Source organism: Medicago sativa, chromosome 7 (genome assembly GCF_051527215.1).
Source record: "Medicago sativa cultivar Bolivia chromosome 7, Bolivia_mono, whole genome shotgun sequence".
Classification (NCBI taxonomy): domain Eukaryota; kingdom Viridiplantae; phylum Streptophyta; class Magnoliopsida; order Fabales; family Fabaceae; genus Medicago; species Medicago sativa.
The window spans coordinates 8,399,154-8,541,857 of record NC_140755.1 but is presented as its reverse complement, the minus strand read 5'-3'; the positions used below and the strand labels follow the sequence as shown (position 1 = coordinate 8,541,857).

Below are 142,704 nucleotides of genomic sequence, written 5' to 3'. Positions count from 1 at the left end.
GATATGTTATGTTATGATTTAAATGAATAAGTGTAGGTGGCATGTCTCTTGCTATCCACATCAGGGGGATACAAGGGGTTCTCATGATGAGAACGATTCAAGCCGTAAGGGACCCGCATGTCACCGAGTAAACAAGATGTAGGTGCTCGTGTCTCTTGTTATCCACGCCAGGGGGATACGGGAGGTTCTCGACCTAAGGGGAACGGTTTAAGCCGCAAGGGACCCGCACGACACCGAGGGAGTTCGATGTACGTACATCGGTCATGTATGGGATTGATCTCGGGGTTACTCCACCCGGGACTATCCGTAAAATGAATCAAGATAATTAATGTTTGTTCAACGCTAACCAAGTATGACCCTAACTATGTTATGTTTATGTAAGAATGAAATTATGTATGATTATGTTTATGAGCAATAGCACAAGATGCTATCAGACAAGTACAAGTCAGGAAATAGAACAAGTAAAGAATGTTATGCCGATGACGATCTTAGGTTCCCCTAATCGTCCGGTTTAGGATTATGTCATGAATATGTTATGTTAAGTCTTGATGCGTTTATCGTATCATGAGTTAGCGGTCCTAGGATCCCTTGATCGCCATGACACTTATAGGAAGTGAAGCCTATAACAAGTTAAGATAAGATTAAGACGGCTCTAGTATGCACTACCGTCTAAGTATGCAATGTCCCCACACACGTATAATCAACCGTCAGGTTGTAATGTAGACACGTGGTGACCGTAGGTTTCCCCTTGAGGTTGCCTATAGCCTAGGATTTAGGGGAACTCACTAAGACATTATGTCTCATCCCAATCCTTATTTGTTTCAGATAAGCAGGATGTTTATGCATGCTTGTAGCCGGATGGATGTTACTTCAAGGGTTTGTTTGTACCGCTGCAGGACGTTAAGGACATCAAGGATGTATTTTTATGTATGGATGAGATGTATTGTATTATTATTTATACGAACGGGACTTGATGTAAATATTATTCATTCGGAATAGTTGTTGTTGTATATTTTAATGTATCCAGTACTAAGAATAACGTTCATGCTAAACTTTCTAGATACGTTTAGTATGGGTGTTACAGTTGTAACATCCCAGACTGCTTACAGGATTGCCGACTAACCCCACAAACCAACACGAGTCTTTTCAGCATGCTTTGTCCTCACTCACATGCTTACCGGGAAACTTCCCGGTAGGTCACCCATCCTAGTACTACTCCAAGCCAAGCACGCTTAACTGTGGAGTTCCTATGGATTGAGCTCCCGAAAAGAAGATGCATCTTGTTGATATGGATAGTACCTAACAATTCTTATAAGCCTTCCTTCAACTATGTAGTCCCATACCTACACGGCCTCCGGATCCCTCTCATTCCGATGTGATTCGGTTCCTCCTATCAACGTGGGGTCACCCTGTAACAGCCCGGTGGTCCGACTCATCCCGCTTAAGTCCGAGGCCGGCCTGGCTCCGCCACTGTTACTGTGCCACGTTGCAGGTGTTACATGCCCACCAGCTTCCGCCTGGTTCGTCCCCGAACCACACCGTACTGGGAGAGGTCTACTCTGATAGCAAGTTCGTCCCCGAACCACACAGTACTGGGAGAGGTCTGCTCTGATACCAAGTGTAACATCCCAGACTGCTTACAGGATTGCCGACTGACCCCACAAACCAACACGAGTCTTTTCAGCATGCTTTGTCCTCACTCACATGCTTACCGGGAAACTTCCTGGTAGGTCACCCATCCTAGTACTACTCCAAGCCAAGCACGCTTAACTGTGGAGTTCCTATGGATTGAGCTCCCGAAAAGAAGATGCATCTTGTTGATATGGGTAGTACCTAACAATTCTTATAAGCCTTCCTTCAACCATGTAGTCCCATACCTACACGGCCTCCAGATCCCTCTCATTCCGATGTGATTCGGTTCCTCCTATCAACGTGGGGTCATCCTGTAACAGCCCGGTGGTCCGACTCACCCCGCTTAAGTCCGGGGCCGGCATGGCTCCGTCACTGTTACTGTGCCACGTTGCGGGTGTTACAATCTCCATACCCACGTTTATAAAAATCTTTGTGCCTGGATCATACTCGTTTGGGCAGCAAATTTGGTGCATATCCTTGGGCACCTAAGCGCTTGTACCCGCGCCTATTGCCCATATTTTAACAACAACAAAAAACAATAAATAAAAAATCACAACGTAATTAAAGTATGATGTAAAATCTTTTAAATCAACTTATAAAATATTACACAACGTAGTATTTAACCAAATAAAAAAAAGTGTATAAAAAAATATATGCACATTACAATAAATATCAAAGACTTTAGTAAAAATAAAAAATTTAGGCAAATGCTAACTGGTGTCCGGGGGAACTGGTTAAGGATACTAAAAAGGAAATTATATAGTAGTTAATGCATTGAAATTGTGTAATTAATTTATAAAAGGTCAAAAAAGTTTCCTTTTATGGTAATAACTTCCTTTTCTGGTATCCTTAAGCCGTGCTCGGGACACCAATCACCATGACCCAAAAATTAAATATGGACGACCGATAATAACTAACTAATTTTAGTATTATATAAAATTATAATTATAGTATATATAATGTGCGAGTTATGGGGTAGGTTGGGTGCAAGAGTGCTCGTACCCGCACTCGTACCCATTCAAATATGTGGGTGATTACCCCAGCCTAGGTTCAGACCCAATAATGTGGGTAATTATCCGCCCATAGTGTGGGTGTCCATTAGGTTTGATTCCAACTGTCATCCCTTATGCAAAATCCATTTGAAAAGTGATTTTTCTCAGCCTTATAATCGGGGGGTTGGAGATGTGATGTGGACTTTTAGCATCTAGGTTCTGAGTATTTTGTGGACTTGGTTGTTTTATACTTAAGATTTGAGAATTTGAGTCGTTTATGTTTAAGCTTTATCGTTAGTTTGTTTTATGTTTAAGATTTGAGATTTTAGTCGTTTATGTTTAAGATTTAAAACTTGGTTGTTTTATGTTTGCTTTAAGATTTCAAACTTTAAGATTTTATGTTTGCTTTAATATTATTTAATATTGAGAAATGATGTTCGGTACGGAAGGAATGCAAACGAAATTTTACGGACGCCTGATTTTAGCTTGTTTGCACGCGCTGCAGTTTCTGATTTTTTTTTTAATTAAAAAAAATTCACTGTCTCTAAAAACAGAATTGAAACCCACGTTCATCACCACTCACTCCCGCCGTAATTTCCTCCCCTTTCCCGTGAATCAAAACTGTGATTGAAATTCACTCTCGTTTGTTGTGAACTAGCGTCGTCGTCGTCTTCTCGTTTTCGTGCTCTTGCTTTGTGAATAGTCGTCTTCTCTTTCCGTGCTCTCGCCTTTGTGAATCAAGAATGTTAAGAAATTGTGCACATATGTATACCCCCAATCATTCTTAAGCGATGTTTAACCATGTGAACTTTGCGAATCGTCGTCGTCGTCTTCTCTTTCCATTTGCATATCCTTTCTTTGTGCATCAGCTCAAAACCAGTTGGCAGCATAGGCCAACAATGCTTGCACTCATTCCTTACCACACCTGTTTTAGCAGATCCCATAAGTACCAGAAGCTGACCGTTATCAATATCCTGTATTAAAAAACGTATTTAGAGCAAAACAGAAGCGGATTTGATAAAATTCAGAACAACAAGGCACACTAAAAAGCTCACAAAACAAACAAAAGATAACAAAAAGGGCCGTAAAAATACGGTACACAATTTAACAGGAAATAGAACCCGCAACACAACAGTAGCAGCAGGCCTACCAACACCATAACAGAACCAACAAAACGCCGGCCAATTGACACCACCACGCGTTACCTTATCAAACAATCACTCGGGCACCAATATGTGACAGAAGCAATAATAAATCATAAAAAAAAATTCTACACTGAAGTTTGTGTATAGATCATGCAGGGCCTTCTACTTCCGATGATGATGATGATGACGACTTAGAATCTTTCTTTGAATTATACTGGACAGTAGTTCTGATTGGATATGGTGGTGGACTTGTTGCTGGAGTTGCATTGGGAAGCACTTTCTTTCCGGAGGTATATGGATGGCTTAAAAGGATCTTCTGAGTTTGAAAGCAAAAAACATATATTTCCTATGTAGTTATGGTTTTCAGTTGATATAATTTCCTATTGTTGTTGCGATTGTCTTTAGTAAGAGTATGCTTTGTATGTATATAAATTATTGCTAGTATGAAATATTGTGAAATAAAGTATGTCCATCCAACGAATTTGCAGATTCAGAAAAGGTGTAAAAAGGTTATTTGAAATACTTGTAATGAGTTGTTATTCAGCTAGAGTTAGATACAATTTTTTTTTGTCATAGTTTCTTATAAATGAGACTTAAGTATCTCATTTACCATATTTTTTTTTTAAATTAATATACAATTGTACCTCATGAGTATCAATATGGTTTTTATTGAATTGTAACGACTTAAACACCTATGTTCCTAACAAGAGGATACCAAGAATATAGATAAGGGATACCAAGAGTATGCAAATGAAATGAAAGGTCGAAGCAATTGAGACATGGGAATCTATTGCAACTTATTGGTTGGTGTCAAAGGAAAAATTATTTACTTCTTTTATATGAGTTCATTCCAAAGGAAGGATTATTAGACTGACACAGACATTGAGGTATAAAAACATAGCTTTTGAGTTTCCTTTTACCAATTCTTCTGAACTATTGCTTGTTACTTCTGTTTCATAGCTTTCTACTTCTGTTTCATCTACTATTGGGTAAACTGTCACTCCCCATATCATTATCACATTATAACGGTCGTATTTAGAATATTTGTAACAGCTTATTTGAATAAAGTTGTAAATAATCATTAGAATAAAAAATTAATCTTCAGTGCATGAAAATGAGAAGAAGCAAAATAGGTAAAGTGTAAAATGGCTACCTGGTCTGAAACTGATAGCGATGAGAAATCAAACAAGGTAGATTGGTCTATTTAGGTTTACAATCTGAACTAGTTGAATTTGAAAGCAAAAGTGGAATTTGGTGAGCAAATATCCAACAATGTGTTCGACACAACGCATTTCAATGATGATGATTCTCAGTGATACAAAACAACTGTGCTGGAAGACTTGGTGAGGAATTCCGATCAACATGAATCTCAGTGATACTTAATTTAGAAAATTTACCCCTGGGCTGAATAACTATGGGGCGAGTAAAGGAGGGACAAGCATCAATAAAACTCTTATAATACCTTAGAAGAGAAAGAACAAATGGAAAAATATGTGGAAAAGGTTCAAAAACTTTGAACAAGTGACACTAATACCTTATGCAAAGTGTACCAACATTCTTCCCGCAAAGAAGAAAAAGAATAGCACTGTTGATTACATGTTGAAATATCCACCATGACATGAGTGTTGGTTCGTCAAGCTCGAGATGTTAAACACGCGTTTCTTGGGAGACAACCAACGAGTCTAGTATTTTATTTCTAAAACTCAATCAATTTTTAAATTTCTATTGAGTCCTAGGTATACACATTAATTCGCACGTGAAAAAGAATTTTTTTGTCCTCTTCAAGAAAACTGTTGTGCCTATAAATTATAACTAGATATTAACCTTTTGTTCTCTTTAGAATTTAGTTTATTCATGAAGGAGCAAAACTATTTTCCACTGATGGCTGAAAGCGGGAAGTAATTATAGAAACTAATCAAGTAATTTATTTTCTTCTTTTGTTCTTGTAATTGCCTCTAGTATGAATGTGCTTTGTATGAAGTTTTATTGTTGAAAGACTTGAACCAAAGGTTTTGAATTAGTTGTAATTCAGATTTGAGTTAAAAATGAGTGTCATATATACAGCCCGATAAAGAATACAAACAAAGATGAATATACAAAGAATACAAGTTTTTTTTCTTCAATTTCGTTTATGAACTATATGTCTATAACAATATAATAAGTAGTTTATAATGCAATGTTAAAAAAAAAAAAAAAAACCTAATTTGAGTTGCATATACAGAGTACTATTACATAGAAACAAGGAAAAAAAGGTCAAAAAAATGAAAATGTAGAAGGAAAATTTGGAGAGAAGAGCAAGATGTAGTAATGTAGAAGCTTCTTAGCAGTGGGAGAATCTCGTCCCATAATATTGTCAATTTGTCATCGTTGTCCCTGGTTTGCCTGGGAACCGCCGTGAACATTAATATGCACTTTCTTATGCCCTTACTTTAGTTGATTTGTTGCTCAAGAAATGATAGTTTTTATTTTCAAACGATAATTCTTGCTTTTCAATGGAATTAAGGTTATAACTAGAATAAGACCGGTCGGATTCTTTTTTAATCTATCATTTTACTATGTATTTTTTTTATAGATGTTGACGAGATGTTTCGTTGTTATAATATATTTTAAGTGGACATCTTATTTTCCTAGCACATTGCAAATTTCCTCCAAGGATAATAGTAGACTATGTGTCTCACCAGGCCTGGCCCTGAGGGGGGTGCAAACAGCTCAACAGAGCGGGGCCTTCCCCAGCCATGGGCCTCAAATTTTTTTTTAATACCCACTAGTACTACTGCCCTCCAATTTTTTAACACCCCCAGCCATTTTATGTCCTCTTGTTTTAGCCTTTTAGGCCTATTAGAATTAGGTCCTCTTGCTTTTGGTGTTAGGTGGGGGTTCCTCATATATACGGTAGTCATTTTCACCTTTGGGTGTACCGCATATATACGGCACCTTGTATTTATCTTTTAAAAATTATAAATAGAACATTGCTCTTTAAAAAAAAAAATGTTTTGATTTTATCACTGGCCTCTTTTCATTCCCAGAGCCGAATTCTGCTCTTCACCCAAATGTTTTTGCTCACTCCTAAAGTAAAAGTCCATAATGCCCCTACGCATGTTAACTCACGTAGCGTGAGTTAACTTACGCCAGTTATATGGTGAACGACGTGACTTAAGTCACGCTACGTGACTTAAGTCACGCTAGTTATAAGTTGGACGAGACTTAACTATCGCAATTTTTGTTATAATTTCCTTTATTTGAATTTATTAATTCAATACGCAATCGTAAAATAAATGCAACAATGAACAAAAATAAAGAAACAAAAATAATAAATATAAAATATCATTTTATTAATATAATTATTATTACATTTACAATGGGGTAAAACTAAAACTGCGAAAAAATAAAAACCACCAGAAAACCTATCTTCCTGTGGTAAAACTAAAAATAAACCACAAGAAAACCAACCTTCCTGGGGTAAAACTAAATCTGCACATTTAGTTTTACCTAATGTGATTTTTTGCCCAAGAAAACTGCTCACTACTTATATTTTCCCCAGCATACCCACTACTTATCATTCTTTCTCTTTTTACACCAAAATAAAGAAGGAAAAAAAGAAGGAAAGGAAGAAGATTCAGAGGGGGAGAGAGTGAGAATGAGAGATGGTGTGAGGAAATGGGGAAGTTTAGGGGTGTATTTATAGGGGAAGATTGTAACATAGGTTATATCTACCATAAATAGGGTCAAAAAACGTGTAAAAACTTAACAAAAACGTGTAAAATCAATTAAAATGCATTGAACAAAGTCAAAAAAACGTGTTCTTGAGTCCAGGATTTACACTAGCGTGAGTTAACTCACGCCCAGGATTTACACTAGCGTGAGTTAACTCACGCACAGGTTAACACTGGCGTGAGTTAACTCACGCTAGTTACGCCGGTGGTCACAACTCAAGAACACGTTTTTTGGACTTTGATCGGTTATTCAACCATGGTTTTATTGTGTTTTACACGTTTTTTTTTACTGTTTTTGACTGAATTTAGTGCATATAAAACCTATGCACTAAATAATTTTCAATTAGGCCTTCATTTTTTTTGTTACATTTAAGGCCTATATTCTAAATTAATTTATTAACTTTATTCTAAATTATTTTGTTTACATTAATCTAAATTATTTTCTTAACCTTGTTCTAAATTATTTTATTAACATTATTCCGAAATTATTTTGTTAACATTATTCTAAATTATTGATTCGATATTATTCTTTTAATAAATACAAATATAAATAAAAGTAAATGGATGGACTAAATATAAATAAAAGCAAATGGACTAAATATAAATAAAAGTAAATATAACAATATCTCATTTCATTGATAATTCATACATTACAATTATTCATTACAATTATTCATACAATAATTTTGAACTTATTCACTAAATCTACTTATTTTATCCTTCTTGGGGTAAAAAGTGAACAATCTTCGTGGGGTAAAATAGTGAGCAGCCTTCTTTGGGAAATTACATCATCAACCTTTGGGCTAAATTTAAATCTGTTTTTTTTTTTTACCACAAGAAGTCCTTTTTACCCACGGTAAAAAGTTTCTGTGGTTAAAAAAACAGGTTTCAAATTATCCCAAGGGTCGATCACTTCCCCAAGTCGGCTACTCGCTATTTTTCCCCGACGAATTTTGATCACTTTTTACCCCAAAGAGAATATTGAAAAAAAAACAAAGAAAGAAGAGAATTAGAGGGAGAGAGTGGGAGGAGATAATTTGAGGAATATGGGAAGTATGTGAGGGTATTTAAAGGTAGAAATGTGAACCTAGGTTGTATCTAACATTAATATGGTAAAAAAAAAACGTGTGAAAGTGGTAAAAACGTGTTTCTTTAATGTTGAAAAGCTGACCAAAGTTGGAAAAATGTTTGTTCTTCACCGGCCAACTAGCATGAGTTAACTTGCGCTAGTGCTAAGTGATGTGTGACTTAAGTCACGTTCATATTACACTAACGCATGTTGAGTCACGTAGCGTGACTTAACATACATACAAAATACACTAGCGCAAGTTAACTTGCGTAGGGGCATTATGGACTTTTACTTTGGGAATGAGCAGAACCGTTTGGGTAAAGAGTAGAATTTGTCTCTGAATTCTTAGGGACAGCCCTGTGTCTCACAACAAACATAAAATATACTTATTTTTTTTAGGCGATGTACTTAATAAAATAAAAATGATATCTTGACAAAAAAAATAAATAACCACGATATAATTCAAGTAGATATAATTTACACGGATAAAACGCATAGTTTAACTAAGATTGTGTGTGAGAGAGAGCAAAGTTTATCATATTATGGTGTGTCAAAACTCACAAATAATTGATACTGCTTGGATTTTCCAACAATTTGGTTAGGGGTTCAATGTAGTGTGTATTGCTCTTGTGAAGCTTCTTAGATGAGGAGGATAAGAAAATAAAATTGTTGCAGATCAGGGTATCAAAGACATGAAGATGCATCTCATATGAGAGAAATTGTTGATACAAATCATGAAAATTTTTTAAAATTCATATCGAATTATCTGATAAAATTAAGATGCTAAATGAGTACATGAGATGGTCTATGTAACAACCCGATATTTTATGTATGTTCTTCTAAATAATTTTTTTGATTTGTCATTTAGTTGTTTGACAATTTATTTTATGTGTGAAAAATTTAAGAAATCTTGACGTTCCCTACTTTGGTTAAATTAACTAGAATTTTATTCCACCTATTTAATTTTTATTTATCAATTTGGTGTGACAAAAATAAATAATCATTCCTTACATAACTTATCTTTATTCTAATCATTAATCATTGAATACAGAATTACGACCGCTCCTTTGTTCACCATTCGATCAGGCGAATTTTTGGACAGCATGATCACAACACATGGTTCTTCATTTTCAGCAATCCGATCATCAAATTAATGTCTGGAGTAAGAGAAATCGTGTCTGTGTCATAGTTGTTGTAACGCCCGTTTTGATTATTTAATTATTTTAATGAGTTTTAGAATATATTTATATGATTAGTGTGATTTATAAGATTTATGTGATTTAAATGATTTTAGAGAAATTTATGAGACGTTGTGACTTATTTTATTGTTTAATAAAATAAGATTCGAAAATAAAATAAATATTAAGTTGCGGGGTTATTTTGATGTAGAAATATATTTGTTATTTTGTGTAGAAATATATATGTTATTTGGTGCAGAAATATATTTGTTATTTTGTGTGGAAATATATGTTATCTAGTGTAGAAATATATTTGTTATTCAGTGAAAGGTATATTTGTTATTTGGTGTATTAATATTATTAAGTGGGAGAGATATATATTTAATTTAGAAATAAATATGATTATGAGGAAAAGAGTAATTTTGAGGTGTAAGAGAAATTAGATGAGGGGTTATAAATAAGAGAAGTTAGGTACGTACGATCAGTTTTTGGAGAAAACAAGGTTTAGAGAGAAGAGAAGAGAAGAGAAGACAAAGAGAAGAGAGAAGAGGCTGCATCGATTGTTAAGGTAAGGGTGAGACTAGCATACAATTCTATTATGTGTATGATTCTAATGATTAGATTTAACGAGTTGTAGGATGAATTTGTGAGATTATGAGAAATTAGGGTTCGAGTGAAAATTGATTATTAGATGATGCGAAACCGTTAGATTGATGTAGAAATTGTGTACAGACCTTAGATAATCCATGGGTAATCATAATCATATAGTTTGAAGTGAATTTATGTTGTTCTTGAAGGTTTTCATGAAAAATGGGTCAAATGGTGATTTTTGTTAAAAGGATGTTTTAGTTCAAGTTTTATATGGATTTGGGTGTCTTTTCATGTTTAGAAACGTTTAAACAAACTTTGGGACCAAATTTGGGTTTAGGGGATTCAAAATTGGGATTTTGGGATGAAAAAAGGAGTTTTCCCGAGAGTTATCTCTCACAACATTCTCTGTTTCATGTTTTTGCATCTTTTTCACACATTTCAGTTTTGAATTGGCTTTAGGTGTAAACACAAAAGTTGTAGGTATGGATGTTAGCTTTCTAATGATGTTGGTTTGACTTCAAAAGGATTTATAGAACTTGAGTTATGGTCAAATTACTGCACGTAGGTCCCAGTGAATTTTTATGGACTTTCAGCACAACTTTTCCGAATTTAAAATGAAAACTGGTATTTATCGGTACAGAATTGGTCTTAGGCGTAAACATGAAAGTTTTAGATAATTTTGTTAGCTTTCCAGTGGCTTTGGTTTGACGTGAATATGATTTTTAGTTTTTGACTTATGATGAAAATACTCCAAGGAGGTCTTAGCGAAATTGTACGGTGACAGCATTCTTTGTTTCATGTTTTTGCGTTTTGTTCATATGTTTCTATTTTGAATTGATCTTTGTTGTAAACATGAAAGTTGTTGATAATTGTGATATATTTCCAGTAGCCTTAGTTTGACATGAAAATATGGTGTGCATGATTATTTATGTTCTTACAAAGATGCATGATGAATTGTTGATACTTGAATACGATGATATATGATGAATTAATTGTGTGCTGTCATGTTGCTGTTAATATGATCAATGTGATATTGTTATATGTGTATTATTGTGAATTATATATGATGTTTTAAGATGTTAAGATGTTAAGTTGTTAAGACGTTAAGATGATATGAAGTTGTTAAGTCTTCGAGTCGTTATGAAGTCGTCAAGTTGTTAAGATGTTATGTTGTCAAGATGTTAAGATGTCATAGATGTTCATGAAGTTTCTAAGACGTAAATGTTGAGTCCATGCATACTCATTTATAGATGAGGGCTCATGCCCTGGAGCTTTTGCTCAACCCACGACGATGAAAGCTTTTGCTCAACCACGACGATGAGGGCTTATGCCCTAGGAGTATATTTATGCTCAACCCACGACGATGAGGGCTTATGCCCTAGATTGGTACCACATGCATTTACATTTCATGATGATTCGAGATGATTTAAGATGAAGAGTTTCATTGTCGAGTCAAGTCGTTAAGTTATGATGTTTAAGATGATGAATGATTATGATGTTTAAGATGATGAATGATTATGAAGTTGTTTATGATGAATGATTATGAAATTGTTTATGATTATTGATTATGAAGTGGTTTATGATGATGATTTTATGTTGATGCTATAATGATAATTATTATGATAAGTTGATGATATGATGCTATATGATTTATGATATGATGTCTATGTTTATTAAATGATGATATGTGACGATGTTATGATTATTATTGATGATATGTGAGAAGATATATGATGTTACGATTAAGATGATATACGATGCTTGTGATTAATATTTGATGATATGTGAAGACTGTTTATGACTAATATTTGATGATATGTGATGATTGTTTGCGATTAGTATGTGATGATATGTGATGATTGTTTGCGATTATTAATTGATGATATGTGATGATGCTTTTATGAATATATTTATGATGATATATGAAGACGTTTATGTTTGTACTTATGATGCTATAAGATGATGTTTTATGATTATATTTATGAAGATATATGATGATGTTTATGATTGTATTTTTGATGATGTATGATGAAGTTTATGACTAATGTAGGAAGATTAATGATGCTAGTTAATGAAGTTTAAGATGTTAGATATAATTGTTGAATTATATGCCTAATATTATTGTTTTGTGAAATATCACCCTTCTGCTTGAAAATGTTGCTCTTCGTATGGGTAACTTGCAGGTAACCAAGATTAGTTGCGGTCATGAGTGGACTCCTCACAAGTGTGTGTCTTAGGTGCTCTGATACGTAACGGGATGGGATTATGTCTTTACTTTCTGTTCCTTACGTATTACTTTATGAATCTTTCAAGAATTGATGTTGAACTAAGTTTTATGAGATTTTATATTGAGGACCTTGTGCCAAAGATTATTTAAGTTGTCAAAATATTCCGATGTGAAGTTTTAAATATTATGTTGTTGAACGTTTTGAAGGATAAATTATTATTTATTCCATTTAAGATTTTTAAGAAATGTGACATTCCGTTTTATGATGAAAAACTCTGATTTTATTTATGAAAATTTTACGTTGGGAAAACGGGGTGCTACAGTTGTAAATTGAGGCTTAGAGTCGTGGCGGATTAGAATGAAAGCACGTAAGTAAGGGCACTTCCCCATACTTATCATAATTGTAACTAATGGTTAGATATTATGATTTAAAAGGTATGATTCCTATTCTTTGTTGAAGAGAAATGAAATTAAAATACAAACTTATGTGGTAAAAATTTATTCCTTTATGAAACCAATTATTTTTAATTATGTTATATATGATATTTGTGTATGAGAAATAAATGTTAGATATAGATATTTTGATTGCAGTGTGTTATATGTTTTGTGATGTTTGAGAAATAAATGTTAGATTTTTTATTAAAATAAAAGAAGAACAAAAGGATGGAAGTGTCTTTTATGAAAAGATTGATTTTTGGGTCATGTGCATGATGATTATTAATATTTGATTGTATTTGCCTAAGTGGTGGGATTGAGTTTTTGTTTTCATCTGCATGACATGACAAATATATTTACACGGTTGCCTCAGTGGCGGATAAAAAAAAATTATGTGTGCCTTAGAGGCGGGTTAAATAGTGATGTTTACCTTAGTGGCGGTTGAATAATTATGTTTGCCTAAGTGCCGGTTAAATATTTTGTGTGCCATAGTTGCGGGTTATATCCGGATCATTTAAGTTTTAGAAGCATGCATAGCATTGCATAAGAACTAAAATAAAAAGAATAAAAGAATGATGATTTTTGAGTACTTCTTTCTTCTTCGCCGCTTATGTCTTGTACACTTTATTTTATAATATATTGTGTACCATATGTTAGGTTTAGTTTGTATGGTTTGTGGTTTATGGAAGCTGACCCCTTACCAACATTTTAGGTACCAAGAAGAGATGATGTATGGTTTCGTGTCCTGGCTTGAAGCGCGTACGGGAATAAAATTGGGGGTTTTCATTTAATTGCAAATTACAAAATATTTGAAGGAGGTCTATTTTAAGAACTTTAATTATATGAAGAAAAAAAATTGTCCAAATTTGTGTTTGAGAATTGATCATTGATGATAAATAAAATAAATTTATAGTGATTTTCAAATGAGGAGTGTTATTTGAACAACCATTTGGTTGATAACTTATGGGACAACCATAATTTAGAAAGAAAAAATAGGTATTTGCACGAAAACCAAAGCAATAGAGAGATAAAGTAAAAAATAATGTGAGTATGTGAGAGAAAATTGTCACAAAATGAATGTTTTTTTTCTTCGATAAACCAAGAGAAAGGACAGGCATCAAGGGGAAGCAACGACATCCCAACTAGGTTGGCACCCCGATGAACCTCATCCTATGCTGCCAAACTCAGAAATATTATTAAAAGAAAAGGTGAAAAAATATATACAAAAGGGGGACTAGACCAAAATCCTCCAAGAGAGAAAAAAACGGAAACAAAAAGAAAACAAGCGCCTAAGAAAACCTATATTGAGGCATACCACAACGGTCCAAGTAAAAATTCTCACGCAGGTCAGGCGATAAAAGCGACAACAAAACATCAGCCTGGGTCATAGGTTCAGGTAAAAAAATTGTAACACCCATACTAGACGTATCTAGAAAGTCTAGCACATGCGTTATCTTTAGTACAGGATACATTTAAATTTACAACAATAAAACTTCAAATGAATGTTTATACAACAACATGCGTTCGTACAAGAGATTACATCTTAAACTTTCCTAATACATAATGTATACATCCTTGAAGATCCACATCATCCGGCATCGGGTACGAACCAACACTTGTCGCAGCATCCATTCGGCTACTAGCTTGCAAACCATCCTGATATCTGAAACAAATAAGGATTAGGATGAGACATAATGTCTCAGTGAATTCCACCTAACCCTAGGCTATAGGCAACCTCAGGGGAAAACCTATCGTCGCCACGTGTCTACAATACAACCTGACGGTTGATTATACGTGTGTGGAGTCTTGCTTCCCTAGACGGTAGTGCATGCTAGACCCGTCATAGGCTTATCTTACTTGTTATAGGCTTCTCATCTTACACGTTTCATGGCGGTTAAGGGGAAACTAAAACCGCAATGCCAAGATACGAGTTACGCATGAATGCCTTCACTTGCTAAAGTCATGACACAACTCTAAACCGGACGATTAGGGGAAACCTATGATCGTCGTCGGTATAACTCTCTGAACTTGCTTATTTGCTTACTTGAATATGTTGCATCTAACAACATATCATCTCTTGCCACTAAAGTGACTCTTTCTAGCTTGCTAGTTCTTGACTATTTACTTCTATATTCTTTCTAGTTCTTGACAGTCTATACCAAGGCTCTATGACATAACACATAAATGTATGATGAATATGCATTGTCAGCTTCATTGATTATGTTAGCGTGTAACAAACAATTATCTTGAATTCATTTTATGAATTAGTCCCGAGTGGAGTAACCCCGGAAGATAATCCCTTACTACCGGTGAAATGCTTAGCAAGAGCGCACAAGACTCCCTTAGTGAATGTGCGGGTCCCTTACGGCTTACCTCGTTCCCCTTGGAGAACCTTTTGTACCCAACCTTGGATGGAATATGATGACATGCCATCATTACGTAATTTTTAGGACTTATTGTGACATTTTGATAGAGTTCTCATGCAACTTATACTGTTCTGGAGTGCAAAAAGCTGAAATATTGAAGTCTGTTTGAAGCAAATCGCGCCACGCCAATTTCCAGCCTTGCCGCGATTTCAGAAGCAAAATTACAACATCCCTGTTTGAGGGAAATCGCGGCACGCCAATATACAAGGCGCGGCGCGATTTTGATGGGTCAGGCCCATGACTTCTATAAATACTGCACTAAATATGAAGAACGGGGGTTACGATTTTGGAGAGAAAAGTGCGATTTTGAGACATCAGAGACGACTAGAAGGACGATTTCTTCCACCTTTTACCCATTCATGTATGTTTTATTTCAATCATTGATTATGCTATTTGTAAACTCGATTATGAGTAGCTAAATCTCTTAGAGATTAGATTCGAGATGAATCTTTGTAACCCTAATTGAACCATGTTGCTGTGAAACTCTATTTTATTTATGAATTCAATTCTAGTTTATTCAATTCAATTGTTCTTAATGCTTTTTATATCTTGATCACATATAACCTGATTTTGTGTGAACGAATGACCACTGACCATGGCTTTCGACTTAGACCTAATTGAATTGTTCTAATAAACAGGGTTAGTCTAGGAATAGATAATCGTTTGTTAGTGATAATAGGTTAACGTTCGGTAAAACCTTCAAGAATTATTAGACCACCCAAGGGATTGGGGGCTGTAGTTTGAGAAGAGGGTCCTAACTCAAGGGATTGATTAGGGCTATTTTGTTAATCATCGTAAATTAGAAGAAGATTCATAACAAATAGGTGCGGTATACCAATTAGGGGAACTTAGAGGATTCGAAGGATCTGATCTCATCTCTCTCTATATTTTCTTAATCAAATCTATTTTCTTTTATTTGATTTCATAAAATCAAACCAAATCTACTGCCTAGTGGCAAAACAAAATAAACTTTTATACATCCTATTTTTATAACGCGATTGAATTATTGAAGTTAAAAACAGTCCTCGTGGGATCGATATTTTTACTACTTCGATAGTATTTGGTGCACTTGCCAAACGTCTATCAGAATACAAAAGACACGGCACCTTAGCTTAGTGAAATACGGCTCCCTTGCGGCTTAACCATTCCCCCTTGGGGAACCCCTTGAATCCAATTTGGATAACAAGAGACATGACACTCTTTTTTTTTTCTTATAAGTCTTAGTCTTATGCATGAAAAATAAACTTAAACATGCCTTCTCTTTTACCTCGGACCCTTAAACGATCCCACTAGAGGTAAGCTTAATGCTTGCTTGACTTACTTTGTGAATGGATATGAAATCGAATCACGTCTTTCCATACTCGTATGGCACTTGCTTCTATGCGAAGTTAATACTTATATCGCATCACACTTATCAAGCATACTACTAATTTCTAGCCTTCTATTCTATTTCTTGACAAGCTATGTCAAGGCTCTACTTCATTCCCTTCCTGAATGCTTATCTTGCTACCCAATTCTTTTGTACTATCTCTCGTTTACCAAGCTTTACCCTACTTGCCGAATACTTGTTTCATTTATAAGAAAGTATCCTTTTTAAACTTTAACAATTAGGATCTTGGTTTGAGGGGTTTATTTCTCTCAAAAAAAAAGACTGCACAAGAAAAACCGCTCGCGAAACTCCGAAACGACCTGAGGCGAACAAAACAATGGGTTTCCCCACTGTGTTGCTCGCCTAGGCGAGTGAATTAGTGTGGGAGGCAAGCTCCTACTCGCCATGGCGAGTTGGGGGCGAGCAGGACCCCCTGTTCGGCCTCCTAGCTCGCCTAGCGAGCTATTTGCTCGCCGTGGCAAGCTGTGACAGTCCAGCAACCTCAAAATTGATATTTTTGACTTAAAAACCTCAAACCAAGCATCTCCAAGTGCTATATGACCCTTAGGATCATTAGAAACCTGTAAAATATGAACTTAACAAGTATTCACAAGTCCAGCAAGCATGGCATACAAATGGGGTAATAATTTCTATATATAAACACTAAATAAATATATGTTTTCTTGCAAGCTTGAATCACATAATCCCAAGGGTGGGAACTATCTAAGGAACTCACCTAAAAGATTACACTTGATTCCCAAAAGCTTCCAAGCATCAACTTCACTTCATGCCTCAAAACCCTAGCTTTGGTTCTTATTCCTTTCTTTGATCATACCATTCCATTCTTGTTGTTTTCTTGCTATCCTAAGCTTCTACATCCTTGCTAGCTCATCTCAAATCCAACCCAAAGCTTCTCTCAACAACCCTAATTTTTGATTGACCAACATCCAAGGCCTTATCTCACCAATCAATCTTCAAACCATCTTTCTATTTGTTTCTTAACCATGAAGAATCCATAGCTTGCACAAGATCAAGCTTCAACTTCCAACTTGACCAAAACCCTAACTTCTTAATCCATGTCTTGAGAGGAGTAGTAGAGAAACCAATCTTAACCCAAGCTTCCTCAAGTTCAAAAGACCACAACGGAACATAATGTAAAGGCTTGCCATGATAGGATGAGATTTAAGGAAAGTTTGGGAAAGAAGAAGAGAGAATGGCGTGAGAAAGAGGAGAGAAGGAGGAGAGAAAGCCTTTTGCCAAGGACAAGAGAGAGAAAGGATAAGGTGGAATGAGATATTTTGGGCCTTTTCCAAAATAAATATCCTTTGAGTGCGCAATTACCAAAATACCCTTGACTTAAGTGTGTTATATACGCCTCTGATACTTAATCCGTAATAAGCTAACATTACGTAATGAATATTCTCCATTAAACTTTCTTTCAAAATAAGTTCTCTGGGACGATCGACTGATACAGTTCAAACACTGACAGGCGGGATATTACAAAAATAATAACAGGCTTATGAGACTAATAATTTTTTGGCTAAAGTGCAACTTTGGCCCCCTATCTTTCAAAAAGTTGCGATTTTGGCTCCCTAACTTAGAAAACTACAATTTTGGCCCCCCATGTTTAGGGAAATATGCTCTTTTAACCCCCTAACATAAGGGAAATATGTCTTTTGACCCCTTATCTTTTCAAAATGTTGCGATTATAACCCCTTATCTTTTCAAAATGGCCCCTTTTTTTGGACACGTGTCGCCTTCTCAGCAGTTTTCAAAGTTAGGGGACCAAAATTGTAGTTTTCAAAGTTAGGGGGCCAAAATCGCAACTTTTTGAAAGATAAGGGGCCAAAGTTGCACTTTAGCCTAATTTTTTTAAAAGCAATTTTTGTGTCTGAGTTACCAATATAGAGCAATCATTGAGCCATCGGAGAAGGCTCCCCCCGAGAGCGAGTTATGTATGGCGACTTACCAACGTTGATTTTCCTTAGGTGTTGCTTATGTTTCTTGGTTAAAACCGGCGTGAATGGCATTTCAGTGGACTCTTTATCATATTCACGAATACAACGTCACAATTCCATGTCTTGCTGAATTCTCGGATTTGCTGTGAATTTCTTCCTGTGCTACCGAAACCAAACTGCCTGGTGTCACTACATGTGTCTCAGAAACCGTATACACCTCCTTAGACAGCCCCTCCATATTTGTGACCATAACCAGCTAAGCAAGGATAGGCCGAACTGAGAGAGGGCTTGCACGTCAACGTGCTCTACAACATGTTGATCTCCTTGAATCAGAGAGACCTCCCTACTAGAAGCGAAAGAAACAAATTCAACAGACCTCTCTTGCACGTCATCGTGCGCTATAGGGGATGAAAGTGTCACAGTCGCATCAGAAACCTTGGGACTCTCCACCAGCTCCAGCGATTTCAAATGTTCCTGTTCCACAAAATGAATGTTCAAATATCATTTCTCTTTTCTAATATGAAGAAAGCAGATGTAATGTCTTGGATCAAAACTTGGGACGTTATGCTCTATATACTAGCGAAAAGACGGGCACTCACGTGCCCGTCTTTCCGCTCTTTTTACTACGCTCAAATTTGAAAATTATGAACTATGTTTTTTTTATGAAATTTTGATTTTGATTAAAACTAAAATTATAAATGTTTGTTGCTTTCTGGTTATAACAAACTAAATTAAACATGATTATCTATTTCAATAACACCAACAACAATCTTTATTAAATAGTTGTTTAAGGGTATAATTGGGATAATAAAAAATTAAGTATAAATATACTCGTTTAGTTTAGTTTGTTACACATTTTAAACAAAAAAAAGAAAAAAACAGACATATATATTCATGTCGTGTTTGTTACCTTTTTTTAATATTTAAATTTATTCTTATCTATTTGTTACATGTGTTATTTGTATTGAAAATTGAGGGCATTTTTGGAAACAAAAATCCAACCCAAGAATGCTGAAAGGGGTAGTTTTCTTTATATATAGTATAGATAAAGTTTGTGAGGAATCAACAAACAAACTATCTAATAATAAACTCTAACTAACTAAATCTAATTTACCTAACTCTATATTAACTTTTGTATTCTAATAGCCCCACAAACTAGTAAGAGAATTCCTTAATATGAGTATGGAGTAAAAAATTAAACTAAACACAGATAAAGAAACAAATGAGACCATCCACAATGGTGGGTGCTTCACCTATTTAGCACAACATTAAATAGGCACCCACATTGTGGAGTATAACATATGGGTGCTTATGGAGGAGGGTGGCTATGGAAGCACCCTCTCTCTCTCCATTTTTCATGGGGTCACATTTAATAAATCTTAGTAAAATGAATAAATTTTGTTAAAAATGTAATGATATAGAGTTATTTGTAGGGCCTATTCAATAATTTCTTTTGAGGTGTTAGGTTGGAGAAAATTGATGCTTATTAAGTATTACCGTAAAATTGGTGATGTGGACATAGGGGACCCACTTAAGCACCCAATGTTGGGTGCTATGTTTTGGGTGCTATGTTGTGGATGGTCTGATAAGTCCTGAAAACAAGAGAAAACATTAATTTCAAGTATTTAAGAATAATAAGAATTTATGGGAGAAAACAAAACCACCAATGTTTTTTTTAGAGTAAATTACATCCCCCTCCCTTGAGAGATGCTACTTTTACACTCTCCTCCCCTTTTATTTTGAAACACACGTTATCCTCCCTCAAAAAGATGCTTTTTGATACATTTTGATCCATTTTTTTATGTTGCTGTTAACCACTGTTAAATAAATTTAATATTACGAAAATAGCCTTTATCTAGAACTCTTGGTCATCGTTTTTTTCTCTTTCCTTCATTATTACCAGACTAGTTCATTTCCCTTTCTACTCCCTCTGTTTCAAAATGAGTGTCGTTTTAGCCAAAAAAAAATCTTTCAAAACGAATGTCACTTTCAGTTTCCAATGCAATAATAACTTTTTCTTTTCAATTGTACCCTTCAATTAATATTATGTTACACTACTTCCAAAATATTATTTTTTCTTTAATGAAAAACAAACCAATAGTTGATTGGGATAATTTGGTAAAATTGCTACGACGTTTGACTACTTTATTTCATTCCTTAATATGTGTGCAATTGGCTAAAGCGACACTCATTTTGAAACGGAGGGAGTATATTCCTCCTCCTCCTTCCCCAATACCAAGCTCATTCTTCCTTGCTTTCTTCGTCAGTGTGATTTTCCTCCTTGTAAAGTTGAAGACAATCCAAAGCTACCATCTTTCTCATCCTAGGTTGCGATTGATTGGTTAGTATCTTTTTCTTATTTGCTCTCGTTATTAACTCACTCAGTTATCTTCTACTATCAGTTATAGTTTGAGTTTGAGCTATAATCATCGTGTCCCAACTAGTTCTTCTGCTTTTCTCCCCCTCATTTAGTTCTCTACTTACTTTAAACTTCTTTTTTCTTTTTTTAATATTTCCTTAATATGCTTTTGGTCGCTTGTATTCTGAATTTCTAATTGTTGAATTACTAGATTGAGTGTTTTGCTTACAATTTTATATGCTTTTCAATCTAAGAAAGAGCCAGTGATTCAAATTGATACATTTTAAGGAGTGTATATTGCTTAATCACTGTTATTGTATTGTCACTTTCATCAATTCTTACAAGTTATAGCACCTCACTTCCCTCGGTTTGCAACACTTTGTGTCCCTTTCTGCACATACCTTATAATTGTCACACATATGATCAAGTAATCGACGCAAAACCAACATGAAAATTAAATTTGATATTTTCATGGTGTCAAATTGTGAACTATTTTATTCAATGAAAATTATACAAAAATGTACTTGTGCCAAATTTTGAACTATTTAATTCAACGAAAATTATACAAAAATGTGCCATAAAATTGATTGTGTTTAAATTTTTTTTTTTAAAAAAAAAAACTCATAAACAAATGTTTAAGTAAGGTTTCTCTTGTCCGTTGAAGAAGTTCCAACAGTATCAACAACCTCGAGCAAGGTAACATTTGATTGACTATCTAAATTCGGATCCATATTAGAAAATATAATCTCTTGAGTTTCTGGATTTGAATGATTCAAAGGAATTCTTCCTTCCCTAATATCCTTCAAAATGAAACAAAAAGTATATTTTAGCAAATTATTCTAGTAAATTCAAAAGGGAATATCATATGATTAGCTTACCCTTTTCAGTTATTTAGCTTGCAAGACTTTATCCTTTCTTGTGTAGAACCATGTGAAGTTTCTTTTCTTGTTAAAGTTTGTGATGCATAACCTCCCTGTAGTTTGAATCAAATATATATCATTGTCAATACAAATATACATGTGCATGTATGTGCTGATTTGTTTTAAAGAAGTATAAGGATTGAGATAATACTTGTTTTGTTTTTTGTTTTTTTGTTGGAGCCCTTTGGCAACTTCTTTTGTTATGTCCTAAATTTTCACAATTAGAACATTTCATTGTTGAAAGTAGTCTTCTTGCATTTGATGGTGCATCTTCATCTTTTTCCCTTCTTCGATTCTTTTTAGGCCTTCCGGGAAGCCTGCATAATGGAGGCGGTAGCACATTTTCTTCCTCCAATGTATTTGGATCAGGTAAGGGGCTAACCAAACTAGAATAAGTTGTGATGTATTTTTCTTTGTTGTAGTATGGATCACAATAGTCCTCCACCTTAGTTCTTATGTACATAATGGCTGCTGCACTATGTTTACAAGGTAGCCCACTTATTTGCCATGCTTTGCAGTCACATGAATGTGAATTCAAGTTGACAGGAAATCTTGTGAAACCATCATAGACTTCAAATAATTCACTATCATATTGGTTGACTTTACAATATCTTGCATCCTCTAAAGTCTTATTTAAGACTGCCACAATCCTTGGCCCAACACTTTGTTGCCATATTGAACAAATATGAAGCTTCTTAGAAAATCTCATCATGATTTTGGCCCTCAATCCATCTACTAAGTTCAAAACAGTAATACTTCTAAAATCATCTATCCATTGACTAAATGATTCACACACATTATTTGTAATGTGTGGACTTTTATAACTTGCATGAAATGCATGTCTTGACCAAGTGTGCCAAGGGATGTCCATCAAAAATTGGTATGCTTGCAAATCATATGTTTTCATATTTTCCATTGCCTTTTTGAAAATAAATTCATTTGGGGACTTAACAGCAAAAGATCTCGCAAGATTAGCAATGGAAACTTGGCTTTGACATTATTTAAAAAATGCTTACTACAGTATCTGTGCCTTGATTTTGGAAAGTAGTCAGAAACTGCTTGTATCAATCCCTACATTTCATAGTAACAAATCAAAGTAAGTGATTGGTTGTAACAAATCAAAGTAATGCAAATGAGAAAAAAAATACTACCTTTTGTTTGTCACTCATAATCATGTAACACTTATCATCTATTGCATCACGTAGGCACTCTAGGAAAAAGCTCCAAGAGTCATTAGACTCTACCTCAACCACTGCGAATGCTATTGGGAATAGCCCATTATTTGCATCAAGTGAAACAGCGGACAATAAGACACCTCCATAAGGTCCCTTCAAGTGACAACCATCCAGCCCAAAAAAATGGTCTGCAACCAAACACACAAAGATTCTTTTGAAAACACGATGTTCTAAGGATGTTCCATCATATTAAACTATTTTTTTATAACTATCGGCATGAGAACCTTCAAGCTCCTCCCTTCCTTTTTTTCTTGCCCTATACAATTGCATATGATTGGCTTCAATTCCAAATTTACTTCTCAACTCATTAGACATTAGTTTATAGCTCATGTTTGGATCAGTGTTTAGTGATCCTTTGAGTTTTTTTGCTATCCATGTTGAGGTTGCATTAGTCTTCTCAGACCTCCTTATGCAAGTGTGATTTGGTTCATAACTCTTGATCATAAATGCTACACCATCTGGGGCAGGAGAAGCATGGATTCTCCAAGGACATCATTCAGAAGCACAAATAGCCGTGACTCTTGATTTCTCATTTTTTACCCTGAGTATGTCAAAACTCTCTTGGATTATATAATCCCTCAATACATCTCGAAACTCGTTTACGTCAAAAAATAACTGGAACCTTTGTAAATGTATTTTCCCCGTTATCATCATACTCAAACTTTTTTCCTTTCACATTCTTTACAATGTTGGATATTTGTGGCTTCTCTACATCACTACCACTTGCAGAATTATCACCCTCATCCATGTCAATTTCTGCATCACTTCCTTCATCTAAAGAGTAATCATGCTCATCCATTTCCTCACTTTCTTCAATTTCTTCGTTGCTGTGAACAATATATTCTTCATCTGTGTCGGTATGTAACTGTTCTATGTTTGGTTCACTTGTATCAGTGTCATGACCAAGGTTTGCTTCATCAAAACTAGCAGGCATTGGGTTTGGACCCTCCAACACATTGTTAATCATGTTTTCATGCATTTACCGCAGCTATAAATCATATTATGTATCATATATAAGAAACACTACAAATAAATCATTTATGTAATTTCAATGTATGTAAACAAAATTAAATCTGATTACATTTATTTCTCTTGCATCTGTGCAGGAAATAAAAGTGGAGGAGGATGTCTCGTAAGGAAGAAACTTATCATTGTTCCTATTTTGTTCATCACTATTGTGTTGTTGACTATAACAATATATTTAGAACTTTATTCATTTTACTTAACCTAATAATCTGATTCTTTAAATATTAATCAATTTTTTGGCATATTCTTTAAATATTAATCAATTTTTTGGCATATGTATGTGAGTAAATACAAGGACATATAATATCATGAATTAATGAAATGTCTGATGCATCAATTTATTTATTTTTATTTTTTGAGGGATGATGCATCAATCTTTATCATGCTCCCAAAAACAAGATTTATAGATTCATAAAATTCGATCCTAAGAATTAATATATTAGAATAACCTTTAACTCCTATATGTGTATAGGGTTTTTCAGTCGATGAATAAAAAGAGAAAGGATAAAAAAGAAGAGGCAAAGTCAAAGAAGGAAGAAAATAGGCATAAAAAAATAACACCTGTGTGCAGAAGTTTCAATCTTTATGCGACAACCGCCAGTTAGCAGATTAAGAAACCTTAGAGAATAAGGGTTATGGCTTTTGATAGGTAGAAGAAGAAGAAGGTAATGAAATGAAGCGTAGAATATTAAACAAATAGAATGGATATTATTGTCAATTTGAACATAAAATTAAATCTTCTTTAAAGGTGTCAAATTTTTCAAGTTAAATGGACTAAGTTGTATATTTAATCTTAAGAGGGGAGAGGAGTGTAATATCATAATCTCTCAGGGGATGGGAGGGGGGTGTAATTTACTTTTTTTTTTTTTATTGAATATTTAACTGAAATGGAGTCTATTAAATTTAAATAGTTATAGATCTGATTAACGTATGCATATAAAGATTTGGCTGTAGGTTGTAGCAATAACTGACGGAAGAGGGACATTTAAAAGGGTGTCTCACATAACAATGCAACATCACTCCCAAATTATGTTATTCCGATCATGCTAAATATTTCTAATTACTTTCAGTAATTTTGTGTTCCTCAAATTTTATTCCGAATAATACAATACCAATTATATATGACGAGAGAAAATTCAAATTGCTGTGTCGAATACCAAAAAAAAAATTGCATAAAAACTGTCCAAATTGAAAATCGACTGTGTCAAGATATTATATTTTTTTTAAGGTTTAAAAGAATAAATTGTAACCCAAAATACAAGATATTGTATTTTTGAAGGCTGTGTATGGAATTGATTGGAGAGATAATTGTAAGATTGAAATTGTAACCCAAAATACAAGTAGCTATACAGAATTAGAGCAAATTGCCGAATGCTGAGTCAAATAATAGAAAGCAAAAGCAAAAGCAATGAATGGACATAAAGTGAACATTGTCGAAGTTAAAATGTAGTTTCTGAAATTTAAACAGTTAAGAACATAAACCAAAATGCACGGTCAATGATCACTAGAAAACATTTTTATTTGTCACACACTGCTCATTCCTTTAGTATAAGAATCACTTAGTATGTGTCTAGCATTTCATCCTAAATTTTCAGCTCAAAATATTAAGATACAATGGTTTTTGTCTGGTCTCATGTTTTGTTACTAAATTTTTTTTTCCTTTATTCACTTTTCTCTTTCACATTTACTACTTGTTTTCCTCAAATTCAGCCAAAGTGTCATCAATATGAAAGCCATGCCTTGTTGCAATTTAAGGAAAGCTTTGTCATCAATAACTTAGCCTCTGATAATCTTCCAAGTTATCCAAAAACAGCTTCTTGGAATTCCAGCACAGATTGCTGCTCATGGGATGGTATTAAATGTCACGAGCACACAGATCATGTGATTCACATTGATCTCAGAAGCAGCCAACTCTATGGTAAAATGGATGCAAATAGCAGTCTATTTCTGACAATGACTTCAACTACTCTCAAATCCCATCCAAAAGTTTCACAAAAGTTTCACAACTAAAACATCTGAACCTTTCTTTATGCTTTTTTTCTGGAGAAATTCCACCACAAGTTTCACAATTGTCCAAGTTGTTATCTTTTGATCTAGGCTCCACTGCTATACATAGTCCAAAAGGTAATACAAACAATTTTTTGCAACTCAAATTGTCCAGTCTCAAAAGCATAATTCAAAACTCAACAAAACTTGAGATCCTTTTTCTTTGTTTAGTGAGTATTTCATCTACTTTACCAGACACACTCACAAATCTAACTTCATTGAAAAAACTATCTCTTTACAATTCTGAATTGTATGGTGAATTTCCAGTTGGAGTATTTCATCTTCCAAACTTGAAAGTTCTGGATTTGAGATATAATCCAAATCTCCAAGGTAGTTTGCCTGAGTTTGAGTCTAGTTCACTCACCAAGTTACTACTTGACAAGACAGGTTTCTATGGCACACTCCCAATATCCATTGGAAGGCTTAGTTCTTTAATCTCCCTATCAATTCCAGATTGCCATTTTTTTGGATATATTCCTTCTTCACTTGGCAACCTCACACAGGTCACGGAGATAATCCTTAGAAATAACAAATTAAGGGGGGACCATTCTGCATCCTTGGCCAATCTTACCAAGCTACGTGTCTTGGACATTGGTTTGAATGAAGTTACTATCGAAACCTTCTTGTGGGTAGGTAAGCTTTCGTCACTAATTGCGTTGGAGATATCCTCAGTCAGTATTGGCAGTCACCTCCCATTATCTTTTGCAAATCTCACCCAGCTAGAATATTTGAATGCAGCAAATTGCAATATAAAGGGTGAAATTCCATCATGGATAATGAATCTAGCCAATTTAGCTTACTTGGGCCTAGGATATAATTTTTTGCATGGAAAGCTAGAGCTTGACATGTTTCTAATCCTCAAAAAGCTAGTTTTTCTAGATTTATCATCTAACAAACTGTCATTGTTTAGTGGAAAAAATTCATCATTTAGTTGAGGTTCCATCATTTATAAGAGATATGGCTGATCTGGAAATTCTTATGTTGGCATCAAACAATATAACATCGCTGCCCAATTGGTTGTGGAAAAAAGCAAGTCTACAAACCTTAGATGTTTCCGACAATTCATTGACTGAAGAAATTTCCCCATCCATACGCAATCTCAAATCACTCACGCATCTTGATTTATCGTTCAACAACTTAAGCGGCAACGTTCCTTCATGCCTGGGTAACGTTAGCCAATCTTTAGAAAGTCTAGATCTTAGTGGGAACAAGTTGTCTGGCCTCATTCCTCAAACATACATGATAGGAAATTCCCTACAGATGATTGATCTCAGTAACAACAATATGAAGGGTCAGCTGCCAAGGGCATTGGTCAACAACAAAAGGTTAGAGTCCTTTGATGTTAGCTACAACAATATCAATGATTCATTTCCATTCTGGATGGGAGAATTGCCCGAGTTAAAGGTACTATCTTTAAGTAACAACGAATTTCATGGAGACATTAGGTGCCCTGTCTACATGATATGCACGTTTCCCAAGCTTCACATCATTGACCTTTCTCACAATGAGTTCTCTGGCAGTTTTCCAACTGAAATGATCCAAAGTTTGAAAGCAATGAATACTTCCAACGCAAGTCAATTACAGTATGAGTCTAACTCGTTGTCGACGTTGACCAATGGAGGACAATATCATAGGACATCAGGTAAGTTTTATTCGTTCACATTGTCAAACAAAGGGTTGGCCATGGTCTTGAGAAGCTTCAAAATTTTTACAGCTTAATAGCCATTGATATTTCAAGCAACAAAATCAGTGGAGAGATACCACAAGTGATAGGCGAGTTGAAGGGACTTGTTTTGCTCAACTTCTCAAATAACCTCCTTATTGGCAGAATTCCATCTTCCTTAGGGAAGCTTTCAAACCTTGAAGCACTAGATCTTTCTCTCAACAGTCTTTCAGGGAAAATTCCCCAACAGTTGGCACAAATCACCTTTTTGGAATACTTAAATCTGTCCTTTAACAATCTCACAGGTCCTATACCACAAAATAATCAGTTTTCTACATTCAAAGGTGATTCATTTGAGGGTAATCAAGGTCTGTGTGGGGATCAGTTGTTGAAGAAGTGTATAGATCCTGCAGGGACTTCTACTTCTGATGATGATGATGACGACGCAGAATCTTTCTTTGAATTATACTGGACAGTAGTTCTAATTGGATATGGCGGTGGACTTGTTGCTGGAGTGGCATTGGGAAACACTTACTTTCCGCAGGTATTTGCATGGTGTAGAGATTACCTTGGCGTTTCAGTTATAATTTTCCTTAATAAGATTTTTAAGAGACATTAGTGAGTGTTTTTTTGAGTCCAAAGCAATAAACATCTTAGTCTTCCTTTGTATGTAAAAGCAATTGTAATTGTAATTGCATATTGTAAGAGTTTCCTTCTGTTCTTGTAGTTGCATATTGCAAGAGTTTCCTTTGTATGTAAAAGCAATAAAGGTTGTTTGAAAGAGCATGCATTTAATTACATTTTGGTGTATATAGTCTTCTTTTTCTGCTAGTTATTTTTATGACACTTCGGATGAATTAAAGGAAAAAATGTAGTAATTATGAAAGAGAACAATGAGTAAAGGAAAAGAAACTGTACTAAAAAAACATGAGATCACAGAAACACCATTCTATCTTAATCTTTTAAACTGAAACATTGAGATAAAATACTAGTCATATATTATCAGGGATGTTCATCAAACTGATTAGGATTTTTGTAATTTTTTTATGACACTTTGAAATCACTCCTGGAATCCTCTAAGTAATCCAAAAACAGCATCTTGGAATGGCAGTAAATGTGATGAGCATAAAAATCAAGTGATTCACATATAATAGAAGCCAAATCTAAGGTAAAATTGATGCAAATAGCTGTCTCTTTCGACTTGTACACCTTCAAAATCTTGATCTTTCTAATAATCTTGGAATGGCAGTAAATGTGATGAGCATAAAAATCAAGTGATTCACATATAATAGAAGCCAAATCTAAGGTAAAATTGATGCAAATAGCTGTCTCTTTCGACTTGTACACCTTCAAAATCTTGATCTTTCTAATAATATTTTCAATTACTCTCGAGTCCTGCCAAAGATAGGAGAGCTTTCACAACTAAGATATCTCTGAATCTTTTTTCATACCATAATTTTTGGAGAAATTTCATTACAAAATTCACAGTTGTCCAAATTGTTGTCTCAATCTAGGCTTAAATGCTATATCAACTCCTATAGGTAGTTCAGTTAATCTATTGCAACTGAAATTGTCTAGTCTTGTAAGCATAATTTAAAACTCAACAAAACTTGAGATGCTTCAACTTAGTCATGTGACAATCCCATTCAAAAAGTTCTGTGACAATTTCATCTATTTTATGAGACACATTAAAAAATCTAACTTCGCTGCAAGCAATTGATATTTCAAGAAACAAAATCATGGAACCTTTTCTCAGATAGAAAGGCTACATGAGATACCGAAAGTCATAGGTGACTTGAAAGGTTTCGTTTTGCTCAACTTCGTAGAAAACTAACCTTGAAGCACTAGATCTTTCTCTCAACAGTCGTTCAGGGTAGAATGGAAAGCAGTTCCGATTGGGTATGGAGGTGGACTTTTTGCTGGAGTTTCAAAGCAATAAACATCGAAATCTTCTCTGTTTACCCTGCACATTACCAGAAACGTTTTTCAAATCAACAGCAAAACAAAAGGAAATAATTTGCAACTGTGTCACGATTTTATAGGCGGTGAAAAACTCCAACTTTTTATAATTTCTTGCTTTTTACACCTCGGGATTGTCTAATAATGCTATAAACTCAATAAAAACATCAAAGTAACTAATAAAAACATGTAATGACAACATGTCATCACCATACACCATCAAGTATTAGCCTAAAAAGAGTCATTAAAAGATCTCACGTGTGTACATCATTTATTTATAATTTTTTTAATAAAATTACCTATTAAGAACCCGAGAAAGTCTTCCACGGTCAAAACCCCAAATCAAAAAGATTTGGGCACACTCACATCAAATGAAAAAAATTAAAAGAGAATTAAATTCAATGATATGAAAAAAATTAAAAGAGAATTAAATTCAATGATATTAATTGATGTGAGTAAATTAGTTTTGTTTTAATTTTTTAGTTTTTGTGAGTGTGCATAAATATTTTTAATTTTGGGGTTGTGACTATAATAAACTTTCTCTAAGAACTCAACGGTTCAAATGGTAATAAAATAAATATTTAAAAAGTCTTGAATATGTCCACTAATATGTACTTTTTAATATGTGCATTTGAAAAATAAATAAAAAGGAATTGAAAAGAGCAAAAATCCCATGAATTTGAAACGGTAGAACCAACATTTATCTACTTTTTTTTAAATCGTATGAGTTGTTTTTTTTTTGTGTGGTGGTCGGAGTTTGAACGTCGGAACATGCATATATTATGCATTGTCCATACCAACTGAGTTAAACTCACGAGGACTAAGAGTTGTTGTTTGTTGTAGAGAAAGTTGTTGTATATAGTTAACAGTAGTATCTAATAGGTAACCATTTTTTCTTACTTCAATGAAGTTTTTTTTAATGAAAAATGTTATTTGTACATATATTTTTTGACAACTTTTGAAACAATCCTCTCTCTCATACTCATGTGTTTTTATTCTTTCTCTTTTTCTATTTCTCTTCATTGTTTTTGTCCAATAAAAAGAAGAGAAAAATAGTTGTCAAAGAGTTGTACAAATATCATGTTGAAATTTTTATGATTACCATTGAAGATGGTCTTAGGTCTTGCAATTTTACGAGTACCTAACCGAGGTGGCATTGGATGATTGGTGGAAGGAAAAGAGCATGCACAAGATGGTGGGGCCATAGTTAACGTAGCATTAGATGTGTTAGATTGATAGAGTGGTGACATTGTTTTTCAATGCATTGACTCCAATAAGATTATTTCTATTCTTCCGTGATAGTGTTTCTTTTCGTCATGATTAGCATTGAAATTTGTTGTTTCCGCATTAAGAGATAATTTATTATGAACGTGTTGAGAGTGCTGTAAGAGTTGGTATTTTTTTTCCAACAAAGCAAAGAGGGTTAGAGGTTTATAAAAAGGGAAATATTAACGAGTGCCTCCGGAACACTTTTAAGAACTTTAAATAGAAGTTTTTATGGAAATTTGTATAATTAATGTATTGGAAATTAAAATATTTGACTTTTTAAAGGAATAATTTCTTATTTTGAATTGCTTAAAGAGTGTCCCAGAGACACTCTTTAACAAGACCCTTATAAAAACCATGCAAACACAAGCAAATTTTCCTCTTTCAACCTTCAACGTGTTAGAATTAGATTGAAATTGTACAAACATGTAGAGTATTTTAGGGTCACACGTTTATTAGGTGTTGCAATTTTCTTTTTTGTCATGATGATTATTAAGATGATGATGATGACACGACCCCATTAGGGTGTGTTTGAATTGAGGGTTTTGGAAAGAAAAGGATGTGAGGACTTACTTTTATTTTTTACATTACGAACAAGGTAAAATGTGTAACCAAATTTTTTTTTACATTACGAACAATGTAAAATGTTTTTTTAAAATAAATTAAGTGTTTTTGAAGTATTATATGATCATTTATCATGTTGTTATTTCATTTTTTTAAAAATTATTTTATAATATCCATAATTTAGAAAAGAAAAGTAAGTCCTTCCCCTCCATCCAAACACACCCTTAATTGCTATTTTTTGTTTCAACGTCGTTACAAACTAGCATATGTGTGCAAAATACTGCTTGACGCGCATGCGTTATGGTTAGAAGAGTTGTTTGATCGTTCGGGTGAGAGTGCTGTTATGGTTGGAGTCCTTCCCTCCCTTCCCCTCCATTCAAAGGAGAAAAGGAGGAGAAGATTTGTTGGACGAGCAACATTTCATCTTACGAAGTGAGGCGATTTAGTGACTCTTTCCTTCATTTAAAAAATAAAAAACTCGATTCGTTGAACGATCATGAATTCGCCTAGCATATGTGTGACATTTGGAGTTTGGATACAAGATTGTAGATATCTAAGATTTCAATGTATAACTATTGATCTGCCTATTGTATTGAGATAGCTAAGATCTTGAGTTGATAATTGTCAGAAATTCGTGAACTTGTTTTTTCTAGTAAAAGATTAAATTGGACGCCATATTGTTTTTCCAGAAATTAAATGAATCTTCACTCGATTTTTGGCAAAATAAGTTTTGGAATCATTCAAAATCAAAGTTGTTTATTGTATGGGGTTAATTAAACTTTTAATTGTCTCACCATAAAAAAATTAAACTTTTAATTATTCCTTTTTATTTAATTTTAAGTAAATTTTTGTAACCTTAATTTTGTTGCTACCAAGTACCAATATTAATTCTAAACGTCATTTTTTTTTTATTTTTAGGAAAAAACATCAAATTTATTAAATATAAAAAATGGACATTAAGTAACTTAATGTTGGATATCATATACTCCTTACGTAAGAAAAGGAAAAATGTTTTGATAAACACCCAAAATCATTTAACACCTTACAAGAGAAAGGAATAATAGAGATAATGTGATATGTTGTTAATGTGACAAGAAAAGAGATAAAAAGAAAATGAGATATTATATAAGTTTATGCAATTTATTGGTGTTTAAATGTAAGAGTTGTGAAACAAAATTATAAGATACCATAGTGTCCCAATAAATTTGTTGGTAAGCTAAGTCAATAATTCAAACAGTAAAGCACAACGTTTTTTTAGAGATGGTCAATGACACGCAAGTTTCGTAGAAAACCTGTTCATTCCTTTAGTATAAGAATCACTTAGTATGTGTCTAGCATTTCATCCAAAATTTTCAGCTCAAAATATTAAGATACAATGGTTTTTGTCTGGTCTCATGTTTTGTTACTAAAATTTCTTTTCCTTTATTCACTTTTCTCTTTCACATTTACTACATGTTTTCCTCAAATCCAGCCAAAGTGTCATCAATATGAAAGCCATGCCTTGTTGCAATTTAAGGAAGGCTTTGTCATCAATAACTTAGCCTCAGCAAATCTTCAAAGTTATCCAAAAACAGCTTCTTGGAATTCCAGCACAGATTGCTGCTCATGGGATGGAATTAAATGTCATGAGCACACAAATCATGTGATTCACGTTGATCTCAGAAGCAGCCAACTATATGGTAAAATGGATGCAAATAGCAGTCTCTTTCGCCTTGTACACCTTCGAGTTCTTGACCTTTCTGACAACGACTTCAATTACTCTCAAATCCCATCCAAAATAGGTGAGCTTTCACAACTAAAATATTTGAGCCTTTCTCGTAGTTTATTTTCCGGAGAAATTCCACCACAAGTTTCACAGTTGTCCAAGTTGTTGTCTCTTGATCTAGGAGGCATAAGAGCTATAGTACGTCCTAAAGGTAGTACCTCAAATTTTTTGCAACTCAAATTGTCTAGTCTCAGAAGCATAATTCAAAACTCAACAAAACTTGAGACTCTTCTACTTAGTTTTGTGACTATTTCATCTAATTTACCAGACACACTCACAAATATAACTTCGTTGAAAAAACTATCTGTTTACGGTTCTGAATCATACGCTGAATTTCCAGTTGGAGTATTTCATCTTCCGAACTTGGAATATCTGGATTTGGGAGATAATCCAAATCTCAATGGAAGTTTGCCTGAGTTTCAGTCTAGTTCACTCACCACGTTAGCACTTGATCATACAGGTTTCTCTGGAAAGCTTCCAGTATCCATTGGAAAGCTTAGTTCTTTAACTTCCCTATCAATTCCAGATTGTCAATTTTTTGGATATATTCCTTCTTCGCTTGGTAACCTCACACAACTCATGAGTATAAGCCTTAGAAATAACAAATTTAAGGGTGACCCTTCTGCATCCTTGGCCAATCTAACAAATCTAAGTTTTTTGGATATTCGTAGAAATGAATTTACTATTGATACCTTCTCATGGGTAGGTAAGCTATCATCATTAATTGCCTTGGATATATCATATGTTAAAATTGGCACTAAGATCCCATCATCTTTTGCAAATCTCACCCAACTAGAATTTTTACTTGCAAGAAATAGCAATATAAAGGGTGAAATTCCATCTTGGATTATGAACCTAACAAATTTAGTTGTCTTGAACCTACACTTTAAGCTAGAGCTTGACACGTTTCTGAACCTCAAAAAGCTAGTTCTTCTAGATTTATCATTTAACAAATTGTCATTGTATAGTGGAAAAGGTTCATCTCGTAAGACTGATTCTCGAATTCAAGTCTTACAATTGGATTCAAGCAATTTAGTTGAGATTCCAACATTTATAAGAGATACGGCTGATCTGGAATTTCTTAGGCTGTCAAACAACAATATAACATCGCTACCCAATTGGTTGTGGAAGAAAGAAAGTCTAAAAGCCTTATCTGTTTCCAGCAATTCATTGACAGGAGAAATATCCCAATCCATATGCAATCTCAAATCACTCATGATTCTTGATTTCTCGTTCAACAACTTAAGCGGCAACGTTCCTTCCTGTCTAGGGAACTTTACCCAATCTTTAGAAATTCTGGTTCTAAAAGGGAATAAATTGTCTGGCCACATTCCTCAATCATACATGATAGGAAATTCCCTTAAGCAGATTGATCTCAGTAACAACAATATGCAGGGTGAGTTGCCAAGGGAATTGGTAAACAGCAGAAGGCTAGAGTTCTTTGATGTTAGCTACAACAATATCAATGATACATTTCCATTATGGTTGGGAGATTTACCCGAGTTGAAGGTATTGTCTTTAAGTAACAATGAATTCCATGGAGACATTAGGTGCTCTGGCAACATGAGATGCACATTTTCCATGCTTCACATCATTGACCTTTCTCACAATCACTTCTCTGGAAGTTTTCCATCAGAAATGATCCAAAGTTGGAAAACAATGAAAACTTTCAACACAAGTCAATTAGAGTATGGACAATGGTTCTCTACTAAGTTATACAACGAAGGACAATAATTTTTTTTTTTTTAAGCAAAAAAGATAATATAATAAATAAAAAAAAAACGATACAAAGACTGGGGGGACATATGACCTGACCCAACGAAGGACAATATTATTGGACATTTATTAAGTTTTATTCGTTCACATTGTCAAACAAAGGGTTGGCCATGGTTTATGAGAAGCTTCAAAATTTTTACAGCTTAATAGCCATTGATATTTCAAGCAACAAAATGAGTGGAGAGATACCACAAGTGATAGGCGAGTTGAAGGGTCTTGTTTTGCTCAATTTGTCAAATAACCACCTTATTGGCAGCATTCCATCTTCCTTAGGGAATCTTTCAAACCTTGAAGCACTAGATCTTTCTCTCAACAGTCTTTCAGGGAAAATTCCTCAACAGTTGGCAGACATCACTTTTTTGGAGTACTTAAATGTGTCCTTTAACAATCTCACAGGTCCTATTCCGCAAAATAAACAGTTTTCTACATTCAATGGTGATTCATTTGAGGGTAACAAAGGTCTGTGTGGGGATCAGTTGCTGAAGAAGTGTATAGATCATGCAGGGCCTTCTACTTCCGATGATGATGATGATGATGACGACTCAGAATCTTTCTTTGAATTATACTGGACAGTAGTTCTGATTGGATATGGTGGTGGACTTGTTTCTGGAGTTGCATTGGGAAGCACTTTCTTTCCGCAGGTATATGGATGGCTTAAAAGGATCTTCTGAGTTGAAGTATATTATGGTTTTCATTTATTTTAATTACCTATTGTGTTGTGATTGTCTTTAGTAAGAGTATGCTTTGTATGTATTTTAATTGTTGTTGGTATGAAATATTATAATGAAATAAAGTTTTGGTGTTGTGTAAAAAGGCTATTTGAAATACTTGGAACAAAGGTAAGAAATGAATTGTAAACCAGCTAGAGTTAGATACAATTTTTTTGTCAAAGTGTCCTATAAATGAGACTTGTGTATCTCATAAGTATCAGTATGGTCTTTATTTCTCATAAGGAAATGATTTTCCTCTGTTTGATGAATGGATATGATAATTCAAGGCTAAGATAATTCAAGTTAATTATACTTTTGGTCAATTGAACTTTACTCAAAATTTGTTTGTCCATTATCTTTTTAAAAAAATTCATTTTAGTGCAAAACATATTCAGGAGCCAATAAAAAAAAAGTTGAATGATGTTAGGCACGGTACTCTCAAACAAAATTAATTAAAAAATTTAATCCACTTAAAATAAGTAAACATAAAATAATGACGTGACATTAATTGAATGAAAAATGAATATACTCAATAAATGTGTAGTGTATTAGTCCTTAAGTCTTAGTTTTACGGATAAATATGCCGAAATTGTTAGGCCAAACGTTATGACCGAGACTCAAGCCCGACTCATTCACTAACGTGTGAATTTTTCAATGTCTATTGTCATTTCATTTGTCTTCTAAAAAAATAAAACGGCAGGGTATCATCAAATAAAAGTTGACACATCAAATAAAGGAATTGGACCTTACACATATTACAATGCAATTGAAGAAAGAATGAAAAAACAAAACTAATTGGCGTACATTACATAAAACAAATAAAAAAAGGAAAAACAAAATTTTATAGTTTATAAAATAGTTTTTAAAATTAATATGATAGAAAAACCCTTGTATGGCCTCCAAAACTGTGGTTCCACTCCTTCTCATGCCAAAAAATAATAATTAATATGATCAATCTATTTTGGGTTTTTAATTTTACAAAACAGTGTAATAAACTTCTCAATATTATTTTTTTTTTAAAAGAGAATACAAATATGTTCTTAGGCCCGACTCTACTTTCTCTTTGCATTTTGTTGGATCTGCATTTTCTTTTTTCCAGGGTACACACTACTCATTGTATTATAATAATTTTTTGGCTAAAGTGCACTTTTCCCCCTTAACTTTCAAAAACTTGCGATTTTGGCCCCCTATAAAAAAAAAATTACAATTTTGGTCTCCTTCGTCCCAAAATTGCTGAGAAGACGCCACGTGTCCCAAAAAAGGGGCCATAATCGCAACATTTTGAAAAGATAAGGGGTCAAAAGACATATTTCCCTTATGTTAGGGGGTCAAAAGAGCATATTTCCCTAAACATGGGGGCCAAAATTGTAGTTTTCATACTTAGGGGGCCAAAATTGCAAGTTTTTGAAAGTTAAGGGGGAAAAGTGCACTTTAGCCTAATTTTTTTGGGTTAATAGTGTCTTTCCCCCTGTAAAATAGGTCATTTCCGGTTTACCCCCTAAGAAATTTCCGGTTTGGAATTCGTCCTTGTAAATTTTTATTTTCTGGAATACCCCCTTAATAGGTCATTTAAAAACGAAAAATTTTGGGAAAAAAAAAATCTAAAAATGGCCTATTAAGGAGGTATTCTGGATAAAAAATATTTACAAGGACGAATTTCTCAAAACGAAAATTTCTTGGGGGGTAAACCTGAAACTACCTATTTTACAGGAAAAAAACACTATAAACCCTATTTTTTTTTTCACTTCTAAAGAGTGTAGCGTCGAAACTCATACATATTAACGGTTTAAATGCAGAAAATTATCGATTCCAATCAGCGACCAAACTTATCAAATCTTCATGCAGCAGTCTTTTACCTTTCGAGTTGCATTTACGAGACCATTGCATCATAATGCAACTGTGGAGTGATTAGCAAAAATATTTACTATATGATTACATTAAATTATTTTATTACTATGGGTGTCTATTTGTTAGTGTTGTGTTTTGGTGTATGCGCAATATGCTTTGTCATACCCCAAATTTTGACCACTTTGCTCTGTTTTTACCTATTTTTGTCCGTATTTTAAAACGGCTCAATTTCTCTTCTTTTCGCCTTAACCGGTAAAAATTTCTTCAGTCGTTGTTTAATAATTTAAAGTCTTTTCTCTTGCAAGTAAAATTTTGTTCACACTTTATCTAGTTGAAATCGCTTTATTTGTTTTTTTGACATTTTAAATTTTTACGCGTGTTTTTAAAGTCTTTTATTCATTTCTTCGATAAATAAACCTTTTTAGGTAAATTCCTTTTGTTCGTATGACTAAACTGTTTAAAAAGTTTTGTTCGTGTTTTAAAAACACCGCGAGTCTTAGTCGTCTCAGTCGAAGTTTCGACAGCTTTAAATTTTATTACTCTTTTATCACTTTTATTTTACGATTCTATTTTATTTTATTTCATTTTTACCATTTATTCTTTTTGCTTTTAATATTTTGTTTTTATCAACAATTTGTTTTGTCTTAAGTCCACTTGTTACATGGTTATTGGTCCAAAGAGCATCCAAAGCATTTTCTTTCTCTCCAAGTTTCATTAAGGGCAGTCTTGTCTTTTGTCCATTCATTCCATTTAACCTAGTTGGTCCCTATATATAGACCCCCAATCATTGGTGAAAGGGGGGCTGCACTAACTCCCACACTCCACTGACCTTGCAGCCGCACCAAATATCACAAACACCAATCAATTTCTTTTTCTTCACTTTTTAGATCAAACAATTCAAAAATCACCAAAAAAATATGAACCTCATGAACATTTCAAGTTAAAATCCAGAAACCGATCCATACTCCATTTTCATTTCATCTTCAAAATTCATCACATAACTGATCAATACTCATACCTCATAAGCTTCCATAAAACCGCAATTCCATCGCAAATTCACAAAATCAAACCACAAAATCAAATTGGAATCCATCAACACAATCCTTCAATATCACCATTTATTTGTTTTAACCGTATCACTACATACATACAGCCATTTCAAAGATCCCAACAACCTTCAACGAACACCTAGCAATTCTTTCAAATCGGACAAAATCTGAATTAGCAGAAGAAAGTGAAAAAGGATTGAACAACCACTCAACCGACTCAAACCACAACAATTTCGGTCCATACAACCATCATCATCAACCTCAAGCATGGAGCTGAGTTCAAACAGTGAAGAAATGCATAAGCAAGACAAGAGGAGCTGCACTTTAAGCTTGCAAACGCAGCCGCGAAGTAGATCCAGAAAAGAAGAAGGAACGGAAGAAGGAGGAGTGGAACAAGCGGATTCGAACCAGATCGGAAGGAAGTAGCGGAAAAAGCTTGAATCACAGTGAGAAGAGGAGGTAACCATTTTGTTCTTTCTTTGTGTGTTTTTCTTTCTTCTTTCCTTCGAATCTTTGAACTCAGATCCATGCTCATGTGAACTTGTTTTTTTTGAAAAATTAAACGCGGATGTAAAAAGAGGAGGAGGAGAGGAGGCCGTCGTTGAAAAATTTAAAAAAATAAATAAATAAATAAAGGTTACAGCTCCGACGCGGCGGCGCTACGGCGGACCACCGCGTCGGAACGACTCCGACCACCGTTCACCCCTTCTTCTCCGATTGCACACCAGTAGCCAGTAGAGAGAGGAGAGAATGTTTTTGTGTTTATTTTGGAAGAGGTTTTTACGTGCAAGTGATTTTGTTCAACTAATTAAACCATCATATGCTCATATGTTACTAACTTAATCCATACCCATGCCCATTTTCAAGACTGGTTCAGGCTCAACCCATAAGCCCACTCTCTCTACATCTGCTGAGCCCAATCATGTGTTTTCTGTTGCTGTTTACACCTCCCAGTATACTTGCTGCACCCCCTGTTTCATTAAAAAAAAATCATTTGCTTGCATTTATCTTTTTCTCGTTGCATTTTTTACTTCAATAAGTTTTAATATATTGATTTTATTCATGCTTTCATTGCTAATTCAAATCTATTTCTTTCATATCATACATTGTCTTATTGTATAGCTTGTTTAATTTTTCTTGCCTGTTAGTTCAAATCATGTTTTCCATATCATGTATTATTCTATTACCTTGGTTTGTTTATCAACTTAATTTTCATCATATGCATTGTAGCCTATGTAGGCTTTTAAACAAAAATCATTTCATGCATATTATTTCTTTGTTGTTTTAACTTTGTTCTATGCATCTTATCTAGTGTCCTAATTTTATCCCATGCATTTTTATCTAATTCAGTTAAGGACAATACTTTCATCTCATGCATATTCTTACTTTTTTTAGTTCATGTAGGCTTTTGAAAGAATTTACATCATGCATTTTTGGGTGTGTTCAAACCATTTTATCAATTCATGCATTTTAAACCTATTTTGTGACTTTGCTCCAAGCATTTTAAATACTTTAATCTCCATTACTTTTATTTTGCTTTAATGTTTTAAAAGGTTTTATTTCATGCATTTTAAATGTTTTTACTCCACAATATCTTTTGTTAATTTTGCTTTAATATTTCAATTTCTACTTCATGCATCTCTTTAAGATTTTGACATCATGCTTTCTTTCGATAATCCATGCAATGCTTTAAGTTTCTTATCATCTTATTATGATTGCTTTATTTCTAGTATAATCTCATGCATTTTCTCTTCCTCTTGCAATTTATTTATTTTTCAATATCTTAGTGTGTATTTTAGGCGTTGATGTAATTTATTTTTGAGCTTTTTATTTCTTGCTTTAAAATGCCCCTAGGAATGGTATGTAATAGCTTAGTAATTGCACACACCGACACAAGCACCGACACTACACCATTTTATTTATGCTTGCTTTACCTTTCGCATCATTACGCTAATTTACCGTTAGTTTAGTAAAACCTTTTTATCCTAAAACTCAAATGAGCAAAAGTCAAATCATTTTCTTGGATCCAAATCCAAGTGATTTTCCCTTTATTTTCTTAATCAAATCCCTAATTGAACTTTAATTAAACTTAGTCTAAATTTTGCAAATAAAATGAAACAACCTCACTTCTATTTTATTCTTCTATACCTTGAGGTCTCGCAATCCTTCTCAAAATCATTTTCAAATCAAATTAAAATCAACCTAACCAACAAAAATATTTTTTTTAAGAGTGAACTACGACGGTTTTGATCCCTTTTAAGGGTACGTAGGCAGAGGCTTTATTCCTTTCAAATCGATCAAATTAAAATGACAAAAACTCCTACTTCTTCTCCCTCCATTCTTTCACTTCAACTTTTAACAACAAATTTTCAAATAAAAATAAAGTTAGAAAGAGGTTCTCACGGAGTACCGTGAACGACGCGGGTGCCTAACACCTTCCCGAATCGTAACCGACCCCCGGATCCAAAAAGGGTTTTTCAATCTCATTTTTCCCTTCCCAAGAATAAAATCGAGCAAGTCCGGTAGATTGAAGGTTCAATTCCAATCAATGGATTGACACCCGAAAATCTTGGTCTACAAAAATGGCGACTTCACTGGGGATCCTACGCGGGTTAAGCCCACCTTTCTTCCTTTTAACTTGTGCTTTTTACCTTGTAAATACGTGTTTACTTGTTTATTTTTAACGTGAGTGGTGAGACAAGTCCAAGGCCCAGACTTGAGAGAAACATTAGGATAGGACGGTGGTATAATCATAGTGTCTTGCCAAGAGTGAATTTTGGTTGTGGCACATGTGAGAACCCCACTCAACTTAGGGATCTTAGAGATATACTATGTTGACATGAGTATTCGTGTTCGACATGTTTATTTTTAAGTGACCGCTAAAAGTTGAGGACCTTTAGTTACTTTTAACCCCACTTGGCCTTTTTAGGACGTAGTGCGGTGGCTAATCTTGAGTCAATCTTGATTTAGTTGATACGCGATACTACACTCAGACGAGACTTTCTTACGGACGATATTGGAACGAGAGTAATTTCGTAAACCGATAAAATTCGTAAGTGGTTGAAAACTCTGGGAACTTGGTAGAACCCTTGTTACTTGTGCAAATGGAAACCATAGTCCTTACCAAATGGCGTTGTGTCCCTTAAGCTCCAACATTGTATACCTTAAACCTCATCATGTATTCTATGTATTCTGGCATAATCATGCATACATGCATTCATCCATAAACTTTTTTTTTCATCCAAAAAAAATATTGAAGGATTTAGCCAAGCTTTTTTCATCTCAACTAAGCTTTTGCTTTTGTTAAGAACTTCTTCCTTGGGTTCGTTCTTACCTTTTGGAAAAGGAAACCTATTGCAATATCTTTACGAATCTTCAATTGAAACCATGTTCATCTGCAATGTTTACAATTTACCTTGATAAATCCTTCGATAACAAAAATATTGTATATTTTTACATAAACATGTCATGCATCATTTGCATTCATAGTTTCTAGTCTGTGTCTCATACCTTGTTTCTGTCTACAAAGGTTTATCCATCAGTAAAGTGGTCCGATGTCTTCATCCAAGTTCGGCTCGCACATGCAAACACTCATGCAAACACAAAAGATTGATCAGCTTGAGCAAGAGGTCCATGAGCTTCGTGGAGAGGTAACAACACTTCGGTTTGAGGTAGAGAAGTTAACTAGCCTAGTATCTTCGTTGATGGCTGCAAAGGATCCACTGCTTGTTCAGCAAAGGTCTCAACCATTATATCAGCCAAGGAGCATGAAACGACCTCGACAACAGGTTCCTCAACAGCCTCAGCCGCTTACTACTCAGAATCAGGCTCCTCAGCCATTTACTTCCCAGAACTGGGCTCCTCAGCAACTTATTCTTCAAAATCAGGCTTGGAAAACATCACAGTTTGACCCATTTCCTATCAAATATGCGACTGTGCTTCCCATTTTGCTTAAGAAGGAACTGGTTCAAACTAGGCCACTTCATTGGGTGCCGAATCCGCTGCCATCTTGGTATCGCTCTGACCTCAAATGTGATTTTCATCAAGGGGCACCAGGTCATGACGCTGAGCAGTGTTACGCTTTGAAGGAAGAAGTTCAGGAATTGATTGAAAATAACACCGGTTTCTTCGAAGACCCGGATATAAAAGTGCTACTTCAGCAACAACATCTGGATTCTCACTCTGTTAACGTTGTTAGGCCCATCAATGATGTTCAAAATCCAGGTTATCAACCCCAGTTTCAGCAATATCAACAACAGCCTCGACAACGGATTTCAAGGAAACAAATTGACCCTATTCCCATGACGTATGCAGAGTTGTTTCCAAAGTTGCTTGAAAGGAATTTGGTCTCTCCCAAGGCACCTCTGCCAATGCCATCAAAATTGTCAGCCCGGTATAGGCCCGACCTCTTTTGTGCTTTCCATCAAGGGGCACCAGGTCATGATATTGAGCACTGTTGTGCGTTGCAGAAGATAGTTCAGAAGTTGATCCAGAAAAATCTCATACCTTTTGAAGAATTTGATTTGGAATCTGCAAGTTAATCCGCTATCGGATCTTGGAATTTAATGTTTAGCTGCAATTGGGTCTTTGCTGATGTTTCTTTCTACTACTCATTGGTTCAATTAATATGCTTGTTTGTTGCTTTATGTTTTTCAAAGAAAACCTTTCGTCCCACCCGAGACGAAAGTGAACTTGTTTAGGGCTTTTTGCTTTATGTATTTTCATCATTAATTAAAAGGTCGCTTTGATCCCGGCTTTGTTTTTATTTTGTGCTTTTTCTGGAAAAATGGTAATACAAAAAACCAAAATTCTTCTTCTTTAAATCATTTCCACATATCTGCATAATCATAATGTTTATATCAATAATCAAATCATGCATTAATAAACCCATTGAACACTTTACCCCTGTACTCTCTCTCGACTTTGAGTTTCCTTGTATCCGAGGCTAACAAGGAGGATGATGAAGAAGTTTCCAATAAGATTTCTCGCCTACTGGGGCATCTTGGCCATCGAAGCTGCAAACATCAAGAAAAATCGTCCTGAAGAGGACTTTCATACACAAAGACTGGCACGAGATGCTTCCATCCGCCTTGCAAGGATATTGTACTTCAAGTGCACACTTTAACAGGGGCAACCCCCCCACCATCCCTCAGTACACAGTATAAAGGCAGTGCCCCCACATGGAGGTCAAAGTCCCGTCAACGGAGGTTCCAATGAAAGCTAAGCTTGATTGAATTCAAAAGTGTTATTGTCGTATGCCACAGACAGTTATATCAAGTATTCGACAAAGAAGGCTTGTCCCCGTGAATGTCAAGAAAGTGGCTTTGTGCTCAAAAATATGTTACCCGATTCCAAGGGCAAAATGAATGCCTAATCACAAAAGCATGGTGACAAACTTGTATGTCCTGTGAATGCCAATGCAGTCAAGAAATACTTTGTTAAAATGAAAAGCTCGATAAGTCGCAAACTTGAAAAAAGCGGCTTAGGCAAAAAAGAGCGTCTCGATGGACTGAAAACCCGAAAGGGCGGTCCATGCAAAAGTTAGAGACATGCAAAAAAATGAAAAATATGTTTATCCTGATAGGTTGAAACCCGCAAGGGCGACCTATGCAAAAGTTAAGGATTATGACAAAGTAACTGCATCTGGTCGGACATGACTCACTTGGGGCATTTCAGCTGTCAAAAGACCTCCGGTTTATGGCAAGGTAACTACATCAATTCAGATATGATTCATCTGGGGCATTTTCAACTGTCAAAAGACCTTCAACATGAAGCATCTGCAAATCAAAGACTCGGAACAGTGGAATTCAAAGTTGTTAGGGAGCACAGTGGTTATCGTGTTCAATGTACCTTTCCCATATCATTACCATTTTCCAAACTTTTTAAAATCTGTGGAGCCACGCCTTTGGCGGGTCACCACTCTTTTACATCTAATTTGAGCCTGTGCCCATTTATTTGAAATTCTCAATTATTCTGTTTGCATAGTTTTCTTCTATTTTTTGATGTGAATACTCAAAGCAAAAATTTAAAACTTTTTAATTGTCTTTTGAAAAGCATAAACAACAGGTACATCTTCTTTGAACTTATGAGTAGTAGAAACATACATCAACATTCATCTCAAGGACAGTTAAACTCTGCAAGGTAAGCATGACCAAGTGCTGTGAGATGACCTCTGTCAAAAAAAAAAAAAAGAAGACAAAGAAAAAGAAAAGCTCGCTAAGTTGAAAACCCGAAAGGGCGGCTTAGGCAAAAATGAGCGTCCCGGTGGATTGAAAACCCGAAAGGGCAATCCAGGCAAAAATTAGGGGCAAACAAAAAAAATTATATTCCCGGTGGATTGAAAACCCGAAAGGGCGATCCATGCAAAAATTAGGGATTAAAAAAAAAACAAAGACAGAGGCATCACAATTTCAAGTGGATTAAATGGAAGAACGCACTTTGTGCTGGCTTATAAATGGCGACTTCTGCCAGATTTTGATTGATGGGTTTTATCCCGAGAAATGGCAACTTCTGCCTGTGGTTTGAAAATGGCGTCTTCTGCTAGTGCTTTGATTGATAGCGACTGCTGCTTGTGGTTTGATCAATGACGTCTTTTGCCTGTGGTTTGACAAATGGCGATTTCCGCCAATGGCTTGATTAATGGCGTCTTCAGCCTGTGCATTGATTGATGTGGTTTGATTGAATGGCGACTTCTGTTAAGTTTCTGATTGATGAGCTTTACCCCTAAGGAATGATTACTTCACTATCAACTGAGACATTATATTGGGTCATGTCCCCTTCATCAGTATCATTAATGGGTGGTTACCCCTGCAGCGGTATGATTAATGTGTCATTCTCTCTTCAAGTGGTTTGATTATAGGGCATTCTCCCCTTCGGCAGTATGATTAATGGGTTGTTACCCCTGCAGCGGTATGATCAATGTGTCATCCTCTCTTCAAGTGTTTTGATTATGGGGCATTCTCCCCTCAGCAGTATGATCAATGGGTTGTTATCCCTTCAAGTGGTTTGATTATAGGGCATTCTCCCCTCAGCAGTATGGTCAGTGGGTTTTACCCCATCATTGGTTAAGAATGCGGGCTTTACCCCATCAGTGGTTTGAAAGGCTTTACCCCGTCAGTGTTTGGTTCATCCCCAGTGATGTTATCCCCAATGAAGGGTGTCAGATGCTTGCAACATGATGTCGGGCCACTTTCTTCGGACCTGCCCAATCTGGTTTCAACAGTCTCACCATTATACTATCAAATAAGTCTCATATGCATTCATTCATCCATGCATACATAGCACGCATACAAATATCATTCATGCATAGTTGCATTATTTTCTTGCGTCTTACTCCAATACACAAGATGTCAATCTCAAAGTGTCTAGTCCATAAATGTCACCAATCAGTATGTGTTCAAGTGGCAGGTCCCATCAAGTAATCACTTTACCGATACCAATTAGTATATTCGTCTTTACCACGGCAGTTGGTAATAGACAAGCTTTATCTTCCGTTCTTTCGTCTTTACCACGGGCAGTTGGTAATAGACAAGCTTTATCTTCTGTTTAATCGTCGTTACCACGAGCAGTTGGTAATAGACAAGCTTTATCTTCTGTATTTTCGTCGTTACCACGGGCAGTTGGTAATAGACAAGCTTTATCTTCTGTATTTTCGTCGTTACCACGGGCAGTTGGTAATAGACAAGCTTTAAGCAGTATTTTCATCTTTACCACGGGCAGTTGGTAATAGACAAGCTTTAATCTGTATTTTCGTCTTTACCACGGCAGTTGGTAATAGACAAGCTTTAAGCAGTATTTTCGTCTTTACCACGGGCAGTTGGTAATAGACAAGCTTTAATCTGTATTTTCGTCTTTACCACGGCAGTTGGTAGTAGACAAGCTTTATCTTCCGCATTTTCATCATTTACCACGGGCTGTTGGTAATTGATAAGCTTTACTTTCCACCTCAAGCTTTACTTTTGTCTCAAGCTTTATGTTCAGTCTCAAGCTTTATCTTCCGTCTGAGCTTTATCTTCAGTCCAAGCTTTATCTTCCGCATTTTCATCATTTACCACGGGCTGTTGGTAATTGATAAGCTTTACTTTCCACCTCAAGCTTTACTTTTGTCTCAAGCTTTATGTTCAGTCTCAAGCTTTATCTTCCGTCTGAGCTTTATCTTCAGTCCAAGCTTTATCTTCCGCATTTTCATCATTTACCACGGGCTGTTGGTAATTGATAAGCTTTACTTTCCACCTCAAGCTTTACTTTTGTCTCAAGCTTTATGTTCAGTCTCAAGCTTTATGTTCAGTCTCAAGCTTTATCTTCCGTCCGAGCTTTATCTTCAGTCCAAGCTTTATCTTCCGCATTGTCATCGTTTACCACAGGCTGTTGGTAATTGATAAGCTTTACTTTCCATCTCAAGCTTTACTCTCCGTCATAAGCTTTATTTGCTGTCTGAGCTTTATCTTCCAAGCTTTACCGTCTGTTCAAGCTTTATATTCCGACAAGCTTCATCATCTGTATTTTCGTCTTTACCGCGTCAGTTGGTAATAGACAAGCTTTATCTTCTGTATCTCCGTCTTTACCACGGGCTGTTGGTAATAGACAAGCTTTACTTCCTGTCTCAAGCTTTATTTTCCGTCTTAAGCTTTATTGCCCGTTCCAAGCTTTATCTTCTGTATTTTCGTCTTTACCACAGCAGTTGGTAAAATTCAAACTTTATCTTCCGTATGTTCGTCTTTATCACGGCAGTTGGTAATAGGCAGGCTTTATCTCCTCAGTGATACCTATCAGTTTGTTCCCCAGTCAGTTTATTTCCGTCGCCTTTGCATTCATACTCGCATCGCATGCATTCATATTATTGTATTCATCTCATTCTCAGCTTTTCAATTGGTCAAAATTCGGTGTACTTAGTATTTAAGTCTCTTCGACCCATCGATTTAAAAGTTTTCTTTCAAATCTTCGTGACGAAGAAACTTAAATAGGGGCATCTGTCATACCCCAAATTTTGACCACTTTGCTCTGTTTTTACCTATTTTTGTCCGTATTTTAAAACGGCTCAATTTCTCTTCTTTTCGCCTTAACCGGTAAAAATTTCTTCAGTCGTTGTTTAATAATTTAAAGTCTTTTCTCTTGCAAGTAAAATTTTGTTCACACTTTATCTAGTTGAAATCGCTTTATTTGTTTTTTTGACATTTTAAATTTTTACGCGTGTTTTTAAAGTCTTTTATTCATTTCTTCGATAAATAAACCTTTTTAGGTAAATTCCTTTTGTTCGTATGACTAAACTGTTTAAAAAGTTTTGTTCGTGTTTTAAAAACACCGCGAGTCTTAGTCGTCTCAGTCGAAGTTTCGACAGCTTTAAATTTTATTACTCTTTTATCACTTTTATTTTACGATTCTATTTTATTTTATTTCATTTTTACCATTTATTCTTTTTGCTTTTAATATTTTGTTTTTATCAACAATTTGTTTTGTCTTAAGTCCACTTGTTACATGGTTATTGGTCCAAAGAGCATCCAAAGCATTTTCTTTCTCTCCAAGTTTCATTAAGGGCAGTCTTGTCTTTTGTCCATTCATTCCATTTAACCTAGTTGGTCCCTATATATAGACCCCCAATCATTGGTGAAAGGGGGGCTGCACTAACTCCCACACTCCACTGACCTTGCAGCCGCACCAAATATCACAAACACCAATCAATTTCTTTTTCTTCACTTTTTAGATCAAACAATTCAAAAATCACCAAAAAAATATGAACCTCATGAACATTTCAAGTTAAAATCCAGAAACCGATCCATACTCCATTTTCATTTCATCTTCAAAATTCATCACATAACTGATCAATACTCATACCTCATAAGCTTCCATAAAACCGCAATTCCATCGCAAATTCACGAAATCAAACCACAAAATCAAATTGGAATCCATCAACACAATCCTTCAATATCACCATTTATTTGTTTTAACCGTATCACTACATACATACAGCCATTTCAAAGATCCCAACAACCTTCAACGAACATCTAGCAATTCTTTCAAATCGGACAAAATCTGAATTAGCAGAAGAAAGTGAAAAAGGATTGAACAACCACTCAACCGACTCAAACCACAACAATTTCGGTCCATACAACCATCATCATCAACCTCAAGCATGGAGCTGAGTTCAAACAGTGAAGAAACGTAGAAGCAAGACAAGAGGAGCTGCACTTTAAGCTTGCAAACGCAGCCGCGAAGTAGATCCAGAAAAGAAGAAGGAACGGAAGAAGGAGGAGTGGAACAAGCGGATTCGAACCAGATCGGAAGGAAGTAGCGGAAAAAGCTTGAATCACAGTGAGAAGAGGAGGTAACCATTTTGTTCTTTCTTTGTGTGTTTTTCTTTCTTCTTTCCTTCGAATCTTTGAACTCAGATCCATGCTCATGTGAACTTGTTTTTTTTGAAAAATTAAACGCGGATGTAAAAAGAGGAGGAGGAGAGGAGGCCGTCGTTGAAAAATTTAAAAAATAAATAAATAAATAAAGGTTACAGCTCCGACGCGGCGGCGCTACGGCGGACCACCGCGTCGGAACGACTCCGACCACCGTTCACCCCTTCTTCTCCGATTGCACACCAGTAGCCAGTAGAGAGAGGAGAGAATGTTTTTGTGTTTATTTTGGAAGAGGTTTTTACGTGCAAGTGATTTTGTTCAACTAATTAAACCATCATATGCTCATATGTTACTAACTTAATCCATACCCATGCCCATTTTCAAGACTGGTTCAGGCTCAACCCATAAGCCCACTCTCTCTACATCTGCTGAGCCCAATCATGTGTTTTCTGTTGCTGTTTACACCTCCCAGTATACTTGCTGCACCCCCTGTTTCATTAAAAAAAAATCATTTGCTTGCATTTATCTTTTTCTCGTTGCATTTTTTACTTCAATAAGTTTTAATATATTGATTTTATTCATGCTTTCATTGCTAATTCAAATCTATTTCTTTCATATCATACATTGTCTTATTGTATAGCTTGTTTAATTTTTCTTGCCTGTTAGTTCAAATCATGTTTTCCATATCATGTATTATTCTATTACCTTTGGTTTGTTTATCAACTTAATTTTCATCATATGCATTGTAGCCTATGTAGGCTTTTAAACAAAAATCATTTCATGCATATTATTTCTTTTTTGTTTTAACTTTGTTCTATGCATCTTATCTAGTGTCCTAATTTTATCCCATGCATTTTTATCTAATTCAGTTAAGGACAATACTTTCATCTCATGCATATTCTTACTTTTTTTAGTTCATGTAGGCTTTTGAAAGAATTTACATCATGCATTTTTGGGTGTGTTCAAACCATTTTATCAATTCATGCATTTTAAACCTATTTTGTGACTTTGCTCCAAGCATTTTAAATACTTTAATCTCCATTACTTTTATTTTGCTTTAATGTTTTAAAAGGTTTTATTTCATGCATTTTAAATGTTTTTACTCCACAATATCTTTTGTTAATTTTGCTTTAATATTTCAATTTCTACTTCATGCATCTCTTTAAGATTTTGACATCATGCTTTCTTTCGATAATCCATGCAATGCTTTAAGTTTCTTATCATCTTATTATGATTGCTTTATTTCTAGTATAATCTCATGCATTTTCTCTTCCTCTTGCAATTTATTTATTTTTCAATATCTTAGTGTGTATTTTAGGCGTTGATGTAATTTATTTTTGAGCTTTTTATTTCTTGCTTTAAAATGCTCCTAGGAATGGTATGTAATAGCTTAGTAATTGCACACACCGACACAAGCACCGACACTACACCATTTTATTTATGCTTGCTTTACCTTTCGCATCGTTACGCTAATTTACCGTTAGTTTAGTAAAACCTTTTTATCCTAAAACTCAAATGAGCAAAAGTCAAATCATTTTCTTGGATCCAAATCCAAGTGATTTTCCCTTTATTTTCTTAATCAAATCCCTAATTGAACTTTAATTAAACTTAGTCTAAATTTTGCAAATAAAATGAAACAACCTCACTTCTATTTTATTCTTCTATACCTTGAGGTCTCGCAATCCTTCTCAAAATCATTTTCAAATCAAATTAAAATCAACCTAACCAACAAAAATATTTTTTTTAAGAGTGAACTACGACGGTTTTGATCCCTTTTAAGGGTACGTAGGCAGAGGCTTTATTCCTTTCAAATCGATCAAATTAAAATGACAAAAACTCCTACTTCTTCTCCCTCCATTCTTTCACTTCAACTTTTAACAACAAATTTTCAAATAAAAATAAAGTTAGAAAGAGGTTCTCACGGAGTACCGTGAACGACGCGGGTGCCTAACACCTTCCCGAATCGTAACCGACCCCCGGATCCAAAAAGGGTTTTTCAATCTCATTTTTCCCTTCCCAAGAATAAAATCGAGCAAGTCCGGTAGATTGAAGGTTCAATTCCAATCAATGGATTGACACCCGAAAATCTTGGTCTACATGCTTCATAGTACGTGAGCAATGAGTTGCAATTGAAATATGTATACCTATATATCGGGTAAAGATCCTCATATCTATCATTATGGGATTTAAATAACACATGCTTTCAACATATAATGATTTCTACTTACACATTCTAGCATCTATTATATGTTTTTTTAACAAAAGTAATTAGTCTATTGTCCAAAATTCAAGTATTAGAGATATAAACATCACAACTATGTACAAAATATTGAATGCAAGTCTCTTTCTTGCAATTCAATGTTGCATCTGTTCGGATCAAAGTCAAATGAAGTATTGTCAATACCATCATAGAAGATTCCTCCAAGTTCATCATCACTAGTTATTTGTTGTTGGTTCTCTTTTGTAACTTCATCCTCAGATACATTTGAATTCTTTTCAAGTAATTCTCTAAACAATGACGAGCAAAGGAGAAGGCTAAGCGCGGTTGGAGAATTTGACTTGTTGCTCAAGAAATGATAGTTTTTGTTTTCAAATGATGATTCTTGCTTTTCAGTGGATTTCAAGTCATTTGGAATGAAAAAGCTCTTTTGAAGGGTTAATAACTTTGACTCTTGTAATAGAGTAGAGTTATTCGGGGATGTATATGTTTGTGATTCATGTTTTTCTTCTGTAGTACTTTCTGGCTTCAACCATTTTATGTAACTACTCAATTCAAAATTGGTTACAGCATGAATTCCTCTGTACTCAACTTTCACCTTATTATTATTATTCTTATTGTATATTTGATGATGACATGTAGTACTTAAAATTATTGATTTATACTGATGGATTACCTCTTGCAGAACCATCTCCATTGCATACCACAACAATTGTGGAGAAATGTACCCTTAAGCTGGTTGATGATTACAAGCATATGCTATGCCAAGCTACAGAACCCTTGTCAACCTTCTTAGAGTATATCACGTATGTGAACTTTGCTTGTCTGTTCGCTCTGTTAGTGTATTTCCTTGAATATGTGTCTGGTGTCTGACACCCTCATTTGTAGTTAATTACTTCCATTTTCTCAAATCATTAATGGTGTCGTTATTTCAGTATATGTCTCATATTTGGTGTCTCTGTCTGTGATTAAAGCTGAAATTAATTTTTTTAATTTTTTACTCTGCAGATATGGTCACATGATTGACAATGTTGTTTTGATTGTTACTGCACTAGTGCAGAAAACACTTTTTAAATCGGGTGAATTTGACTTTTTAAATCGGGTTAAGATCCGACTTATAGGTAGCCGATTTAAAAAGTGTCTTTGATTTTAAGTCAGCCTCCTTTACCCGATTTAAAATCGTTTAATTTAAATCGGTTGAACCCATCTAAAATCTTTTAATTTAAATCGGTTGATCCCATTTAAAAAAGGCTAACAAGAGTCAAAAATCTTAGAATTTAAATTGGTTCACCCCATTTAAATTCTCTCTATATTATAATTTTTTTTATACACAATTATAGAACAATAACAGAATGCATAGCCTTACATAAATTTCCAACATCAGTTCTAATAAAAAACATACACTAACGTCATAGGGTAGCACTAGTATACACATTTATTCTAAATCAGTGTTATCTCACAAGGTTGCATAGAAATTCAACTAGCCAAGATCCTACAGATTACAATAAATTCAACTAGCCAAGATCCTACAGATTACAATAATAAAAATATGATCCTTGCCGTGTAATAACTCACAGGCTAGGTGGATTTTCTTACTGTTAACCCTGTGCACTTATCAGAGACGCAAACTGTTTCATTTAGTGCCTCTGCAACACCTCTGGAATCATATTCAACAAGTAACCTCCTACATAAAAGGGTAAAATAATTGAGTAAGTTATTTGATTGGTATAATATAGAGTGATACATAATGAGCATAAGCGCATAACAAACCTAGGAACCATTAGCTCCAAATGTCAGTTTATCAAATGCGCGTAATGAAAAAATAGTGTGTAGCCAATTCTTTAGTGAAACTACTGCACCATCCCAAACAATAGGTGGAAATTTTGAATGATGCAATATCACTAACTGGAGTAGTTTACTCATTCAAGACACGTGAAAGAAAAAATAAAAAATAAAAAACCTTGTTGAATTATTTATACTTTATACAGAAAAGACACAAAGTATGGTATTTATGATAGGCTAAAGAGTTAAGACATACTTAGTCCTCTCTCCTGAGGTGTTTTTTGACAGCTTTAACTATGTAGTGGCTGCTTATTTACTTTTGGCTTGATAGCACTTTTGGCCCCCTATGTTTGCAAAAATTGCGATTAAGGTCCCCTATCTTTGAAAACTACAAAACCGCCCCTTATGTTTCGTTTTCGTTGCACTTTTGGCCCCCATGGTCAATTTTGACCTGGTCCACACTGACATGGCACCCACATCACTTATGTGAGGGGCCAAAATCGCAACTTTTGCAAACATAGGGGGCCAAAAGTGCTAATAAGCCAATTTTTTATATTTTTTAATTCATTTTCTTTTTTTCCATTTTTTTTATTTGAAAAAATTAAAAAAAAAGAGGAAAAATTAATAAAAATTGAAAATAATAAAAAAATACTTAAAAAATTTTAAAAAATTGGAAAAATTAATAAGAATGAAAACAAAAATCTGGGAAAAAAAATTTCGCATGACATGTGTGTATATACATACCACATCATTAAATCATTTTAATAATAAAAAAACATTAAAAACTAAAAATCTTTTAAAAATAACAAAAAATTAGATTATTTTTTTTAAAAAATAAAAGATTGATTTTATTTCAATTTTAAAAATAACAAAGAATCAGATTATTCTTTTCAAAAAATAAAAGAAAAAAGCAGAAAAGACATTTAGATTTTTTTTTGAAATTTAAAAAATTAGAAAAAGTTCGGATTTTTTCCGAAATTTAGAAGATATTTAAAAATACTGGAATCTAATTTTCAAAATAAAAAAAGTTTTGATTTTTTTGTGAAATAAAAAACTGGAAAATATTTAAAATTTTAAAAATCTAGATATATATTTTTTAAAATCCAATTACAATATGAAAATTAAATTTTGAAAATCATATAATATGAAGAAAAAAAATCAATTTTAGTTCAAAAGAGATTGGAAGAGCAGCTTGAGGCACTTACTTTTTAAATTTTAATGTCTCTTAAATAAGACACTTTTTAAAATTTTACACGCATTAATAATTCTTTTTACAATAATATTCCTATGTAATTCAAGCTTCTCAGATTTTTTTCCTAAATTTTTAATTAAACTAAAATCAATTTTTTTTCTTCAGATTATATGATTTTTAAAATTTAATTTTTCTATTGTAATTGGATTTTAAAAAATATATATCCAGATTTTTAAAATTTTAAATATTTTCCAGTTTTTTATTTCGCAAAAAATTCTAAACTTTTTTTATTTTGAAAATTAGATTCCAGTATTTTTAAATATCTTCTAAATTTCGAAAAAAATCCGAACTTTTTTCTAATTTTTAAAATTTCGAAAAAAATCTAAATGTCTTTTCAGCTTTTTTCTTTTATTTTTCGTAAAAAATAATCTGATTTTTTTGTTATTTTTAAAATTTATAAAAAATCAATCTTTTATTTCTAAAAAATAATCTGATTTTTTGTTATTTTTAAAAGATTTTTAGTTTTTAATGCTTTTTTATTATTAAAATGATTTAATGATGTGGTATGTATATACACACATGTCATGCGAAATTTTTTTTTTCCAGATTTTTGTTTTCATTCTTATTAATTTTTCCAATTTTTTAAAATTTTTTCAGTATTTTTTTCATTATTTTCAATTTTTATTAATTTTCCCTCTTTTTTTTTTTTAATTTTTTCAAATAAAAAAAATGGAAAAAAAAGAAAATGAATTAAAAAATAGGCTTATTAGCACTTTTGACCCCCTATGTTTGCAAAAGCTTCGATTTTGGCCCCTCACATAAGTGATGTGGGTGCCATGTCAGTGTGGACCAGGTCAAAATTGACCATGGGGGACAAAAGTGCAACGAAAACGAAACATAAGGGGCGGTTTTGTAGTTTTCAAAGATAGGGGACCTTAATCGCAATTTTTGCAAACATAGGGGGCCAAAAGTGCTATTAAGCCTTTACTTTTATACTTTCCTACAATTAACACCACCTGGAGTAAATGTTTATTGCTTTTAGTATATGAAAACAAAACACGTTTCCACCGATTAAGGCACAAACTCCTTTCATAAGACTTAAAGGGAATGTAGTTTCATATCTGAGTGTCTTGAATTATCTCTTAGGATCAGTTATATTTCTTAGTTATTAGTATAAATGAGGGTCAGTCATTACTATCCCCAATTTATCATATCCAATCATAATCATAAGGTCTTTATTCATTATCTTCAACAAGCCTACACAAATTCAAATGATAAATATTAAGATCTATGTACATTAAGCAATTTACCTTATTCTTAAAGCTGAAACTTTCTCTTCAACCAAATTAAGATACTTTGAAAATTCACATAAAATGTCTTCAGATAATTGTGGGACAGAAGTAATAATCCTCTTAGCAACATTACAAGCTATTCTTCGAATATCCCACCTCGGATGACATATAAAAAATATCACTAACTGCATGAAGTTGACAATAACTAAGTCAATATAGACACCAACACAGGATCTGATTAAATGCAAATTGACTTACCTGTAAGAGCGATGTGACTGAGAAGTTGGATAATGTACTGCAGCGCAAAGTCACAGAACAAAACATTATCAAACATACAAATCATAAGGCATAAATTATGGTATGGTGTTTTGGCACTATATACGCAATTTTACCGTTGTAAATGTTCGAGAAAAATGTTTTAGCACTTCAAGAAGATCAATATGAAGGTGAGAAAAACACAAGAAGGGGGGTTGAATTGTGTTTTGAAAAATTCTTCTTTTCTCCTAAAAACTGAACACACTGATCAGAAGCTAGGTGAGACAGCTTCTGAAGTGATAATCAGAATCTAAATGCAGCGGAATAAAACAGAGAGAGAGAAGAAGAACGACACAAAGCAATTATACTGGTTCCTTCCACAATCCGGAAGTAGTCCAGTCCCCCTTGCACTTCCAAGGAGATTTCACTATGAGTAATATCTGATTACAAATGCTCAAGCACACAAGCAAGAGACTTCCAATGCTCAAGCACACAAGCAAGAGACTTCCTTTGCTCAAGAACACAATCAAGAGACTTCCTGCTCAAGCACAACTGCTAGAGACTTCCTAACTAAACAAAATTACACAGAAAATTGTTTGAGGTTGAACACTTGATATACAATCAGAGGTGCTCACAATACAAATCAGATACAGACTCAATGGACTTAAGAATTTCTAAGATATGACTTTGAGACACAGAAATTCTAAGTGAATGCAGAACAATTTCAGCAGAGGTTTGGTACTTGTGAAAATCTTGTGAGTCTTTCGTTTAGCGTTCTTGCATTACCAATTCTCTAGGTCTTCACTCCTTTATATAGAGGTGTGAAAGAGACGTTATGAAATTGCCAGCACACCAAAGAGTCGTTAGTGAAGCTTGATCTTTCACCAATGATCTTTTGCCTGATTTGGTTGTTGTCCTATGAAGAACCAATTTGAAATCCATTCCTTATCCAAAGGAACATATATGCAGGCGAGACCGTATTCTGGAGCTGTTTTCTTGTCTTGAAGCGTGGACACAAAACAGAGTAGTGGAGAACGTGGTTGTACAATTCGTACAAAGTACAATGTCAACGCTTTCGTCCAAAATGCAAGCACAAGCCTTCAAACATCTTTGAAATGACCGTTGCAAAATTCCACTAATCCTTTGTTTGTGTTTTCGAATCCAATGGACAGCTTTTGCATTGATAATTCTTCAATTCTTGAATCTTTTGCAAATCCAGTTGAGATTCAGCTTCTGGTGAAATAGCTTCTGATGAGGCAGCTTCTGATGATGCAGCTTCTGATGATATGACTTCTGCAGTTTCTGATGACGCAGCTTCTGATGATGTGGCTTCTGGACCTCTTGTCTTCAGAAGCACTATTCTTCAGGAGTGGCTTACTTCAGGAGCGCTATTTCTTCAGGAGCAGCTTGACTTCAGGAGCACTTTGCCTTCAGAATCATCTAAGCTTCATTTTCTTTTGCTCTTTATTTGCTCATTCAGAACCAATGATGATGTAACTTTATAATTATGGTCCTGTACACTTGAACAAATATTAGCTAGTCCAATTTACAATTTTTAATACCTTGTTATCATCAAAACTCTTTAAGGTTCATTGTTAAACACATTTTGTTCCAACAATCTCCCCCTTTTTGATGATGACAAACAAAAGTATTTAAAATTGATCAATTGTTGTTAATATAATTAACAAGTTGACTTTGGGGTTCTGAGGTTTGTAAGCTCAGAATCTGAGGTTTGTAAGCTCAAACTCCCCCTGAGTCTGATAGTATTTAAGGTGAGGTTTGTAAGCTCCCCCTAAGTTCTATCCAGGTTAATTAAATTCATTTTTCGCACAATAAAGAATATCAGAGCTTAAAAACAAAATTGAATCATTGAAAGAATTAACTTATAGACAAGAAGAATGGTTCAATTAATTTTACTTGAATTTTGATACTCCTTCGTTCGTTCATAGCTTATACCAATAAGGTAAAAAAAATGATAGAAGTTTTTCAAAAAATTTCAAATGCCATTAATGGGGCTCAGAGCCTTTAAATACTTGTCACATATACTCCCCCTTTTGTCATTATCAAAAAAGATAAAAATAAGCATAAAAGACAAAAAGATTTGAGAAAAACTCAAACAAAAGAGAGTATACAAGAAATTAATTAAATAAATCAGATCAAAAATATATGAACATGAATATCTAAAATATCAGAAGCAGCTAAACAGTCAGAATCAGTAAGCATTCAGAAGCATAGAGAAATAAAACACGATGGTTTCAGAAGCAAGGACTAGGAATTTAAAACAAACAACAAACAAAAAGAAAAACACAAGGGTGTGCAACTAAGGGTTGGTTTGTTGTTGTTTCTTCATCTCCTCCATTTCTTCAATCTTCTTCTGCAACAGTTCTTTAAGCTGTTGTTGCCTCTGGAGAAGAGCCTGTTCCCTTTCCTTAGCTTCTTGCTGCTGCTGTGCCATCTGTTTCTTCAGAAGCTTACACAACCTTGCTTCTCTGGTCAAGTAATCCGTTTCTAAGAAGAAAGGCTGGTTTGCCAGGAGCAGTGTAGAACTTCTTACTCTGAGACTCTGATTCAAATGCTCTATTAGTCTTCTGACTGAAGCTTGCTTGACTCTGATGCATTTAGCCTTGATATCTTCAATAAGCTCAGCTGCCCGGTTCTGAAGAGATGTCCAGGAGTCTTCATATGCACTTGTGAGATCAATTGTCCTTCGTTGATCCACAAGATTATGCAATCTACTAAGGATTGTCAGAAGCTCAGAATTAATATATCCAGATTCCAGGATGTTTGTGGGTGGTTGTTCAAGGATTTCAAGATCAGAATCACTGATTTCCAGATCTTGAACAGGGTTAGGAAGTGGAATGGTAAAGTGTGTTTGTGTGTTTGAAGATGAAGGCTGGTCAGAGGCAATGTGAGTGGTAGAGGTTGAGGCTTGAACATTGACTAGAGAGATGTCAACATCCATGGGAGTTGGTTGTGGGGAGTGTTCAATTTCAGTTGGTGGTTGTTGTGGTGAAGTTGATGTTTGAGTGTTGAGTTGGGGGTCAATGGTAGCTGTTGGTGATTGTGGGGGTGTTGTGGGTTTATGTGGTTCAGGTGTTTGTTGATGGGGGTTTTCTGAAACAACATTTTCAGAAGCAGCTGCTTCTGGAGTTGTTTCAGAGGCCTTTTCTGAGGTAAACTCAACATTTTCTGGAGGAATCATGTTGAGAGGTTGAATGTTAAGGGGTTGAGGGTTAAGGCGAAAGATAGTCTCAATGACTCTTTCTCTCTGCACAGCCATTTCAGCCAACTTCTCATTAATTATGTGACCAACTGGTTCATAAGTAGTTGACTGAGAGGGCTTTTTGTTGGTTTTGGTTGATGTTGGCTGGCTTTTTACTGGTTTTTGAAAGAGTTGGGCTAAGGGTATATCATCATCAGAATCATCAGAATCTGATAATGGTGAGGATGCGGAATCTGATGATATATTAATTACCTTCTCTGGTTCAGGATCAGAATCCTCTTTAACAGACTCACTGGTCATCAGCAACAGTTGCTTGGCTTCTGAAACTACAGACTCTTGTAGCTCAGCAGCAATCTCCATAGCTTTTCCAATAGCTTCTGACACAATAGTAGCAACTTCAGTCTTCTTAGAAACATGAGGGAAGTTCTTGGTCCTCCTTACTGCTTGCTTCCTTTTCTTCTTTGGTATTGCAGGTTGATCAAGAGTAATGCCAACATCCATGATCATCCTGGAATCCATGTCTTCAATGGCTTCTTCAATAGAAGGTACTGATGAACTACCAATTTTGAGCTTGTCAGTAGCAACTTTTGCCTTTTTAGCAGATTGTTCAACCTCTAGATATTGCTCTGCAGTCATCTTTCTTTTTGACTTTCTGCCTCTGGCTCGTGGCAGAGCACCACCATACATTTCCTCTGGAATATCTTCCAATCTGATTCTCTCATTGGTTGCCTCAAAATGTTCCTTTATATAGTACATCTGCACTTCAATGGGATCCTTCTTGCAGATGGGTGGAAAGTCCTTCATAAGATCAGACTTAACAAGTGATTCACTCAAATCTGTATGAAGCTTGGTGACAGCAGGGATCAACTTCATATTCTTGAGGGTTTGTGCATTAATGAACTTTCCAGTTTTAGTATCAAGCAACTCGTCTGTGAAGGCTTCAGCACTGCTTAGCTTGTCCAAGACTCCTCCTTGATAGAATATTTCTGACAAGAGTCTTCCATAAGGTACCCAGGTTCTATTCTGCAGCTGACTCTGTTTCAGACACTCTATCAAGTATTTGAACATATATTTTGGCACGTTCACTTTCTCCTTCTTAATGAAGTGTTGAAGAAAGACCTTTTGTGCCAAATTGGGTTTCTCACTTCCACCACATGGAAGTAAGTCCTCATTCTGAATCTTCAGAAGCAGCTTCTTATCCATGCTTAGATCAGCATACTTTCCTGCTTGTGTTGAGTTGTACAGGGCCAAGTTTACTTTCTCTTTCCAGAGGCGTTCTTCAGCTGTATTTGAGAGATCAATTCAAGAGTATTTTCCAGAGGCCTCTCTACAGAGTACAGCTTCTATCTGCCATTCCGCAATTCTTACTGGAATACCACAAATACTTGACCTGATTTCAATACCTGTAAATGGCTCAAGACCCATTTCTTCTCTGGTCTTCCCTTCCAGTTCGGGATAAATCAACACCATTTGACTTTCTTCAGTTATAGACGCAGCTTTGTCATAAACCTTAGCCCTCACCCAGAAGTGTCTTACCAATGCTTCGTATGTTGGTCCATTCAATATCTTGAAGTAATGCATAAGTTCCTGCTTTTCATAGTAGCTTCTGATCCAACACTCATGGAAGGCGAGTGATTCAAAATCCACCGGATTTTCTATTTGAACCTGTAGTTCCCATTCTTCCAATTTCATGCTTCTTCCTTTGTAGTCATATTCAGGGATCATTCGTGAAGTAGATACTGAAACTTCTCGTTGCGAGCTTGATGATGCCATTTGATGATTGACGAAGATTTGAAGAAGATGAAGATTTTAGGGTTCTAAGGTTGAGAGAATGCGCTTACTTCGCAAGAGGTTTGAGAGCAAATGTGTTTGTTGTGAGTGAGTAGTGTGTGAATTGTCAAAGTGTTAAAAGTAAAACGATTGCAATTCAAAAGAGACAAACAAACATAACATTAATGACAAAATTGGGGGCGCGTGAAAAGTACTTTCAAAGCTATTAAATCATCATTGCCCTTTTTAGTTATACACCAACACATACAGGCCACGTAAGAAGTTCACAGAGTAACTACCAAGTTAGTGGGCCAGAAGTTACTTTTAAAAAGTAACTCCCAACGTTTCCACTAATTCAACTATTCAGAAGCAATAAATCCAGCTTCTGGACTTCAGATGCTGACGTCATCAGAAGCGAGTTTTCCTCAGAACCTCAATAAAGAGCTTCTGATGGACTACTGCTTCTGAACTAACTTCAGAACCTAAAATCCTATTCAGGAGCAAGCAAACATCTAATCAGACACGTAATGCATGTTCAAATTTTTCTTTATAAAATCAAATCTTTCAACAGTTAAAGGCTTAGTAAATATATCAGCCCATTGATTTTCAGTATCAATGAATTGTATATCTAAAATTCCTTTTTGAACATAATCTCTGATAAAATGGTGTTTGATTTCAATGTGCTTAGCTCTTGAATGCAAAATTGGATTTTTAGACAAACAAATAGCAGGAGTATTATCACAATAAATGGGAATACTGTTAGCAGTTATCTGATAATCTTCCAACTGATGTTTCATCCAAAGTAGTTGTGTACAACAACTTGCAGCTGAAATGTATTCTGCTTCTGCTGTAGACATAGCAATAGTTGTTTGTCTTTTGCTAGCCCAGGATATAAGATTATCACCCAGAAATTGACAATTGCCACTGGTTGACTTTCTTTCAATCCTATCACCAGCATAATCAGCATCACAGAATCCAATTAGCTTATAATCTAAGGATTTCCTATAAAGGAGTCCAAGATTAGTTGTTCCTTTCAAATACCTGAAGATTCTCTTGACAGCAGTCATATAAGATTCTTTAGGATCTGATTGGAATCTTGCACACAAGCATACACTGAATAAAATATCTGACCTAGATGCAGTGAGGTATAACAAAGAACCAATCATACCTCTATACAGCTTCTGATCTACTTTAGCTCCTTCATCTTCTTTGCTTAAGGTGCACGTAGGGTGCATTGGAGTGTTCATCACTTTACAATCTTCAAGTTTGAACTTCTTCAGAAGCTCCTTTGTGTACTTTGATTGATGAACATAGACTCCATCTTTGCATTGATTGATTTGAATGCCAAGGAAGAACTTCAGCTCTCCCATCATGCTCATTTCAAATTCATCCTGCATCAACTCAGAAAATTCCTTGCAAAGAGATGCATTAGTAGAACCAAATATTATATCATCAACATATATTTGCACAACAAGAATATCTTTCCCAAGGGTCCTTCTGAAGAGTGTAGTATCAACCTGTCCTCTTTTAAAGTCATTTTTGATTAAGAAATTACTTAGTCTATCATACCAAGCTCTGGGAGCTTGTTTCAAGCCATATAGTGATTTCTTCAGTTTAAAAACATGGTCAGGATATTTAATATCCTCAAATCCAGGAGGTTGCTTGACATACACTTCTTCTTCTATGACACCATTTAGAAAAGCACTCTTGACATCCATTTGATATAATATTATGCCATGATTAACTGCATAGGAAAGAAGTAACCTGATTGCTTCCAATCTTGCAACTGGAGCAAACGTTTCAGTGTAATCAATGCCTTCTTGTTGACTATACCCTTGTGCAACAAGCCTGGCTTTGTTTCTTGTTACTTCACCTTGCTCATTCAGCTTGTTTCTGAATACCCATTTTGTTCCAATAATGTTCTTGTGCTGAGGTTTGGGTACCAGATCCCACACATCATTTCTTTGAAATTGATTCAACTCTTCTTGCATAGCTAGGATCCATCCATCATCTGAAAGTGCTTCATCAACTGTTGTAGGTTCAATCATTGAGATTAGTCCATTCATTGACTCCTCTTGTCTGAAATGTGATCTTGTTCTTCTTGGACTATCTTTGTTTCCAATGATTAGCTCCTCAGGATGTGAAGACTTGTGTTTGAATGTGTTTCTGGGAGGATCTGCTTGATGTGAGCCATCTTGTGCTTCATCAGAAGCAGCTTCATCTTGTGCTTCTGATGTGGGTTCAGCTTCTGGACTATCTTCAGACTCAGCTATCTGATCAGGTTCTGGAGTAGCTTCAGGAACCTGTATCTCTGCAAAACTTTCACCTTGCTTTGAAGTTTTATCTTCAAGCTCCTTGTCATCAAATTTAACGTGCATAGATTCTTCAACACAGAGTGTTTCTGTATTATACACTCTGTATGCCTTTGACCTTTCAGAGTAACCTAAAAAGATTCCTCTTTGGGCCTTGGCATCAAATTTCTTTAGGTAGAGCTTGTTGTTCAGAATGTAACATGTACATCCAAATTGATGAAAGTAAGAGATATTGGGTTTTCTTCCTTTAAAGAGTTCATATGCTGTTTTCTCCAAAATAGGTCTAATATAGATCCTGTTTTGAACATAGCATGCTGTATTCACTGCTTCTGCCCAAAAATGTTTTGGTAAATTGTTTTCATGAATCATGGTTCTGGCCATTTCTTGTAAAGTTCTATTCTTTCTCTCTACAACCCCATTTTGTTGTGGTGTTCTAGGAGAAGAGAACTCATGGAAAATTCCATGTTTTTCACAAAAAGCTTCAAATGGCTCATTTTCAAATTCTCCACCATGATCACTTCTGACTTTCAAAATTTTTGATTCTTTTTCAGATTGAATTTGAGTGCAGAAGCTACTGAATACATCACACGCAACATCTTTACTCTTTATGAATTTCACCCAAGTCCATCTGCTGTAATCATCAACAATGACTAATCCATATCTACTTCCATATAGGGATGCAGTACTCACTGGTCCAAATAAATCAATATGGAGTAATTCTAAAGGTCTTGAGGTTGAAACAATGTCTTTGGTTTTAAAAGATGATTTCACAATTTTCCCTCTCTGACATGCACCACAGAGTGCATCTGAATGATAGTCAATGTCTGGTAGCCCTTTCACAAGTTGTAACTTACTAAGCTTAGAGATTAACCTCCAGTTAGCATGTCCCAACCTTCTGTGCCACATCCATTTCTTATCATTCACTGATAGTAGGCAAACCACCTTCTGATCAGCCAGTTCAGAAAAATTGATTTTATAGACATTGTCAACTCTCTTTCCCTTGAACACAATGGATTTGTCTTTCTTGTTGATTACTGTACAGTTGGGTTTTTCAAAAAGCACATCATAACCATTATCACAAAATTGACTAATGCTCAAAAGGTTATGTTCAAGACCATCTACCATCCATACATTATTAATTGAGGTAGAGGAATTACCAATAGTTCCTGTACCTATGATCTTGCCTGACTGGTTGCCCCCAAATTTCACATTTCCTCCCTCTTTCATTGTTAGGCTGAGGAACATGGACTTGTCTCCTGTCATGTGTCTTGAGCAACCGCTGTCTAGGTACCATGATCTTTGCTTTGGCACTGCTCTTAGACATACCTGCATCATTGACATTTTTAGATTTAGGTACCCATTGTTCTATGGGTCCTGGAAGGTTAGTACTTAAGGCTTTACTCTTCACTTCTTGTACCTTGTGCTGTGAGTTGGGTTGCTTCTGATTAACCATCACCTTAGGTTTTGGTACTTCAGAAGCAGTAACTATCTTCTTCTGAAACTTAGACTTCAGAACCCCAGATTTTGGTTTCACCAGACTCTGAGGAATAGGTTCTGATCTTTTCAGGATCCTGACCTTTGAAGTCTTGGAATCAGATTTGATCATAGCCTTTGACTTAGAGTTCTTTGGCGTTGAAGTAATCTTAGCCTTAGGACTAGAAGCTTCAGGTTCTGATTGAACAACAGTTTCCAACTCAGCCCCTTCTGGTACAAAGAATGTTTTCAGACCTTCCTTGATGCATTCACAACAAGATTTTAGATTGGTTTTCTCAAGTTTCACTTCTGGAAAACCAATTCCTCTGCCATTGTTCTTGCAAATGCTATAAATCATAGAAGCTACTCTGCTTCTGTCAATGCCAGATATAATAAAATCTTCAAGAGCAATTTCATGGTTACTTAAAGGTTTTTCATTACACTTTTCTTGTAGCTTCTGACATAAGAACCTGAGCTGATCTTCATATGTTTTACACATGAAGTCAAAGCCCCTAAGTCCTTGTTCAGAAGCTTTTAGATCCAATAGAGTTGATTTTTGCTGTTGTACCAAATCAGCATATTTTTCTTTTAAATCCTTCAACTCATTGGTTCTTACTTCAAAATGTGTAAGAAGTTCTTTAAGTGACTCAACAAGTTCATCTCTGGGAATTTTGGAATATACCTCGTTTTCATCTTCTGAGTCTGAATCTGATCCAGCTTCTGAAGTTGTTGTTGCTACCAACCCAACAGCTACCTTTGCATCTTCATCAGCTTCCTCTTTATCAGATCTAGATTCACTGCCCAAATCATCCCAGGTTGCCATTAAACTCTGCTTAATCTGCTTCTTGAGTTTGCTTGGTTTGAATGTAGACCTCTTTGACTTGTCCTTTGACTTTTCTCTTTGAAGATCAGGGCATTCAGCAATGAAGTGTCCAGGCTTCTTACAGTTGAAGCATCCCTTCTGATCTTCTTTCCTTGAGCTTCTGGAGTTACCCCTTCTGGAGAGAAACTTTCTGTTCTTCTTGGCCAGATATTGAAGTCTGTTTGAGAGCATGGCCATTTCAGCAGCATCTGGTTCAGAATCTGAACTTGACTGTTCTTCCTCTTCAGATTCAACCACTTTGAGAGCTTTTGATGACTTGCCTTTGGATGGAAGAGCTATTGATTTACTCTTCTTAGTAGACTCATGTTCATTAAGACTTAACTCATGAACTTTGAGAGAACTAACAAGATCTTCGACACTTAAAGTGTTTAAATCTTTAGCTTCCTCAATGGCAGTCACTTTTGGTCTCCATCTGGCAGGTAAGCTTCTGAGTATCTTGCTTACATGATCAGAAGCAACATAGCTCTTCTTTAGAATCTGTAGCCCAGAAACTAAGGTTTGAAACCTTGAGTACATCTCCTCAATAGTTTCATCATCCTTCATCTTGAATAACTCATACTGATGTACAAGCAGGAGAGCCTTTGCTTCTTTGACCTTCTTGCTCCCTTCATAATTTGAACAGAGAGAAGCAAACATAGCTTTAGCAGTGGATTTGTCACTCATCTTCATATACTCTGCTTTGGGTATGGCAGTGACAAGGGCTCCTCTGATAATATGATGCTTCTTGTAAAGTTTCCTCAGTTCTGGAGTATGTTTCTTTCTATCCACAGCAGCTCCTTCTTCATCAAGGACTAAATCACCAACACCATCTTCCAGAATATCCCATAATTCTTCATCCAGGCTCATGATGTAACTGTAAAAGTTGGTCTTCCACCAAGAGAACTCTTCAGCATCTCCATTGAACTTTGGAACTTTTCAAACACTGGTTTTCTTACTATCACTATAATCATGTGAGACATGTTTATAGCTAGTATCACTAGAACCAGTAGGAGGAGGAGTAGACATGTTTTTCTCAGATCTTTGACTGTTGCACGGTTAAGTGTTACACAACAGACCAAGGCTCTAGATACCAATTGAAGGTGAGAAAAACACAAGAAGGGGGGTTGAATTGTGTTTTGAAAAATTCTTCTTTTCTCCTAAAAACTGAACACACTGATCAGAAGCTAGGTGAGACAGCTTCTGAAGTGATAATCAGAATCTAAATGCAGCGGAATAAAACAGAGAGAGAGAAGAAGAACGACACAAAGCAATTATACTGGTTCCTTCCACAATCCGGAAGTAGTCCAGTCCCCCTTGCACTTCCAAGGAGATTTCACTATGAGTAATATCTGATTACAAATGCTCAAGCACACAAGCAAGAGACTTCCAATGCTCAAGCACACAAGCAAGAGACTTCCTTTGCTCAAGAACACAATCAAGAGACTTCCTGCTCAAGCACAACTGCTAGAGACTTCCTAACTAAACAAAATTACACAGAAAATTGTTTGAGGTTGAACACTTGATATACAATCAGAGGTGCTCACAATACAAATCAGATACAGACTCAATGGACTTAAGAATTTCTAAGATATGACTTTGAGACACAGAAATTCTAAGTGAATGCAGAACAATTTCAGCAGAGGTTTGGTACTTGTGAAAATCTTGTGAGTCTTTCGTTTAGCGTTCTTGCATTACCAATTCTCTAGGTCTTCACTCCTTTATATAGAGGTGTGAAAGAGACGTTATGAAATTGCCAGCACACCAAAGAGTCGTTAGTGAAGCTTGATCTTTCACCAATGATCTTTTGCCTGATTTGGTTGTTGTCCTATGAAGAACCAATTTGAAATCCATTCCTTATCCAAAGGAACATATATGCAGGCGAGACCGTATTCTGGAGCTGTTTTCTTGTCTTGAAGCGTGGACACAAAACAGAGTAGTGGAGAACGTGGTTGTACAATTCGTACAAAGTACAATGTCAACGCTTTCCTCCAAAATGCAAGCACAAGCCTTCAAACATCTTTGAAATGACCGTTGCAAAATTCCACTAATCCTTTGTTTGTGTTTTCGAAACCAATGGACAACTTTTGCATTGATAATTCTTCAATTCTTGAATCTTTTGCAAATCCAGTTGAGATTCAGCTTCTGGTGAAATAGCTTCTGATGAGGCAGCTTCTGATGATGCAGCTTCTGATGATATGACTTCTGCAGCTTCTGATGACGCAGCTTCTGATGATGTGGCTTCTGGACCTCTTGTCTTCAGAAGCACTATTCTTCAGGAGTGGCTTACTTCAGGAGCGCTATTTCTTCAGGAGCAGCTTGACTTCAGGAGCACTTTGCCTTCAGAATCATCTAAGCTTCATTTTCTTTTGCTCTTTATTTGCTCATTCAGAACTAATGATGATGTAACTTTATAATTATGGTCCTGTACACTTGAACAAATATTAGCTAGTCCAATTTACAATTTTTAATACCTTGTTATCATCAAAACTCTTTAAGGTTCATTGTTAAACACATTTTGTTCCAACACAATACATGCAATGCTATCTTCAACTGCAAGCTTTGATGCCTGTATGTCGAATTCATATAAAAAAGGAACCACAAAATAAAAAAATTATATGAATGGAAGTGATATGCACAATACGAAATCATTCAATGGTGACAAAGTCATCCAAAGTTAGTACTTGTATAAACCCTTCTTACACCTGTTTGATAATGATGCAGGCAAGTTGCACAATCTACCAAACCAAATTGATATGTATTATGTATGAACTTACCCTTGTTAAGTATAAAATCATGTCACTCAATGTTGAGATCTCATACTATGGGTGAGATGGTGAGTTGCAAACAGGCAACAACTTGTACAATAGCAATACTGATAACAATTGGAGTGCTAAAAGCTTCATATACATTAGGGTATATTTCAACAAGTGATATGGTTTTCTGTTATGTTCATCTTTGAGTTTTAGAATGTATATGAAAATGTGCAGATAAATATACCTGCTATAATTTTTCCTCTATTGATTATGAAAGCATAGATAAAGGTCTGTTACATTTAAATAGATATGTGGTTAGTAAGCATCAATTGATACACCATTTTCAGCACATTTGAACAACCAACCTTTACAAAACGCTAGCGATTATAAAGAGCTCAGATGAGTATGAAAGAAGTGCGAAACTTCAGCACTAACATAAAAGGCAGTATGAATTTTCTTAAAAAATAGCAGTCACTACACTAATCAACTTGTTCGAACAAACAGTTTGGAAAAGGAAATACAGCTGGGAACTACCATTCTTTTTTTAAGAACGACAATAACAAAAGCATGGCATAAGTGAGAAGGTGATGAGCTGAACAAAGAAACTAACATTCCAGAACTTAATGCATTGAGAATAACAACATACTAAAGTGCACTTGGATTTACTCCTAGCAACACACACCACCCACTCTTACTTGCATAATAAGTATACGACCAATAAGCTCCAACTTACATAAACAAACAACAAAACAAACTAAATTATCTAAAAATACAAAAACATTGTCCACAGTGTTATACCCTAATTTTGGACCTAAAAATACTTATTCAATTCTTCTTTTCTTGCATTATAAGTCATTTGAATCGTCTCTGATCAATTGCGTCTTTCTCTGCATTTTTTTCAATGTTATTTGCAAAATTCACATAGAAGGGTATTTTAGTCATTTCCTGCATTCAACTCATTTTAATCTTTGAAAATTGTTTGAGTCTTTTAAATTGGTTTGTATAAGTCCCTGTTTCAATCTCATGTCAAAATTCATTTCAAAAAAGTATCAGTTGAGTCATTTTAGCCCCTAGGGGCATTTTAGTCATTTCCTATGTTAAAATTGCTTTCAATCTTTTGAAAATTTGTTTGAGTCCTTTCAAATAGTTTGAATAAGTCTTCATTTCAATTCTATGTCAAAGTCCATTTTAAAATTGCATTTGAAGTCATTTTGAGTCAGTTTAGCCCTCAGGGGCATTTTAGTCTTTTCATGTGTTAAAGCCCTGTTTAAATTCTAAAAATTGTCTCTGAGTCTTTTAACTTGCTTGTATAAGCTCTTGCTTTAATTCCCTGTTAAAAATCCATTTTAAAATTGCATCTGAGTCATTTCTAGTCGTTTTAGCCCCCAGGGGCATTTTAGTCATTTCACATAAAATCTCTTGTCTGCTTTGTTGTTTTTAATCGTCTCGCTTTACGTTTATTTTCAATTTACTTTTTCAATTCAATTTTAGTTTTAATTTTCGTATTTGTTCTTGTACTTTTGTTATTTGCATTTTAATCCCTTTTAGGTGTGTTAAGTCCAAGTGTCACGTGTCCAAATGCTATTAGTCCACAAAAGTTTGTTAGAGTCCAAGTGCCACATGTTTCTATCCTATTGGTCCAAGGCCAATGAACTAGCCTATAAATTGGTCAAAGAGTCAATTAATCATTTGGATTCAATCATTATCACATTTTTCACAAAATTCCACAAAAAATCACAAAGTTTTTTTTGCTCTCATTTTTTTCTTTCCCACTTTCTCTCTCCTCTAACAAACTCTAACCTCCACCACTTTCAACCACCATAACCAATTCTAACCACCACCTTTTCTTTTTCCACCACCCTAACAACCTCCATCATCCTCCATAACCACTTCAATTCACCACCAAAACCACCACATTTTCATCGGAATCCACCATCACCAATTCAAAAACCTCAAATAACACTACAACCGCTATGAATTTGTTTCACATTATCCAAGCTACAACGAATTCGAACCTGTTACGAATGGAACATGCTTGAAGCTGGAATCGATTGAAACGAGCTCGTCACAAATCCTGAACAGAAACGAATCTGTTGCAAATTCGTTTGAAACGTGAATTGGGAACGGCAACAGAATCAGAACGGAAACAATTCGTGGAAAAGAAAGAACGAGTCCAGAATCAGGAACAAGGAATTCCGACGAAACTTGGAACAAGGAATTGGAGTTGCGAGTAGAATCTGGAGCGAAATTGCAACTATAGAGGTAACAGATTCATCTTCGTGAACTCCTTGATCTAATTCCTTGATCTAATTCGCAATCCTGTTCTGTTTTCTTGTGTTTGTCTTTCAAGAATGAATTTGTAGATCTGCACTCATTGGTAGTTCTTTTGGAAATTTTAACTTCGAATTCGTGTTTAGGAGGAGAAGACAGTCTTGAAGATTTAAGTTCCTTTCGAAAATGGCGGAAAAAAGTATTTCCGGCGGCGGCGCCACCACCTTTGGGTGGCCGGCCACCGCGCCGGTGCTAGAAGCTTCATCGGGGAAGATGAAGATTGTTCTTCATTTCCCAGCCTTTTTTAGTGAGAGAAGGGGAGAGTTTCTTGCTTTAGAGAGAGAATTTTTGTTAAAAATGAATGAAAAACCAAACACAAGCCCTTTATATGATACCCAACCGAACCGGGTTCTCTGTAACCCATGGAGCGGCCTCTGACCCGCTTCCCTAACCCATCTCTGTTCCTAAGCCCATTTTCCATGCTTTTGCTCTTTGCACCCCCTTTTTCTGGGCGTTTCCATGTTTTTTTTTGCTATTTTCACCCCTGTGCATGAATTTGCTTTGATAGAATTCCCAAAAATCTTTCATTGACTTTCTTGATGATTTTTGATTGTCTTCTTGATATTCCTTGCATGAGAAATATTGAAAAAATATGTGGAAATTATTTTGTCCTTTTTTATGCATTTCTTTTTTCAAATTTTGTAAAAAGCCTTGTCAAAATTTCTAAAAAAGTAGTGAATTCTAGTACATTTGTTTTGGATGATTAAGACTTATTTCTTGGGCCCTTTTGCATATTGAAAATTTATGGAAAAGGTACATGTGAAATTGTGAGTGATTTGTGTTGTTTTTCATCATGTTTTGTGAAGCTTTTTGCACATTTTGGCTCATGATAATTGGTACTTGATGGGTGATCTTAGGGTGTTATTTGTTGCCTAATATGTAGTGTTTGGTGCTGTTTTGAATGGGTGATAATTGGTTGCTTAGTTAGCAAGTTAGTTGTTATTTTAATATGTGAATTAATGCAAATAGGCCTAATTTCATATCATGATTCTTTGGCTTATGATTTTCTTGTAACTCTCATATTAAGGCTGACCCCAAAACTCTTTGAAAAATGTTATAATGTGAGGGTTATAGGTCTTTTGTTTGCTTGGGATTTTGGTATTTTGTTAGGTATATTTTGTCCTCTTTCCTTGCTATTTTGTCATGTTATCATGCATTATTTCCTTGTCAATTTTTCCTACCATACTATGCCTCTTATCACTAACCCTTTTGTTCATCATTTCATAAGCATTCTCATCTCATCTCATATTCACCTTTAATTTCTTGCACTTTAATTTTTACCAAGGCTTAGTATGTAATACTTAGGACTTTTTGTACTTTACTTTTATGCCTTTAAATTTCTTGCAAGACCATAGAATGTAAACTAGGGCATGATGTAAAGGACAATGGACTCTAATAATGTACACCGACACAAGCACCGACACATGCACACACCTCACTTTAGATATATAACTAGAATATGCATGTTTAGATGTATGTTTAGGATTGTATGTTTAGATGAATGTTTAGGCTTTATACTTAGAAAAATCAATTTTCCAAAAAAAATATGACCAAACTTCACTCCAACCATTTTCTAAATAAACCTTGGGATCAAAATCCCATTGTAAGTTTCCCTTTTATTTTCTTAATCAAAATCTTAAAGAATTTTAACCATACTTAGACCCTTTTGCAAGTAACTAATTTCACCTCACCTTTTCCCAATCTCATGCCCTTGAGGCCTCTCTCCCTTATTCTTCAAAACTCCAATTTTCAAACTTAAAATCAACCAACAAAAACAAAAACATTTTTGGAAGAGAACTACGGTGGATTTGATCCCTTAAACGGGTACGTAGGCAAGGAACAAAATTCCTTCAATTCAAATAAAATAAAAATCCAAAAACATTCTTCTCCCTCTAATTCTTCACTTAGAAATCCTTTAGGTTTAAATAAATACTTTCAAAATAGCATTTTAAAATAAAGCGCGCACGTAGAAATTAAAGACGGTTCCTATAGGATACTATAGTCGTTATGGGTGCCTAACACCTTCCCGTAGCGAAAACAACTCCCGGACCTCGATTCTCAAGGGTTTTGCTTATTTTTTCCCTTCCCAAGAAAAAATGAGATATCACCGGTTTAAAAGGTTCAAACGTAATCAATGTTTGACACCCGAAAACCAAGATAAAACACACAGAACTCAAACAACATACACATTAAAAGAAAGGGCTGCAAGCACAATTATTTAGTAGTCCAATTTTGCAGGCTGAATCTTCCAAGAGTGTAGCATTTGGGAAAATAATAGCTCAAATTTTAGTAAACAAATAATCAGCAACAAAAGAGTGTAGCCAAAGAAATACAAACCTTCAAATGAGCAGCAGCTTTGTCCTTGTCGGTAAAAACACCGGTGGACTCAACAATAATATCAGCACCAGTGCTAGCCCATGGGATCTCTTCTGGGTTCCTAAAGCACAAAAAAATAGACATACGAATCAAACACACAGACTACTCCAAATATCAATATTATACTAACACTAATTAAATTAAATACACATACATAAAAGCCTAGATGCATATATAAACATTAAACATACACAAAAGCATAACAATAGAAAGAAAGAACAATATTATACCTGTGAGCAAAGACAGTGCCCCAAATATTATACTTGTGACATTAAACATACATCAACTTTTTTTTTGTTTTGTTTTGAGTTTCTTCTTTGTTCTACTTTTTTGTTTTGTTTTGAGTTTCTTCTTTGTTCTACTGAAAGAAGAAGAGATGAAGTTGTAACCTGAGATCCACAAAATCCCTAAATCAGTTATACATATTTGTAAGTTTATTACAAGAAATTCATCAAAAGTCAATAATCGTAAACTGAAATCCTGATTGAATTCTTAAAACAGAAGAGTAAAGATCAAGGTAGAAATTGGGTTTTGGTTCCAAATTTTTAATGTATCGACTCATTTATGTAAAATATCATTCGTTGAGCTTAACTTAGCCAAAAAAATACAAATAAATTGGAAAGAAAAGTAAAATAGAAATTAGAAACAATGTGAACTACTAACCTGATTAATCAAGGAAAACACGGTGGAAGAAATAATAATCGTCCTCAATGATAACATCGGAGAAGATAACAGATCCAGATCTAGCATAAATTAGAAAAACATGGAAAAAAAATAAATATATGCAAAAGGAGAGAAGAAGAGAGTGGAATCAGATCTAATTAACAAGGGAAAATTCATACCTGTAATTAAACAAAGATAATTTGATTTCGAAGAAACACCGTTGAATCTGTGGGAAAGCGGTAGAGCTAGTGTGAGACGTGAAAATTGTGAAACCTGAAGAGAGAGAGTTCGTTGTTTTTTCCGCCATAAAAGACAAACCCAACAAAACACAACACAAAAATCCACAAACCAAAACAGTAGCCATGACGACCCAGAACCAGTTCAAAATAGAAGTTGAACATGACCCACAAAACAACTTGAAAGTGAAAGCAAGAACACCTTACCCAGAATGGTGAGGGAACTCAGATCGATAATGGATCTGCTGAGAGCTGAGACGAGATTGTGCATCTGCCACGCGAAGCTCCCTACACGAATCACAGGAAGAAAAAAGAAAGCCAACCGTTATCGGCGGCGTCAAACCCTTATAGGGTTACTGTTTATCGTAATCGCCTCTCTTTCAATGTGTCTCGCACAAGAAGTAGATGGAAGATCAACTATTGTTTTTGTTTTATTTTTGGTTAATTTAATAAATCTTCTTTCTTTTTAAGTCAGGTGGGCCTATTTAAAAGTTATTATAGTTAAAACCTTACCACCAGGTTATGTTTTTAAATCTGGTGGATAACAACCTATTTAATTTCTCTGATTTAAAAAGTGTTTTTTCTACTAGTGCTGGCACCTTGCATGAGAGAGATGTCCAAGAACTTCTAGAAAAATGCCATCCACTCGGCATGTTTGACAGGTACCCTGATTTCTGTGCATTGTACAATATATTGATGTTGGCACATAGAATATTGATTTTACTTTTTTTCTTTTCTGGTGGGATTCTCCTCAGTATTGCCACTCTGGCAGTTGCTCAGAATATGCGGGAGCTTTACAGGCTGGTTCTTGTTGACACTCCTCTGGCGCCATACTTCTCTGAGTGCATTACATCTGAGGTAAATCATCTTTCCAAAAAATATTTGTTTCCCTCTATTTTGTTCAACATCAATCAGTTTGTTGTGTTGATTGTTGTAGAATTGTTGTTCAATTGCAAAATCTGAAATTTATATATATATATATATATATATATATATATTTACCCAATGTTTATATTTGATTAGTTTATTTCTTTGATGTATCTGCTCATGGCTCTTTTTTATTTCTAGGACTTGGATGACATGAACATTGAAATAATGAGGAACGCTCTTTACAAGGCATACCTTGAAGACTTTTACAGATTTTGTCAGGTGAAGCCTCTTTGTGATTTCCAAGTTTCTTTTTTGTCAACTATTTATTTGTATTCCTTTGTGATTTCCTCCTGACTTTCATCAACTTTAATGTTATTCGCAAACAGAAACTTGGAGGTGCTACTGCTGAGATAATGTCCGACCTTCTAGCTTTTGAGGCTGATAGAAGGGCTGTTAATATTACCATCAATAGGTAAAGTACTAAGCAGTCTTTGTATAATCTTTTTGTTTATCTGGATATCCGCATAACTGGCATCCATGGTTTCCACGTTGTGCAGCATTGGAACTGAGCTTACCAGAGATGACCGTAGGAAGTTGTACTCTAACTTCGGTTTGTTGTAAGCTCTAATCCTTCAGTTAAACATTTTTGAAAAAAAGAAAAAGAAAATCAATATACTGCTTTGTAATGCTTATTTTACTAATGACCAATTTATTTTTAACAGCTACCCATATGGTCATGAGGAGCTTGCTGTCTGTGAGGACATGGATCAGGTATGATTTGCATCTCAATTGTGTTAAACGTTTGGTTGTTGCATTGCTGATGTACAATGTTTTCCCTCTTTCAGTTTGTATGTTTCTTGGACCCTTCTAGATTGTGTTTCTTAGGGCAGTAGATTATTTATAGATTTTTTTATTTGTAGCTAAGTCAGTGTAATGTGCTGCAACTATATATATATATATATATATATATATATATATATATATATATATATATATATATATATATTTTGAAGAAGCTAAATTAGTCCACTTAAATTGACACTGGAGAGAATCGTACTTGAGACCTAAAGGAGGAGCACACATCCAAGTCTCAAGCCAATACCACCAGGACAACCCAAGTGGGTTGTGCTGCAACTATATTATTCCTCTTATCCCTGGTTTAACTGCTGTTGCATGACCTTAAACCTGTACCGCCAGTAGACTGCCCTACTTGTAGATGATTCTTGTTTTAGGGATCTCATTGAAACTTTCATTTCATTTTTTTGAGCACTTTCATTGTTACTTCATTTGTAATTTTAGTTGCTTTTGGCTACCAATTTCTTGTTGGTATCGGCCCTGAAATATTTGAGATTCATCATTGTCGTCTATAACATCCACTGATTTCTAGTTGATTTCTTTTAGTATTGCTTTTTTAGCCTTAATTCTCTTACATGGTTGATCGTGTAGGTTCGTGCTGTCATGGAGAAATACCCTCCTTATCAATCGATTTTCGCCAAGTTATCCTATGGAGAGAGCCAGATGCTTGATAAGGCATTCTATGAGGAGGAGGTCAAGAGGCATTGCTTAGCATTTGAGCAACAGGTTTATTTTTTTAACAGTTCAGAATATCATAATATTAAGTTGGAAGGAAATTGATTGGCTTAATTATAAATGTTTTTGTATAGTGTTTGTATATCTTATTCATCACTAAGCTATCCTAATTTGTCTATATTTGCAGTTTCACTATGCTGTTTTCTTCGCATATATGAGGTTAAGGGAGCAGGAGATCAGAAATCTTATGTGGATTTCAGAATGTGTGGCTCAGAATCAAAAGTCGAGAGTTCATGACAGTGTTGTCTTTATATTTTAGTCTAATTACTCATTGTTATAGCTTGTTATGTTCGTTTGGACAAATTGTTGTGTTCCTGCATTCTACACCCGAGTTGCCGATCATTAGGGACTAGAGAAGATTGTGATACAAATAAGTAAAATCTTCTGTAATATAGATGGGAGATCTTTTGTCAAATTTAATTAAATTATGTTCAGATTTAAAAACACTTATATTGAATTTGTATGTTGTGAATTGTGATAATAAATTTTATGAAATAAACTTTGATAGATTTGTTCAGGCATTGCTTTCTTAATGTCTTTCTTATATTATTTAGAGAAATATGCTATAAGTGAATTTCTTATCTCACCCTATTTGCCTCTTGCGTGCCCAACTCCATTTTGGATTGTATCTTTCAAAAGCATAAAATACGTTTAAAATCCCCCCATTTTTCGGATTTTAGAATCTCAAAATAGGGTGAGAGGTATTGTACGTGGAAAAGAAACTGTCATACTATAGCCTCTTGCTTGATTAACTCTTTTTGCATCACCAAGAGTCTATTTGGGAAAAGAAACTGTCATACTATAATACAAAATCCTTCGAATTTGAGAGAGTTAAAAAATTGTATTGGATGAGTGTTTCAGAGAATTTAGATAAATTTTTTAAATTCAATTTATGTTATTATAGAAGTCTCAAAATTTAAAACATATTAATGTTAGTATATTTAATTTATTATTCTCTACAAACACAGTCTCTCAAACAAAGAAAACGTAATATTTCTCTCTAGTTTATTTTCTTCCCAATTCTAAAAACCTTCTCTCCAAACAATCAAACAGACCCCGAATCATAGTAAGAAATCTCAGCATTAGGACGGTACAAATTTCTTTCATTTTTCCAAGTATCTTTTCCCTAAAATGCGTTTTTTTAATAAAAAAATTGTACATATAAAATCGTTAGTTTTTCAATAAATTTGTGCAAGCTCTTGCATGGTTCTAGATTGAATTTTATGCATAAAACCAAATAATAAAATGCACAGGAACAATTGACTAAGTCAATTAAATTGTTTTCCAAGAATGCAAGTAGCAAGAAAATCAGAGGAAATTGCTGAGTCAAACAATAGAGACAAATGTACTGAAATTAGAAAACAAAAACCATAAATGGACAGAAAATGAAATTTGTGGAAGATAAGAAAGCCTCACTACATGATAAAACATCAAATAGACCTTGTGTATTGGATTGGCCACATAATTTGATTAGAGATCATATTATGTTACATCAAAGTCTTGTATAATATGCATTGGTCTGAAATAAATACAATAAAGATTAAATAAAATTGTAGAATCTACGATAAGAGCCAAGATGCAAATACCTTCCTGGAATTTAAGGAAATAAAGGAGACAAAGTATTTTTGGAGTTGATCAAGTTAGCCTCTCCAATGGGCTAAGCCAAGATATAGACTTTGTGATGTTAGTCCTAAACCAAAATGCACGGTCAATGATAATCAAGTTCACTACAAAACATTTTCATTTACTATAAGAACCACTTAGTATGTGTCTAGCATTTCATCCAAAACATTCAGTTCAAAATATTAAGATACAATGGTGTTTGTCTGGTCTCATGTTTTGTTACTAAAATTTCTTTTCCTTTATTCACTTTTCTCTTTCACATTTACTACTTGTTTTCCTCAAATTCAGCCAAAGTGTCATCAATATGAAAGTCATGCCTTGTTGCAATTTAAGGAAGGCTTTGTCATCAATAACTATGCCTCTGATAATCTTCTTGGTTATCCAAAAACAGCATCATGGAATTCCAGCACAGATTGCTGCTCATGGGATGGCATTAAATGTCATGAGCACACAGATCATGTGATTCACGTCGATCTTAGTAGTAGCCAACTCTATGGTACAATGGATGTGAATAGCAGTCTCTTTCGCCTTGAGCACCTTCGAGTTCTCGATCTTTCTGACAACGATTTCAATTACTCTCAAATCTCGTCCAAGATAGGTGAGCTTTCACAACTAAAATTTTTGAACCTTTCTCTTAGCTTATTTTCTGGAGAAATTCCACCACAAGTTTCACAGTTGTCCAAGTTGTTGTCTCTTGATCTAGGCTTCAGAGCTATAGTAAATCCTAAAGGTAGTACATCCAATTTGTTGCAACTCAAATTGTCTAGTCTCAGAAGCATAATCCAAAACTCAACAAAACTTGAGATCCTTTATCTTAGTTATGTAACTATTTCATCTACTCTACCAGACACACTCACAAATCTAACTTCATTGAAAAACATATCTCTTTACAATTCTGAATTGCATGGTGAATTTCCTGTTGGAGTATTTCATCTTCCAAATTTGGAACTTCTGGATTTGAGATATAACCCAAATCTTAATGGTAGTTTGCCTGAGTTTAAGTCTAGTTCACTCACCAAGTTAGGACTTGATCATACAAGTTTCTATGGTACACTGCCAATATCCATTGGAAAGCTTAGTTCTTTAATTGTCCTATCAATTCCAGATTGCCATTTTTTTGGATATATTCCTTCTTCGTTTGGCAACCTCACACAGTTCATGGCGATAAACATTGAAAATAACAAATTCAGGGGCGACCCTTCTGCATCCTTGGCAAATCTTACCAAGCTAAGTGTCTTAGTTGTTGGTAACAATGAATTTACTATTGAGACCTTCTCATGGATAGGTAAGCTTTCATCATTAATTTCCTTGGAGATATCCTCAATCAATATTGGCAGTGACATCCCATTATCTTTTGCAAATCTCACTCAGCTAGAACTTTTAAGTGCAGTAAATAGCAATATAAAGGGTGAAATTCCATCTTGGATAATGAACCTAACAAATTTAGTTGTCTTGGACCTACCCCTTAATTCTTTGCATGGAAAGCTAGAGCTTGACACGTTTCTGACGCTCAAAAAGCTAGTTGTTCTTAATTTATCATTCAACAAATTGTCATTGTATAGTGGGAAAAGGTCTTCCCATATGAACAATTCTCGAATTCAAAACGTACAATTGGATTCATGCAATTTAGTTGAGATTCCAACATTTATAAGAGATATGGCTGATCTGGAATTTCTTGGGTTGTCAAACAATAATATAACATCGATACCCAATTGGTTGTGGAAGAAAGAAAGTCTACAAGGCTTAGATGTTAACCACAATTCATTGACAGGTGAAATATCCCCATCCATATGCAATCTCAAATCACTCACGTATCTTGATTTATCGTTCAACAAATTAAGCGGCAATGTTCCATCATGTATGTGCAACTTTAGCCAATCTTTAGAAAGTCTGGATCTAAACGGGAATAAATTGTCTGGCCCCATTCCTCAATCATACATGATAGGAAATTCCCTTAAGCAGATTGATCTCAGTAACAACAATATGCAGGGTGAGTTGCCAAGGGAATTGGTAAACAGCAGAAGGCTAGAGTTCTTTGATGTTAGCTACAACAATATCAATGATACATTTCCATTATGGTTGGGAGATTTACCCGAGTTGAAGATATTGTCTTTAAGTAACAATGAATTCCATGGAGACATTAGGTGCTCTGGCAACATGAGATGCACATTTTCCAAGCTTCACATCATTGACCTTTCTCACAATCACTTCTCTGGAAGTTTTCCAACCGAAATGATCCAAAGTTGGAAAGCAATGAATACTTCCAACGCAAGTCAATTACAGTATGAGTCTTACTCGTTCAGGAACGATGCAAGAGACTATTATACAACAGAAGATCAGTCTTATTGGTTCACATTGTCAAACAAAGGGCTTGCCATGGTTTACAAGAACCTTCAAAAAATTTACAACTTAATAGCCATTGATATTTCAAGCAACAAAATGAGTGGAGAGATACCACAAGTGATAGGCGAGTTGAAGGGTCTTGTTTTGCTCAACTTGTCAAATAACCTCCTTATTGGCAGCATACCATCTTCCTTAGGGAAGCTTTCCAACCTTGAAGCACTAGATCTTTCTTTCAACCGCCTTTCAGGAAAAATTCCCCAACAGTTGGCTGAAATCACCTTTTTGGAATACTTAAATGTGTCCTTTAACAATCTCACGGGTCCTATACCACAAAATAATCAGTTTTCTACATTCAAATCTGATTCATTTGAGGGTAACCAAGGTTTGTGTGGGGATCAGCTGTTGAAGAAGTGTATAGATCATGCAAGGCCTTCTACTTCTGATGATGATGATGATGATGATGACTCAAAATCTTTATTTGAATTATACTGGACAGTAGTTTTGATTGGATATGGCGGTGGACTTGTTGCTGGAGTTGCATTGGGAAACACTTACTTTCCGCAGGTATTTGAATGGTGTAGAGATTACCTTGGCGTTTCATTTATAATATTTCTTAATAAGATTTTTAAGAGACATTAGTGAGTTGTTTTTATGTTATAGCTTAAAAGGGTCTTGTGAGTCCAAAGCAATAAACATATTAGTCCAATATTTGTTTTAGTTTCCTTCTGTTCTTGTAAGAGTTTCCTTTGTATGTAAAAGCAATAAAGGTTGTTTGAAAGAGTGTGCTTTGATATACATTTTAGTATTTCAGTGAGGTTTAATCTGAACACCAAAAAGTAGAATTATATGTCCTATATGAATTGAACTGTTATATGTAATCTTCTTCTCTGCTACTTATTTTTACTCCAACATTGCAGTTGTATTGGATTATGCAATATGTATAATGGAGGATTATACCCTGCACCAATATGTCCATTATGGTGCACAGTGCCACAAACATTTTATAAATCTCCATCAAAATAATTTGCATCAACAATCAATTTCATGTTACCACAACTTATATGCCTTAAGTTATCAATTTACAACCTTTCTCTCAATAACTTAAACGGAAGTTTCCAATAACGAAAAATTATTCTGAAATAAATAACCTTGATAGAAACTTTCCAATGAAATAAAAAACTAATATGCCTTAATTTATCTGTTTACAACCTTTCCATTGATAGCTGAAAGCGGTAAACCATATACTGAGCTCAAAATTTGTTCCTCAACCACATCGACAAGTCCTGCACATCAAGTAATTATAGAAACTAATTAAGTAGTTTCTTTTCTTTATTTGTTGTTGTAATTGCGTCTTGTATGAATGTGCTTTGTACGAAGTTTTGTTGTTGAAAGACTTGCAACGAAGGTTGTGAATTACTTGTAATTCAGATTTGTGATAAAAATGAGTGTAATAGACAAAGTTACCTCATGTGCATCAATATGGTCTGCATCTCTCTCCTATGGGATATGCCTTTCCTCTCCTATGTTTCTATCTAAAGGGTATCAAGAGGGTCTCAAAGTGAAGAGCTTAAGCCAATTGGGAAAGAATAGGAACAAATAAATAAGTGTCACCTTTACAGATTATGGTGTTTAAACTCGGGTTTGACCGGAAGGTAAGTAAGCTCTGGAAAGTTTGTTGCATCCAGGGTTCAAAAACAGTTCTCTCGATTATTCAACCATGTCTCCCGATGAATTTGATTTCGTTTTTATACCACTTAAACTCAATCACTTGGTTTCTCTAATAACTGTCATAAACTATCAAATCACTACAATCACATAATTTTGTCATGTATTACTTCCTAAAAATAACTACCATTAGAAAGATACTCCTACTGTGAGTCTGTGACATAGTTTCCTATGTTGTCTAGCTGATTCAATGATATATTATCACATTATGTCTAATACTAACTTTTTGGAATCGCAAAATGTTACATTTTGTTGCCCGATCAACAAGCTTTGCTAACCCAGTATCTAAATCATCCCGCTCTTCCATTGATTTCAGTATCACTTTCTTTCGATCTGAAGGGTCCAAACACTGTATTTGCAATATTATAGTGTGAAAGAAAAATATTAATCTTCCTCTTACATATCTTTGAATACAATATATCACTTATACTTACCAATACTGCTAATTGCTGCTTGTCATTTTTTTAGCTCATTCTGTGCGTGTTACTAAGGTCCTCCTACTTTAGTAGAGACAAATTTCTTCGAACACAGATTACTTTAAGCTTAAAATTAAATCGTTCATCAACAATCGTGTACGGTGTACCTTCATTAGGAGAAAATATCTAGATATTTGATTTCTAAGATTTCAACAAGCTAAAATTGATTGGTAATGAAAGATATAACATTAATTCTTTGTTGTCAATCACGGATTGGGAAAAAAGTGGTTTGTTCAAACTTTCTACGCAACACTAGAGCGCTATGAAAAGTAGCCGCTATTTGACAAACCGCTTAACAATACCACAAGATGGATTATTAAGAGGAAACTTGACAAATGTTCTTAACAGTAGAACATGACCTTCTTGACATTGTCCTTTAGTGCAGGCAGGGGTCTAACAGCAGCATTAGCTCCAGGTGCACGGATACTACGTCCAGGAATATCTTGAAGGCATTGGAGATTTCAAAGCTTCTTCTAAGGCAGCCTTGAAGAGGGCAACGAGAAAATTGAGCCACTGTTTGAAGTCTCATGTTCCACTTGTCATTGAGCCACTGTTTGAAGTCTCAGGTTCCATGTAGAACCTTGCCCTGAATGCAGCCAAATGTTCATAATAGGCTTGGGGCACTGCAATTATAACACAACACAAATTGTTAACAGAACACAACATAAATAACTATGAATCTTATTAGTTTCTTATATATAAAGAAAATGGAAAACTTACCAATAGAAACAGAACGGGTGCATCTGGCATATCTGCAGTAAATAATCAAAGATGACACCACATTAAAATGATTTCAGAATGAAAATTTGTGAAGTTAGAAGGCATGATAGACAGACGAAACAGTATACAACTGTTATGTTTTAAAAATTAAGAAATGTGAAGTTTGAAGTGAAGGTATGAGAATCAAACAACTCTGGATCAAACAACTGTTGACATATTTTAAAATTGTAAACAACTGTTGCTTTGTTTTAAAAAAGCAGAATTGAGAAGTTTGATGTGAAGTGTGATAAACAAACAAAATTGTATACAACTTATGTGTTTAGAAAATTGGAAGTTTAGTTTGGAGGCATTTGATAAACAAACAAAAGCAGTAGAGATGAAAAAAACAAGGGAAATTCCAAATCGGATTACAGGTAAGTTACTTACCTGTAGCAGAGGTTATTAGTTAGACTTTGTAGACCATCTGCACTAAAATTATTTTCATCCCACATCACATGGTAGTGAGCTGGACGGCTTGTGCCCTGCAAATTTCTTTGACGTAGTAAGAACAAAAAACAATAATTCAACTTCAATTATTTTACCAACAAAAGAAGCAAAAAATTTGCCCGAATACCAGCAAGGCTGCAAAGATAAAAGTCAAATTCTGTTGGATGGAAGATCTTAGAATCCACAACTGTGCCTGAATCGAAGATCATACTTGGTAATTTCGGGCCAATCTTGAGAAGCAACAACCTCCAACATCGAAGAGCATTATTTAAAATTGAGAAAGTATAAAACTTATATTCAAGCTTGAGTTATTTGGAATTAAAACAAATCACATCTGTACAAAACATTCAGCTGCTATTGACGGGCTTGAGTCCTCTCCAGGGTGTGGATGAGTAACATCAGCGCCAAAAATGATCGTAGGCCTGTCACTAACTAGTGGAATGCATCGAGAAAGTGCATCAACAAGCACTGTATTCCTATCCTCAACCTTCACATTGATTTTCAAAGCAACATTTGCAAGGTACTGCTTGCTCATCTTAAATACATGTTTAGTTAAACAGTGCTGTGAAATAACCCCCAAGTCAGTTTCACATATCCTTTTCAGGTCACCTGCATATCAGATGATCACCGACAATTAAGTTACTTGCTATCCTCTGGACTAAAGGCAGACCAGGTCTGTAGGGGTCAAATTTTGTGAACTTCTATTATGTAATTAAGTTGGTCTAGTAAATCATTTAAAAAATAGGAAGGATGAGTGACTCTGGGCCAATTTAATTATATAATTAAGGATATGACAACTTAATGAGAAAAAAATGAGATTGAAACATTCAATACTAATGCAAATTAGAAAACAAGTGGCAGAGAGAAAAAGTAAAAGTTGCAGTTTTTATGTCAGGAATTAACTATTTAGACGCTACTGATTTACTGCAAGCCTGAAACTCCAGTTCCTAAAGGCAAATTCAGATACTAGCTAAGTGAAGAAAAAAATTCAGTTGAATATGGTAGGGGAGTAAAATTAAATGTCAAAGAATCATTTACCATAAAGAGAGCCATTATTATCGGGCAATTAACAATGAGCAGGTCAAGCTCTTTGTCTTTAGGCAACTTGCTCTTCGCATTATGATACCGCGTTTTAAGAACTTTCTCTACTTGTTCAGGACGAGCACAAAGGGCAGGACCTAAAGAAAATAAAAATAAGAAAGACGAAAAAGTATTGGCAAGGACCTAAAGAAAACTTACATTGATGTAGAGGAGGATTGTGATGACATATTGGAAAGTTTCCCCATGCGAAGTGTCACAGACAGTGATAGAAGGGCTGTTAATATTACCATCAATAGGTAAAGTACCAAGCAGTCTTTGTATAATCTTTTTGTTTATCTGGATCCTTTATAACTAGCATCCATGATTTCCACGTTGTGTAGCATTGGAGCTGAGCTTACCAGAGATGACCGTAGGAAGTTGTACTCTAACTTCGGTTTGTTGTAAGCTCTATTCCTTCAGTTAAATATTTTTAAAAATAAGAAAAAGAAAATCAATATACTGCTTTGTAATGCTTATTTTACTAATCACCAACTTATTTTTAACAGCTATCCATATGGTCATGAGGAACTTGCTGTCTGTGAGGACATTGATCAGGTATGATTTGCATCTCAATTGTGTTAAACGTTTGGTTGTGGCATTGTTGTTGTATTGTTTTCCCTCTTTCAATTTGTATGCTTCTTGGACCCTTTTAGATTGTGTTTCTTAGGGCAGTAGATTATTTATTTTTTTATTAGTAGCTAAGTCAGTGTAATGTGCTGCAACTATATTATTCCTCTTATCCCTGGTTTAACTGCCGTTGCATGACCTTAAACATGTACAGCCAGGAGACTGCCCTACTTGTAGATGATTCTTGTTTTAGGGATCTCATTGAAACTTTCATTTCATTTTTTTGAGCACTTTCATTGTTACTTCATTTGTAATTTTAGTTGCTTTTGGCTACCAATTTCTTGTTGGTATCGGCCCTGAAATATTTGAGATTCATCATTGTTGTCTATGACATCCACTGATTTCTAGTTGATTTCTTTTAGTATTGCTTTTTTAGCCTTAATTCTTTTACATGGTTGCTCGCGTAGGTTCGTGCTGTTATGGAAAAATACCCTCCTTATCAATCTATCTTTGCGAAGTTATCATATGGGGAGAGCCAGATGCTTGACAAGGCATTCTATGAGGAGGAGGTCAAGAGGCATTGCTTAGCATTTGAGCAACAGGTTTATTTTTTTAACAGTTCAGAATATCATAATATTAAGTTGGAAGGAAATTGATTGGCTTAATTATAAATGTTTTTGTATAGTGTACGTATGTCTTATTCATTCACTAAGCCATCCTAATTTGTCTGTATTTGCAGTTTCACTATGCTGTTTTCTTCGCATATATGAGGTTAAGGGAGCAGGAGATAAGAAATCTTATGTGGATTTCAGAATGTGTGGCTCAGAATCAAAAGTCGAGAGTTCATGACAGTGTTGTCTTCATATTTTAGTATGATTGATTACTCATTGTTATAGCTTGTATGTTCGTTTGGACTAATTGTTGTGTTCCTGCATTCTACACCCGAGTTGCCGATCATTAGAGACTAGAGAAGATTGTGATACAAATAAGTAAAATCTTTTGTAATATAGATGGGAGATCTTTTGTCAAATTTGATTAAATTATGTTCAAATTTAAAAACACTTATATTGAATTTGTATGTTGTGATAATAAATTTTCTTATGAAATAAACTTTGATAGATTTGTTCAGGCATTGCTTTCTTATCTCACCCTATTTGCCTCTCGCGTGCCCAACTGCATTTTGGATTGTATCTTTCAAAAGCATAAAATACGTTTAAAATCCCCCCATTTTTCGGATTTAAGAATCCCAAAATAGGGTGAGAGGTATTGTACGTGGAATAGAAACTGTCATACTATAGTCTCTTGCTTGATTAACTCTTTTTGCATCACCAAGAATCTATTTGGGAAAAGAAACTGTCATACTATAATACAAAATCCTTCGAATTTGAGAAAGTTAAAAAATTGTATTGGATGAGTGTTTCAGAGAATTTAGATGAATTTTTTAAATTCAATTTATGTTATTATAGAAGTCTCAAAATTTAAAACATATTAATGTTAGTATATTTAATTTATTATTCTCTACAAACACAGTCTCTCAAACAAAGAAAACTTAATATTTCTCTTTAGTTTATTTTCTTCCCAATTCTAAAAACCTTCTCTCCAAACAATCAAACAGACCCCGAATCATAGTAAGAAATCTCAGCATTAGGACAGTACAAATTTCTTTCATTTTTCCAAGTATCTTTTCCCTAAAATGCGTTTTTTTTAATAAAAAAATTGTACATATAAAATCGTTAGTTTTTCAATAAATTTGTGCAAGCTCTTGCATGGTTCTAGATTGAATTTTATGCATAAAACCAAATAATAAAATGCACAGGAACAATTGACTAAGTCAATTAAATTGTTTTCCAAGAACGCAAGTAGCAAGAAAATCAGAGGAAATTGCTGAGTCAAACAATAGAGACAAATGTACTGAAATTAGAAAACAAAAACCTTAAATGCACAGAAAATGAAATTTGTGGAAAATAAGAAAGCCTCACTACATGATTAGAGATCATATTATGTTACATCAAAGTCTTGTATAATATGCATTAATCTAAAATAAATACAATAAAGATTAAATAAAATTGTACCATCTACGGTAAGAGCCAAGATGCAAATACCTTCCTGGAATTTAAGGAAATAAAAGAGACAAAGTATTTTTGGAGTTGATCAAGTTAGTCCTAAACCAAAATGCACGGTCAATGATAATCAAATTCACTAGAAAACATTTTCATTTACTATAAGAATCACTTAGCAGGTGTCTAGCATTTCATCCAAAACATTCAGTTCAAAATATTAAAATACAATGGAGTTTGTCTGGTCTCATGTTTTGTTAGTCAAATTTCTTTTCCTTTATTCACTATTCTCTTTCACATTTACCACATCTTTACCTCACATTCAGCCAAAGTGTCATCAATATGAAAGCCAAGCCTTGTTGCACTTTAAGGAAGGCTTTGTCATCAATAACTTAGTCTCTGATAATCTTCTCGGTTATCCTAACACAGCTTCTTGGAATTCCAGCACAGATTGCTGCTCATGGGATGGCATTAAATGTCACGAGCACACAAATCATGTGATTCACGTTGATCTTAGTAGCAGCCAACTCTATGGTAAAATGGATGCAAATAGCAGTCTATTTCGCCTTGTGCACCTTCGAATTCTTGATCTTTCTGACAACGACTTCAATTACTCTCAAATCCCACCCAAGATAGGTGAGCTTTCACAACTAAAATATCTGAGCCTTTCTCGTAGTTTATTTTCTGGAGAAATACCACCACAAGTTTCACAGTTGTCTAAGTTGTTGTCTCTTGATCTAGGCTGCAGAGCTATGTTACGTCCTAAAGGTAGTACCTCAAATTTGTTGCAACTCAAATTGTCTAATCTCAGAAGCATAATTCAAAACTCAACAAAACTTCAGACTCTTCTACTTAGTTTTGTGACTATTTCATCTAATTTACCAGACACACTCACAAATATAACTTCATTGAAAGAACTATCTGTTTTCAGTTCTGAGTCATATGGTGAATTCCCAATTGGAGTATTTCATCTTCCAAACTTGGAACTAGATTGAAACACAAGCTATTTTTTCAACTAATTGTATTCAATAAATTACTGTATTCATGCAAAAGCTGCTTCTTGGTAAATATAAGTAGTGTATATGATGTTTACAGTATTATTATTATTATTGTTAACAATTTTAAATGTGTTGCGCCATAGAGTAGATTGAAGATGCTGCACTGAGCCCTTGCAATATACGTATTGATCAAAGGCTCACTACTATTGAATTTTACAAAAGGAGCACGATAATATGCAATATAAGCCTATAAGATGGTAATTTTGCTATCTGAAAGAAGCAACTGTGGAAGAAATGGTAATTTTATTATGAATATCAATTTCTGAATGGAAAATCTCCCTTATTCTTGAATAACTCTCTTCCTTAAAACCAGAGGAAACCAAACATAGCTCCCAGCACAGAGTTGAGCACTTGAACTCAAAACTTATATATATATATATGAAAGTATAATTTCCTAAATCTTGTGTATGTTGGCTTGAAATATAAACCAAGACTGCTTGCCTTTTCTCTATACTGTGTTAATAATATTAATCTTGCAACAATAATTTCCTAGCCAAGAAGGATGGAATCTAAATATTTCAGTATAGACAAATTTGTGTCAATACTGTTACTATAGTATAAGCCAAAATATCAAAAATAAAAAGAAACAAGGACAAAAATATACATATATATGATTATTTACTTAGGTAGGTTAATCAAATTGATCATCTAAGCCCTGGTCACGTCGCCTTTTCTTACTCTTCTCCCTAAGTATCTCCTTGATTTCTCTTTCTCTCTTATCGACAAATACAATCAAGTCTTTGAAGCTCCTCGAAGATCGAAAAGTTTTTCTAATATTTACCGGCGCCTTTTTCCTTTTTGTTGGTGCTGTAGTATGGATTCTTGAGCACAGGCACAATCCGGAGTTCCGAGGTCCACCCAGGAAGCAAATTATGACAATCTTTTGGTTAGTATTTTTAGCTTAATCATTGGAAACTCCAGAGTTTCTCAAGCCATTCTTGATGCACGGCTTGCTTTAGCATCAAGTAACATATTTTTGCTGAGATTTGTTCCTTCTTTTGCAGGTTTACTTTCTCAACAATGTTTTTCTCACACAGTATGTGTGCTACAGATTCTCATTCATATACTTTAAATTTTCTCCACATAGTATAAATTTCTGATTTTCTTGGTTGCTATGATTTGGCACAGGAGAAAACACTGTGAGTGGTCTTGGGAGATTTGTGCTAATCATATGGCTTTTTGTTGTATTAATTATCAATTCAAGCTACACAGCAAGCTTCAAAGGAAAAAGGAAAAAGGCGCCGGTAAATATTAGAAAAACTTTTCGATCTTCGAGGAGCTTCAAAGACTTGATTGTATTTGTCGATAAGAGACCTTAGGTGCTTTGGCAACATGACATGCACATTTTCCAAGCTTCACATCATTGATCTTTCTCACAATGAGTTCTCTGGCAGTTTTCCGACAGAAATGATCCAAAGATGGAAAACAATGAAAACTACCAACATAAGTCAATTAGAGTACGAGTCTTTCTCGTGGACGTCCGATATTGCAAAAGGTTATTATACAGCCGAAGATAATTTTTATTCGTTCACAATGTCAAACAAAGGGCTGGCCATGGTTTACGATCACCTTCAGAATTTTTACCGCTTAATAGCCATTGATATTTCAAGCAACAAAATCAGTGGAGAGATACCACAGCTGATAGGCGAGTTGAATGGTCTTGTTTTGTTCAACTTGTCAAATAATATGCTTATCGGCAGCATTCCATCTTCCTTAGGGAAGCTTTTAAACCTTGAAGCACTAGATCTTTCTCTAAACAGTCTTTCAGGGAAGATTCCCAAACAATTGACACAACTCACCTTTTTGGAGTTCTTTAATGTGTCCTTTAACAATCTCACAGGTCCTATACCTCAAAATAATCAGTTTTCTACATTCAAAGATGATTCATTTGAGGGTAACCACGGTCTGTGTGGGGATCAGCTGTATAAGAAGTGTATAGATCATGCCGGACCTTCTACTTTTGATCATGATGATGATGACGACTCAGAATCTTTGTTTGAATTATACTGGACAGTAGTTCTGATTGGATATGGCGGTGGGCTTGTTGCGGGAGTTGCATTGGGAAGCACTTACTTTCCAGAGGTATATGGATGGCTTAAAAGGATCTTCTGAGTTGAAAGCAAAAAACATATATTTCCTTTGTATGTATGTATTTTAATTGTTGTTGGCATGAAATATTAAAATGAAATAAAGCAAGTCCAGCCAATGAAATTTATTATGTATTTATGCTTTGTATGTTTTGGTTTTGTGTAACAAAGGTAATAAATGAATTGTAATCCAGCTAGAGTTAGATACAATTTTTTGTCGAAGTGTCATAAAAATGAGACTTGTGTATCTCGTTTACCATTGTTTTTAATTAATATACAATTGTACCTCATGAGTATCGATATGGTCTTTATTTCTCCTAAGGATATTACTTTCCTCTGTTTGAAAGCAAAAACATTCAAATTAATTTTACTTTTGGAAAATGCTCACAATGTTCTAAGGAACTATTGGTCAACTTATTTCTACTAAAAGACTGAATTGGACACAACAATGTTTTCCGTGACTTAAAATAAATACTTATTTTAATTTTTAAGTCATATCATGATTTCCATTTCCATACTCTAGCTTCAATTATATGTCCTTTTAACGAAATTCATTATTTTATTGTCCAAAATTTAAGTATTAGAGATATAAACAAGACAGCCTATGTACAAAATATTGAATGCAAGTCTCTTTCTTGCAATTCAATGTTGCATCTGTTGGGATCAAAGTCAAATGAAATATTGTCAATACCATCATAGAAGATACCTCCAAGTTCATCATCACTAGTTATTTGTTTTTGGTTCTCTTTTGTAACTTCATCCTCAGATACATTTGAATTCTTTTCAAGTAATTCTCTAAACAACGAAGAGCGAAGAAAAAGGCTAAGCGCGGTCGGAGATGTTGACTTGTTGCTCAAGAAATGATAGTTTTTGTTTTCAAATGATGATTCTTGCTTTTCATTTTGAAGGGCTAACAAATTTGACTCTTGTAATAGAGTAGAGTTATTCGGGGGTGTTAATGTTTGAGACTCTTTTTCTAATGTTTGTGATTCATGTTTTTCTTCTATGGTACTTTCTGGCTTTAACCATTTTATGTAGCTACACAATTCAAAATTGGTTAAAGCATGAATTTCTCTGTACTCAATTGCTATCATAAGCACGTGCAGCTTCTTCTTGTGTACCTATATTGGTAAATAATATGATATGTTACCGAAATTTTATTGAATGAAAGATAGCTATATCTTTATTTTGTGCATGTGTGTAATCATGTTAGTACACATTTTAGTCTTTTATGTTTGGTGAATTGTCGTTCTGATTCATAAGAAAAAATTTGGCTTAAAAAGGCTTTTAAATCCTTGAAATGGTAAGATACGTTAATTTAATCCTTAGTATGGTTTTGGTTAATTTTCAGGACTTGGATGACATGAACATCGAAATAATGAGGAACACACTCTTTACAAGGCATACCTTGAAGATTTTTACAGATTTTGTCAGGTGAAGGGTCCAACTCTCTTTTTTGTCAGCTATTTATTTGCACTCCCTTGTGATTTCCCCCTGACTTTCATCAACTTCAATGTTATTCACAAACAGAAACTTGGTGGTGCTACTGCTGAGATAATGTCTGACCTTCTAGCTTTCGAGTCTGATAGAAGGGCTGTGAATATTACCATAAACAGGTAAATCACTAAGAAGGTTTTGTACAATCTTTTTGTTTATTTGGATACCTTCATAACTAGCATCCATGGTTTCCACGTTGTGCAGCATTGGAACTTAACTTACCAGAGATGACCATAGGAGGAAATTGCGCTAGAAGGAAATTGTATGTTTTATTCATTCACAAAGCCATCCTAATTTGTCTATATTTGCAGTTTCACTATGCTGTGTTCTTCGCATATATCAGGTTAAGGGAGCAGGAGATCATTAATCTTATGTGGATTTCAGAATGTGTGGCTCAGAATCAAAAGTAGAGAGCTCATGACAGTGTTGTCTTCATATTTTAGTCTGATTGATTACTCATTGTTATAGCTTGTATGTTCGTTTCGACAAATTGTTGTGTTCCTGCATTCTACACCCGAGTTGCCGATCATTAGAGACTAGAGAAGATTGTGATACAAATAAGTAAAATCTTCTGTAATATAGATGGGAGATATTTTGTCAAATTTGATTAAATTATGTTCAAATTTAAAAATACTTATATTCAATTTGAATGTTGTGAATTGTGATATTTGTAATAAATAGTAAGAAAGCTGGTAAAAGTTGTTATGAAAATATAGGATACAGATGAATTAGGTCTTTTCGAATCTGACTGTTTTGTAAACTGCATCTTCTTGGATTACAACCTCTAACTCCTTAGGTGGTCTAATATTCCTCAAAGGTTTTCAAAGCGTTACCCTAACATCACAATTAAACGATCACCTATTCCTAGACTAACCCTGTTTAATTGAACAATCCAATTAGGTTTAAGTTAAAAGTTATGGTCAGTAGTCATTCATACTCACAAATTCATGTTATTTATGACCAGTATATAAAAAACATTAAGAACAATTGAATTGAATAAGACAAGATTAATATTCATATGCAATAGTGTTTCACAGCCACATGTTTCAAACAAACCTTCATCAGGATCATCTCAAGACCTAATCTCTAATGATTTAGCTATACATAATGAAAATTACAAATAACATAATCAATTGAAGCATTAAAACATGCAAGGATTGACTATGAGTTTGGTGGAATGGCCACCTCTTCAGTCTTCTACTCTCAAAATTGTGTTTCCGATCTTCAAAATTTAGAACCCTTGTGTTCCGAAACAAGTTTTAGTTTAAATAGGCAAAACATCAGCGCTCAAAATCGTGTCACGATTGCCTTCATATCTCTAATAGATCCTTCTAGATGATGTCAAAATCATGTCATGGTTTTGCAATCGTGTCACAATTTTTGCAACTGTGTCACGATTTTATAGTCGGTGAAAAACTCCAACTTTTAATAATTTCTTGCTTTTTACACCTCGGGATTGTCTAATAATGCTATAAACTCAATAAAAACATCAAAGTAACTAATAAAAACATGTAATGACAACATGTCATCACCATACACCATCAAGTATTAGCCTAAAAAGAGTCATTAAAAGATCTCACGTGTGTACATCATTTATTTATAATTTTTTAATAAAATTACCTATTAAGAACCCGAGAAAGTCTTCCACGGTCAAAACCCCAAATCAAAAAGATTTGGGCACACTCACATCAAATGAAAAAAATTAAAAGAGAATTAAATTCAATGATATTAATTGATGTGAGTAAATTAGTTTTGTTTTAATTTTTTAGTTTTTGTGAGTGTGCATAAATCTTTTTAATTTTGGGGTTGTGACTATAATAAACTTTCTCTAAGAACTCAACGGTTCAAATGGTAATAAAATAAAAATTTATCTACTTTTTTTTTTTAAATCGTATGAGTTGTTTTTTTTTTTGTGGTGGTCGGAGTTTGAACGTCGGACCTTGCATATATTATGCATTGTCCATACCAACTGAGTTAAGCTCACGAGGACTAAGAGTTGTTGTTTGTTGGGGAGAAAGTTGTTGTATATAGTTAACAGTAGTATCTAATAGGTAACCATTTTTTCTTACTTCAATGAAGTTTTTTTAATGAGAAATGATATTTGTACATATATTATTTGACAACTTTTGAAACAATCATCTCTCTCATACTCATGTGTTTTTATTCTTTCTCTTTTTCTTTTTCTCTTCATTGTTTTTGTCCAATAAAAAGAAGAGAAAAATAGTTGTCAAAGAGTTGTACAAATATCATGTTGAAATTTTGATGATTACCATTGAAGATGGTCTTAGGTCTTGCAATTTTACGAGTACCTAACCGAGGTGGCATTGGATGATTGGTGTAAGGAAAAGAGCATGCACAAGATGGTGGGGCCATAGTTAACGTAGCATTAGATGTGTTAGATTGATAGAGTGGTGACATTGTTTTTCAATGCATTGACTCCAATAAGATTATTTCTATTCTTCCGTGATAGTGTTTCTTTTCGTCATGATTAGCATTGAAATTTGTTGTTTCCGCATTAAGAGATAATTTATTATGAACGTGTTGAGAGTGCTGTAAGAGTTAGTATTTTTTTTCCAACAACGCAAAGAGGGTTAGAGGTTTATAAAAAGGGAAATATTAACGAGTGCCTCTGGAGCACTTTTAAGAACTTTAAATAGAAGTTTTTATGGAAATTTGTATAATTAATGTATTGGAAATTGAAATATTTGACTTTTTAAAGGAATAATTTCTTATTTTGGATTGTTTAAAGAGTGTCCCAGAGACACTCTTTAACAAGACCCTTATAAAAACCATGCAAACACAAGCAAATTTTCCTCTTTCAACCTTCAACGTGTTAGAATTAGATTGAAATTGTACAAACATGTTAGAGTATTTTAGGGTCACACGTTTATTAGGTGTTGCAATTTTCTTTTTTTGTCATGATGATTATTAAGATGATGATGATGACACGACCCCATTAGGGTGTGTTTGAATTGAGGGTTTTGGAAAGAAAAGGATGTGAGGACTTACTTTTATTTTTTACATTACGAACAATGTAAAATGTGTAACCAAATTTTTTTTTACATTACGAACAATGTAAAATGTTTTTTTAAAATAAATTAAGTGTTTTTGAAGTATTATATGATCATTTATCATGTTGTTATTTCATTTTTTTAAAAATTATTTTATAATATCCGTAATTTAGAAAAGAAAAGTAAGTCCTTCCCCTCCATCCAAACACACCCTTAATTGCTATTTTTTGTTTCAACGTCGTTACAAACTAGCATATGTGTGCAAAATACTGCTTGACGCGCATGCGTTATGGTTAGAAGAGTTGTTTGATCGTTCGGGTGAGAGTGCTGTTATGGTTGGAGTCCTTCCCTCCCTTCCCCTCCATTCAAAGGAGAAAAGGAGGAGAAGATTTGTTGGACGAGCAACATTTCATCTTACGAAGTGAGGCGATTTAGTGACTTTTTCCTTCATTTAAAAAATAAAAAACTCGATTCGTTGAACGATCATGAATTCGCCTAACAAAACTACACTTTTCTGTTGTAAGCAAAATTTCCGTCTGACATTTGGAGTTTGGATACAAGATTGTAGATAGCTAAGATTTCAATGTATAACTATTGATCTGCCTATTGTATTGAGATAGCTAAGATCTTGAGTTGATAATTGTCAGAAATTCGTGAACTTGTTTTTTCTAGTAAAAGATTAAATTGGACGCCATATTGTTTTTCCAGAAATTAAATGAATCTTCACTCGATTTTTGGCAAAATAAGTTTTGGAATCATTCAAAATCAAAGTTGTTTATTGTATCGGGTTAATTAAACTTTTAATTGTCTCACCATAAAAAAATTAAACTTTTAATTATTCCTTTTTATTTAATTTTAAGTAAATTTTTGTAACCTTAATTTTGTTGCTACCAAGTACCAATATTCTAAACGTCATTTTTTTTTTATTTTTAGGAAAAAACATCAAATTTATTAAATATAAAAAATGGACATTAAGTAACTTAATGTTGGATATCATATACTCCTTACGTAAGAAAAGGAAAAATGTTTTGATAAACACCCAAAATCATTTAACACCTTACAAGAGAAAGGGATAATAGAGATAATGTGATATGTTGTTAATGTGACAAGAAAAGAGATAAAAAGAAAATGAGATATTATATAAGTTTATGCAATTTATTGGTGTTTAAATGTAAGAGTTGTGAAACAAAATTATAAGATACCATAGTGTCCCAATAAATTTTGTGGTATGCTAAAGTCAATAATTCAAACAGTAAAGCACAACGTTTTTTTAGAGTTGGTCAATGACACGTAAGTTTCGTAGAAAACCTGTTCATTCCTTTAGTATAAGAACCGCTTAGTATGTGTCTAGCATTTCATCCAAAATTTTCAGCTCAAAATATTAAGATACAATGGTGTTTGTCTGGCCTCATGTTTTGTTAGTAAAATTTCTTTTCCTTTATTCACTTTTCTCTTTCACATTTACTACATGTTTTACTCAAATTCAGCCAAAGTGTCATCAATATGAAAGCCATGCCTTGTTGCAATTTAAGGAAGGCTTTGTCATCAATAAGTCTGCCTCTATGAATCTTCCAAGTTATCCAAAAACAGCATCTTGGAATTCCAGCACCGATTGCTGTTCATGGGATGGCATTAAATGTCATGAGCACACTGATCATGTGATTCACATCGATCTTAGTAGCAGCCAACTCTACGGTAGAATGGATGCAAATAGCAGTCTCTTTCGCCTCGTGCACCTTCGAGTTCTTGATCTTTCTGACAATGACTTTAATTACTCTCAAATCCCGTCCATGATAGGTGAGCTCTCACAACTAAAATTTCTAAACCTTTCTCTTGGCTTATTTTCTGGAGAAATTCCACAACAAATTTCACAGTTGTCCAAGTTGTTGTCTCTTGATCTTAGTGGTAACAATCTTGGTGGTGAATCACTTTCCTTTTTGTATAGTTTGATTAATTTGATTGAACTAAACTTGTCAAGCAATAATATTTCTTCTATCATCTCACATGAGCTTGTAAAATGGACACAATTGAAGTATATGAAAATTTCAGACAACAACCTTTTTGGTAGAATACCTTTTGAGATGGGAAAATTGTCCAAACTATTGGTTCTAGACTTTTCTTGGAACATGTTTTATGGAGAAATTCCAACTAGTCTTTCAAGTTGCTCTAACTTGAAAGTGTTGAATTTGAGCCATAACAATATAACAGGAAGAATTCCCTCTCATATTGGTGAGCTTGCTAACCTTGATTTAATTGATCTAAGTCATAACTTATTAAGTGGTGAAATACCCTATCAACTTGGAAATGTGAAATACACAAGAGTATTGGATCTTAGTTATAATCGACTTATTGGAACCATTCCAAGTTCACTGGTATTATTGAGGAACATTAACTTATCATATAATTGTCTTGAGGCTAAGATACCTCCTGGTCTCCAAGCAACTGTCGCGCAGGACGCGTTTATCGGAAATGACTTTTTGTGCAAGCCATTTAGATATTCAACTACACTTTTCTCCTTTCCTACTGAACCAGAAACTAGACTCAAGACTCATATGAAGATTTTCATTCCACTCATATCTTTTCTTGCTCTTCTATGCTCTTTGTATGTGATCCTACGTTGGTGTAAGGCTTGTAGTTTCAATTCTAGAACAAAAACTACGAAGAATGGTGACTTTTTTTCAATATGGAACTATGATGGTAAAATTGCATATGAAGATATAATTGAAGCAACAGAGGATTTTGACATCAAATATTGCATAGGAGTTGGTGGTTATGGTAGTGTTTATAAAGCAAATCTACCTAGTGGTAGAGTAGTGGCATTGAAGAAACTCCACAATTTAGAAGCTAATGAACCATTGATTAGAAGGATTTTCAAGAATGAGGTGAGAATGTTGACAAAGATAAGGCATAGAAATATTTTAAAGCTTTATGGTTTTTGCTTGCACAATAGATGCATGTTTTTGGTTTTGGAATACATGGAGAAGGGAAGTTTGTATTGTGTTCTACACAATGATGTTGAAGCATTGGAGTTGGATTGGAGTAAGAGGGTTGAGATTGTGAAAGGAATTGCACATAGCTTATCTTACCTTCATTATGATTGCAAGCCAGCAATTATTCACAGAGATGTGACTACCAAAAATGTTCTCTTGAACTCAGAAATGGAAGCTTGTCTTTCTGACTTTGGCATAGCTAGACTTCGAAATTCTAGTTCGTCAAATCGAACTGTACTTGCTGGCACATATGGATATATTGCTCCAGGTGATCTTTTTTGTATGTTAATTGTTGGAAATTCCTTCTTAAATGTAGTCTGCCTTTGATTGCAGGAAATTCGAGCTGCCTTTTGTTGCTGCCTCCGAAACCTTTAACACGTTTGTTCTGGACTGAGAGTAGGACCGTTAAGAAAACCGTAAACTGGACTGTTATATTGGATCGAACTAAAAATTTGAAATTGTGACTGACAGTTCACGAACTGAACTAAACTAGCTCAATTCAGTTCAGTTCGTTAAAATATTCGACAGAGTTCGATTCTTTTCAGTGCAGTTCAATACGGTTTTCTTAAACAATCCTAATGTTCTATTTGGTTTGGTTTTCATAGATTATAATTTGGTTGCCCTAATCCCAAACTGAACTGAAGCATGAGCACTTTTAGTTGAACAAATGGCATGATCTAAATAATGCTTACAAGGGATTAGTCTCCGCAGTTACACGTAGAGGATACCCGATTCACACCAAAAAAGGATTCATCAGTCGTGATTCTGTCATTTTGTTTTGTTCACCAAATGTTATAAATTCTAAGACCAGTTGAATAAAGTTCAACTTCAATAATTCTTAATTCAAATGGTGTTTATTTTTCTAACTTGATTCATTTTTTGATGCAGAACTTGCTTTTACTGATAGCGTGACCGAGAAATGTGATGTATATAGCTTTGGAGTGGTTGCTCTTGAAATTATAATGGGAAAGCATCCTGGAGAACTTGTTTCATCATTAAGATTTTCATCCACTAGGAATATTCTCCTTAAAGATTTATTAGACAAGAGACTAATAGCAACTATCAATCAACAATCTGCTCAGAGTTTAAGTCTTATAGCAACACTAGCTTTTCAGTGTGTTCATTCTCAGCCAAGGTGTCGACCAACAATGCAAATAGTGTGTGACAAACTTGTCACAGGAAAGCTCTCACTAACCAAACCTTTTGAAGAAGTTTCAATAAGGATGATGTTAAATTAGGAGCTGTAACTTATGTAGCCCTGATACATCATATTGAAAGCGAGTTTGTTGTCCAATCACTTCCACTTTTCAAATTATCACCGATGTCTACGTATAATTGTCGTGTATAGTGTTCCGGTGTATGTTAGATTACTGCTTCATAGATTATAACTAGTCTATACAATATCATCCTACAAAAATGCACTGGTTTGCAATTTTATACCAGTAACTATATTAAGGAAGTACAATGAAAAAATGGATATGTATATAAGGCTTATGCAGGACTGTGTTTGCAGAGTCTAAGTTTTTTCCTCATTCTGTTAATCACATATTTTTATTTTTTTTATTTTTTTGAAAGGGCTCAATTTTATTAAGCAATACCCGCACAAGATGCACTAGGTACGCAAGGAAACAAAATACAACAAGGGCCGGATATACCCGGAACGCCCAAAACCACCAACCGCCAAAGGCGAAATAAACCACACACAACTCCCACAGATGACAAGAGTTATGGCCCTGCAATTCGGAAAACCATACCAAATTTCAGAGGCATAGCAAAACCATACCAAAATTACATTGATTTTACTTCAACATTTGTGACTCCAGAAAAACCTTATCAGCATTATGAAAAATGCTTAATATAGTGAAAATACATATCACGAACATTTCACGAGCGTCAGCATTATTATATGCTTTGAGTTTTCAGCTAAATCTGACAAGCAAGCAATATATCATATATGTATTGCTAATACTTCAAATTAAAGACGTATTGATGTCCAACAAGCTTTGGTATTACAACCAATTCATCACCCTTAATCACACCTTTGAAATAACTTCACAATTAAGGAATAGTCGGTTCGACGTTTCCTCCACACAATCAGAAAAACAACATCTCATTGAGCTACCCGCATCGAACAAGTTTCTCTTTGCGAGAATTGATCTCGTTGGAATATGATCAAGAAGAACCATCCAAGAAAAGGCCACCACCTTCGAAAGTGCCAAACTCTTTCAAGCGTAACGGAGCACAACCTCCTCCTCCAAACTAACTCCCTCCTCTCCTCTAGTAACCACAACTTCTCAAGAGGCAAATAACAACATTTTACCGAGAAACACCCCCCCCCATCTGACTTCCAAACCGAAGAGTCCTCTCCATCCCCCACCACAACCCCTCTAAGTCTCTCTCTAAGTTACTGAACAAGCTCAAACTCCCATACACACAAACCTTTACGCCACGAAAAACTCCACTCTCCCTTCTCCCTTCCAACTTGCCATAATTCCCCCAACTTGATGTCTTTATCATTAGTTACAGTAAAAAGATGAGGGTAGAAATCACGTAGAGACTCATTTGACAACCAAGTATCTTTCCAAATTCTAGTTCTCATACCATTCCCCAAACTCCTCTCTAATTCCCTATTAAACCACCTTACTCCTCCCACCACCTCCAAATTCATCAAATCTCTCCACCATCTAGACGCAAAATATGGCCACCCCCCACCACCACTCTCCACCATTCCACTCAAACTTGAACCGTATTTATCCATCAGTACCCCCTTTCAAAGAGAAGAATCCTCATGAAGGATGTGCCACATCCACCTTACTAGGAGGCTTAATTTCACCAATTATCTCTAACACATAACCCCTCCTTACATCTAGGTTGGCACACCTTTCTCCATTTCAACCAACAAGTTTTCCTGCCTCCCGTCACTCCTCCCCAAAAAAAAAATTCTTTGAAGCCCCACAACCTTCTTAACCACCCTTTCCGGCATTTTAAGAAATGAGAGATAAAAGATTAGGACCAAATTCAACACTGAGTTTAAGAGAACTATTTGTCCTCCCAAACTAATATATTTTTATTCCCCCAAGAATTTAACCTTCTACTAATTTGATCCAACATAGGTTACCATGTAGACAACTTTGAAATTCTGGCACGCTAGCTTCCTGATGTTGTATGCATTGTTCCAACACCGAGACACAGATGGTATGTTGAGTTTAATGTTTCAACATCGAGCTAATGATAAACATACAGAACAAGGAAAATATAAATGGCACAGATTATTTGTTAACCCGTTACAAACACACCTACTTTGGGGGCTACCAAGCCAGGAAGAAAATCCACTAGTGTATTCCTAATTCTAAGTTCTCAGCAAACTCCAAGTTTACAACGTATCACCTAGATACTACCCATGCTGACTTAAGCCTAGGAACTCCTAAACCTGAGATCCCATCTCACATCCACTTAATCACACACCCTGTGATTACACAAATACAATCAATATGATGAAGACACCTTCAGACACAAACTAACTCTGTACTTCAAGGCTTAGGAGTAGTTTACAATATTACAACTCAATAAACACATTCCTAAACTTGCATCAAGGAGACACAAGAAAGGCTCACAATTAACAGAGACTTAAAACGCTAAAAATTCTATTTTTGATATGATGGCTTTAGTCCAGAATTAGGTTTTTCGTCCTTCCATTTATACTCTGAAGCAGTACGGGCTTGATCTTCTTGTTTGGCTTCAGAACCAAGCAGATCCATGAACTGACCCGCTCACAAGAATCAGATCCAAATAACAAGTTTCCTAAAATGTTGGAACAACTTTAGGAAATAAACACAAAGCTGATTCTGGTTAAAAAACGCGTCTTTGCCCACAAGTAAAAAGAAGTGGATTCCTCAAAAAATTAAAGCGCATTAATTATAGCACGAAATCCGGGCACACTAAAGTCGTACCCACATGTTGAAACATTGGGTCCAACATCTTGCTTGTATATTTGTTTTAGCAATAATGAGGCCAACATACAAATATCCAACAATCTCCCCCTTTGACAAATTTTTGGCTAAAACAATCTGTGATCATATAGACAAAGTAGAGGGATACCACACATACATTTTTTGCTAAAACAATCTTTGATGTTAGTTATAACAATATCAATTATTTATTTCCGTTCTGGATGGGAGAATTACCCGAGTTGAAGGTATTGTCTTTAAGTAACAATGAATTCCATGGAGAAATTAGGTGCTATGGCCACATGACATGCACATTTTCAAAGCTTCACATCATTGACCTTTCACAATGAGTTCTCTGGAAGTTTTCCATCAGAAATGATCCAAAGTTGGAAAGCAATGAAGACTTCCAACGCAAGTCAATTACAGTACAAGTCTTACTCATGGTCGACGTCGAGCAATGGAGAACAATATCGTATGTCACAAAATAAGTTTTATTCGTTCACAATGTCAAAAAAAGGGTTGGCCAGGGTTTATGAGAAGCTTCAAGAGTTTTACAGCTTGATAGCCATTGATATTTCAAGCAACAAAATCGGTGGAGAGATACCACAAGTGATAGGCGAGTTGAATGGTCTTGTTTTGCTCAACTTGTAAAATAATATGCTTACTGGCAGCATTCCATCTTCCTGAGGGAAGCTTTCAAAACTTGAAGAACTAGATCTTTCTTTCAACCGTCTTTCAGGGAAAATTCCTCAACAGTTGGCACAAATCACCTTTTTGGAGTACTTAAATGTGTCCTTTAACAATCTCACAGGTCCTATACCACAAAATAATCAGTTTTCTACAATCAAAGATGATTCATTTGAGGGTAACCAAGGTCTGTGTGGGGATCAATTGTTGAAGAAGTGTATAGATCATGTCGAGCCTTCTACTTTTGATGATGATGATGATGATGACGACTCAGGATCATCGTTCTTTGAATTATACTGGACAGTACTTCTGATTGGATATGGCAGTGGGCTTGTTGCTGGAGTGGCATTGGGAAACACTTACTTTCTGCAGGTATTTGCATGGTGTAGAGATTGCCTTAGCGTTTCAGTTATAATTTTGCTTAATAAGATTTTTAAGAGACATTAATGAGTTGTTTTTATGTTATAGCTTAAAAGGGTCTTGTGAGTCGAATGCAATAAAGATATTAGTCCTCTCTATTTATGGTTCTTATTTGTTTTAGTTTCCTTCTGTTCTTGTAATTGCATATTGTAAGAGTTTCCTTTGTATGTAAAAGCAATAAAGTTGTTTGAAAGAGCGTGCATTGAATTACATTTTGGTATTTCATTGAGGTATATATAGTCTTCTTTTTCTGCTAGTTATTTTCACTTCAAAATTGCAGTTGTATTAGATTATGCAATATTTAATCAATTTCTTCATTATATGAATTTCTTCATAGTTGTACAAATTATTGTCTCTAGCTAGGCTTAAATGCTACATCAACTTCTATAGGTACGTAGTTTGTAACACCCCGTTCTCCCAACAACGTAATATTAATAAATAAAATCAGAGTAATCACACAACGGAGTGTCACACTACTTTTCAAAATTTCATAAATAGAAAATATCTATTTATTTAAATACCAATATTTAGAATATCTTAATAAACTGCAGCGGAATAGTTCTTTAAAAATATAATTTCAACCAAATCCTACGTCAACGAAATTATTGGCACAAAGGCCTCAACGTAATAGACATTATCCTCAACAATAATAAATCCAACAACGAGGTATTTTCAAAATATGATACATAAAAGAAATGAAGAAGACATTCGCGACGATCCCCATCATAATATGTATCAGAGCCCTAGACACTTGAGTCAATCAACCTACAAGCCATCATTACCTGCACATTACCCACGGTCGAGGCAACATATACGCAGAAGGGGTGAGAAACTTATCCAATAATAATAATATATAATTCATCAAATTAATGAAAACAACAAAGCATATCACAACAGACATCATTAATAATGTATATAAATAAATACATAAGCAACAACATAATTATTTTCAGCAACAAGGTACAACAACAACAACAACATTATCCACAACGACACCGACAACTCGACAATTCGACAACGACAACAACTCGACAATGCTACAACGACAACAACAACCCAACAATGCTACGACAACAACAACTAATGCATCATGCAGGTGGTACCAATCTACGCGCGTTGAATGCTAAGCATTCCAGGGCATAAGCCCCCAACAAATTGGATGGTTAAAGCATCCCAGGGCATAAGCCCCCAACAAGTGAATGATAAACATTCCAGGGCATGAGCCCCCAACGGGTGAATGATGAACATTCCAGGGCATAAGCCCCCAACAGATGTGAGTATGCAAATGGACTCAACTTGTGTATATCAACATACAACTTCAACAACGACAACAACGTATGTGCCTAAAACAATTATGACACACTCCCCAACTTCGACATCGGATGATACAACGACATCAACAACGGAAATCAACAACATAGCATATATATAAATCAATTACATTCATCTCAAAGTCTAAAACATCCCCCAAAAGCAATTAAGTTTTGATCAATAGAACATAAGTCAAATATCCGTAAAACACCTCAACTAAATCCCTAACACTTAAGTTTGAAGTTGGGAAACCAACCATAAGTTTTTGGACTAACTTGGGATTAGTTATTCTAAACTTTCTTAAAATTTTCTGAAGACCCACCTGGACTATTTTTATCATAACTCAAAATCTACAAATCTTTTCCACTCCAAACCAGGGCCATTTTAAAGCTAACTTAATTATCTACAACTTTCATGTTTACACCGAAAGCTAATTCAAAACAGAAACGGGTGAAAAAGACGCAAGAACGCGAAACAGAAAATGCTGTCACTGGACAATTTCGCTAATAGCGGAAATTGAGCTAATAGCGAAAATGTTCCAGAGAGTTTCGCTAATAGCCAAATTCTGGCGAGTTTTTCATCTACTGTTACGATTTTAACACCATTTTCACCCCAAAAACCCAATTTCTGATCCCCTAATCACCCAAAATGAATTAGAACAATGTTTACAGGTTCTATATACTACATATCAACCAAAACAACATAGAAACATGCATCAAACAACACAATTCATCATATTTTCCTCAATTAACATAAAACTTCTAACCCTAAAACCAAGAACAACAATTCATCAAATTTCAGAATTATATACCATGATTATTGAAAGGAATCCCACCCTTACCTTATCTCAGCAAATTCTACAGCAAAAATTGGTTGGATCCTCTCTTCCTAGCTCTTCTCCTAGCTTTCTCTTCCTTCTCTCCAAAACCAGTTTTTCTAGAGTTTTCACGTGAAAAATGTTTTTGTTTCTGACTTTCTGTTTTTACTGTAAACTAAAACCTCTCTTTTCTCTTAACTCCCTTAATTTCTATTAATTCCTCATTAATCCCCTTAAACCAAAATAAACACTATTTCTATATTATTTCTATTTCTCTTACTATCTTATCAAATAATAAAACAATATTCATTCAAATAAAACACAACTCCATAAATCATATAATAAAGTAGCATCACAACATATATCACATAAAAATCATATAAAATATATATTTCACATAAAATCATATATATAACAAATAAAGTCATATAAAAATATTCACACATCTACTAAAAATAATAGAATTAAAATGGGGCATTACAACTCTCCCCAACTTAGAGAATTTCGTCCTCGAAATATTACCTCAAGCAAACAACTCAGGATATGACTCCTGCATCTTATTCTCCAACTCCCAAGTAAGACTTTCACCAGTTGCTTCTCCCCAAACAACCCTCACTAGAGGTATCACTTTGCCTCTCAACGTATTCACCTTGCGATCATCAATCCTCAAAGGTAAAGTCTCCACCGTAAGGTTGTCTCTAACTTGCACATCATCTCTAGGAATAACATGTGAAGGATCTGCTACATACTTCCGAAGTTGCGACACATGAAACACATCATGCAAGTTCGAAAGATGTGGTGGCAAACCAACTCTATAAGCCACCGTGACAATTCCCTCAGATATTTGATAAGGACCAATAAATTTTGGAGTCAACTTCTTGGACTTCAATGCACGACCCACACCGGTCATAGGAGTGACTCTCAAGAACACATGATCACTCTCTTGAAACTCAAGGTCCTTCCTACGCTTGTCATGGTAACTTTTCTGTCGACTCTGCGACGCTTTCATATGTTCTCTTATCATCTTGACCTTCTCCGTAGTCTGCTGAACTATTTCAGGTCCTAACACAACACTTTCACCCGACTCAAACCAACATAAAGGAGTTCTACACTTTCGACCATATAAAGCTTCAAAAGGTGCCATACCAATACTCGAATGGTAACTATTGTTGTACGTGAACTCTATCAATGGTAGGTGACTGTCCCAAGCTCCACCTTGCTCAAGTACACACACCCTCAACAAGTCTTCTAATGATTGAATCGTTCTTTCTGACTGACCATCTGTTTGCGGATGATATGCTGAACTCAACTTCAACTGAGAGCCCAAAGATTCTTGTAAGCTCTTCCAAAATCTCGAAGTGAACCTCGGATCTCTATCCGACACAATACTCGACGGGACACCATGCAACTTCACAATATTATGAATATAAATCTCCGCCAACTGAGCTACTGAATAGGTGATATTAATCGGAATAAAATGTGCCGACTTCGTCAATCTATCGACAACGACCCAAATGGCATCATGCCCTCTTTGAGTGGTTGGCAAACTCGTCACAAAATCCATGGAGATGCTATCCCATTTCCATTCCGGCACATCTAATGGTGTCAACAAACCAGCAGGCTTCTGATGTTCAACTTTCGATTTCTGACAAGTCAAACACGCATAAACAAATTGTGCGACATCACGCTTCAACCCAGACCACCAAAACAGTTTCTTCAAGTCATGATACATCTTTGTAGCTCCTGGATGGATACTCAAGCTACTTCTGTGACTTTCTTCTAAAATCAACTTTTTCAATTCATTATTATCAGGGATACAAATCCTGCCTCGGAATCTCAACACTCCTTGATCATCAACCTGGAAATCACCATCTGCAGTCTGATTACTAGCAACCATCAAGTCTACAAATTTCACATCAACTTCCTGTGCTTCCTTGATACTCTTCAAGAAATCATTATTAATCTTCAACATACCCAACTGCACACTCTGAGGTGCCAATTCACAAACAAGACTCAAGTCTCTAAACTGCTTTAGCAATTCAAATTCTTTCACCATCATAGCCGACATGTGCAATGTTTTCCTACTCAAGGCATCTGCAACCACATTGGCTTTACCCGAATGATAATTCAAACCAAAATCATAATCCTTCAACAACTCTAGCCACCTTCTCTGCCTCATATTCAACTCCTTTTGATCAAATAAATATTTCAGACTCTTATGATCACTAAACACTTCAAATCTGGAACCGTACAAATAGTGCCTCCAAATTTTCAACACAAAAACCACAGCAGCCAACTCTAAATCATGTGTAGGATAATTCTTCTCATGTATTCTCAATTGTCTCGAAGCATAAGCTACTACCTTGCCATCTTGCATAAGCACACCACCTAAGCCCAACTTGGACGCATCACAATATACAACAAAAGGCTTATCTGGCTCTGGTAAATTCAGAATTGGAGCCGTTGTCAATCTCCGCTTCAACTCATTGAAATTATTCTCACACTGAGCATCCCACACAAAAGCTTTACCTTTACAGGTCAACTGAGTCAATGGAAGTGCTAACTTCGAAAATCCTTCGATAAATCTTTTGTAATAACCAGCCAAACCAAGAAAACTTCTGATCTCCGTAACTGACATAGGAGTCTCCCACTGTGATACCGCTTCAACCTTCGACGGGTCAACTGCAATACCACGACCAGAAATAATATGGCCAAGGAAACTTACTTCACTTAACAAGAACTCGCATTTTGACAGTTTTGCATACAACTTCTTTTCTTTCAGCACCTGTAAAACAATCTTCAAGTGTTCTGCATGCTCTTCTTCATTCTTAGAATAAATCAAAATATCATCAATAAATACAACAACAAATTTATCTAGAAAAGCATGAAAAAATTCTGTTCATATACTCCATGAACAAACCAGGCGCATTAGTAACACCGAAAGGCATCACTTTATATTCATAATGCCCATACCGTGTCCTAAAGGCCGTCTTCTGCATATCTTCATCCTTCACCTTAATCTGAAGGTAACCTGACCTCAAATCGATTTTACTAAACACACGTGCACCCACTAATTGATCCATCAAATCGTCAATTCTCGGAAGTGGATACCTATTCTTTATCGTCACTTTATTCAGCTGACTGTAATCTATGCACAATCTCATGCTACCATCCTTCTTCTTAACTAGCAACACAGGCGCTCCCCAAGGTGACACACTTGGCCTTATAAACTTCTTATCAAGCAAGTCTTCTAATTGTTTCTTCAACTCTACCAACTCCGAAGCTGACATACGGTAAGGAGCCATCGACACCGGCTTCGTACCCGGCACTAGTTCAATCGAAAATTCAACCTCCCTCTCCGGTGGCACATCCGGAATCTCATCAGGAAAAACTTCAGGAAATTCATTCACAATGGGCAGTCTATCAATTATCGACTGATTCTCTACAGACAAATATGCCATCAAAGAAAACATCAAGCTTCCATCATGTTCTAATTGCTTCAGCTGCTTGGTAGATAAAAATTCTGCTTCACTCTCTTCTTCAGCAGAAGAAAAGTACAACGTCTACTAAAAGAATCAATATGAACATGGTTGTACTCCAACCAGTTCATACAAGGGGTTACACAACAAACAACAAACAGGACAACAAGGACAATACAAAATTGTCACACAACACTACTAGGCTCGACACGACTCTACTAATTGGCCGGACGGACCGACTTGCTCTGATACCAACTGTAACACCCCGTTCTCCCAACAACGTAATATTAATAAATAAAATCAGAGTAATCACACAACGGAGTGTCACACTACTTTTCAAAATTTCATAAATAGAAAATATCTATTTATTTAAATACCAACATTTAGAATATCTTAATAAACTGCAGCGGAATAGTTCTTTAAAAATATAATTTCAACCAAATCCTACGTCAACGAAATTATTGGCACAAAGGCCTCAACGTAATAGACATTATCCTCAACAATAATAAATCCAACAACGAGGTCTTTTCAAAATATGATACATAAAAGAAATGAAGAAGACATTCGCGACGATCCCCATCATAATATGTATCAGAGCCCTAGACACTTGAGTCAATCAACCTACAAGCCATCATTACCTGCACATTACCCACGGTCGAGGCAACATATACGCAGAAGGGGTGAGAAACTTATCCAATAATAATAATATATAATTCATCAAATTAATGAAAACAACAAAGCATATCACAACAGACATCATTAATAATGTATATAAATAAATACATAAGCAACAACATAATTATTTTCAGCAACAAGGTACAACAACAACAACAACATTATCCACAACGACACCGACAACTCGACAATTCGACAACGACAACAACTCGACAATGCTACAACGACAACAACAACCCAACAATGCTACGACAACAACAACTAATGCATCATGTAGGTGGTACCAATCTACGCGCGTTGAATGCTAAGCATTCTAGGGCATAAGCCCCCAACAAATTGGATGGTTAAAGCATCCCAGGGCATAAGCCCCCAACAAGTGAATGATAAACATTCCAGGGCATGAGCCCCCAACGGGTGAATGATGAACATTCCAGGGCATAAGCCCCCAACAGATGTGAGTATGCAAATGGACTCAACTTGTGTATATCAACATACAACTTCAACAACGACAACAACAACAACGACAACAACGTATGTGCCTAAAACAATTATGACACACACTACAAGAAAACTTGAATTTAGCTTCCGATTTTAGAGTCGGCCCCCGACACCGAGGCTAATATTGTTCAGGTAGAGTCGGCCAAGCTCACTCTATATGAATTTATGATTTTTCTTTCTTTTTAAATAATTTTAGAGTCGGCCTAGCCGAGGCAACACGTTTGGGTCCCACATATTAATTTTTATAACAAAATTAGAGTTGGCCTATCCGACTCCATTCTTTTTGCTAATAAAATTTAAATTTATATAAAAATTACTATAAAACTATTTTTATTCCAGTCAATGAAAATTTTACCCTAAATTTTTTCCCACACTTTTTTCCCTCTCTTTAATCAGTAAAAAAACACCAAAATATTTTCCCTTTTTTTTTTTTCACACTTACTCACTAAAAAATTAAATTAAATCATTTACCAAAATAATCTCCACCACTCATCTACAAACCCTATCACTTTTCATCATACTCAATACTCATCTCTCTTCCTAGAATCATTTTTCACCACTCAGCTGCTTCTCACCGTGCCCTTCACCCACCGATTCACAGTTCTTGCTGGAATCACTTTTCACCACTCAAAATAACTTACTCAACCCAAATCCTTCATTAATCACACTCATGTATGAATATGGGATGAAAAAACTGAGATGTCTAGCGAGGCTTTTGTGTCTGTGTCTAGGTGCGTTTTTGGTTATGTTCTGGGACGTATGGGATAGTTGTTTCTGGTGTGACTGTCCGACTGGGTTGTTGTTCAGCGTGTCAGCTAACAGGTAGCAGCAGGGCAGTTTTTAGCTATTGCATTTGCTGTTTTCGGTTGTGGGGCAGTGGGGTGAGGCAAGGGTATGCATTTGTCTACTGGCTTCGGCTTGGTTGGTGATATGTATGTATATTTTAGCCTCATTTTTTGCTACATGTCTTTTGGTGTGTTAGTTGTTCCGTATATTTGCGGCACCAGTTGATTGTATTTCTGTTTTTTCCGCGAGTGTTAATGCTCCTTGCATTTTCCTCAACGTGAATAATATTTGGCGTTTCAAAAAAAAAAAGAGATGTTGTGTAGCTAATCCAACATTTCGAAAATATTACTATAAAAATCGTTCATCCGTATTCGGTGTGTGTTTTGAAGTTGTCTCTCCTTGAAATTCTCGTAGCATGTTTTCTCCAATAATAACAAATATGATTTTATTGAAAGGTACCGGCGGTGGTCTTGTGATAGGAGGTGTGGGGTTGTTTCACTTTCACTGTATTTTTTGTTTTAGAAATTAGAATAGAATCTTCTTGGCTCTTCAACGTGTAGAGAGAGTGTGAAGTTTGAGAAGTGTGTGATGATGAGTGAGTTTATAATTTGTTTGTTTTTTTTTTTGGTGAATTTTGGTAGTCATGCATAGTGGATTAATGTGTTGTGTAAGATGCAAAACATTGTAGGGATTGTTGGATTAAAAGAAAAATATTATAGATAACTCAAAGTTTTCAATCTTTTTTCTTCTATTATTTTCTGCTCAATATGCAAATTATATTTTTATATAATTTACTTTTTTTGTAGCAGTTTAAGAGACTTTCTTTAGTATGTTCATATTTGGAAAAGTTTTATTGTATTTTCATATTTGGGTAAGTTTAATTGAATTGTTAAACATTTAAAATTATATTTTCATTCTAGCATCCAATGTGTGATTTTTTTTCATAAGATTATATTATGCATTAGTTTGTGTATGACTGCCTGATTAAATGTTAGTTTTATCATGAAAAACTATAAGCAATGGACATTTAATAATATTGGTTCCTGTGTTATCCCCAATTTAGCTTCAATACTCTGACATTGTTGAACTTAGGTCCCTTTCCTTAGCTGCTGTAGGTTCTTTTCTGTGTTTACGCACTTCATCAGTTCAGAAAAGGTGTAAGGAAGTCGGTGATAGTTTAAATTTTTTGGTGCATTTTTAGTAAAAACAGTATCAACCATTCATAAATTTGACTGATTAATCTTTTCGAATTTGTTCCTTTCAACACTCATTCACTTCATTATGGTTGGGTATTAGAAATCATTATGCTGGGTATTAGAAATCATTGACTGCGAATTGAGTTTGCTATGGTTTCCAACAACTTCAGATTAAGACAAGGCATTTTGTGATTATTAATACTTTCCTGCTTGCTCTGATAGTCATATCTTGTCTAGATGTTCATGTAAATTATAAATCTGAATTATGAAGTTTTTGGAATGTGAAGTTGTGTTTGGTTTAGTTATTTACTGATTTTGAATGGGGAAAATAACTCAAATTTGAATAATCTCTTTTTACCTCTTGTTTCAGCTCTCGCTCGCAACTCTCGCTTTACAGCCCTTGGTCTTCAACTGTTGTCCTGTCCTTCGTCTATCTCTTCATCACAGGTAATCTTCATTCAATTTCCTGAGCAAGTTCCTCATAATCCGTTGAAGCATATATTTTGCATATATTTTATCGGATTAATCTATGTATGCAATACATGTAGTTGTTACTGTGGTAGTATCAATTGAGCTTTATACATATTTTGTTTGACATTTTTGACAAACCACTATTTAGTAGCACTATTTGGTTGCAGTAGCAGTAGGGGTCTTGTGGTCAGTGGATCGGTTTGGTTTTGTGTTGGTGCTGTCTGTGCGTGCTTTGCTTTAACGATAGGCCATTCCGGTGTTTCTTTTCTTGCTGTCTGCTGCTGTTTTAGCAGATCACAGCAGCTGCTGCTGTGATTTTTCCCTCCCTGGTGCGGCTGCATTTTGGTATTTTGGTGTGTCCCTCTTTGGTTTTGCGTTTAGACTATAGGGGTGGGAACATGGAACTGAAATCAGGTGCCTTGAATTAGATTTCAGCGTCATAACTTTTATCACTTGCTTGGCTTTTCTCTTTTGTTGGGGTTTCGCCGTCTTTGCCTTCGGTGGCTTTTCGGTGTTTTTTAATTTGGTGGATGTTATGCCTATATGCAACATCTTTGTAGTTTTTTCACTAGCAATCCAAAGTTTACACAATTTAAGTTTTAGTGTAACTTTATTTCTGGAAGTTATGGTAATCTTCATAAGTATCTTACTCCCAACAAGATGGAATATACAATAGCAACGATTCGATCATGGCAGAACTGTCCTGTGAGTTGTGTGTAGCTTGCTGATCTGGTTTGGTGCCTTTTTGTACGCTGCATACTGATCTGGTGTTTTAGATCAGGGACTTCTGTTTTTAGTTTTGTGTTGCGGCTATAGTGGTAGGTGGGGTGTACTTGTGTGCTTCCTGGTGTAGTTGTTTCCTTGCCTTATGAATGGGTAGAGATTTGGGGTTGTGGGTTTGTGTACAAGCCTTTTCCTTTCCCAGCTTTGTATTGTTGCTTTGCTTCACTCATTGATCACTTCTTGTGTTGGTGTAGTTTTAATAAATTTTCCACTAAAAATAAAAGAGGCAAATGTTTAGAGTCTAGTCAGTTGATGCATGTCACTCTAGGAAGGTGGTATTTTATTAGGATTGATTTTCTTTTCATAGTCTGTTTTTTCTCTATAGCAATTTTACAATTGTTATAGCACTTTTAGACAATTTTGTATAATTTTATAATAAACGCACCCAATTTTTGCTTCATGTCTTTTTGTTTGTTGTTTCAGATCTTGCTTTGCATCACTCTTCAACTCTCGTCTTGTCCTCCGTCAATCTCTTCAACTCAGGTAAACTTCATTCATTCTCATAATATCCTTATAATCCAATGAAACATATATTCTGCATTTAAAAAAGAAAACAGATTAGAAAATGCACTCTGCTCATGTTTGTTCTAAATTTAATATTGGCAGGTTTGCTAAATCCCCAATTTTAGTTTGATTTCTATTTGTTCTAAACTTAATATTAGTTTGTTTGCGTATGATTCAGGATTTAGTAGGATTTAAAAATTCAGAATTTTTTAAAAAAGAAAACAGATTAGAAAATGCAATTTGCTCATGTTTGTTCTATATTTAATATTGGCTGGTTTGCTAAATCCCCAATTTTTTAGAAAATGCAATCTGCTCAATATGATCAAACTTTATAATTAGTCCTCTTCACATATTTTGCCTAAAAATGATAAAATAGTTATCATTTTGGAACCTGGAATAGCAGATATTCTCATCTTTTGACTAAACATGACATAATAGTTTAGAAGTGAGCTTCTGATAACTTAGTGACTAAAAAAAACCCATAAAGACAATCACTTTTTTAGTGATTTGTACTTTTTTTCTAACTTATTTTGTGGCTGACAAGTTAATTGTTAGCCTTATAGAAAATGGATCGTTCTTGGATGTACAATAGGGTAAATGCTAATAGGCACGGATTGAAAAAAAAGTATGTCTGTGGTGTTCAAAAATTTGTGAAGAGGGCTTTGAAACAACCGATTTGTATATGTGAGGGAGGGATAAGGTGTCCGTGTACAAAATGCAAGTGTACCAAGATATCTACACCTGTGAATGTTAGACTTCACTTGTACCAGAATGGATTTCAACCAGAATATTGGATTTGGACTGAACACGGAGAAGTGAAACCCAGTGTTGATGAGAGTGGTGGTTTGGGTAGTAACGACCATGTGCATCATGACGACCAATTTGATGCGATGGATCAGATGTTGTATGATGCTTTTAGGCTTTATGAAGATGTCCCCCATGCAAATGCTAACATAGGAAATGAGATATTGGCCGAGGATGTGTTGCCTAATACAAATGCTAAACAGTTTTATGACAAGTTGATATCCTTCAACAAGCCCATCTACGAGGGGGCTACCGAGTCTAAGTTATCCATATCTGTCAAACTTCTGTCAATTATGGCTAACTGGCATGTTCCACAAAAAGGTATAGATTTTTTTGCACAAATGCTTAAAAATGTATGCCCAGTTAAAAAATGCTTTCCTGAGAATTGTTACCAAGCAACACAGCTGGTGTCTAAGTTAGGGCTGAAGGTTGAGAAGATTGATTGCTGTAAGAAAGGTTGTATGTTATATTACAAGGATGATAGTAAGTTATCTGAGTGCAAATTTTGTTCTGCTACTAGGTTCTTTCCTCGTAGGATTGGTATGGGAAAGTACAAAGATGTCCCAGCGAAGAGAATGTTTTATTTCCCTATCATTCCTAGATTACAAAGATTGTATGCATCAACCGGGTCTGCATCTGAAATGAGATGGCATAAGGAAAATAAAAACAATTCAAACCAGCTTCGCCATCCGTCTGATGGAAAAGCATGGAAACACTTTGATGAAGTATATCCTGAATTTGCTAGGGAACCAAGAAATGTAAGGTTAGGTTTGTGTTCAGATGGATTTACTCCTTACATTCAAGCGTCTGCTGGTCCGTATTCATGTTGGCCGATAGTAGTTACCCCTTACAATCTTCCCCCCGAAATGTGCATGACAAAACCATACTTGTTTTTGGCTTGTCTCGTACCTGGACCTAACAACCCCAAAGAAAAGTTGGACGTCTTCTTGCAACCATTGATTGATGATTTACAGCAATTGTGGTCCAACGGTGTTTTGACCTATGACATATCCACTAAACAAAACTTCATAATGAAAGCGTGCTTAATGTGGACAATTAATGATTTTCCGGCCTATGGTATGTTATCTGGATGGGGAACACAAGGTAGGTTGGCATGCCCTCATTGCATGGGAGACACAAAAGCTTTCTACTTGACAAATGGAGGCAAGAATACTTGGTTTGGTTGTCAACGTCCTTTCTTGGCAGCTGATCACCCTTTCAGAAAAAGTAAAAGAAGTTTTATAAAAAATAAGGATGAGAAAAAAGGTCCACCTCACATTTCCACAGGGCAAGAGATATGGGAGGCAGTAAGTATCTTTCCAAAAGTGACCGAAATAGGTTGGGAGAAAAAGCTGAAAGAGTTGAATAATTCTAGAAAAGATTATAAGTATGGAGTTCATCATAATTGGAGAAAACGAATTATTTTTTGGGACCTTCCATATTGGAAGGACAACTTGTTAAGGCACAACCTCGATGCGATGCACATAGAGAAAAATTTCTTCGATAATATATTTTACACTGTCATGAATATTAAGGGCAAAACAAAGGATAATGAAAAGGCGAGAAAAGACATGGCTGAATGTTGCTTTCGTGGGGACTTGGAGATGCAAGCTTTATCTAATGGAAAGATGGGTAAACCAAAGGCAGGTTACACTTTGACCAAATCTGATGCCAAGCTTGTTTGTAAATGGCTTAAGGAATTGAAAATGCCAGATGGCTACGCTTCAAACCTTGCAAGGTGTGCCGATGTCGAAAAGGGTGTAGTGCATGGGATGAAGAGCCACGACGGTCATGTTTTCATGGAGTGTTTACTCCCAATTGCATTTCGTTCCTTACCAGATTTGGTTTGGAAAGCATTAACCGAGATAAGTCAATTCTTCAAGGATCTTTGTTCCAATACATTGACGATGGACAACTTGGTTAAGCTGGATTAGAACATTGCAATTATCCTATGCAAGTTAGAAAGGTTTTTTCCACCAGGTTTCTTTGACTCAATGGAGCATCTTCCAATCCATCTTGCCTATGAAGCAATGCTAGGTGGTCCTGTGCATTACCGGTGGATGTATCCATTTGAAAGGTAATTGTTGTGGTTGATTTTATTGAGATTACATTTTTATTATAGCATTATAAACATGGACTGATCGAATGTGCAGATTTATGGGAGTCTCAAAGCGGGCAGTGACAAATAAGGCTAGGGTTGAAGGTTCCATATGCACTGATTATGTACACCGCGAGATAGCTAATTTTTTAGCTCATTATTTTAGCTCATTCAATTTGGTGCCAACCACAAGTTTAAGTAACAATTCTCGTTCAAAAAGTGATGTTATCCATCCTACATTATCCATCCTACAGAACAGTGGTCGACCTAGTGGAAAGTCTGGAAAACATTATCTGACTGATGAAGAATGGAAGTCTGCTCATGTACATGTCTTGATTAATTGTGATGAGATTAAACCATATCTTGAGTAAGTATATATGCATCATAAAAAATCAATCATGATCTTCATATATACAATAACATATATTTACTTGTGAATTGTGTGATTAATGTCAGTAAATTCTTGGAGGATCACTCAATCAATATGGAAGACTCTTCAGGACGTATACATACAGAATTTCCCATATGGCTGGAGAAATATGTAAATGAGAAGGAAAATGGAGTGACCAACAACGATATAATTGCCTTATCTCGTTATCCTTCATCAATGGCAATATCATGGAATATCTATTTTGTCAATGGGTACAAGTTTCACACCGAGGCTTGGAGCGAAGGTAAAAAAAGTGTCAATTGCGGAGTGCACGTAAAGGGTCTTACTGAAGGAGGAGAAGATGATTATTATGGAAATATCAACCATATCTATGAACTAGATTACTTTGGTTTGAAGGACAAAGTTGCACTTTTTTATTGTGAATGGTTTGACCCAACAAGAAATGCAGGCACAAAAGTTCACCCACAATACAAAATTGTCGATATTAAGATGGATAAACGTTATCGTCCTTATGATCCTTTCATTATTGCACAAAAAGCAAGACAGGTGTATTATGTTCCCTATCCAGAAATGTGTACAAGCATGCGTGGATGGTGTGCAGCTATCACAACAAAACCAAGGGGTCATGTGGAAATTGACAACATAGAGGATGAAATGCCTTATCAGTCTCATGACACGTCACCTGTTCTACCCATTCCAGAAATTGAAGCAATATCTTGTTTACGTGACAGCTCACAAGCAGACGCGTTTGATGATTGACCATTAACCAAATTGTAGTGAAGGGGAGAGGACAGTGATTGAAGATGCATTTTAGTATTAGATGTATTTTGTATTAGATGTATTAGATGCATTGCAAACCACTAAAGCTTATTATATGTATTTTGTATTGCACTATCCATGTTGTAATTAAGTAACTTGCTGATTTTTTTGTCAAATCTTTATGTTGTCTTCATTCTTCAATTAATTATTTTCTTGTTATTTTTTTCTGTTTATTTTTCAATTGAAATTGTGTTCATTATAATGACTTATATTTTATGACAACAGATGACTAACAAAGGTGGCAGCAAGAAACTAAAGACAGATCCTACTAAGGGAAAACGAAGGATATTGCCTCCGGGAACACTTAATGAGCAGCGGAATCTGATTCGTCAAAAGAAATGTACCACACAAAAATTTGCTCAGGGCTCTACAGCCCCGTATCAACCTCGTGTACCACCTCAGATTGCAACACCAAATCAGATTGAGGCACCGACTAAGACTACAGTACCGACTAAGGCTTCAGCACCAACTAAGTCTGTGGCATTGGATAAAACTTTAGCACCGGCTCAGATTGTAGGACCAACACCATCACCTATTCATTCCTCTACCCCCGAGGTATTCACGTTTATGCCGACTCCAAGTTTAGGCTTTGAATCAATGGTTAACAATTCACAACATGCCTCACGCGAAGCTTTAGCAAATGAGGATGTGCAACAAACGTACCATGATGTGGATGACGATGACAATGACAATGAGGATGAGGATGAGGATGAGGAGGCTGAGGAGGAGGAGGAGGAGGTGGTGGGCCAAGGGAATGTTCCTCAACAATTGGAAAGGAAAGATGATAAGGGGAGGATCATTATACAACCTTTTGGTAAAGGGTAAGTTACATGTATGAAACAATTTTAAATCACCTCATTTGTTAGTTTAGATATTTAGTGTTTCTGCATGTGACACTGTTATTTGCATTTTTCTAATTATTTATGATTGATTAGTAACTCCAGATGAGTCTTTTGATACTATGCAGACTCGTACCTGCATATCATGTTTCAAAAGCCATTGGCTATGCCATTCGAAAACAGTTTTATAAACCTATCCATTCTTGGAGTCAACTCGCCCCCAAGTCAGAATATGAAGCAGTTAAAGCACTTTGGTTTGAACGATTTGGAGTAAGTATTTACCAGCTAGAAATTATTTTGTCGATTTGAATGTGTCAATCTTTGCTAATGAAAGATAAATTTGGTTTGGAAATATAAAAAGGAATTATTATATTAATTTGTTTTAATTTCTGTCCTGTGTAGAAATTGTGAGCCAATACTTGGTGGTGTATTCCGTAGAAGTTTGCAGGACATGTACAACTAGTTTATGTTACACAACCATTTTGCTTGTAGAAATTTTGAGCCAATACTTAATGAATGTTTACTTGTTGAATTTGCAGGAGAAGGTATCTTGGGATCCTCGTGATCAAGGTTTTGTCTATCGCGTGTTTGAACAAAAAGGAGCTAAACGACTAACAGACATGCTTACAAAGGCAAGGAAGAAAGGGCGGCCAAAATGGATAAGTGTTGAAGCTTGGACTGGTCTTGAAACCAACTGGAAAACAAACCCTGCTTTTTTGAAATCCTCCGATCAAAATAAGACAAATCGAGCTTCAACAAAAGGTGGTGCAGTCCACACCTCAGGCCGCAAGGCTCATATTGATGTGGCGATTGAGCTCGTAAGTGAAAATGACAATTTGAATTTGAAGACTTGTATCTAAGTTTTCTATTGATGTTGGCAAAACCTATTGGCACTCATTAATGAAAACTGACTTGTGAATTGTTTATACTGATTGTTTATGTACTGATTATTTCAATCTTTTATGATTTGTAGTCCAATAATCTTCAAAGGGATTTGGACCCTGATGAATTATTTCTATATACTCACAAGAGGAAGACTGGTGAATGGGTTGATAGTAGATCAAAGTTGACCTATGTAAGTTATTGACTGTATATATTTTTTGACATTCATTTGGCTACTGCTAGTTTCTTTTAGTAATGTTGATGAGTTTTCTTTTAATTCTTTTGTATGTTGTCTCATTTTAGTTTTTATATTTGATTGCATTTGCCTACTTGGTTGCTTAATGCTATGCTTAGAATTTTACTCAATTGCATTGTTATAACTAACATAATGATCAAGGCCTTGTTTACATAATAATATTAATATTTCTATGTATTTATGATTTGATATGTATGTGCATATAATACTAGTAACTTTTTATTTGTTAATCAATAATTGATAACGATAACTTTAGACTTTAAAATGAACTCGCTTTGCCAATATGGTGCGACACAAGTTATAAATATTTAGGAGTTATAAATATTTAGGTCCCGTAACCATTTGGTATGTATGAAAATATCAACTCTTTATTTGTTAATCAATGATAATGATAACTTTAGACTTTAAAATGAGACAATTTTACCACCATGGTGTGATATAAGTTTTACTTGAATCTCTGTTCTTTGAAAGGTGTCAGCTTCTTAAATGAATTTTTCATAGATCAATTGATTAATTTTTGCAGATTAAATTAATCAAATCCATTTTTAGAAGGTATTGGTTTAGTTTCACTATGAGACTAGCTTTATGATGTATACTCAATTATAATAATATCAAAACAGATCATGAGTAATCGGTTTTTGCCAATGCAAATTCATACTTGAGTCAAAGTTATGAGTCTTTAATTGTTCATTAGATCATGACCAGATATACGTACCGACTTCCCGTAAATTTTGATCAGCAAAATTTTCCTGTCATTTGCTTACGTAAAGTTTGACTTTTAGTTTTTATATTTTATTTTATTTGCCTACTTGCTGTTGTTACTAACATAATGATCAAGGCCTTGTTTACATAATAATATTTGAGATTTAGTTATGAATGATTATCACTGGTGTACATTTCTGTTTTTTGAAATTTGTTCATATGGATTGTGATGGTTGGATTAGTTTTGTAACAATGTTGTAACCATGTGAATTACCTATAAATAATGCCTGACATGTTTTTTCGGTTAACGAATACCATGAAATATTTATATATTTTTTCTTTATTGAGCAGGAATCATTTAAAAAGAAATTGAGTACGGTACAAGCCCAGACTGATGAAACAACTGGAGATGGTGTGCAAGAAGTTGATGGAGGAACAAAACTTAGGTTGTGGACCGAGTCTGCAGGGGGTCGTACCCGTGGTCGAGTTTATGGTACAACAGACTTATCTGTCAACCTTCGGCGTGGGTGCACGTCATTTACTCAAAAATCTCAAGATCATCATGGTTCCATGTATGATATGTCTTTGGAGGCTGAGAGGGCAGCTAGAGTTAGAGCCGAGGAGAAGGCTGCTATAGCCGAGAAGAAGGCTGATGAGGCATTAGCTCAATCACAAGTGGCTATAGACCTAAACAAGCAATTGATGATTCAAATGGTTGAATTAAAAAAATTTATGATGGAGCGCGACCGTCGTTCTGGTAACGGTTCATGTAGTGCCACCCAGCCTCCTTCACATCCTCATTATGATGATAACTTGGACGACCAATCATTGCATAGTGACTCTTGACTTTGGTTGTTTTAGACTAGTTTTTAGTACTAGAACGACTTTTTTTGGACGTGCTTATTTTGTTGGTAATATATTATGACATGAGCATGCTACTGTGGTCGTAACTTTGATGTTTTGTAGTTTTAGGCTCTTTTGCAGTATCACAGCAGTAGTTAAACTGAATTTGTTTCTTATGTTAGCACAATATTACTTTTTGTAGCTTACTTGATGTGCTAACTAGTTTAGTGGCATTATGGCCAAACATGATATAAATTGAAATATTTAGAAGATTTGTGGTATTATTATGCAAAAGAGATTATGAAACCAAATGATTTGCTCACAGGGTAAATAGCAAAAAAAAAAAAAAAAATTAATACTAGCCTCGGTCATACCGACTCTAACAATTTATTTGACTTTTTATGATTGGACTTTAGCATCCGGTAGACCGACTCTACTAAATAACCTTGACTTTTAGAATTTGACTTTAGAGTCGGTTCAACTGACTCTAAGATTTAGTTGACTTTTGGTTGACTATAGAGTCGGATGGCCAACTCTATACGATTTAGTTGACCGGCGTAAAGTTGACTTTAGCGTTAGGTAAGCCGACTCTAAACTCTTAAGTTAGCGTCGGATAGGCAAACTCTAAATCATTTTGTTGACTTTTTTATTTTGAATTAAATAGCCTCGGCTGAGCAAAGAGTTGGTTTTAAACTCGGCTTGACCGACGCTAGGTTAGCCTCGGATGCAAAACAGCCGACTCTATTCAGTAGCTTCTAATTTTTTTGCCTGCACCCGACACCGACGCTAATCCGACGCTAAATCGTTGATAGCGTCGGTTTTTGCCCAGTTAGAGTGGGTTTTTGGCCGACTCTAAAATGCTGTTTTCTTGTAGTGACACTCCCCAACTTCGACATCGGATGATACAACGACATCAACAACGGAAATCAACAACATAGCATATATATAAATCAATTACATTCATCTCAAAGTCTAAAACATCCCCCAAAAGCAATTAAGTTTTGATCAATAGAACATAAGTCAAATATCCGTAAAACACCTCAACTAAATCCCTAACACTTAAGTTTGAAGTTGGGAAACCAACCATAAGTTTTTGGACTAACTTGGGATTAGTTATTCTAAGCTTTCTTAAAATTTTCTGAAGACCCACCTGGACTATTTTTATCATAACTCAAAATCTACAAATCTTTTCCACTCCAAACCAGGGCCATTTTAAAGCTAACTTAATTATCTACAACTTTCATGTTTACACCGAAAACTAATTCAAAACAGAAACGGGTGAAAAAGACGCAAGAACGCGAAACAGAAAATGCTGTCACTGGACAATTTCGCTAATAGCGGAAATTGAGCTAATAGCGAAAATGTTCCAGAGAGTTTCGCTAATAGCGAATTTCTGGCGAGTTTTTCATCTACTGTTACGATTTTAACACCATTTTCACCCCAAAAACCCAATTTCTGATCCCCTAATCACCCAAAATGAATTAGAACAATGTTTACAGGTTCTATATACTACATATCAACCAAAACAACATAGAAACATGCATCAAACAACACAATTCATCATATTTTCCTCAATTAACATAAAACTTCTAACCCTAAAACCAAGAACAACAATTCATCAAATTTCAGAATTATATACCATGATTATTGAAAGGAATCCCACCCTTACCTTATCTCAGCAAATTCTACAGCAAAAATTGGTTGGATCCTCTCTTCCTAGCTCTTCTCCTAGCTTTCTCTTCCTTCTCTCCAAAACCAGTTTTTCTAGAGTTTTCACGTGAAAAATGTTTTTGTTTCTGACTTTCTGTTTTTACTGTAAACTAAAACCTCTCTTTTCTCTTAACTCCCTTAATTTCTATTAATTCCTCATTAATCCCCTTAAACCAAAATAAACACTATTTCTATATTATTTCTATTTCTCTTACTATCTTATCAAATAATAAAACAATATTCATTCAAATAAAACACAACTCCATAAATCATATAATAAAATAGCATCACAACATATATCACATAAAAATCATATAAAATATATATTTCACATAAAATCATATATATAACAAATAAAGTCATATAAAAATATTCACACATCTACTAAAAATAATAGAATTAAAATGGGGCATTACATAGTTCGGTTAATCTATGGCAACTGAAATTGTCTAGTCTTGTAAAGCATAATTCACAGCTCAACAAAACTTGAGATGCTTGAACTTAGTGATGTGACAATCCCATTCAAAAAGTTATGTGACAATTTCATCTATTTTACACTCAAAAATCTAATTTCTCTGCAAGCACCATCTATTGATAGGCTCCAAGAGTTTTGCACTAAAATTGCAATTAATATTTCAAGAAACAAAATCATGGAAGCTTTGCTCAACTAGAAAGGCTCCATGAGATACCAAATGTCATAGGCAACTTGAAAGATTTCGTTTTGCTCAACCTCTCAAACAACTAACCTTGAAGCACTAGATCTACCTCTTAACAGTCGTTCAGGGTGGAATGGAAAGCAGTTCCGATTGGGTATGGCGGTGGACTTTTTGCTGAATTTCAAAGAAATAATTTTCTAAGTCATCTCTATTTATGGTTCTTATTTGTTTTAGTTTCCTTTTGTTCTTGTAATATTGCATCTGCACCAATATGTTGTCCATGATAGTGCACAACTTATATGCCTTACGTTATCAATTTACAACCTTTCTCTTAATAACTCAAAAAAAAATTTCCATTAATAACGAAAATATTATTCTGAAATAAATAACCTTGATAGTTTATTCATGAAGGAGCAAAACTATTCTCCACTGATTGGTGAAAGCAGCAACCCATAAACTGAGCTCAAAATTTGTTCCTGAAACGCATGGACAAGTCCTGCACAATCAAGTAATTATAGAAACTAATCAAGTAATTTATTTTCTTCTTTTGTTGTTGTAATTGCCTCTAGTATGAATGTGCTTTGTATGATGTTTTGTTGTTGAAAGACTTGCAACGAAGGTTGTGAATTACTTGTAATTCAGATTTGAGATTTATTAATTGATCAAATCATTTACAAAGAAGGAAACTATGCGAGTGGAATAACTTCTAGTTTTATCGTGGATGCCTTTGACTATATTCCCAATATAAGTTCTAGTTCCCAAATCCTTGCGATTCAACATTCTGATGAGCTCTTCATTATCACTTTCAAATTTAACCCGGCGAAAACAACAATCAATCGCCATTTGCGCAGATTTATAGAGCACCATAGCTTCCGCCTTCTGCCATGGTTGGATCTTCAAACCCTCGCATTATCCAGGTAGAAGATGCCAACACCTCTCTGTTGCTGTCACGGTAGATTGCACCCATGCCCCAGGTGCCGCTGCGAGCTAGTTTAGCATCTGTGAACATTAATATTCTGTGTCTAATGCCATTACTCTAGTTGACTTGTTGCTCAAGAAATGATAGTTTGTATTTTTAAACGATGATTCTTGTTATAATTTGGAATAAAGAATCTCTTTTAAAGGGCTCATAAACTTGATTTCTGTATTAGAGTCGAGTTATTTGGAGATGCCACTGTTTGAGACTCTTGTGGTGTTTAATCTTTAATAACTTCGTTTGGTATTAGATTGGTTATTTACACCATTACCTTTTTTCTTTAAAAATTAAAAATGTCATCCAATCCTTACAACATGTATTTGACACTAGAAAGTAGTATCAAGGTAGTAATTGCAACATTTATTTATAGTTCCAAAAACTCTCTCAATGTATCAAGGCATCCTTGCAACACCTCTAGAAATATTGTGAACTTCAGTAAGATCTTGTTTGTTTTTGTTGAATGAAGATTTAGTAGATTTCATAAATTATTGATTCAATTTTCGGCTTATTATTATTCTTACTAATTCAAGGGTCTAGACTTGATGATAACTTGTAGTACATAAAATTATTGATTTTTTCTGATGGATGATGACTCACCTCTTGCAGAACCATATCCATTGCGTACCACAACAATTGTGGAGAAATGTACCCTTAAGCTTGTTGATGATTACAAGCACATGCTATGCCAAGCTACAGAACCCTTGTCAACCTTCTTAGAGTATATCACGTATGTGAACTTTGCTTGCCTGTTCGCTCTGTTAGTGTATTTACTTGAATATACCACAAATCTCTGTAATACCAGCACTTCATATTGGAAGTGTGTCTGGTGTCTGACACCATCACGTGTAGTTAATTACTTCCATTTTCTCAAATCATTACTGGTGTTGTTATTTCAGTACGTGTCAAATTTGGTTCTCTGTTATTCAAACTGAAATTAATTCTTTTAATTTTTTACTCTGCAGATATGGTCACATGATAGACAATGTTGTTTTGATTGTTATTGGCACCTTGCATGAGAGAGATGTCCAAGAACTTCTAGAAAAATGCCATCCACTCGGCATGTTTGACAGGTACCCTGATTTCTGTGCATTGTACAATATATTGATGTTGGCACATAGAATATTGATTTTACCCTTTTTTTCATTTCCGGTGGGATTCTCCTCAGTATTGCCACTCTGGCAGTTGCTCAGAATATGCGGGAGCTTTACAGGCTTGTTCTTGTTGACTCTCCTCTTCCTCCATACTTCTCTGAGTGCATTACATCTGAGGTAAATCATCTATCCAGAAAATATTTGTTTCCCTCTATTTTGTTCAACATCAATCAGTTTGTTGTGTTGATTGTTGTAGAATTGTTGTTCAGTTGCAAAATCTGAAATTTATATATATTTACCCCATGTTTATATTTGATTAGTTTATTTAATTGATGTATCTGCTCATGGCTCTTGTTTATTTGTAGGACTTGGATGACATGAACATCGAAATAATGAGGAACACTCTTTACAAGGCATATCTTGAAGATTTTTACAGATTTTGTCAGGTGAATCCCTTTTGTGATTTCCAAGTCTCTTTTTTGTCAGCTATTTATTTGTATTCCCTTGTGATTTCCTCCTGACAGTCATCAATTTCAATGTTATTCACAAACAGAAACTTGGTGGTGCTACTGCTGAGATAATGTCTGACCTTCTAGCTTTTGAGGCCGATAGAAGGGCTGTGAATATTACCATAAACAGGTAAATCACTCAGAAGGTTTTGTACAATCTTTTTCGTTTATCTGGATACCTGCATAACTAGCATCCATGGTTTCCACTTTGCGCAGCATTGGAACTGAGCTTACCAGAGATGACCGTAGGAAGTTGTACTCTAACTTCAGTTTGTTGTAAGCTCTAATCCTTCAGTTAAATATTTTTAATAATAAGAAAAAGAAAATCAATATACTGCTTTGTAATGCTTATTTTACTAATCACCAACTTATTTTTAACAGCTACCCATATGGTCATGAGGACCTGGCTGTCTGTGAGGACATTGATCAGTTATGATTTGCATCGTAATTGTGTTCAACGTTTGGTTTGTTGCATTGCTGATGTACAGTGTTTTCCCTCTTTCAATTTGTATGCTTCTTGGACCCTTCTAGATTGTGTTTCTTAGGGAAGTAGATTATTTATAGATTTTTTTATTAGTAGCTAAGTCAGTGTAATGTGCTGCAACTATATTATTCCTCTTATCCCTAGTTTAATTGCCGTTGCATGACCTTAAACCTGTAACGCCAGGAGACTGCCCTACTTGTAGATGATTCTTGTTTTAGGGATCCTTTGAAACTTTCATTTCATTTTTTTGAGCACTTTCATTGTTACTTCATTTGTAATTTTATTAGTTGTTTTTGGCTACCAATTTCTTGTTGGTATCGGCCCTGAAATATTTGAGATTCATCATTGTTGTCTATAACATCCACTGATTGGATTTCTTTTAGTATTGCTTTTTTAGCCTTAATTTTTTTACATGGTTGCCCGCGTAGGTTCGTGCTGTTATGGAAAAATACCCTCCTTATCAATCCATCTTTGCTAAGTTATCCTATGGAGAGAGCCAGATGCTTGACAAGGCATTCTATGAGGAGGAGGTCAAGAGGCATTGCTTAGCATTTGAGCAACAGGTTTATTTTTTAAAAGTTCAGAATATCATAATATTAAGCTGGAAGGATATTGATTGCCTTAATTATAAATGTTTTTGTATAGTATACGTATGTTTTATTCATTCACTAAGCCATCCTAATTTGTCTATATTTGCAGTTTCACTATGCTGTTTTCTTCGCATATATGAGGTTAAGGGAGCAGGAGATCAGAAATCTTATGTGGATTTCAGAATGTGTGGCTCAGAATCAAAAGTCGAGAGTTCATGACAGTGTTGTCTTCATATTTTAGTCTGATTGATTACTCATTGTTATAGCTTGTATGTTCGTTTCGACAAATTGTTGTGTTCCTGCATTCTACACCTGAGTTGCCGATCATTAGAGACTAGAGAAGATTGTGATACAAATAAGTAAACTCTTCTGTAATATAGATGGGAGATCTTTTGTCAAATTTGATTAAATTATGTTCAGATTTAAAAACACTTATATTGAATTTGTATGTTGTGAATTGTGATAATAAATTTTCTTATGAAATAAACTTTGATAGATTTGTTGAGGCATCGCTTTCTTAATGTCTTTCTTATATTATATAGATGATTGGGGGGCAAAGCTTAGTAAGATTGCCGCATTTTCTATAAGTGAATTTCTTATCTCACCTTATTTGCCTCTCGCGTGCCCAACTGCATTTTGGATTGTATCTTTCAAAAGCATAAAATACGTTTAAAATCCCCCCATTTTTCGGATTTTAAAATCCCAAAATAGGGTGAGAAAAGAAACTGTCATACTATAGTCTCTTGCTTGATTAACTCTTTTTGCATCACCCAGAGTCTATTTGGGAAAGAAAATTTTGCGCTGTTATTTTTCTTCAGCAATACAAAATACAAAATCCTTCGTATTTGAGAAAGTTCAAAAATTGCATTGGATGGGAGTTTAAGAGAATTTAGATAAATTATTTAAATTCAATTTATGTTATTATAGAAGTCTCAAAATTAAACATATTAATGTTAGTATATTTAATATTATTCTCTACAAACATAATCTCTCAAACAAAGAAAACGTCATATTTCTCTCTAGTTTATTTGCTTCCCAATTCTCAAAACCTTCTATCCAAACAATCAAACAGACCCCGAATCATAGTAAGAAATCTCAGTATTAGGACAGTACAAATTTCTTTCATTTTTCCAAGTATCTTTTCCCTAAAATGCGTTTTTTTAATAAAAAAATTGTACATATAAAATAGTTAATTTTTCAATAAATTTGTGCAAGCTCTTACATGGTTCTAGATTGAATTTTATGCATAAAACCAAATAATAAAATGTTGACTATATGAAGGGAGAAAACAAATTGGTATGTCCGTATGAAATAAAATTGCACAGGAACAATTGACTAAGTCAATTAAATTGTTTTCCAAGAATGCAAGTAGCAATAAAATCAGAGCAAATTGCTGAGTCAAACAATAGAGACAAATGTACAGAAAATTGGAAAACAAAAACCATAAATGGACAGAAAATGAAATTTGTGGAAGATAAGAAAGCCTCCCTACATGATAAAACATCAAATAGACCTTGTGTATTGGATTGGCCACATAATTTGATTAGAGATCATATTATGTTACATCAAAGTCTTGTATAATATGCATTGGTCTGAAATAAATAAAATAAAGATTAAATAAAATTGTAGAATCTACGATAAGAGCCAAGATGCAAATACCTTCCTGGAATTTAAGGAAATAAAAGAGACAAAGTATTTTTGGAGTTGATCAAGTTAGTCCTAAACCAAAATGCACGGTCGATGATAATCAAATTCACTAGAAAACATTTTCATTTACTATAAGAATCACTTAGCATGTGTCTAGCATTTCATCCAAAACTTTCAGTTCAAAATATTAAAATACAATGGTGTTTCTCAGGTCTCTTGATTTGTTAGTAAAATTTCTTTTCCTTTTTTCACTTTTCTCTTTCACATTTACTACATCTTTACCTCACATTCAGCCAAAGTGTCATCAATATGAAAGCCATGCCTTGTTGCAACTTAAGGAGGGCTTTGTCATCGATAACTTAGCCTCTGATAACCTTCTCGGTTATCCAAAAACAGCATCTTGGAATTCCAGCACAGATTGCTGCTCATGGGATGGCATTAAATGTCACGAGCACACAGATCATGTGATTCACGTTGATCTTAGCAGCAGCCAACTCTATGGTAAAATGGATGCAAATAGCAGTCTATTTCTCCTTGTGCACCTTCGAGTTCTTGATCTTTCTGACAATGACTTCAATTACTCTCAAATCCCATCCAGGATAGGAGAGCTTTCACAACTAAAATTTCTAAACCTTTCTCTTAGCTTATTTGCTGGAGAAATTCCACCACAAGTTTCACTGTTGTCCAAGTTGCGGTCTATTGATCTAGGCTTTAGAACAACAATAAATCCTAAAGGTAGTACTTCCAATTTGTTGCAACTTGAATTGTCCAGTCTCAGAAGCATAATTCAAAACTCAACAAAACTTGAGATCCTTTTTCTTAGTTTTGTGACTATTTCATCTACTTTACCAGACACACTCACAAATCTAACTTCATTGAAAACACTATCTCTTTACAATTCTGAATTGTATGGTGAATTCCCAGTTGGAGTATTTCATCTTCCAAACTTGGAATATCTAGATTTGGGATATAATTTAAATCTCAATGGTAGTTTGCCTGAGTTTCAATCTAGTCCACTCACCAATTTACTACTTGACCAGACAGGCTTCTATGGTACACTGCCAGTATCCATTGGAAAGCTTAGTTCCTTAATTGTCCTATCAATTCAAGATTGCCATTTCTTTGGATACATTCCTTCTTCTCTTGGCAACCTCACACAACTCATGGGGATATACCTTAGAAATAACAAATTTAGGGGTGACCCTTCTGCATCCCTGGCAAATCTTACCAAGCTAAGCGTCTTGGATGTTCCTTTGAATGAATTTACTATTGAGACCTTCTCATGGGTAGGTAAGCTTTCATCATTAATTGCCTTGGATGTATCCTCAGTCAATATTGGCAGTGACATCCCATCATCTTTTGCAAATCTCACCCAGCTAGAAGTATTAAGTGCAAAAAATAGCAATATAAAGGGTGAAATTCCATCATGGATAATGAACCTAACAAATTTAGCTTTTTTGAACCTACCCATTAATTCTTTGCATGGAAAGCTAGAGCTTGACACGTTTCTGAAGCTCAAAAAGCTACTTTTTCTAAATTTAGCATTCAACAAACTGTCATTGTACAGCGGAAAAAGTTCTTCCCATATGGCTGATTCTCGAATTCAATATTTACTATTGGATTCATGCAATTTAGTTGAGATTCCAAGATTTATAAGAGATATGGATGAACTGGAAGGTCTTACGTTGTCATACAATAATATAACATCGATACCCAATTGGTTGTGGAAGAAAGAAAGTCTACAAGCCTTAGATGTTTCCCATAATTCATTGACAGGAAAAATATCCCCATCCATATGCAATCTCAAATCACTCACAAAACTTGATTTAGCGTTCAACAACTTAAGCGGCAATGTTCCTTCATGTCTTGGAAACTTTAGCCAATCTTTAGAAAGTCTAGCTCTAAACGGGAACAAATTGTCTGGCCCCATTCCTCAAACATACATGATAGGAAATTCCCTTCAGCGGATTGATTTTAGCAACAACATTCTGCAGGGTCAGTTGCCAAGGGCGTTGGTAAATAGCAGAAGCCTAGAGTTCTTTGATGTTAGTTATAACAATATCAATGATTCATTTCCATTATGGATGAAAGATTTACCCGAGTTGAAGGTATTGTCTTTAAGTAACAATGAACTTCATGGAGACATTAGGTGCTCTGGCAACATGACATGCACATTTCCCAAGCTTCACATCATTGACCTTTCTCACAATGAATTCTCTGGAAGTTTTCCATCAGAAATGATCCAAGGATGGAAAACAATGAAAACTACCAACACAAGTCAATTACAGTATGAATCTTACTTGAAATCGAACAATGCAGGACAAATTCGTACAACAACAAATATGTTCTATACATTCACAATGTCAAACAAAGGGTTGGCAAGGGTTTATGAGAAGCTTCAAAATTTCTACAGCTTAATAGCCATTGATATTTCAAGCAACAAAATCAGTGGAGAGATACCACATGTTATAGGCGAGTTGAAGGGTCTTGTTTTACTCAACTTGTCAAATAACCTTCTTATTGGCAGCATTCCATCTTCCTTAGGGAAGCTTTCAAACCTTGAAGCACTAGATCTTTCTCTCAACAGTCTTTCAGGGAAAATTCCCCAACAGTTGGCACAAATCACCTTTTTGGAATACTTAAATGTGTCCTTTAACAATCTCACAGGTCCTATACCACAAAATAATCAGTTTTCTACATTCAAAGGTGATTCATTTGAGGGTAATCAAGGTCTGTGTGGGGATCAGTTGTTGAAGAAGTGTATAGATCATGCAGGGCCTTCTACTTCCGATGATGATGATGATGATGACGACTCAGAATCTTTCTTTGAATTATACTGGACAGTAGTTCTGATTGGATATGGCGGTGGACTTGTTGCTGGAGTGGCATTGGGAAACACTTACTTTTCGCAGGTATTTGCATGGTGTAGAGATTACCTTGGCATTTCAGTTATAATTTTGCTTAATAAGATTTTTAAGAGACATTAGTGAGTGTTTTTTTGAGTCCAAAGCAATAAACATCTTAGTCTTCCTTTGTATGTAAAAGCAATTGTAATTGTAATTGCATATTGTAAGAGTTTCCTTCTGTTCTTGTAATTGCATATTGTAAGAGTTTTCTTGTAATTGCATATTGTAAGAGTTTCCTTTGTATGTAAAAGCAATAGAGGTTGTTTGAAAGAGCATGCATTTAATTACATTTTGGTATATATAGTCTTCTTTTTCTGCTAGTTATTTTTATGACACTTCGGATGAATTAAAGGAAAAAATGTAGTAATTATGAAAGAGAACAATGAGTAAAGGAAAAGAAACTGTACTAAAAAAACATGAGACCACAGAAATACCATTCTATCTTAATCTTTTAAACTGAAACATTGAGATAAAATACTAGTCATATATTATCAGGGATGTTCATCAAACTGATTAGGATTTTTGTAAATTTTTTATGACACTTTGGAATCACTCCTGGAATCCTCTAAGTAATCCAAAAACAGCATCTTGGAATGGCAGTAAATGTGATGAGCATAAAAATCAAGTGATTCACATATAATAGAAGCCATATCTAAGGTAAAATTGATGCAAATAGCTGTCTCTTTCGCCTTGTACACCTTCAAAATCTTGATCTTTCTAATAATATTTTCAACTACTCTCGAATCCCGCCAAAGATAGGAGAGCTTTCACAACTAAGATAACTCTGAATCTTTTCTCATACCATAATTTTTGGAGAAATTTCATTACAAAATTCACAGTTGTCCAAATTGTTGTCTCAATCTAGGCTTAAATGCTTTATCAACTCCTATAGGTAGTTCAGTTAATCTATTGCAACTGAAATTGTCTAGTCTTGTAAGCATAATTTAAAACTCAACAAAACTTGAGATGCTTCAACTTAGTCATGTGACAATCCCATTCAAAAAGTTCTGTGACAATTTCATCTATTTTATGAGACACATTAAAAAATCTAACTTCGCTGCAAGCAATTGATATTTCAAGAAACAAAATCATGGAACCTTTTCTCAGATAGAAAGGCTACATGAGATACCAAAAGTCATAGGTGACTTGAAAGGTTTCGTTTTGCTCAACTTCGTAGAAAACTAACCTTGAAGCACTAGATCTTTCTCTCAACAGTCGTTTAGGGTAGAATGGAAAGCAGTTCCGATTGGGTATGGAGGTGGACTTTTTGCTGGAGTTTCAAAGCAATAAACATCGAAATCTTCTCTGTTTACCCTGCACAGTACCAGAAACGTTTTTCAAATCAACAGCAAAACAAAAGGAAATAATTTGCATCAAAAAACAATTTCATGTTACCACAACTTATATGCCTTACGTTATCAATTTACAACCTTTTTCTTACTAACTTAAAAGAAAATTTCCATTAATAACGAAAAAATTATTCTGAAATAACCTTGATAGTTTATTCATGAAGGAGCAAAACTATTTTCCATCGGTGGCTGAAAGCGGCAAACCATACACTGAGCTCAAAATTAGTTCCTGAAACACATGGATAAGTCCTGCACAATCTAGTAATTATAGAAACTAGACAAGTAATTTATTTACTTCTTTTGTTTTTGTAATTGCTTCTATTATGAATGTGCTTTGTATGAAGTTTTGTTGTTGAAAGACTTGCAACGAAGGTTGTGAATTAGTTGTAATTCAGATTTGTGTTAAAAATGAGTGTCATAGACAAAGTTACATCATGTGCATCAATATGGTCTGCATCTCTCTCCTATGTTTCTATCTAAAGGGTATCAAGAGAGTCTCAAAGTGAAGGGCTTAAGCCAATTGGGAAGGAATAGGAACAAATACATAAGCGCCATCTTTACCAATTATGGTGTTTAAACTCGGGTTTGACCGGAAGGTTAGTAAGCTCTGGAAAAGGTTTGTTGCAGCCAGGGTTCGAAATCAGTTCTCCCGATTGATTCAACCATGTCTTCCAATGAATTTGTATTCGTTTTTCTACCACTTAAACTCACTTGGTTTCTCTAATAACTGTCATAAACTATCAAATCACTACCATCACATAATTTTGTCATGTATTACTTCCTAAACATAACTACCATTAGAAAGATACTCCTACTGTGAAAATTAATATGCTCTGTCTTATGCCATTACTCTAGTTGACTTTGTTGCTCAAGAAATGGTAGTTTTTATTTTCAAATGATGATTCTTGCTTTTTAGTGGAAATAAGGCTAGAATTTGAAACGAAAAATCTCTTTTAAAGGACTGATCACTTTGATTCCTGTATTAGAGTAGAGTTATTTGGAGATGCCACTGTTTGAGACTCTTGTGGTTGTATTTGTGATTAATCTTTAATTATTTTTTATTTTCTTTGGTATTAGACTGGTCATTTACACCATTACCTTTTTCAGAAAAAAAATGTCATCTAATCCTTGTAACATGTATTTGACACTATTTCTTTAGTTCCAAAAACCCTCTCAATTACTGTTGCACATCTAGAAGTAGTATTAAGGTATCATTGCAACACCTCTAGAAATAAAAGTGTAGTGTATTAGTCAATAAGTCTTAGTTTTACGGACAAAATGTTGAAATTGTTAGGCCAAAGCCAAACGTTGTGACTGAGATTCAAACCCCGACTCCTTCAGTAGCATGTGAATTTTTCAAAGTCTATTGTCATTTTATCAGTCTTCTGGAAAAAATAAACAGCAGGTATCATCAAATAAAAGTTGACTCATCAAATAAAGGAATTGGACCTTACACTTGAATCAGAGTTGGGAGAGTTGATTTGTGAGATTCGAGCATTAGGCATACACATATTATATATTATATGCAATTGAAGAAAGAATGAAAATAATAATAATTAAATATGATTACATTAGATAATTTTATTACTATGGGTGTCTGTTTGTTAGTGTCTGTGGTGTCTGCACTTCTCTGACTACTTTATAGAACATGAGCAATGAGTTGCAATTGACTACTTTCAACATATCATGATTTCCATTTAGCGTTCTAGAATCAATTATCTGTCTTTTTAATAAAAGTCATTATTCTATTGTCCAAAATTTAAGTATTAGAGGTATAAACAAGACAACTCTGTACAAAATATTGAATGCAAGTCTCTTTCTTGCAATTCTATGTTGCATCTGTAGTTATTTGTTGTTGTGTTGTTGCTCTTTTGTAAATTCATCTTCAGATACATTTCAAATCTTTTCAAGTAATTCTCTAAACAACGAAGAGCGAAGGAGAACGCTAAGTGCAGTTGGAGAAGTTGACTTGTTCCTCAAGAAATGATAGTTTTGTCACTTGGAATGAAAAAAAACTCTTTTGAAGTGCTGATTTCATGTTTTTCTTGTGTGGTATTTTCTGGCTGCTAGTCATGTGCAGCTTCCTTTTGTGTACCTATAATTGTTAACAATAAGATAAGATAAGATATGTTATTGAGATTATAATGAATGAAGATAGCTTTATATTTATATTGTGCATGAGTGTAATTATGTGAGTACACATTTTATTCTTTTATTTTTGGTAAATCCTAGATCTAATTCCTAACAACAAAAAAAAAACTGTTATTGGTGTGGATTTTATTCAATTTTTTTTGTTGAATGAAAGGGTGTATACTTAATGATAACTTGAAGTACTTAAAATTATGGATTTCTACTGATGGATGATGACGACTTACATATTGCAGAACCATCTCCGTTGCATACAACAACAATTGTGGAGAAATGTACTCTTAAGCTGGTTGATGATTACAAGCACATGATATGCCAAACTACAGAACCCTTGTCAACCTATTTAGAATATATTGCACGTATGTGAACTTTTCATTTTCTGTTTTCTCTGTTATTGTATTTACTGTGTACACACAAGTTTATACAACACTGTCACTTCAGATTGAAACTGTGTCTGGTGTCCGACACCCACCGTCACTCGTCGTTAATTACTAGTGTTGATTGTAACACCCTGTTTTCCCAACGTAAAATTTCTTAATAAAATCAGAGTTTTTCTTCACAAAACGGAATGTCACATTTCTTAAAAATCATAAAATAGATAATAATAATTATCCTTCAAAGTTCAATCATCATAAAATCTGAAACTACGCAGCGGAAAATAGTTCAACATGATAAGAGTCTTGGCACGCAGGCCTTATCAGAAAATCTCATAAATTAGTTCAACACTTAATCATAAAAAGTTCATAAAGGACACGTAAGGAATAGATATGAAAAGCAATCCCCATCCCGTTACGTATCAGAGCACCTAGACACCCGAGCCAACCAACCTACAAGCCATCAGTACCTGCAGTTACCCATACGAAGGGCAACATTTCCAGCAGAAGGGGTGAGATTTCTCAAACAATAATATTAAGCTCATAAATCATAAATTACATTTAACAACTTTAAACTTCATAAACTAGCATCATTAATCTCCTACATTAGTCACATACTTCATCTTATATCACCTTAATCATAGCATCATATATCATCATATAACATCAGTTACTAGTCATAAACATCATCATACATCATCAAATAATAATCACACACATCATCACATATATTAATCACAACATCATCACATATCGTCAAATATTAATCATAAACATCATAGCATTATCAAACATAGCATTATCATAACAACTTCATAACCAAATTCATGGTCAGCCTCATAATCAATCATCAACATCAACTTCGTATTCAACTTATAAATCAATCTTAACAACTCAACATCTTAACCTCTTAACAACTCGACATCTTAACCTCTTAACAACTCGACTCGACTATGCAACTTCTACTTCTCAAATCATCTTAGACAACTTCAACAACAACTTAGACAACTTCAACAACAACTTAGACAACTTCAATATGCATGTGGTACCACCAGGGCATTAAGCCCCCTTCGCTAAGGTCATAATTGGACCTGTCGGGCATTAAGCCCCCATCGCTAAGGTCATAAAGGACCTGTCAGGCATTAAGCCCCCATCGCTGACTATGCAACAACACAACTCTAAATGCAACTTGGACAACAACGTGAACATCTTATACAATTCCATTAAAATGGACATCTTAAATCATAACCACTTAGACCGACTTTTACATCTTAAATAAGGTCGACAACAACTTATGCAACACATATTAATTCATAGCATATCAACATCATAATATAACACATCCTTAAATCACACATCTTTATATAACACATCTTTAAATCAAATATCTTCAAATAACTCTTCTTTACATAACACATCACACATAGTCAAATAATTCATCAATTACACTTTGTTAAATAACTCATCAATTACACATCGTTAAATGACATATCAATTTCACATCATCAATTAATTCATCAATAAAGTTATAACCACCGCAAAGGTAAAGTAATAACATATGGACTCATAATAATGGTTCAAGCCTCCCAGGTGAATGATCTAAATTTGGAATCTAACCTTGTTATAAAACGCTTGTATATTACTTCCTAATAATTAATTAAAGACTATACTGTACCCCATTCTGCCTCTATAGTCATAATCTTGAAACAAACAATATTGAATATCTAGCAAAGTTTACCTCGTAGAAATCCATAGTCTAACTCAACTAAGATTAAACATGTTTCTACACCTATTGAGATAGACACCACCTTTGTAAACAACATGTAATCTTCAGGTGCTTTATAGGGCCACAATTTAATCTAAGGACTTTGATCATGCATCACAAGATAATTACGATCTCTTTTCATACAAAAAAAAAATTTGTAAAATTAAAATAAAATAAGGCTAGGATATGGGAATTTCACGTCACCATCCAGTGATGCATTTCAAGCATTAGTTTCACTTTCATTAGGGTCAATTAGGATGAAACCATTAGTTTCTAATTTTTAAGGAAAACCAATTAACTTAAGTTAGTGCCCACCTACCCATTATCTAGCTTCATTACTACCTTTTCAATCTAACCCAAGTAGGCTAGCTAGTTGGAAGCCACATATTCTCTCTTAATTATTGAAAACAAATCAAACTAGGTGTACTTATCTATAGGGACAATTTCTATATCATATTATGCATTCACGTAAAAAAATATATTGCATCACATGGTCATAATGAGTTAACTGAGATTTCCAGCCTCAATTTTGTATAACCGAACACTAATACACAATGGAATCATACTAGTTAATCCTTCAAATAAAATCAGGTAGCAAATATATGTGGGTCATGGCTGGCATAAACATCAAACAATTCCTTAGTGAAAATCGAAACAGAGAGGTAGCAACAACACAGGAACACTAATGTTAAATAAATTGCGATGGGTTTTTATTGGATTTCTCTAATCACAACAACACTAATAACAACTTAGTTTCTTCACTTTCAAATACCCATTAACATAGCAGAACACAAATTATGAATTCATCATTACCTAATCATCAATTCTCACTCAAACCCTAATTCTCATAATCTTACAAAACTCATCCTAAAACACGATAGATGTAATTTAATGATCTACAAACTTAATATTAGTGAAGGATAGTCTCACCCTTACCTTAGATTGTTTTTCTGAAATCAAAAGCAACGTTCTTCGTTCCTAGGGTTCTCTCTCTCTCTGGGTTCTCCTCTTTCTTCTCTTCTCTCTTGTTCTCCTCTTTTCCAAAAAGCGGTTTAACGTAAAACTCTTTCTAACCTAAGCTTCTTTATTTATAATACCAAATACTCTTCCTAAACCTATTTAGGCCCAATAACTTATTCTTCTTTCTATTCTAACCCCCTTCTTATTTCTCTTACACCTCAAAACTACTCTATTCCTCATAATCTTATTTATTTCTAAATTAAATATATCTCTCACAAATAACAAATATATTATTCTATTAAATACCAACATATAACATAACAAAATATCACTCATCAAAATAAATCGACTAAATCATAAAAAGACATCTAATCTCAAAACTACCTCCAAATCTACTTACTCTAATAATTCTCATATTCTAATAAATAATAGAATAATGCCACATAATAAAATACTAACACCTCATATAAATAAATAAATCACATAAATAGACTCTAACTTAATAAAAATAATTTAATAAAAGGGAGGGCGTTACATTGATGTGTCAGAATATGCGAGAGCTTTAGAGGCTGGTTCTTGTTCACACTCCTCTGCCTCCATAGTTCTCTGAGTGCATTACATCCGAGGTAAATCATCTCTCCAGATTTTTTGTTTCCTTTTATTTGGTTCAACTTCAATCAGTCTGCCGCGTTGAATGCTGTAGTGTAGTTTTATTGCATAAACCTGAAATTATCTATATCTACCCTTAATTTTGACCAAATAGATTAATGATAAAAAATGTAATGTAAAACAATCAAAATTTGGAAGGCAAATAGCTCTTGGTTGCCATCCAGAAGACAATTTTCCCACTTAACCTTTTTCATTTGGATTATGCACATGCAATAGTAGCAAAACTTTGATATTATAGGCATTAATTTCGTTGGCGTAGCTTCATATGTTTATTTCTTTGATGCATGTGCTCATGATTTTGGTTAATTTTCAGGACTTGGATGACATGAACATTGAAATAATGAGGAACACTCTTTACAAGGCATACCTTGAAGATTTTTACAGATTTCATCAATTTCAATGTTATTCCCAAACAGAAACTTGGTGGTGCTACTGCTAATATAATGTCCGACCTTCTAGCTTTTGAGGCCAATAGAAGGGCTGTGAATATTACCATAAACAGGTAAATCACTAAGAAGGTTTTGTACTATCTTTTTGTTTATCTGGATTCTGCATAACTAGCATCTCATGGTTTCCGCTTTGTGCAGCATTGGTACTGAGCTTACCAGAAATAACCGTAGGAAATTGTACTCCAACTTCGGTTTGTTGTAAGCTCTAATCCTTCAGTTAAATATTTTTTTAAAAATAAAAAATAAAATCAATATACTACTTTGTAACGCTTCTTTTACTAATGGTTGACTTATTTTAAACAGCTATCCATATGGTCATGAGGAACTGGCTGTCTGTGAGGACATTGATCAGGTATGATATGCATCTCAGTTGTGTGATATGTTAGGTTAATACATAGGTAGATAAACTGTGTTTTTCCTCTTTCAATTTGTATGCTTCTTTAGGCCTTGTAGATTGTGTTTCTCAGGTTGGTAGATTTGCTGTTATTATCATCCAAGTCAGTGTAATGCTGCAACTATATTATTTTTCTTATCTTTGATTTAAGTGTTGTTATATGACCTTAACCTGTACTTTAGAAGACTGTCCAACTTGCAGATGATTCTTGTTTTTGGCGTCTATTTCAAACTTCCATTTCATTATTTTGTGCACTTTTATCTTCTATTTTTGAGGCATATATGATTCGATCGCTTGTTACTTCATTTGTAATTTGTACTTGAGTTCGGCTACCATTTTTCGGAGGGTCTTGTCTTGTTGAATCACCATAGTTGTTTATAACATCCACTTATTTCTAGTTGATTTCTTGTAGTTGTGCTTTTTTGGGCCTTAATTCTTTTACATGGTTGCTCGTGTAGGTTCGTGCTGTCATGGAAAAATACCCTCCTTATCAATCAATTTTCGCCAAGTTATCATATGGAGAGAGCCAGATGCTTGACAAGGCATTCTATGAGGAGGAGGTCAAGAGGCATTGCTTGGCATTTGAGCAACAGGTTTATTTTTTTAATAGTTCATAGCATCATAATTTGTGGTGCACATAGCTAATCAGTTTAAATTTGAATGGTTGCTGGATCTTTTTTACTAAGTTATAAGAAACGGAAGAATCATTTCGCTGGAAGGAAATTGATTTGCCTAAATATAAAATGTTTTATGTAGGGTATGTCTTATTCATTCACTAAGCCATCCTAATTTGTCTATATTTGCAGTTTCACTATGCTGTGTTCTTCGCATATATGAGGTTAAGGGAGCAGGAGATCAGAAATCTTATGTGGATTTCAGAATGTGTGGCTCAGAATCAAAAGTCGAGAGTTCACGACAGTGTTGTCTTCATATTTTAGTTTGATTACTCATTCTACACCCGAGTTGCCGATCATTAGAGACTAGAGAAGATTGTGATACAAATAAGTAAAATCTTCTGTAATATATATGGGAGATCTTTTGTCAAATTTGATTAAACTATGATCAGATTTATAAACGCTTATATTGAATTTGAATGTTGTGAATTGTGATATTTGTAATAAATTTTCTTATGGAATAAACTTTGATAGATCGGTCTAGGCATTACTTGCATACACAACACGGAAGGGAGATAAGCTAGAAGCAATGGAATGCTATGCTACTTTTATTCCACTACTAAAAAATTAATCTCCCATATTTTTACCAGAGATTACATTCTTCTTGTTTTTTGTGTAAATTGGGTATCTTTCGCGTGCGCAGCTTAGGAGACTAATCCTTCCCCAAATGGGAGGCAAACACTCCCTAAAAATTTATCTCTCAATGAACATAAAGCAAAGAGATGTCTATAGCATAGAAGCAATGTGATGCTACTTTTCACGTTGCCCTCACTACTGAACATAAAATATCTTCCATTCCTTCAAAAAAAATAAAATATCTTCCATTTTTTCAGAACTATACAACAGGACTGTACAAAAAATTTTATTATAGAATTTTAATTGATGATTTTAAACCATTACAGATAAAACTGCATTTTGACAAGATCAAGATAAAACAGAAGTTTTTACAATGATAGAATATATACGACGATTACTATTTGTGGTCCTATAAAAATTATGTTATTTCAATTATGCATGCTTAACTTTTAATTATAATTATTTACACTTGAATAGAAGGTAAGCGGGCAACAAGCTGCGTCGCTTAAAATTATATTCAATATTTTTGTGCAAGCTCTTAAATTGATAGTCAGTTCTAGATTAAAGGTTTATGCATACAACCAAATAATAAAATATTGAGTATATGAAAGGGAAAAACAAATTGTTGTGTCTAATACGAAATAAAATTGCACAGTAATAATTGACTAAGTCAAAATATTAAATTGTTTTCCAAAATTGCAAGTAGGAATCGGAGGAAATTGCTGAGTCAAACAATAGAGACAAATGTACAGAAAATTAGAAAACAAAAACCATAAATGGACAGAAAATGAAATTTGTGGAAGATAAGAAAGCCTCACTAAATGATAAAAGATCAAATAGACCTTGTCTATTGGATTGGCCACATAATTTGATTATAGATAATATTATGTTACATCAAAGTCTTGTATAAAATGCATTGGTCTGAAATAAATACAATAAAGATTAAATAAAATTGTAGAATCTACGATAAGAGCCAAGATGCAAATACCTTCCTGGAATTTAAAGAAATAAACGAGACAAAGTTTTTTTGGAGTTGATCAAGATAGTCCTAAACCAAAATGCACGGTCAATGATAATCAAGTTCACTACTAAACATTTTCATTTACTATAAGAATCACTTAGCATGTGTCTAGCACTTCATCCAAAACATTCAGTTCAAAATATTAAAATACAATGGTGTTTGTCAGGTCTCTTGTTTTGTTACTAAAATTTCTTTTCCTTTATTCACTTTTCTCTTTCCCATTTACTACATCTTTACCTCAAATTCAGCCAAAGTGTCATCAATATGAAAGCCATGCCTTGTTACGATTTAAGGAAGGCTTTGTCATCAATAACTTAGCCTCTGATAATCTTCTAAGTTATCCAAAAACAACATCTTGGAATTCCA

General features: G+C 34.7%; 15 protein-coding genes, 2 long non-coding RNA genes and 2 pseudogenes across 24 annotated transcripts in view; 15 read left to right on the top strand and 4 right to left on the bottom strand.

Moving 5' to 3' along the window:
- Positions 1-25,874: 25,874 nt before the first annotated feature.
- LOC146903996 (uncharacterized) lies at positions 25,875-28,782 on the top strand (annotated as a pseudogene).
- A 4,347-nt stretch (positions 28,783-33,129) lies between these two features.
- Positions 33,130-36,127, top strand: LOC146903995 (receptor-like protein 6). Its single transcript, XM_085724734.1, has 2 exons — positions 33,130-35,264; positions 35,372-36,127. Exons 1-2 carry the CDS (start codon positions 33,149-33,151, stop codon positions 35,983-35,985), a joined length of 2,730 nt encoding a protein of 909 aa, XP_085580860.1. The 5' UTR covers positions 33,130-33,148; the 3' UTR covers positions 35,986-36,127.
- A 2,343-nt stretch (positions 36,128-38,470) lies between these two features.
- LOC146903994 (uncharacterized) lies at positions 38,471-43,686 on the top strand. Its single transcript, XM_085724722.1, has 2 exons — positions 38,471-39,380; positions 42,451-43,686. The coding sequence occupies exon 2, from the start codon at positions 42,476-42,478 to the stop codon at positions 43,460-43,462; it is 987 nt and encodes a 328-aa protein (XP_085580848.1). The 5' UTR covers positions 38,471-39,380; positions 42,451-42,475; the 3' UTR covers positions 43,463-43,686.
- Positions 43,687-52,899: 9,213 nt separating this feature from the next.
- LOC146903993 (protein ILITYHIA-like) lies at positions 52,900-56,162 on the bottom strand. Of its 2 annotated transcripts, XR_015018193.1 has the most exons (4): positions 56,141-56,162; positions 56,007-56,043; positions 55,767-55,933; positions 52,900-53,166 (listed from the first exon to the last, which is right to left on the bottom strand). XR_015018193.1 is itself a non-coding variant. In XM_085724733.1 (3 exons), exons 1-3 carry the CDS (start codon positions 56,070-56,072, stop codon positions 53,061-53,063), a joined length of 339 nt encoding a protein of 112 aa, XP_085580859.1. In that variant the 5' UTR covers positions 56,073-56,134; the 3' UTR covers positions 52,900-53,060. The 2 variants fall into 2 exon arrangements, 1 of the variants encoding a protein (XP_085580859.1); XM_085724733.1 differs by lacking the exon at positions 56,141-56,162 and having other exon boundaries at positions 56,007-56,134.
- A 16,941-nt stretch (positions 56,163-73,103) lies between these two features.
- On the bottom strand, positions 73,104-74,419 carry LOC146903992 (uncharacterized). 2 transcript variants are annotated; one of them, XR_015019033.1, is made up of 5 exons: positions 74,210-74,419; positions 73,946-74,039; positions 73,767-73,846; positions 73,334-73,492; positions 73,104-73,164 (listed from the first exon to the last, which is right to left on the bottom strand). It is a non-coding gene; the product is annotated as an uncharacterized LOC146903992 (long non-coding RNA). The 2 variants fall into 2 exon arrangements; XR_015019034.1 differs by having other exon boundaries at positions 73,946-73,992; positions 74,210-74,417.
- Positions 74,420-74,593: 174 nt separating this feature from the next.
- Positions 74,594-76,979, top strand: LOC146903991 (V-type proton ATPase subunit d1-like). Its single transcript, XM_085724732.1, has 8 exons — positions 74,594-74,664; positions 74,758-74,860; positions 75,071-75,151; positions 75,259-75,344; positions 75,430-75,489; positions 75,595-75,643; positions 76,319-76,453; positions 76,590-76,979. Exons 1-8 carry the CDS (start codon positions 74,654-74,656, stop codon positions 76,719-76,721), a joined length of 657 nt encoding a protein of 218 aa, XP_085580858.1. The 5' UTR covers positions 74,594-74,653; the 3' UTR covers positions 76,722-76,979.
- A 1,264-nt stretch (positions 76,980-78,243) lies between these two features.
- Positions 78,244-86,610, top strand: LOC146903989 (receptor-like protein 7). 2 transcript variants are annotated; one of them, XM_085724736.1, is made up of 6 exons: positions 78,244-80,992; positions 85,087-85,172; positions 85,257-85,316; positions 85,422-85,470; positions 85,950-86,084; positions 86,222-86,610. In XM_085724736.1, exons 1-6 carry the CDS (start codon positions 78,278-78,280, stop codon positions 86,351-86,353), a joined length of 3,177 nt encoding a protein of 1,058 aa, XP_085580862.1. In that variant the 5' UTR covers positions 78,244-78,277; the 3' UTR covers positions 86,354-86,610. The 2 variants fall into 2 exon arrangements, with proteins under 2 accessions (XP_085580862.1, XP_085580861.1); XM_085724735.1 differs by lacking the exons at positions 85,087-85,172; positions 85,257-85,316; positions 85,422-85,470; positions 85,950-86,084; positions 86,222-86,610 and having other exon boundaries at positions 78,244-79,706; positions 79,857-81,206.
- On the bottom strand, positions 82,968-84,370 carry LOC146903990 (protein argonaute 1-like). Its single transcript, XM_085724761.1, has 6 exons — positions 84,168-84,370; positions 83,955-84,081; positions 83,776-83,870; positions 83,350-83,381; positions 83,166-83,252; positions 82,968-83,071 (listed from the first exon to the last, which is right to left on the bottom strand). The coding sequence occupies exons 1-6, from the start codon at positions 84,368-84,370 to the stop codon at positions 82,971-82,973; spliced, it is 645 nt and encodes a 214-aa protein (XP_085580887.1). The 3' UTR covers positions 82,968-82,970.
- A 1,081-nt stretch (positions 86,611-87,691) lies between the features above and the next one.
- LOC146903988 (glutamate receptor 3.4-like) lies at positions 87,692-90,832 on the top strand. 5 transcript variants are annotated; one of them, XM_085724730.1, is made up of 5 exons: positions 87,698-88,175; positions 88,686-88,834; positions 89,411-89,483; positions 89,602-89,633; positions 89,726-90,832. In XM_085724730.1, the coding sequence occupies exons 2-5, from the start codon at positions 88,792-88,794 to the stop codon at positions 89,914-89,916; spliced, it is 339 nt and encodes a 112-aa protein (XP_085580856.1). In that variant the 5' UTR covers positions 87,698-88,175; positions 88,686-88,791; the 3' UTR covers positions 89,917-90,832. The 5 variants fall into 5 exon arrangements, with proteins under 5 accessions (XP_085580852.1, XP_085580856.1, XP_085580855.1 ...); XM_085724729.1 differs by having other exon boundaries at positions 88,681-88,834; XM_085724727.1 differs by having other exon boundaries at positions 88,281-88,834.
- Positions 89,914-90,832, top strand: LOC146903987 (receptor like protein 22-like). Its single transcript, XM_085724725.1, has one exon. It carries the CDS (start codon positions 89,930-89,932, stop codon positions 90,707-90,709), a length of 780 nt encoding a protein of 259 aa, XP_085580851.1. The 5' UTR covers positions 89,914-89,929; the 3' UTR covers positions 90,710-90,832.
- Positions 90,833-96,511: 5,679 nt separating this feature from the next.
- LOC146903986 (uncharacterized) lies at positions 96,512-103,442 on the top strand (annotated as a pseudogene).
- Positions 103,443-109,232: 5,790 nt separating this feature from the next.
- On the bottom strand, positions 109,233-123,456 carry LOC146903982 (uncharacterized). The gene is made up of 2 exons (XR_015019032.1): positions 123,060-123,456; positions 109,233-109,481 (listed from the first exon to the last, which is right to left on the bottom strand). It is a non-coding gene; the product is annotated as an uncharacterized LOC146903982 (long non-coding RNA).
- Positions 111,303-117,025, top strand: LOC146903985 (uncharacterized). The gene is made up of 4 exons (XM_085726599.1): positions 111,303-112,445; positions 113,676-113,735; positions 114,320-116,637; positions 116,714-117,025. The coding sequence occupies exon 3, from the start codon at positions 114,323-114,325 to the stop codon at positions 116,492-116,494; it is 2,172 nt and encodes a 723-aa protein (XP_085582725.1). The 5' UTR covers positions 111,303-112,445; positions 113,676-113,735; positions 114,320-114,322; the 3' UTR covers positions 116,495-116,637; positions 116,714-117,025.
- LOC146903984 (uncharacterized) lies at positions 116,555-117,988 on the top strand. Its single transcript, XM_085724758.1, has 3 exons — positions 116,555-116,637; positions 116,714-117,025; positions 117,115-117,988. The coding sequence occupies exons 1-3, from the start codon at positions 116,555-116,557 to the stop codon at positions 117,806-117,808; spliced, it is 1,089 nt and encodes a 362-aa protein (XP_085580884.1). The 3' UTR covers positions 117,809-117,988.
- LOC146903983 (uncharacterized) lies at positions 118,294-121,655 on the top strand. The gene is made up of 5 exons (XM_085726600.1): positions 118,294-118,689; positions 118,836-118,977; positions 119,247-119,525; positions 119,681-119,782; positions 120,899-121,655. The coding sequence occupies exons 1-5, from the start codon at positions 118,436-118,438 to the stop codon at positions 121,391-121,393; spliced, it is 1,272 nt and encodes a 423-aa protein (XP_085582726.1). The 5' UTR covers positions 118,294-118,435; the 3' UTR covers positions 121,394-121,655.
- A 1,887-nt stretch (positions 123,457-125,343) lies between the features above and the next one.
- LOC146903981 (V-type proton ATPase subunit d1-like) lies at positions 125,344-127,893 on the top strand. Its single transcript, XM_085724724.1, has 9 exons — positions 125,344-125,459; positions 125,695-125,802; positions 125,898-126,000; positions 126,189-126,269; positions 126,377-126,462; positions 126,549-126,608; positions 126,714-126,762; positions 127,245-127,379; positions 127,516-127,893. Exons 1-9 carry the CDS (start codon positions 125,410-125,412, stop codon positions 127,645-127,647), a joined length of 804 nt encoding a protein of 267 aa, XP_085580850.1. The 5' UTR covers positions 125,344-125,409; the 3' UTR covers positions 127,648-127,893.
- A 1,172-nt stretch (positions 127,894-129,065) lies between these two features.
- LOC146903980 (receptor-like protein 6) lies at positions 129,066-132,246 on the top strand. Its single transcript, XM_085724719.1, has one exon. It carries the CDS (start codon positions 129,251-129,253, stop codon positions 132,038-132,040), a length of 2,790 nt encoding a protein of 929 aa, XP_085580845.1. The 5' UTR covers positions 129,066-129,250; the 3' UTR covers positions 132,041-132,246.
- A 7,406-nt stretch (positions 132,247-139,652) lies between these two features.
- LOC146903979 (V-type proton ATPase subunit d1-like) lies at positions 139,653-141,088 on the top strand. Its single transcript, XM_085724723.1, has 5 exons — positions 139,653-139,726; positions 139,812-139,871; positions 139,977-140,025; positions 140,526-140,660; positions 140,874-141,088. The coding sequence occupies exons 1-5, from the start codon at positions 139,668-139,670 to the stop codon at positions 141,003-141,005; spliced, it is 435 nt and encodes a 144-aa protein (XP_085580849.1). The 5' UTR covers positions 139,653-139,667; the 3' UTR covers positions 141,006-141,088.
- Positions 141,089-142,298: 1,210 nt separating this feature from the next.
- The window catches only part of LOC146903978 (receptor-like protein 6), a 3,112-nt gene continuing 2,706 nt past the window's right edge, over positions 142,299-142,704 (top strand). Inside the window, exon 1 of the mRNA XM_085724721.1 lies at positions 142,299-142,704. This exon is cut by the window's right edge and continues 2,706 nt beyond it. Coding sequence (XP_085580847.1) covers positions 142,491-142,704 — 214 coding nt within the window. The 5' untranslated portion in view covers positions 142,299-142,490.

Coding starts and splice junctions, on each gene's coding strand:
- LOC146903991 (XM_085724732.1), top strand. Junction 74,861..75,070: donor CTGAGTGCATTACATCTGAG/GTAAATCATCTT, acceptor TTTTATTTCTAG/GACTTGGATGACATGAACAT. Junction 75,490..75,594: donor TACTCTAACTTCGGTTTGTT/GTAAGCTCTAAT, acceptor TATTTTTAACAG/CTACCCATATGGTCATGAGG.
- LOC146903984 (XM_085724758.1), top strand. CDS start 116,555: ATGGAGCATCTTCCAATCCATCTTGCCTATGAAGCAATGCTAGGTGGT. Junction 116,638..116,713: donor TGGATGTATCCATTTGAAAG/GTAATTGTTGTG, acceptor TCGAATGTGCAG/ATTTATGGGAGTCTCAAAGC. Junction 117,026..117,114: donor GAGATTAAACCATATCTTGA/GTAAGTATATAT, acceptor GATTAATGTCAG/TAAATTCTTGGAGGATCACT.
- LOC146903994 (XM_085724722.1), top strand. CDS start 42,476: ATGTCTTCATCCAAGTTCGGCTCGCACATGCAAACACTCATGCAAACA.
- LOC146903981 (XM_085724724.1), top strand. CDS start 125,410: ATGCTATGCCAAGCTACAGAACCCTTGTCAACCTTCTTAGAGTATATC. Junction 125,803..125,897: donor CCACTCGGCATGTTTGACAG/GTACCCTGATTT, acceptor GATTCTCCTCAG/TATTGCCACTCTGGCAGTTG. Junction 127,380..127,515: donor GCTTAGCATTTGAGCAACAG/GTTTATTTTTTA, acceptor CTATATTTGCAG/TTTCACTATGCTGTTTTCTT.
- LOC146903985 (XM_085726599.1), top strand. CDS start 114,323: ATGGATCGTTCTTGGATGTACAATAGGGTAAATGCTAATAGGCACGGA.
- LOC146903987 (XM_085724725.1), top strand. CDS start 89,930: ATGACATGCACATTTTCCAAGCTTCACATCATTGATCTTTCTCACAAT.
- LOC146903989 (XM_085724736.1), top strand. CDS start 78,278: ATGGTGTTTGTCTGGTCTCATGTTTTGTTACTAAAATTTCTTTTCCTT. Junction 80,993..85,086: donor GAAACACTTACTTTCCGCAG/GTATTTGAATGG, acceptor ATTGATGTAGAG/GAGGATTGTGATGACATATT. Junction 85,173..85,256: donor GTTAATATTACCATCAATAG/GTAAAGTACCAA, acceptor CACGTTGTGTAG/CATTGGAGCTGAGCTTACCA.
- LOC146903983 (XM_085726600.1), top strand. CDS start 118,436: ATGCCGACTCCAAGTTTAGGCTTTGAATCAATGGTTAACAATTCACAA. Junction 119,526..119,680: donor TTGATGTGGCGATTGAGCTC/GTAAGTGAAAAT, acceptor TATGATTTGTAG/TCCAATAATCTTCAAAGGGA. Junction 119,783..120,898: donor GTAGATCAAAGTTGACCTAT/GTAAGTTATTGA, acceptor TTTATTGAGCAG/GAATCATTTAAAAAGAAATT.
- LOC146903993 (XM_085724733.1), bottom strand. CDS start 56,072: ATGTTTTGTTCTGTGACTTTGCGCTGCAGTACATTATCCAACTTCTCA. Junction 55,934..56,006: donor CAGTCACATCGCTCTTACAG/GTAAGTCAATTT, acceptor AACTTCATGCAG/TTAGTGATATTTTTTATATG. Junction 53,167..55,766: donor GTTTCAGCTTTAAGAATAAG/GTAAATTGCTTA, acceptor CCTTTTATGTAG/GAGGTTACTTGTTGAATATG.
- LOC146903990 (XM_085724761.1), bottom strand. CDS start 84,370: ATGAGCAAGCAGTACCTTGCAAATGTTGCTTTGAAAATCAATGTGAAG. Junction 83,382..83,775: donor ACTAATAACCTCTGCTACAG/GTAAGTAACTTA, acceptor TATTTACTGCAG/ATATGCCAGATGCACCCGTT. Junction 83,253..83,349: donor CACCCGTTCTGTTTCTATTG/GTAAGTTTTCCA, acceptor TTATAATTGCAG/TGCCCCAAGCCTATTATGAA.
- LOC146903995 (XM_085724734.1), top strand. CDS start 33,149: ATGGTTTTTGTCTGGTCTCATGTTTTGTTACTAAAATTTCTTTTCCTT. Junction 35,265..35,371: donor TACTAAGTTATACAACGAAG/GACAATAATTTT, acceptor AAGGACAATATT/ATTGGACATTTATTAAGTTT.
- LOC146903979 (XM_085724723.1), top strand. CDS start 139,668: ATGTCCGACCTTCTAGCTTTTGAGGCCAATAGAAGGGCTGTGAATATT. Junction 139,727..139,811: donor GTGAATATTACCATAAACAG/GTAAATCACTAA, acceptor CGCTTTGTGCAG/CATTGGTACTGAGCTTACCA. Junction 140,661..140,873: donor GCTTGGCATTTGAGCAACAG/GTTTATTTTTTT, acceptor CTATATTTGCAG/TTTCACTATGCTGTGTTCTT.
- LOC146903980 (XM_085724719.1), top strand. CDS start 129,251: ATGGTGTTTCTCAGGTCTCTTGATTTGTTAGTAAAATTTCTTTTCCTT.
- LOC146903988 (XM_085724726.1), top strand. CDS start 87,770: ATGGAGTTTGTCTGGTCTCATGTTTTGTTAGTCAAATTTCTTTTCCTT. Junction 88,176..89,410: donor TCAAATCCCACCCAAGATAG/GTGAGCTTTCAC, acceptor TTGGTGCTGTAG/TATGGATTCTTGAGCACAGG. Junction 89,634..89,725: donor AACAATGTTTTTCTCACACA/GTATGTGTGCTA, acceptor GATTTGGCACAG/GAGAAAACACTGTGAGTGGT.